The sequence below is a fragment of the Aquila chrysaetos genome, chromosome 6 (genome assembly GCF_900496995.4).
Source record: "Aquila chrysaetos chrysaetos chromosome 6, bAquChr1.4, whole genome shotgun sequence".
Taxonomy (NCBI): domain Eukaryota; kingdom Metazoa; phylum Chordata; class Aves; order Accipitriformes; family Accipitridae; genus Aquila; species Aquila chrysaetos.
The window spans coordinates 33,395,711-33,539,889 of NC_044009.1; the positions used below are offsets into that span (position 1 = coordinate 33,395,711).

At 38.0% G+C, this 144,179-nt stretch overlaps 1 protein-coding gene across 1 annotated transcript; it reads left to right on the forward strand.

Annotated features, from left to right (window-relative positions):
* The first annotated feature begins 238 nt into the window (after window positions 1-238).
* Window positions 239-67,682, forward strand: GRB14 (growth factor receptor bound protein 14). The gene is made up of 14 exons (XM_030019002.1): window positions 239-596; window positions 2,271-2,403; window positions 38,500-38,656; window positions 44,948-45,069; window positions 46,993-47,067; window positions 54,050-54,187; window positions 55,256-55,366; window positions 55,557-55,652; window positions 56,234-56,314; window positions 58,579-58,695; window positions 58,800-58,857; window positions 58,949-59,036; window positions 62,771-62,864; window positions 66,988-67,682. The coding sequence occupies exons 1-14, from the start codon at window positions 454-456 to the stop codon at window positions 67,132-67,134; spliced, it is 1,560 nt and encodes a 519-aa protein (XP_029874862.1). The 5' UTR covers window positions 239-453; the 3' UTR covers window positions 67,135-67,682.
* Window positions 67,683-144,179: the final 76,497 nt, after the last annotated feature.

Below are 144,179 nucleotides of genomic sequence, written 5' to 3' on the forward strand. Positions count from 1 at the left end.
GCCCCGGCCCTCCTCCTGTCAGGCCCGGCCCGGCCCGGCGCCCCGAGCGGGCCGGGTGACGCCACGGCCCCGGGTCCGCGCACCTGCCGGGGCCCGCCTCGCTCTGCCTCCGGGGAGCAGGGCCGCCCCCCCCCCCCCCCCCGCCCCGGCGTGGCGGAGGCAGCCGAGAGGGCACGGCTCGCCCCCCCCTCCCCGCCCCGCGCTGCCTCCCCGTCGCAGCGCGGAGCCGGCGGCCGCCCGCCCCCGCCGCCGCCCGCGCACGTGTGCCGGAGAAGGCGTTCGGTGCCGCTCGCCGCCCGGGCGGCGCTTCCCCCCCGCTCCCCGCCGCCTCCCCCATCCTCCGCAGCGGGAGCGGAGAGCAGCCTCCGCCCGACACGCCCGGCAGCGCCGGGGCCGCTCGCCGACGTGCCTCCCGCGCGGGCGGCCCGCCCAGCCAGGACGTCGCCGCCGCCGATGGCCGCCCCGCTGCCCGGTGTGCGGCGCGGCGCAGGGCGGGCGGCGGCCCCCGCGGGCGGCGGCCCCCGCGGCGCGGCGGGCTCCCCCTGCCCGCTCCCCCGGTCCCCCGGCGGGGACCCGCCGCCCTCGCCCCCCGACAGGTAAGGCCGGAGCCCGGGCGGGCGCCGCCAGCGCTGCTCGCTCCCTCGAGGGCCCGCCTGCCGCCGTCTGGGGGCTGGCAGGCGTCCCGCGGGCGGGAGCGCGGGGCCGGCGGGGCCTGAGGGTGCCAGCGCCCTGCGGCTTGGTGGCGGCGGTTTGGGGAGGGGGCGAGGCGCAGGAGGGGGGCGGCCTTGCCCGGGGCCGGCCCGTTTCTCCCCTGGAACTCAAAAGTTGTTGCCCGGCCCTGCAGACACTTCCCTCCGCTGCGGATGCGTCTCCCCCGCTCCCCGCCGGCTTTTTTTTTTTTTTTTTTTTTTTTTTTTTTTTTTGAGGTTTCGCAGTTTGAGGTGAAAAGAGACGACGTTGCCGAGCCAGCCTCTTCAAACTGAACCGAGCCACTACTTTCTCCTTGTAGTGTCTTACAGCGTTCGTGAGAGAAACTGTTCCACCGTTAGCGATGCCGCTGTAATTGCCGTCAGTGATGTGCACCCTGTTTGTTAGCTCTCGGGCTGTTCTTAAAGGCATTGGTCTCTATTAGTAAAGGAAACTGCGAGCTAGGTTTTTCGTGAAGCGTCTAATCCGTTTTGGTAGACCGAAGTTTACAAAATCTTAAAATACTGCATACAGGAATTTTCACTCCTTCTTAATGCTAAATATCACTTCAGGTGAAAGTTCGGTGAGGATTTCCAGAAAGGAAAGCATCTCCGTTGTGCATCGTTACCTTACTCTGATGGTTTTCTCCGCTTTGTACCAATTAGTATGCGAAATCTGGAGTGATAATAATGAAGGTAATAAAGTTAAATATTAAGCTTGGAGCCATCAACTCGCACATGTAGAAAAATCTGATCATATGTTCGCAGACTCAAATATTTGAGGTGCTTTGGGTGCTGCTCTCCAAATTAAGTAGACAAAGTGCTGCTCAATATTTTGTGTGAGAAAACCATGGACTGTAATGTACACAGCAGTCTAAACAACCACATTATTAATGTGATACTTTAGACCAGTGCATAACTGAGCTCTTCAGCAAGCACAGTAGCGATTATCTTCAATACTCTTGCAAATGCTGCTTGGTGATACTTCCGACACAATCAAATTTAAGTAGCTAGCAACTACTGAGACATTTGTTTCATGATGGAGCTATGGAGGTTCAAATACAAAAGTAATTGAAAACAGAAATGAGCGCATTGCTTTGCGCTATTTTGTCTTGTCAGTCACTTTGACTCCTGATTCAGTTGGAAGAAAGTTTCCATTTGTTTAAAATACAGTTGTGAAGTACTCGGGAAGTATTACTGAGAAGTTACATGCATCCGCTGTTGTAATATGTGTACATAGGGAATGGCATGAACACAGGGACAACAAAATATTTACTAATGTCCTTAGGAGCCAATATAAATATATCTGTGCTCTTACTCTGTAAAGACTTACACATATTCAAACAACTTTATATTCAGAGCAGAATACTTGGATTGCTTTCAAGTAGTGTTAAGCACTGTATGTTAATAGATTCAGCTTACTGATTAAAAAAAAAAAAAAACCTGCACAAAAAAGCTAATTGCTGCAACCAGGAAGTATCGTGGTATTAGTGCCTTAGTATTTCATGGATTGTGGTTGGATATTGCAATTTTAACAGCAGTTGTTACAATTATCGCTTGATATTATGTATTTTGTTGAAATAGGATAAAAAAGAAAGATGACAATGTTTTGGAGATCCCATCAATTCCAAATCCTTTTCCTGAGCTGTGTTGCTCTCCGTTTGCATCAGTTTTGTCAGCCAGTCTGTTGCCCAAGGCAACTTCAAGAAAAAAGCAGGTAAGATTTATAAATTATTATTTGACAAATTCTAAATTGTTTTCATGAAAGCTTGAGGAAAAGCTCAGTTATCTATTAAGTTATTTTTCTAAGAAAGGTGTTCCATATTTCTGTAATTTGGTGAAATTTTCTCTGTAGGTCATTGATAATTGTAGAAAATGAGGTTTCAGAATCTGTGACTTAAGACGTGACTGTACTTTCACAGAGTCTACATGTGACTGTGCAGATTTTTTGGGTAAGGCAGAACCAGGGCCAGGCAGGCAGTACTTTATGTCCTTAAATGAGAAGTTAATTTCTTTCTTCCCTTCCTCCCCACCTCCAGTTACTGTCATCAGTGCTACAGCATGGAGGGTTTTAACAGTCACTGAGCAGCTTCTTTTGTCTGAAGGTCTACTTTTGCTAGGATAATTGAATAAAACTGAAATTGATGGGGAAGGAGCAAATGCTGTGTACATGGCTGTATTTTATATGTATGTGTGTTTATCTGTGTATGGCTGATGTTACTATATTTCCATAAATACCTTAGACTGTAAGCCAAGGGAAGTTCTGAGTGGGCAGACACACCTGGCAGTGCTCTTAGTACTGTTCACACACAGTGTATTTGTTATCCTGAGCAGGGGTAGAGGTTGAAGAGGAAGAGTTTCCAGTTAATGGAGATTACTGGTGTCGAAGATCTGTTTCACTCTTTAAAAGTTTACCTGTCTCATTTCTGTTTGTTTTCTTAAGACTGGAAAGAGTTCTGACAAGGAACACCTGTGGGATTAAGGGTACTACCTTCTTCACATTCTCTTTTTTGGTGGTCTGCATGTCTTAACAGTTTTAGGGGTGATATTGGAGGTGTAAGAACTTACACTGCTGCTGCTCATTCAGTTTTTAGATTTACGTGAAGAAATTGTCTAGAAGTTGAAGTTTCTTGTTCTTGTATTAACTTTTCTGAAGCTGACCAGTTATGGCTGTTTCTGTGGCCGTGGCCAGAGAACTTTACTAGCAAAGTCTTGGCCAGCACCTTAAGGAGAAACCTTCTCCCTGCTTCTCCAGTGAAAAACATGTATGTGTCTGGGAAACTGCACTGGTTCTACCTTGCCATATTTTGCATGTTCTCTAAAAATAACTATGGTGTCTTTCTGGACTACTTTTACTGCCTTTAGTTCTTTGCCACAACAGCAATACTAATCTGAAGCATTTCTGGTCAGTGTGTATCTAAACGTTGCTAATGCAGTGGGGTAAAATTGTACTAGTATCATGCTTGGGCAAGGTGGAAGCATTGACTATCTCTGCAGAGGCAGGAAAAACACAGAATAGGTAACATCTTTCAGAACATAAGGACTGGAAGTCACATTTAAAAAAATTAGTTTAAATTACTCATGTTGCTAGCTTAAATTGCACTCATTGTGGTAATCTTTGTGCTTGCAACTGCAAAGTAGATTTCCCAAGCATGATTTAACACACAAAGGTCAACTATCTGCTTTTGTGGCCTGTCATGTTTAAAATTACTGACTGGCTTGATCAGTTAAGCCAGCTAAGTGCTAGCTTCAGTATCTCGGAAGCTGAAATTCATAGCTTCGCTGATTTCACTTCTGTTTCTTTGTAAAGGCTCTTGCCATACCTTTTGTGACAATTTCTGCTCACAGTCCTTTCATTTCTCCTGGTTTTACATTTAAAAATGTAGTGCACTCTCTGGTAAAAGCAGGGTCAAGAACAACTGGTTTACTGACAGAAGTGAGCTAAAATAATAGTGTCTATGGAGGGCCTGATCCATTCTCCAGTTACCAGAAAAATTGAGAGCGGTCTTCCTGTTATTTTCTGGAGGCATTTTAACAAGATCATGGTTTCTGTCAAAAAGCCTTTCACCTAGGCATGTGTTTATGGCCATTGCAGGAGAGATGGTACTGGGCTCAGTAGACCTTTTGTCAGACTCAGCATGACTGTTCTTATGTTCTTCCTCTAAAGTTATTAAAGGTTAAGGCCAAATGGCAACTGTTGAGTTAAACTTCCATCTTTGAAATTCAGGTTGAAGTCTTCTAAGATGTTTACAAAATTACTTAGGTTTAAAAAGGAGGGAAAGGGAATGCTAAGCAGGTGTGCAAAGAGGAGAAGTGAACTGGCTGTGATTTTGACTTCCCACAGTTGGCTGTGCTTAGAAATGTGTTTCCACCCCATGTTGTTATTTTGCCAACTTTGTAACAGCTCTGTCTGCAAATACCTAATCCATATACAAAAATTTCATTTAATATAGCCCCCAAGGTCATGAATATTACTGTTACAGTTTGATAGTTTCCCAACTCTTAAGAGAAACCAGCTACACTTAAGCACTTTTTTTTTTACAGTGTTGACAGCTGCCAGAATTTTTTCTGTTGCCTCTCTGATGATCCATATATGTTTCCAGTGATTCTTCTTTTAGATTGCTTTCTTTCTGATTTAGTTTCTTTTTCTGCTGTGTTTTTAATTTCAGGCATCATAAAGAAAAATTACAGAGTGAATTTCTACTTATGTTTAGTAGGTAACTATTATCAAAATAGGTTTTCCTAAAAGAAAAAAAAAGTTATGCCTCTTCTGTCTCATTTTTCTCTCCAGAAAAGATTTTCTACTTCCAGGGAAAAAAGAAGTTGTCATAAGTATCTACTCTCTTATTCATAACACCTGTGATATCTGAAATCTTTCCTCTTCTGAATAGATTATTAACATTATTTTGAATTCTTGTTTTTCTAAGCTGAAGTTCTTACTGTCTTCTGATGATCTTTTATCATAAGCCTCTCAAAACATTGAACATGCTGCTTGAACAGCATGTCTGTTTGTGGGGTTGACTTACTGGAAATAAATTTATAAAAGCAAATTGGTAAAAGCCATGTAGCAGAATAGTGAGTTGCCTCTGTGCTTGGGAAGTAGGACATCTGTGTGTCTGAACGTTATTCGGTCTGCCTCATCAATACAGCTGTCCATCTCCTTTCCCCCCCCCTGCAGTTTGGAAGAGTTTTGTGTTACATCCTCACAGACTCATAATCATGACACATTCACAGTAATTAGAACAAACTTTCTTTAAGAGGCAACCTTGACTATTTTTTTCTCTTTTAATTTAAAAAAGGAAGGGAGGGGGAATGATGGGGATCCAAATAAGGAGTAAAAGTATAGAGTCAGTATAGTGACAAATTTTATTATCTTAGAGGGTGGACTAGGAGCTGGGAGAATGGAAAGAACAGGCCTGCATTGAGCTGCTGAGAACATGCAGACTTGTGCCTCAAATGACCTGTTCTCAGTGGAGCATTTCTTGGAGGTGACCCCGTGAAGCTGATGTTATGGTATCACACCTGTGTTTGGGAAGGTGGAACTTTGAGTTGTTTCACAAGTGGAAGTGGGTTTATGTATTTAATGTCCTCGTCCTCAAGGGAATAATATGGAGATGAAATCAACAGCTGAACATACGGATGACAAGACCATTTTGGACTGCGTAATCCATTCTGTAAGAAATCATCAAGTTTGTTATCCTTGGAAGAAATGTAGGAGGGAGTTGGGTGCTTTTGGCGTGAATAATGTTGTATTTATATATGTTCAGATAAACTGAATTTTATGCTTTAGGGTGGAAGACTTATCTGAAAAGGCCAAAAAACCCAGCTTTCCTCTCATGTCCAAACACAGCATGGTCAGCTACCTGCATGGTGGGAAATGTTGCCTTCCTCTGAGGCATTTGCTGTTATTAGGTGGTGTTTGTGAACTCGTGTGGAAAATCTTATTGTGTCTTGGAGTCTGTGTTCTCTAAGAAGTGAGAAGAAACTGAAAATATAAAACACTTTGTACTTTGTCTCTAATTATGATCAAAATGGATATTAATAGGGAAAAATGTTAACTGTAAGGAAACATGTTCTGTTCTTTAATATGCGTTTGGTTTTCTTTGGTCAGATGAACTAAGAAGAGGTTACTATAGTTTTATGAAAGCTTAGATTTTTAAGTTTTTATGAAAACAAATCCAGAATCATTTGCACTGGAGTGACAGTTCTTGCCCTGCTCAAGGATAAGCCAAAAAGTGTTTCATCACAAAAGTAGTTCAAGGTAATTAGTGCCTTGTTTCTTTAAATTAAATTAGAAGTGCAAAAATAAAACTCAAGTAAATCTCAAGGTGAAAAACACTCAAATCTTTGGAATTTTATCTCCCCTCTTTTGTCTTTCTTGATGTTCTAAACAAGTAGATATTTTTATCATTTAGAATCCAAATATACTCCCACAGTGTTCTTTCCAGGAAATCAGTTGTGTAGAGATCTCAAATACACATTTGATTGTAGTGGAACGGCACTTCTGTTTTTGCATTAACAAAGATTTTCATGTAAAGCTCTTTGGCAAAGAAGAACTGAGAGGAACTTTATGACAAAGAGCAGATGTTTCTTTAAATGTGTGCTATTCTAAGTTTATGAATAATACTGAGTATTGACTGTTGTAATTGGAGTACCATTGATTTTTTTTTTTACAGCTATAGTTCAGGGTCCTCTAGTGTACCCATTTGAAACCTCATTCTTCAAATTTTTGCATATAATTCTATTGGAGGACATAAATGGCTAAGTATCTGGTACTGAGAGTTCTTCATGACAGATTTTTTTGGCTGAAATACCTGTTTTCTCTTGACTTTTAAACAATGCAAAAATGAAAGGATTTTTTATTGAAATGTAATAATTCATGAATTTCCAAGCAATTTTCAAGGGTTGAAATATCCTTTCCAACCAAAAGATGCATTAGTTAAATTTATTCTGTAATTCCAGTCTGTCTGTTTCTTGCCAGATTTCTTTCCAGGTTGGAGAGCATTGCACATATCTTACTTTATCAGTTCTCAGTCTTTTTTCCTTCCAGCTCCTAAACATATATCTGTTTTTCCCATGTCTTCCCCTTAAATTACACAAAAAAGACTTAGAGTTTGAAAGGTAGAAGGGAAAAAGTCTTTCCAACCAGTTTACAGATTAACAGAAAAAAACATCCTGTGCAGAACCAACTTAGAGCTCAAGGTTTTTACCTGAAGTCTCTAAGACTTGATTCAGTTGGACTTGTTTTTGTGGTGTCTCTTCTGGTGGTCTTCTGCTCATCTGGTTTCTGTCCTCTGCTCTTCATTTAAATGGCTGTACCCTCCCACCAAAGAAAGATTTATAGCTATTAAAGTAAATTAAAATTACTTAAAGCCCTATTAAAACTTGCTATTTTAGTGCAAGTACCTTTGTGCTTTGACCAGTCACCTTAACGCTGTGGCAGAAAGTTAAAGTCCTATAAAGGTAAAAAAATCACGAGGCGGAGTTGGAACAGTTTCTCATTTGAGCAATAAGGAATATCAGCTGGTTTATATTGAGGTGGCCTAGCACAAGCTGTCTGATACGTCGACCTGGGGAAAACTTCAAAATAATCGCCTGTTTGTGTCTTGTCTTTTTCTTTTTGTATTTTACTTTATCTTCTTTACATTGGTTCATTCATTAGTGTCTTTCTTACAGAGACAATTGCTTTCTGTCAAACTTCACATCAGCCCTCAATGTTATTACATATTAACCTTGTACTTTGTTACTGTCCAAAACCAACCCAAACAAAGAATCTAAACATTCTGACTTCACAAAAATAGCATGTGTGTTTTTTTTTTTTCCTTTCTAATGAGCAAGAAAACAAGGTCACTCTAACTTTTCTGGTGACTAAGATAGTGCCTCTGCAAGCTCATTGTTTAATTCACTTACATCAGTAAAGTGTTTGTTAGGCTTAAATTGTTACTATTTGTAGTAAAATAAAGAAATCATCAGTAATGTCAAAGACTCTGGTAGACATTTTGCCAGCGTTTGTCAAATTGGAATGATTTTAATCATCCTTTTGGTTTTGATTGTTTTGGGCTTCATCAGCCTGGAAGTCAAAGCTGAAGTTTGCTGGCTTTTCTGTTAGGACTGTTTTCTCAATTCAAGAAACTGCCTCTTCTGTGCCATTTGGGAAGTTGTATTTGGAACAAGAAACCTCTGGTACATTGCAGTAGATCTAATTCTTCACATAGAAAACCTTCTCTGTGAATTTGGAAACATTGATTCTCCAAAAAGTGATTCTTTAATATTAATCTCTTGAATTCTGAGTTGACTGCCTGGTATTTTGGTCCTGTGACACTTCTATAGTACTATGTAACTACGAGGTGGCTAGAGCAGACTGATAAAAACAGTCTCAATTTCTTTGAATATACATGCGACTTGACAGTTAAAGCCAGCTGAAACTGCAGTGAACTTCTGCTTTAATGTTGCTGAGTCACTTTTGATAACTCAGTTTTACTGAGTTGGGCTTCAAAAGATTAAACTCTGATGAATGGAGCTTGAATCCTCATAATTTTCAGAAAAGAATGAGATATGATAGATACTAACACTGTTCTTACTCATAATTGTTCCCAGGCATAGGTGCATTTGTTTAGGGTTAGACTGGAGAACTGAGAAGTTCAGGTCATTTTGTCACCTGCCATAGACTGATTAATTTAATATTTTATTGACAGATCTTTTTCCAGGTGGCTTCTCATTGGTGGCATTGTCAGTAAGTGATACTGTGGTAAGTGGGGGATGCAAGACATCAGTATTGTAACAACAGAATGCTATTGACATCTTCCCTTTACAGACCACTGTCTGATCAAAACAGATAAACATTCCCATCTGACTTCCAAGGGCACACAGTCTAGGTTAATTAGAATAGTGTTTAGTAACATTCATAATTTGTATAATTTATTCTAGATTAACATTATGATTCATATTGAAGAAATTATGTGGATTGCCATTTAAAGGCATTATTAAAGTAGAAGACCTGAATTCTGTTGCTTTTTGAAGCAGTACTCCTCCCAAAGTATTCAGAGCTTTTCTATTCCCCAAAGGATTGGTTTTTACAATCTTAAAGGACTTAAATGGCAGTGTTTTTAAGCATGTACATTTAGAATTAAAGTTCATGTCTGCATGTTATGTGAGAGCTCCATAGATCATTTTCTTTTTTTGTTGCCCCAGCATTTTTCATTTTCAGCCAGATAAAAATGAGACTGAGCCTTATGTATTTTTGTATTTCTTGTGTTTTTTCTGCATTTCGTTTTTCCTCAACTTTCTCTTCTGGTCTTATAAAACCTCTGCGGTCCTGTTCTAGTCTACTTTTGTCATCTCATTGACCAATATTGTAAACACCTGCTTTATTTCATGTTCTGTTATTTTTATAATGTAAACAATTTAATAGTTGTGAAACAACGTAATAGTTGCGTAGTATTGAATGAGATGAGAGTAGTTAATGATGAATAGTTAAATTACCTGAAATGCTATGGATTTGGTAAAGCTGGAAACTTAGAAGTTTTCTGTTGTGGGTTGAAACTTTGACCCCCTTTGAATTAAAAGCTGTGCAACAGATGGAGAAAATACCAAGCAGTTTACCATATGTTTTACAGTGCTTTAACATAAGATGATTGGGAATTTTATTATTTTATCATAGTAAAACTTTGTTATCCTAGTGTTAGGGCATTAACTGTAAGAATGGAGCTCAAACTCAGATCGATTTCTGTTAGGAGTTTTGGTGCAGTTTTTAGTGTATCCTTGGACTGTTGCATTTCTGATGTTCTGAGAGTTATTATCTATTCAAAGAAGACCTTGAGAACTATAGAAACAAGCAGAGGAATATCCCTATCCTACTTCTGTGCATAAATGTTGCCACAGTAAGAATAATTAAGATTTTGCATAAACAAAACATACCTCCATATGAACATCAATATTAAACCTGGTTACTTTTCACCAGGTGGAATTAACTTGATCATACATATAGAGTAGTCTTAAATATTTATGATTGGTAAAACAATTTTATATTTGTTATACATGTGTATCTTCTGGTAAATTATTTAAAAAAGATAGCTGAGGACTTACTTGTTCTTTCATATGGTAATTGCAGAGCCATTAATACAGTATTTTTTTTATTATTTTCCCGATTTTTGCTTCATGATCTTTTTAACTCTTTGCAGTGGTAATCTTTATGCTGTGCCAATGTATTTGAGAGATCTAGCTAGAATTGTAATGGAAATTGGACCAATCGGATATGGGACTACTAGGATAGAAAAAGGACTCCTCATTTTTAAATTGCCTCCTTACATCTCTTCCATGGTTTACTTGCCTTTGCTTTCAGGACCAAGTTTCTGTTGTGTAAGAAAAAGTATAGAAACTGGCAATAAACCTGAGATCTCTCAGCCTTCTCACCACCCTATTTCATGCAGTGTAGTAGTAGACAACTGATATCCAAGTCTTGACATCTGTAGATTACTTAGATGAGTATCTTTAGGATGAGAGTGGTCTGTTTGGTACTTGTATAGTAGGAACTATGATGGCCAGGCAGTGGAAGGGCATCAGAATCCTGTTACTGGCAATTGATGTTGATCTCTTTGCGCGTGTGTGTATGTGTGTGTGTGTGCATTGTTTGTCTTCAACATGTTTAGAGCTGTTACTTCTGAGGGAATTCACGCTTTTATGACTGCCTTTAATTTGGAAATGAAGATAAAGGCATACCTTCAAGACAGCGTACTTAAGCGTGTCTCTCATGTTAAGAGTCCTGATGGGAGTCACCTCAAAAGGGAAGATTAAAAAAAAAAAAATGCTAATCAGGCCAAAGAAAATTTTTCAAGAAGGGCAGCTGTGGGAGGAGGAATTAAGAGGAAGAAGAAACTAGACCTCTCTGTTCTAGTAACAGCGTGAACTTTCTTTTCTCCTGTTTCAGCCACAGAACATTCATTTGCAGCTAATCAGCTCATATTTTAGCCCAGTACCGTATATGATATTTAATACTTAAGTCTCGAGAGAGAAATGTATATCAGTTATCTTAGAGGTGTGCCTGTGCATGTAATTAGGATACTGATGAATTGTTCCTGCCTATTTCTGGTATGTATGCATATGCTGCATACCGGTATGTCTATCTCTTTGCTTCTTAACTTGATATTATATCCACAGGAAAACAAGATACAGTAGATTGCCTTGTGATCAGAATTAGATTTTTCACAGACTGCATTCTTAGGCTATAAATAGCCTTTTTATATTAGTTATGTTATGATAACTCCTGTTACTGATTATATTAAGACTTGGAGTTTATGAACAGCTGCAAGCACTTGATAATGGCACAGAAATGGTATCAACTGTTGAGAAACAGGCTGGAAGTTTGCAAGAATTTATTCTCATAATCACTAGAATTTACTGCTATGTAGTGAGAGGGAAGCCCATGCAATATGAGGGTTTTCTTATAACTGAATTGACAGAACTTTGTTATCAGTGTGCTTTTCAATCGGGCTTGAACCTATTGATTGTGAAAATAGGCAGCTGAAAAGCTTTGCAAAGAGCATGCATTAACAAGGCTTTAAGATCCCACAAGAGCAAGGTCATTTAGACTGCTTGTGATGCTGAAGAAGAAGGTTTAACTCCTTTCCTCAATTTGAAGTGATGTGGATAGCAAGTCATTTCTCCAAATTGAGCAAAGCTGGCTCTTCCTAGTGTTTTTATAATCAGTAGTTCTGAAAAAAAGAGATATTTCACAGCTAAAAGTTTTAATTGGCAGTATTCTGATAGGCTCTAGTCCATGATTAGTCACTTGTGTAATAGTAAATTACTTTGAGTTTATTGTATTCAGGTAACTTTAGAACATGGAGCTTTCAAAGGAAGTTTGCGTGTTGTCTCCTCTGGGCAGCTCACTGGGCAATGAGATCCATTTTTACCCAAGTGTCCACATAACTACTCATTAATATGATCTTAGGATAATATCCTTCTCATTCATGGAAACGAGGAACAACCATGAAAAGGATATGCTGTGGGTTTTGTGGTTGTTTTTGTTTGTTTGTTTGTTTGTTTTTTTTTCCCTTAACGTAAGATCAGAAGTCAGTTGAAAGGATTTTGGAAAAGGGTTCCTCTTAAGTTACTTCTGAGACAGTTTTGTACTTTGTCCTTTGTACTTCCACACATGAGACAATGACCTTATTTAATAACACTGAAGTTTAAGCATTAATACATTTTTGAAGTAAGTTAAGTATCCCGTAGGAGGTTTGTACCTGTTCTTTTTTAGCAGGCATTGGGCAAACAGATAGAAGAGTCATAGGTATGAAAGATAATGTCAGTCTTGTAATGTTCTTGTTAACACTTTGGCAGTAGCTGGCAGAACCTTACGTAAGGAATAGACTTTGTGGAAAATTGGAATATGTAACTGCTGTGTCAACCAAGCCCTATAGAAGACATAAGATACTCTAAAGTAAGAGGTCTTTGGAACAGCTGAATGATGAACTCATCATGGTTGAGTGTTATTTTTCTTCTGGGATGGAGACGTCCCAAATCCTGAATGAGTTTATAAAACAGAAACTACTCAGCTTTTCAGGCCCAAAGGAGGGGCATTTGTAGCATAACTGCAAAGAAGCAGTGTGTAAGTTAGTGTAGAGGAAAGGACTGAGTAGGTCTAGGCTTTTACTATAGAGGTATTGTGGAGAAGTGATGAAAAAATAGTCCCAGTCTTTCTATTTGGGGCTTATACATTGATATATACCTTCTATGAATCTCTCTTAATCTCTTCCTAAACTATTCCAGCAGCATTACAGTTTTGAAGTAGGGATTGTACTTACCTAAGTACAAAAATCATGACCTGGGAAATTATTCGTATAAACTCCTCTAAATAAGATTGAAGAGAATATTTACTGTTGTGGCTCCGAGATAAAACACATTACTGATTCAGTCCAAGCAATCTTAATGTACAGTGAGGAAAATACATGGTTTGTGGAGCTCTCATACTTGCTTGACTGACTGCTATTGGTTGATTTCTGTGTAACAGAAATACTAACATGAGAAAGGCTTCTTTTTCTCAAACGAAACTAGCTCTGTCAAAAGGCAAACATACAGAGACAGTAAAACTGAAGCCAGTGATTCAGCTGTAGCACCAAGAAGCTGCCTTATATGTCTTTGTCCTCTTACTTTATTCCTGCAACCTGTGTTTCTCTTTGCTTTGGTTCTCTGTGTATTATTAAATATTTTTTCCTGTGGAAAACTGACATGATAAAAAATCGTTTTCTAATACAACCAGCCTGTAATCTTGACTGTCAGAAAGTACAGTTGCTGAGAATTTTTATCGAAGAATCTTGTTCTGAGTATGTTTAAGGGTCAGTTTGACCCACTTATATCGTAGCTGTAACCAGGGGAAAGAAGGAAGCTGACACATGGGTTAGTAATTGAAGGATAGCATTAAAAAGGAGGAGTTCAGAGTTCATGTGGTACATGTTTCTTGGCCAGCAAAAGGACAGCGATCTGCTGAGAACTATGAAATGACATATTTGGAGATGGCTTTTCAGTGCAAGGTTTGGGATCTAGGGTTATCTTGTTTTGTCCTTAAACTGCTCCAGCATGGTGTGTTGTTTGTAATGCCTGGTTCATCCATGGAAAGGCTAGAAGAGGTAGAGTGAAAACTGAATTGCGCTAGTTCTTTTTGTGGTGTATTAGTCTCTTAAAATAGAAGCGTTTAATAGGTGGGTAATTGTATGAAGAGACAGAAGAAGAGAGATCACGATGGCTCAAACTTCATTGTGAAGTTCCTAGGTACGTTATAATATGTATGTTGCTTTACAGGTAATATAGTCTGTTCTAGTGCAACTGTTTCTGCATAGGAATCAATCATTATCACCCTCTAAGAGGGTGTACTGTATGTTCTGTTTGAGGAATAAGACCTTGTTACATTTCTTTGTGTAACGGACTATAAGAGTAGAAAGACAACAACTCACTCAATCACTTCAAAACCTTTATTTTGTGGGGTAGTTTTAAAGAAAATAGTTATTTGCCAAACGTATGCAAATGTACCTATGCAAAGAATACCCTGTATGTGTTTCCACAGTCATGTCGACGGTATTAACTGACTCTTCTTCTAGTAAAGAGACAAAGTGACTGTCTGTGCCAAGCAGACAGAAGCACGCTCTCAAGGAAGTGCAGATAGTACCACAAATAACTCACCTGACTTTATGTTGGCCTTGTGTAATCATTTTCTGCCTTAGCTTAAAGAAAAAAACAAGAACCAAAAATAGCATCACAGTTTTTTATAAACCTTAATGAATTTATGCTCTGTAGAATTTTTCTTCATCTACAGAAGCAAAAACTGAGTCTGATTTGCTCTTGTTCCCTATAAATGCCCACATTCCTGTGTTATGTCTGGCAGAGCCAGGAATAGATCAGCTGTTGTGAGTCCATATCCAGTGCCTTAAGTACATCACTGACCTTACTCTACTAGCATGATATCTCTATTCCATATGTTGTTATAAAACCCTTACTTGGAGCTACTAACTCTTAGTAAGAGCTTTTCAATTCTTGCCCACTCAATTTAGTCATGCTTTCTTTAGTGGCAAGAAGTAGAAGTGGTTTATATTTTGAAGTATCTAAAAAGTGTCTGCACAGTGTTTTCAGAACTGTATCTGGTAGCTTAGTGACAAAAATAGGAGTGAAAAGCTGCATGAACATAGTCATTTTACAGAGCTCTCAGGCAAGTGAGCTGGATCTGATTTCCTTCCTGTCCACCAGCACGAGCAAAATTCTTTGCAAACCTGCCATGGACAAGTCAAATCTTTTACTTGTATAAAAAAAAAGAAGTGGTTATATATGTTTCCCTGAAGGCATAATTGGCTTTCAAAGCCTTTCGGTATCTCACATTTATCAACAGAACTCCTCTTGACTTTCACATAATGAAATGGTTCTGCAAGGCTTGTACTTAGAAGTTGAGATGTCCTTTGTTTTATTTTGTTTTGTTTTATTTTATTTTAATTTTATTGGTGTTTGTGAAATTTAGGAGATGAAAGTATTCCTCAATGTCATTTTTAGTACTCTTCGGTGCAACTGATGTGTACTTTCATTAGTATAAGTAAATTACTGTAGTATTTTTGTTTAAAATCAAGTCATATCTGAACATTAGATTTATATTACAAAGTCTAACACACTTTGCTTACTTCCTAAATAGGTCTGGTCTGTATATCTGACTGGAGAAGATAAAATACAGGTAATCACACTGAGGAAAATAATCCTCTGCTTCACCTTGCAGCCAAATAGGTCAATATTATTCATAGAATAAAAAGCTGCATGTGCTTTTCAAGAGCCAAGGACCTTCAGTACCCAGGGGTAAGGAAAAATGGCTTGGGTTATTTTTGTTTCTTTCCCAATAAAGCCACTAATGCAATGCACCAAGATTTACAGTTACTGTTTGCCAAACATTTTTCTGTAAGATCCAAGGAAAAAAGATAGTAGAGTTTTTTGTTCTGGTGCTGCAAACATATGCATGTCTAATATTCCTGTGAGTAAAATGCTTACAGGATCAGGCTCTGGTACCACAAGTTGTTTTCTGAATCTTACAGCAAAATTTTGAAGCTATATTATAGAATTTTGAGAACATGCTCCCATAGGAAATAAAAACTGTGTGCCTGAAAGGTAAAAACCTAATTGCAAACACTTGACATTTATCATAGCTATCTCTAGTAGAAAAGGATGTTCATTCCAAATGTTACAGAATTAACACTTTAAACTTGATCTCTAGAATAGTTTTTTATTCTTCTGATTTCTCAAAACAGTAATAAGGATTTTGGACTGGAGCTTAAGAGAGAAAAATAAAAGTAAATAAATACAGTACCTTAAACCTAGAAGATTAGTTGCTATGGACCTGTTGCTGCTATAGACTCAATGTAAAATGAGTGAAAGTTAAACCGGAACCTTTATTATTAATAGAGCTGAGGAAAAGCATAATATCTGCTGTATTATGGCTTTATTAAAAGCTCTTGTTTTAAAGCTAACTGAACAAGGATCAAATGTCTGTCTCCAAACAAATTCTCTTTGTGACTTGGCATCGGTTTCTTACCAGGTTTTTTCCATCTTGTATGTCTCAATCAAGGACAACAGGTTTTGAAAATATAGGAAAATATTTGTCTTCACTTCCTATTCCTTGGCAGTACTTTATGGCTATTTGAAAGCTGCAGGTAAAATGCCAGTGCATTGTAAGTTTTAGTTCCTGGGAGGGAGCTGTATTCTTTTTGTATTTACGGTGTTTGTTCTTGTTCATCAACAGAATTTACCTAAGCCCTACTGATTTTAGGATTTTGAGAAAGTGATTTAGCAGGAAAATAGATGCTTTGAATCCATGGATTCTGAAGTATTTTACTGGTGCCATTGGCCTGTTACATAGCTTTTGCCACTTACAAAACTGTCAAAACAGAAAATTACATGAAATCATATTGTTTATCTTTAACTTGCCAGTATATGGTTTCGTATGTCTTGGAGACAAGATTTTTTTTTCTAGATGTTTTGGGATTACTGCAGAGTTTGCTCATCTCCAGTTACTGAGGGAAAAGCACTATCAATATGATCTAGTGAATTTTAGCATGGATTATTGTAATATTTGCCAAGTCAGTTCTGAATGCTTCTAGGACATATACATTAGATATATGCTAAATAATATACTTGCAGTAACTTCCTATGAAACTACAGTAGTCTGCATATCTGATACATTATTGTTTGAGAGTTATGATTGCTTAATACAAATAATTTTTGCGGAATGTCTGCAGTCTTCACCTATGGTGAGCAATGTTTCTGATGCAAACTGCTTGTTCAAGAGTTATGAAAGAAATATCCAATACCACAGTTCTAGCATCTGTTTTAATAATTTGGTTTACAACAGGATTATTGCTTAGTCATGCTGCATAAAACCAGAAAACTGTTTTTCTGCTATTAAGCACGTTATGAGACCTTTAAAAAAAGATTATAGCTTGCCTTACCATATAAGCAATGCAAAATTTTACTCTTTTTGACGAAGAAGGAAAGGAAAAACCCTGAGTTCCTTAGTAGAACCACGTTAATGAAACCAGACTTGTTATGCAGATATTTGATACATAAAGTAAATATGTGAGTGGGGTGATCAACAACTTGAGTTCATAAACCAGTCTTAAATTTCACTTGTGACATTTTATGTGACACATTTCAGGACTTTGTTGCATTGCAAAGGTAGAAGTTGCATTATTTTAAGTAAAAGGGGAGTTTTGCTGCCGCTTTGAATAAAGGTAGTTAAGAATCATAGAATTAAACTCTGTGGATTCAGTGCATCTATTCTTATGCTCAGTTACTTTCCTGAAACCCTAAGATCAGAAGCACTGAAGAATATTTTGTTTGCTGGAAAAACCCAGGGAAAATATGCAACACTAACCACTTGGCGTAAAGTGCTAGAATACAGTCTTTACCCATTTGCTTTTTGTTTTTGTTTTGACAGTGAAGACAAAGTTCTGAGTGATAGAAATGCATGTTGTTCTGGTTATTTTTATAGCCAGAGGTACCAGTTCGGGCCTTTCCAAGGACAGAAGATGAGTTTTCAAGCTCTTCAGTTGGTTGATTTCTAGTTACTCCTACCCCAGCGTCTTCTGTAATTGGCTTTGAGTAGGACTGGATTCACATAAACAGAGTGACTTTTACTACATCCTTAGTCTTTTCTTTGCACTGCCTCTCCAGTGTTTGGGTTATGAAAAGTTAGGCTTCAAGGAATATTGCGAACTACTTTGTTCTGCTTCATGTTATCACCTGGATGAAGGTTGGTGAGTTCTCTGAAAAGCAGACATGAGTTTGTCTTCAAGAAGAGTAACATTGCCTGCGGTTATGCCAATAACTCTGCAGAAATGGGTATGGCATTTAAATCAGTCTTGTAATTCTGACTTTAGTATGGGTTGGTAATACATTTGCTTAGTGTAAATAAACAATGTTTAAAATAAACAGGGCTATATTTAATTTTTCACTTGATTTTTTTATTTCTGTGGTGTAATAAGAATTTTTCTTTTCTGATAAATGTAGATTTTTTTATTTCATCATATGAAATAGTTGTTTGCATAATATACATATATATGTGTTCATAATTGAATATTTGTTACTGTGCTCTTTTCTCTGTTACTATAATTCTGTACCTTGTGCAAGAAATTGATTTTGCTTACAGATTAATGTAGTTTTTAAATATAGTGGCATAAACGCGTTTCAAAATACTAAAATATGCCGCTGTAGAAGGCTATGGTACTGTTCCTAATGGAGGATTATTGGCGTCCACTTCCACAGGCTTCGGATCAGCCTTAAACACAACATACTTTTTCCTCACCCTCTCTGGCTAACACCTTAATAGTGGATGGTCCATCATGTATTTTGGGAATCAGGGTAACACTGTGCAGTGTTTCTCTGTAGCCACTGTAGCTTGCCTTTTTTTGTTATCTCCCTAAAAAGTGGAAGCAATGCAAAATCATTACGCCTATGTGCACTAGGATTGCCTAGTGTAACTCTATGCATTGGTGGTATATATGAAATTAAAAATACACACAGAACTGAAGTATGGAAATATGACTCTCTGCTAAGCCAGATATATTAACTTCTAAGAACTTAGTTCAAACAAACTGTAAGTAATTCAGTAGTTCGATTTATTTTGTAAATGTGTAGATATTTTTCAAAAATTCATTGCTGTATAACGTGCCTGAATCATTGTTAATAGACTCTTCTGTTACTCAGAGGCTTTTAATATACCAGCAGTGTGAAAAATGAAATGCCACTGAAATATTGCTGCAGTATTAAATGGTTCTCATGAGCAATTTACACAGGACACACCATATACTTCTTATGGCATAAGTCCAGTGGGTCTAAAGTAGTATATGAACACATAGCTCTTACTGCTTTGGGATGTATGAGATTACTTCATTGTTTGAGTTGGAGGGAAAACCTGTGAGCATACAATTTTAGTGTGATTGATTGGTACAGATTAGATTATACTACTGTCTTAACAACACGATCATATACTACTTTTCTGGTATAGTAACTTCCCTTTCAGATTTAGATGCATGCAAGATGTGCTCTTACAAAGTTTTATGCGAACAATTTGGTATATCTCTGTTTACACTCCTCAAAAATACTCTTTTAAAAACTGTGGTTTAACTTTAACTTCCCAGCTCTCAGCCTCTCAATCCTGTGGTTCCCTCCCCTTCCTCTCTTCCTCCCCTCAAGACCCCACCCAGTCTCAAATCTTCAGTTGTCATAGTTATTTTATTTTGGGCTGTTCTTTGATTATTTGTATGTTAGGAGATGAGGGTGTTCTTGCAGCATGTACTTGTGTTGGACTCCTCTGGTATGCACACAGCAGTACTTGGTGCTGTGTGGGAGGGGAGAGATGTGTAACTTTGCTCAGTCTAGCATTCAGAAGGCTAGGAAACTCAGTTTTAACTGTACTGTATATTTTAATGGATTGCTTTTCTTTTTTTGGTGTTGAGAGGTGAGCATCATTCTCTGAGGAAACTTAAGGTTTTTTCTCTTTTGACAGTGCACGGTGAGTAAGACCGTTTTCTGTGCATTCTCTCCTATTTTAAACAACAAATATTTTCACACTACTATCAAATTAGCTGTCAACAGTTACTGGCTTTACTTCTCTTTATCTGTGCACTTTGTAAGCTCAAAATAAAAATAATGGAAGTAGGAGGAGGAAGCAGCACAGGATGTTGCCTTAGGTACGTAGGTATTAGGTTACACACAGTTGCAAAAATTCTCAAAGGCATGTGTCCTCACTGAGGGCTCACTGTATGCCAAATTTAATAGTCCTGTTTATGCTTGTGATGTCTGTATATATGCATGTAGAATTCCTCCTGAAAGAATCTCTTCTCTCTGTTCAGAAGGTGCATTTGTTATTTCTGTAGCAATACCCTAATTTCTGAAACTGGAATACTGCAGGGAGGGAAGGCAGGAAGGCAGGCAAGAAAGAGCCTTGCTTGTAAGGGGTAATATTTGTGAATGCATATGCATGTATAAATTTGTTTTTGTTTTTCATGGAAATTAGAACCTTAGACATCACCTTTGACTTAAAGTAGTGCAACTTTATTTTTTGTAATACAAGAAGGACCTGGAAATGTAAAAATGTTACGTTAGCACTGCATAGTCAAGAGAAACTTAAAGATTAGCTCATAAAGTATTATTTTAGGCTGTCGATCATCTCCAATCATTATTTCTTAAATTCATGGAATGGGTAATTATGTAAGTAGTCTAGTTTAGTTATGGTACTGCAAAAATTGCAAGTCTTTTTTTCCTTCCCTTTCTCCTTCCCTTTCTCCTTCCCTTTCTCCTTCCCTTTCTCCTTCCCTTTCTCCTTCCCTTTCTCCTTCCCTTTCTCCTTCCCTTTCTCCTTCCCTTTCTCCTTCCCTTTCTCCTTCCCTTTCCTTCCCTTTCTCCTTCCCTTTTTCCCTTCCCTTTTTCCCTTCCCTTTTTCCCTTCCCTTTTTCCCTTCCCTTTTTCCCTTCCCTTTTTCCCTTCCCTTTTTCCCTTCCTTTTTCCCTTCCTTTTTCCCTTCCTTTTTCCCTTCCTTTTTGCCTTCCTTTTTGCCTTCCTTTTTGCCTTCCTTTTTCCCTTCCCTTAATCCAACACAGTTAGACTAAATGTCTTCTTTATCTTTTGTATGAATAACTTAGTGCTTCTCTAAAAATGTTTTTAAGAAATTAGATTTAAAAGGTCATAATGCATTCAAAACATTGTTTTACAGTCAAAGACTGATCAAACACCCGCAAGTCTACTAGACTTGTTATGTGATAAGTAGAAGAGTACTTACGCACCTGATATTGGATGCAAGATGTATAAGCAGTGAAAGTTGTAGTTTTTTTCCACAGCAGCTGGGAACTTCATAGCCTGCTAGGTCACACAGTGTTAAAAAGCCTTGGGTACATAGGCAGTATGTATTGCAGCAGAACAATTTCTAGTGGTTCTTGAAGAAATTGCATAGTGTCTTTTAAATGGAAGAAATATTGATTAGAAAATGAGGATGTGATTTAGATTGCTCAAATCTAGGACTGGTATAAGCATGCAAATTTCAAGATTCTTTTGCATCTTTATTCCATCTATTTTTCTGGCCTGAAATCACACGCTGTTTTAATCAACACTTGCCCCTCCCCCAAGGAAAAATGGTCACTTAAGCCAAAGCGTACTGAGAATTAGTAATGTCTGTCTGCAAGGCTAAGAGCATGAAAGTAATTTTTCGGTTTTGCATTTGGGTTCCCTGAGTTGAAAGGCCAATGTGCTAATCCAGGAATTTTACATAAGGCACTTTAAGTGACATGATAATGGTGTCATTAAATGGATACCTTTTATAAAATAACTGGAGGCAGACAAAGCATTCATGTATGAAACATCTCTTCATAAGGACAGTTTGAAAAATAGTCATTTAAAGATGCATAAACAACACCTGTGCCCTTTTCGTCTTTTGTACAGTAATAAAAATAAAAGAAATACAATAATAAATAATATAATAAAATAATAAAATAAAAGAAAGGGTAACATCCTGCAAAGATTTGAAGACAGATGAGAGGTTTAAGTGGGAGATGGACTTGAGTGTGCTTTAAAGACTTTAGGAGCAGTGGTTGGAAAACCTGTGGTGGTTAAGTATTTGAATCACTGTAAGGTCTTACTCTTAATGGAATATTTTGTTTCATGACTTACTGGGGGGTCTGAGAGAAGATAATGGGGATGACCACAGGTAAAACAGTAAGATGGGCCTGACTGGAAATTCAGTATAGAATTAGATCTTCGAGATAAATTACCAGAATAAAGCATCAGGATGTGCTGCTACTGAATCTGCAGAGTTTGATACAAACAGTAAAGGTTGTGAGCCAGAACAAGAGTGGAGGAAGGCTGAGGAGGAGGAATATATATGGGAATGGGCAGAGACCCAAACTGGATTCAGGAGACTAGTATTGTGGTTTTTGAAAAAAGTTTATGTTTAAAATTGCTAGAAGGCCAAGCTAGTATGTAGGCTTAAGGAAAGGTCTTGCCACCTTTGTGTATCTAACATGTGCTAAGATAGCTGCATTTTGTTTGGGAAGATCTGGAATTCTTGCTTCCTCTTGATAATGCATAAAAACTTTGCAAAACTAGTTTTACAAGTATCTACCTCAGATACTTGTTTGAAGGAGCATACAACTTTCCTGTTAGCTATGAAAGAATTCGTGAACTGCCTAGAATTCAGTCACCCGTCGTATTGTACTTGCAGATACTAAGTTACCTACTCATGGTAGAGGCTAGCGTGATGCTAGCGATTTAGGTTGTGGATGATAGGGAAGAAGGAGGGTGGCAGACTAGCATTTTCTGTCATTGCGGAAGAGGTCTGGTTAGGTCCAGGGACTGTTGAGAAGAGAACTACTGACAGGGCCTCCTCAGGGGAAGGTATTGCAGGACTTTTGCACTCCCTGATGATGTTGGCCAAATAAATCTAGATCTGATACTATACTTGAGAATGGTTCTAGGACCAATTTTTTGCTTTGAATGTGTACTCTGTATACTCAAGCAGGGCACCTAAAAGTGGGTTCTGGTATAGCAGTCATATACTGGTTGGCCAGTCATGTTTCCTGCTTTGAATAGCATGAAACCAGTAAAGCTCCTACCTTTTCTAATGTGTATAAAAATGATCCCACATGTATACATGAAATAAAAATGGGTCTGACTTCAGCAGTCCCTATGGTTCAGCTACTGGGGTGGGGAGTGAGGTTTTTTTCTATCCTGTGACATTCCAGTCTCTACAAGGAATCAAATTTTACAGAATATTTTGTACACAAATTTATCAACAATCTTGAAATTTAAAATGTATAGCACTATGCTGCATAGTTACCATGAAAGGCAGATAGGGATGTATGTATGTGTGTGTGTGTGTGTGTGTGTGTGTATGAAAGGGTGAGTAATAAGTGCACACAGCTTTTTAAAAAGTGTTTTAAAATCTCAGAGGTTTAATACACTTGGTCATTACTTGTCCTTTGTATAGTTTGACAAGGTTTAGTGGCACAATTAACGTTGCACTCTGTGTCCTCTCTGTCTTCAGTTCTTGAACAAATCTTTGATATGTTTTTCAGTTTCTTCTTGCCTTCTTTGAACATCTAACGTTCTTCATACAGTAACCAAGGAAATTGGCAGTGTTTAGTGCCCTACTCTGCTCATAACCCTTTTCTGTTGGCAGAAATCCTTTGGGAAAAAAAACAGCTTTTTCATCAATTGAAGAAAGTGCTTGGCCATTTTCTAGCTCTAGTACTTTAGTCTCCTCTTGAATAAATTAGGCTTCAAGAAGTCAGAACTTGACCTTCAGACTGTGTTATCTAGCCTTGAAGTGTATCAAGAGCTATTGCTGAATAGTTATTTCTGCCGGTAGTAAACCCTGTACTGATTATGCTGCATTGCTGTATATGAAGGGAGAAACTCAACAAACTGCACGCGAAGTGTTAGTGTCAGTCCTATGCGAAAAATCGAATTTCCCTTACTCATATGTCTTCTGTGTGTTACTTTCAACATGCTACAATACATAAGCAAGTACCTGAAAAATTAGAAGATTTTATTTACTTTTGATAAATTGAAGATATGACAGTGAATACAAAGAAATTTCATCACCTTGCACCAAGGAATTATTCATATTTAAGCTCACTTTCTTCCTCATTTTCATGCTGTTGCTATGGGTACTGGTCATGCCCCGTGCTGCCCCACTCTTTGTTTTTCTGCCTTTGGGTCAGGAACAGAGGCAGGACCAACCCAACAAAACGCCAGCTGCCTTAAGGACCTAAAAAAGAAGTTATGACTGTATGATCATGTATTGGGTTTGCATGGCAAGGTTTTGGTGACGGGGGGGGGCTACAGGGGTGGCTTCTGTGAGAAGCTTCTAGAAGCTTCCCCCATGTCCAATAGAGCCAATGCTTGCTCCAAGACGGACCTGCTGCTGGCCACGGCCGCGCCAGTCAGCGATGGGAATAGTGCCTCTGGGATAACAGATTTAAGAAGGGGGAAAAGTTGCTGTGCAACTGCAGCCAGAGAGAGGAGTGAGAACATGTAAGAGAAACAACCCTGCAGACACCCAGGTCAGTGAAGAAGGAGGGGGAGGAGGTGCTCCAGGCGCCAGAGCAGAGATGCCCTGCAGCCTGTGGTGAAGACCATGGTGAGGCAGGCTGTCCCCCTGCAGCCCATGGAGGTCCATGGTGGAGCAGGTATCCACCTGCAGCCTGTGGAGGACCCCACGCTGGAGCAGGTGGATGCACCTGAAGGAGGCTGTGACCCCATGGAGAGAGAAGCCCACACTGGAGCAGGTTTTCTGGCAGGACTTGTGACCCCGTGGGGGATCCATGCTGGAGCAGTCTGTGCCTGAAGGACTGCAGCCCATGGAAGGGACCCACACTGGAGCAGTTCATGAAGAAATGTAGCCTGTGGGAAGGACTCACGTTGGAGAAGTTCCTGGAGAACTGTCTCCCATGGGAGGGACCCCACGCTGGAGCAGGGGAAGAGCATGAGTTCTCCTCCTCAGGAGGAAGGAGACAACGTGATGAACTGACTGCAACCCCCATTCCCGTCCCCCCTGTGCTACTGTGGGGGGATGAGGTAGAGAACTCAGGAGTAAAGTTAAGCTGGGAAGAAGGGAGGGGTGGGGGGAAGGTGTTTTAAGATTTGGTTTTATTTCTCATTATCCTACTCTCATTTTGACTGGTAATAAAATTAAACTAATTTCCCCAAGTTGAGTCTGTTTTGCCTGCGATGGTAATTGCTGAGTGATCTCCCTGTCCTTATGAGCCTTTCGTTATATTTTCTCTCCTCTGTCCAGCTGAGGTGGGAAGTGATAGAGTGGCTTTGGTGGGCACCTGGTGTCCAGCCAGGATCAACCCACCACAGGTCAAAGCTTCTGAATGACTATAATTCTGTTGTAACACTGGAAATTTTAGCCTGCTTCCAGTCCGTCTTTGGAAGTCACTACCAAGTGTAAGAGACTAAAGTTTCAGTTTTGAAGTTGTCCTTATTCAGTTGCTTTCTACCCTTTGTTTATGTTTACATTATTTCAAGGCAACCTGTTTTTCATAGTTTAAAGTAGTTATATGAGAACAGATTTATTCTGGCACAGTACAGTACATAATGGGTGCCTAGGGAACAGTACAAAGCAAGGCAAGTCAAACTTCCCAAGTCACACTTTCCAAGAATACATATCCAGCTTCTTGAGCCAGAGTTGATAGGCTCTCATCGTATTTCTCATATTTCACCATATTTCTCATAACATATTTCATCTCCTCTCTCTGGCAGATGCTAATGGCTATCTGGACAGCCAACCTATATCTCTACCAATACAAGTGCTTGGGCATCAAAAACCTTAACTTGGAGAGACATCTTTGGTTCCTTTCTTTTTCATGCCTTGCACATGCCTGCGGTTACAACTTCCTGCTATTTGTGTCTTTGCTGATACCTTTTCTGTTCGGAACCGCTAAAATTCTTATGAAGGACTGTGACCTGGGAGGAAGTGTTCAGTTGACACCCTTAATGCTTTTCCTTTATTTCTTACTAGAATCCTCTTTTTTTTCACTATTCCTCGGTGTACTCTGATTTCTTCACAGTCTTTTTCATCACTCTTGTTGCATATTGTATCATTTCCATCTCTGACCTCTGCCCTAACATAACATTGTGCTTTTTTTCTTAGACCACTTAGACTGCTTTTCTGAACCAGTTAATTCCCTTCTCCACGAGGTTAGCAATTAAATAGTATCTAGACTGAATAGCAATTGGAGCTCTCTGCTTGTCTTGTATTAGCTTGACAGCCAGACTTAGCTAGCTCATCAAATTACCCACCAGCTGTGTATGCAAGCCCTCAATGTTGTCATTTTTGTTTTGGTCCTATTGATTGTAACTTGGTGGTGTCTGTCACCATCCTTTTGGGTATCCTGCTTGACGAGACTTTTAGGATGATCATAACACAAATAAAGTACATACATTTATGACGATATAAACATGGCTTGTGTGTGGGGAAGAGAAGCAGCGGCCAGACAACCCAAAGGACCTCTGAATGTAGGGTATCACAGCATCTGTAGAGATGAGAAATATGCTACTGACTTCTCAGTTTTCCTGTATGACTGAAGGCTGTTCAGTCTACATACCTCATTTTCATTTTAGAACAAATGATTAGAGGTAAATATTGTCAAAATACACTGAATTTCTGAAATGGTTAGTCTCTCCTTATTACTACATCATCCACTTAACTTTATTTTTCAGCTCCACTTTGCTCTCTTGTTTTAGTGAGTGTCTCCTGCATTAGATGACTATTACATTTTTGCCAACAATTACAGGGCCTGATTTCCACGCCCAGGTGTTCTTGGTATTTTTTTCTGTTCCTGTAGTGGTTTGGATTTGTTGGCAATGCTGACAAATCTGTAATAATGACACAGTGTATAGCTGAAGGTTTTACATGGTTTGAGTAGACTTACTAGCTTTATTGCAGGATTTACTCTTTATTTGGGTTTTATGCTTTGGCCGAAGGGAGCAATGCTATGTGAATAAAATGAAAGACAAGTTGAAAAGTGCTGAGGGATAAAATGTTGTGTCAGAATAACTATTCTGCAGCAGTTAAACCTTGCTGTTATATACCACCAGAGATACCCAGAGACAGTACAGGGCTTGAAGGATGTTGTAGTCTGACCCAGCAAGGCAGGTTTTTTGGTCTTATACCAAATGGCAAAGTGCTTCTGCATTCTAAAACAACTATTTATTATAGTGGGTTAACCTACATAGCCTTTGTCATATTTGCTCTGGACATTCCTTGTACCACTCCAGAAATTCCGAGAAAATTTCCAAACTGTATCTTCTTTAGTTAAAAATCTAAACTTTGCTTAATCTTACAGAGTCTACGTTTTTTTTCTCCTCTAGCGACCTCCACGGGAATGCATAGGTGATAAAGGTGATGACAAAGGCGTTCTTTGCTTTGAAGCTGTGTTGTACTTCAAGTCAGAACTTCTGTATAAAATTGTAAAAGTGAAAGGATGTTTTAAGAAAAAATTATTTTTTTAAATTTAAAGAATCTATATTAGGACTGCTGCAAAGGAAATGGGAAACTAATTGGTCTCTTAATGGTGGTATTCAGAGACTTGGTCTTTCTCAGCTTCAGCAAGAGATCTGCTCTACTGAGAAACCAGCAACATAGTGTGAAAAACCTGGTAGAAACAATAGGTACTTCTTTTTATAGCTGGTATCTCTTCAGAAACATAGAGTGCAGCCAGAAAGTGGCAGTAACAGATCTGCTTTCTCTTGTACTGGAACACAGCATTCTGTTTATCTCTGACGAGTGAAGGATATGTTGGACAAACTGCACTATTAAATACAGAAAGCCTTGTTTAAATAATGTTAGCGCTTTGACATAAATAGGGACAAGTTATTGAAACATGAGGCTGATAACATTCTGCCCTTAACTTTTCTGTACACAGAAAACAGATGTGTATTTTAGTGGCTTTATATTTAAATTTCTTTCTCCCCTGATTTTCATACATGACTTCTTTGGAAAGTAGAGCAGTATGTGGATAATTTCTACCATATTTCTAGTTCGGGGGATGAAGAACATTTGTGCACTGGGAACTTTTTTCATTTTCTGTTCATTTTCTATTTCACAAACTTTTTTTTTTGTTGTTTTTAATGAAGTACTGAAGTTCCTCCTTCAAGTCAGATTCTTTGAATCCTCTAGTATGATTTTCTATCTCCTCCCTCTTTTTAAGTCCAGTTAGTCTAACTGGATATTTTTCCATCAGTATACGGTAAGCGCATTCTAAATGTTGCTGTTGTATATAGTAAAATGTAAAACTGTGTGTTACTATTAAATCTGTAAAAGCTATGTAAAGTTAAGACTTAGCAGGCAGTGTGGAAGCAAAGGACTGAAGATACTAAATACCGTGAAGTTTACTAATAGGGCTGATAAGCTGTTCACCTCCACTAAATTAACTTTTCATGAAGAAAAGTTCACATGAAAGTATGCTCTTATTAACCTTAATGCAATAATCAAGTCCAGTCTGAATGTTGGCCTCTTTAAATTGAACAATAAGTCTTTTGAACCTTTATCATAAAGGATGTGGTTTGAGGGCAAAATATGAAACTCTTAGCCACTACCAATGTGAGTCTTGTACCTTGCTAGTTATTTTAGCAATTTGCTATGGATTTCATGAGAAATACTAAGGTAGCTCCGAGTGAAGATAATGGGTCATAAAACATGTACATTTGGCCTAAATAACTTAAGCTTTGTATTGTGAGCTATATTGTTTGGACATACTGAACTATATGAAAGAACATTGTGATTCTGACACTAAGAGGTGGTGATGCATGGCTAGAAGGGAGAATAGTTTGTGTGCAGATGTACTTGTTTGGAAGTTGGATTATGTTATGTTCTCCTCTGAGTTTTACAATTACTTTCCCTTGGTTAAAGAATTTTACCCAAGTTTCACTGGATTGTCATCATCATTTATTTATTTATTTTTAATGGATAGGAAGATGTAAAACTTTCTTGTCTTCCTAATTGAGATCTACATGTCTATGTACTCCGTTTAGGTTAACTGGGGAGCCACATGTACTGTGCACTGAGGTTGAGGAGTGACCTACATTTGATTAGCTGTCTGTAAGTAGGTCGTACGTAGAAGACAGGAATAGGGAACCTTTTACCTTTCCCAGGGCCAAGAGGTTTTTCAAATAGCTTTGTCAGATGTTAATGTGCACACTTAACATTACTCAATAACGTAATGAAAAATAACTGAGACTTATTTTTGTCATGGCTTGTAAGACATGGGTTCTCCACTCTGATTTCAAAGTTAGTATAAGTCTGAAATTACTTGACTGTAGCCAGCTGTTCCAAAAATGAACCGTGCATTCCAAATTTATCTTTATTTTGCATTCTTTCACTCTATAACTGTTTAATCTTCATAATAGCTCTTCTTTTGAAGGACTTGGGAAAAGTTATTGATACCAATCAATGTGAACTGCATTAGCCCACTGAGATTTTTCAGAAGTATGATGATTACTCTAAACCATTCTAGTAACTGCTATGAACAAGATGGGGAAAAGCATTCATAAATTTAAGAGTGGATTTTCTTCTAGGAAGAGTCAGATTCAGGTAGTATTAGTAGATTCTTGTCTGTCTGCCTGGCAACATTGGCTCACAAATTCGCAATACAACACCCCAAAATTAATCTGTCACAATAGCCCTTGGGCTTTTCCTCTTTCTCAGGACTCAACAGAAGTTTATACCCTATGCACATCAGATGAAGTAACAGATGAAGCCTAAGTCTCCATTCCTGTTCATGTTAGGATAGCCTGAGGTTTGCCATTTAAGTTTCTTTAAATTTTAGACTCTAAACCTTCTGTTAACTATTTGATTTTTGCCTTTTTATTTCCAGTGTCCCCTCTATTTAAACTGGCAATTTTATTTCACCTGTAAAGAGTAGATCTGGGATCGTGTTCTTCCCTATCTGTTGTGAATAATTAAGACAAAGAAATAATTTAGCTGCTCTGCAGTGTATTTATCTTTTATAAATGATCCTTTGACTGCTTAATCATTTGACAGACCTGCTAATTTTCTTTAATTTCTCCTATTCCATGGAATTGTATTATTTGAAATTTTTGCTAATGATGTTTAAATTTCCTCACAGCTTTCAAGTTATTCATACGCATCTTACCAGTTGTATTTGAAATGCCTCTTTAGCTGATTTTGTTTGGAATCTCCATAGTCTGACAAAAATCTGTGGTAAGGCAGAATAACTTGAGACTCTCTATTTAAATAAATTGTCCCATCCACCCCCGCCTGTCCTTATAATATGTGCATTCCTTCTAAGGACTTTATTGTGGTTTTTACTTCTATAGATGCCTTTGCATTTCTTACTCCTGATTTGGTGCTTTGTAGTGGTAATGGCTGTTGATGTTGATAAATCTTTCACTTTCTATGTTTAATCTATGTGTTATTTATTACTGTAATTATAGTAACTTTTTGAGCGAAGTATCATATAATTATAGTTATCATATAGTTAACAATACTCCCACTTTCTGCTCTAAAAGTAGTTGTACTATGAGCTAATTGTCCAAAGCATGGAAGTTGCTTTCTCTAGACCTTGCCTTTTGTTCAGTTTTATACAGAGAAATGAAATCTTCTATAACTATTTTATTACTATTTATAACTAGCTTCTGTTGACCAATATTGAAAAAGTGAATGTGTCAAATTCAGGATTAAATAATGATATTTATATTTTAACTTCCCTGTTGTCTTTCAAACCTTGTTTCTTTTCAGTTTTACTGACGTTATCTTTGAGATGATTGCATGTCAGCATTGTCCTCATTCTGCCATTTTTTCTAATATCATAATGTGATTGTCATAACCTTAGTTTGAAAGAACTTTGCTGATATATTTTTGCACATAGCTGCTTATAATTTGGAGATCTGCATAATTTAACCTCCCTTTTTATAATACAACGTGTTTACACATCTAAAGCAGTAGTCATATGAGGAAGTCTAAGTGCTTTACAAATCTTATATGAGTTGAATCTGTTACCCTGCTGTACAGAAACGGATTTCAGTTCCCCTGCCTCATTTTACAAAAAGGAAACCAAGGGACTAGTACGGACTTGCCCAAAGTCAGATGGCAAATACATATTTTGAAACTAAGAATTGGACCTTTTTTGCCTATAGGTAATCTCAAATATTTTGTATCACTTCTTCACATTGCTATTCAATTCCTTTTTTTTGTATGATTTTTTCATTCATAGGATGGTCAATCTTGTGCTGGATTAGGTAGGGCACAGAGTCTGTACTAAGAGTCTGGAGGAGGGGAGTGACTGTATGAGCTATGTAATATAGACAGTTGCCATAGTGCCATAGTAAACTATCAGAAGACTACTACGGAAAATAAATAGAAATTGTTTTAGTTGATAATGTGCGCATACTGTTACCGTGAAATAAAACATTTTTTGTAATACGGTCTAACCGAATATTTAGGTCTAAAAAAATTCATTGTGTTTTGAGGCAACAAATCAATGAGTTGCTAGAGAAATTGAGCTTGTCAGTGGTCTTATATTTGAATAAAGGCTGGAAATTGACATTATTTTTGCTTTTTGAAATGTGATTTTAAAAATGGCTAAATTTTGGAAAAAATATCAGATTTTTCTAGGTTGTGGTAGGAAAGATAGGCAATTTTCCTAGACTTTGCTCTTCCTTTCTTGGCACTTTGGTTTCATTGCAAGCCAGACATAATTGATTATTAGTGGTTTTATATCTTTTAGTGCTTGTGGGACCATACTGCAGTCTATCAATAATAGGTAAGTGTATACAAAGTTCACTTTTGGTCACCTGGAAGAACAGCTCCTCCTCCTTCGGGCAGGTGCTTCGTTTTTTGATGTTTGCTGTCCTTGTAATCAGTGACTTGGCTTACCTTCAGTTTCTTTAGATTGATCTCCCAAGTCTTCAATATATGGCTTCACAAGTTGTACAAGGTGCTTAAGTTTTCCTTAATAGTCTTGACAGTCCTACTGAAGAAGATGACAGTTTCATTTCATTTCATGTCACTTCTAAAGTGTCCAATCTGCCTATTTTGGCTTTTATAAATTTTCTGGTTTGTACCTTGAGAAGAAAGCAAGGTATTCTAGAACGTTGGAGCTATAGAATAGAAAATGTTGCTGGCAACAGGATCTTAAAATTCCCTTTCCTGAAGTTGACAGGAATACAAGGAGTCTGTGCATGATGGAGATTTTAAGTCTAATGCTAGTGTCACCTAAGCTACTGTATATATATCCTGTATAGTTTTCTGCATGGGAGCAGTGTTCCTTCTGCCTCTTGAAGATATACTGTCTTCCAAATAAGAACTCAGGATTTACTGGGACATGTATTTTACATAAATTTGTTTTTTTGGATTACATGCTGGAACTCCGATTTGCCCTCTTCCCCTATGGACAGGCTTCCAGGTAATTGTCCCTAATCACTGGGTGACAGTTCCTACCTGCCCAATTATACACGTTGACAAGTCTGCACAGAAATCATGTGGTACCTTGTGAACCCTCTTCAGAAGAGGGGTTGACAGGCTTAATGACCACCATTTTGGATTTGGGTGCCTAAAATATTAACGAATCCTCTGTTGTTTTGTGTCTGTGCTTCAGTTCCCTCTGTTCATTCCTCACAGGGACAGGACAAATTTTGGACATCTCCTGTTGTGGCAATTGAGAAAATAGTGCTTTACAATGAGCAGTTACAGTTTATCATTGTGTGCACTTTTTTTTTTTTTTTTAATGACAGGTGTAGATTTCTGAAAACCGTGAGAATCCTTTTGGCCTGGAAATCTTCCCTTTGGAGGGAATACTGGAAACTGGCCTTTTAACTGTAGACTGGGATATTTAAAGGGAAAGTCTTGCATTCACACCTGATAACGAAGACAGTAGACTTTACTAACATGCTTTTCTTTTTTTAACTAGTTGTGAGTTAACCTGCCCTTAAATATTTTTATGAATGCAGAATTCTTCTGATTCTCTCTAAAACCAAGTCAGACTATTGCTAGAAGTCATAAAATAGTTCAAAATGCTAGAAATTTCCAAGTGCTTCCATTGTAGTTCAAATACACTCCAAATTCCTGTACCCTCTGCCAATATCAATAAGCAAAAAACTTTGTCTAGCAGGGGGCAAGGTTGGAAGTTGGAGAACAAATGCTTCAGGCAAATAGCCTGTTAGTTAACACTAAAGACAGAGGTTAGCACAGTATCAGGCAGGATCTCAGGGGAAGGATGGCACCCTGGAGTGTAAGACTTTTTAAGGCCTGGTTTTGCATACAATAACTGTGCATTTAACATAAATGTGACTGAAATTGTAATTTAAGAACAAAATGTGCAATGTTTTATTCATGAGGGAAAAATAATTGTAGAAATGATAAGCTAATGTTTGGTGCTTCTATCTTTATAAATAAAAGTGGCCTTTTTTAAAGGTGCTGACCATCCACTGTCTTAATGGCTATGCAGGAGCATTAAGAGTCATGTAAATGTCAGGTCATTTTGATGTAGGCACCTAAATATGGACTCCATGTGCTAAGAGGTTTTTTTTCTGTTGCACCTACCTGGCTTTTTTCACACGTTAGGACTTGGTTTGAAATTTGAAATTCCTCAGTGCAGGGTATGGTCCTTCCATATGTTTGTGCTGTTTCTGCAGATTGGAACTTCCAAAACAGATGGCTTGAAGATTCTGAAGTATCAGACTTGGACACCCTTTCTTAAAAGTCTACAAAACACATTATTTAATTATTGTAGTGATGGCGATTGAGTGTGGAGGAAGACTTGGGGGAGTAGAGTCCAGCCTTCTCTTGCTCCTGTCTCCTCCCACACTGATTACCTTATGTACTCTTTTACTTATTCTTTGGAACAGTTTCTGATTTTTTTGCTCCTTCTGATTATTTTTTAGTATAAAAACCAGGTGTTAAATACTGGGTTATATTTGTCAACACTGATTTTACATTCTGAGTTTAGATGATCGGTGGAATACAAACAATCATACATTTTATTTTGAAGCAACATTTCTTACAAAAAATAATTTTTTTGAGGGATAAAGATGCATTGCTGGGATCTTGGCTGATTTTTAATATATTGAAAAATGGAAAGAGGATGCGTAGGAAAGCTGTACCTCCTTGCCTGCTCCCATAGGCGATGAAAATGATTGATGCTTGTCATGCTCAGCTTGATGCTTTCCTCTTATAAGAAGATCTCAGAGCTGCTAATTTCTTACTTCCAGTGCCTTAAATGGAAACTGGTGAGATGTTTCTTTTTGTGACCTTGGGAATAACTAAAATCTCCTTGTATTTATAAACTAGACAGGAAAGAAGAAGATTTGAGCACTACTGAGGCAACTTTGTGTAACTGTCTACTAATAGGTGTAGTCAAGGGAAGTTAAATAGCTTGCTTTAGAACAAAGCTTGAGAGTGTATGGTAATGAAAGCTGTAGTGACAACTTGTTCTCAATTAGCAGCTCTTTTCTTGCGTGCTACTCCTCAGACAAATTTTCAGGGGAAAAAAATGGAAGAGAGTGGGGATGATTGGCCAGCCTAATGCATGATGATAACTGCTAGTAAAAATAAAGAAGTGGTCACTCAAGCGTCCTCATCTCCATGGGAGGTCAGCATAACTGCATCTTTAGCATAATCCTCCTACCCTTTGTTAAAGCATCCTCTGCTTCTGGGAAGAGAAGTATTTATTGCAACATATTTCCAAGGAAAAACGGGATTTTGAATTTATGTTTTTTCATCTGATCCGCTCCCCTTGGAACAAATACATTCCCAGCAAATCCTACAAGAGACTTTGCTTCAAACACAGCAGAAAGCGCAGACTGAGCAACTTTTTCTAATTAAAAACCCCCTGAAAGGTCACTCTTAACTGATGAGATTTACACCATCACATTCAATTCATTAAACTAAAACTGTAACAGAAGTTCAGAAGGGTCTATTAGGTGGCTGCCTGTCTGTTGTCTCCTGCTGTATTTGAATCCCTTGCAAGGAAGAGAAAAAGGGCACAGCATTTGTGTTTTGTAAGGTAGCACATGTCATATCTGTGAGCTGGGTGATCCCTTGTCCTAGACTTGCGCAGGATTTATTTCCCTATACTGAGAAAGCTGAGTGAGAATACTCACAGAGAATATAAACTCTGCGGGTTTTTTCCGTTGTTTTTTGTTGTTGTGTTGTTTTGTTTTGTTTTAGCTGTGCTCCTGTAGTCCAAGGCCACCTCCAAGGCTTCCCACTCCCCGAGTTGAATGGCTGCAGGCAGCTCATTATCATGACTTGTGTTGCTGTCTTCAGCATTTTAAAAAGTCTTTTTCTATTTCTTCAGCAATAAGAGAGTAGTCATCTGCACTGTGACTCTTAACCCTTTTAAAAAGAATTTCTGTAAAAATCGTCCGTCAAGGGCCTCAGCATGGGCTGTACGTGCTCTTGCTGTAAAACAAGCACACCACCTAGCTTGATGAGTACCTGGAGAAAACTGTAGTTGCTAGTATGTGCTGGCAGGGTCCCTAGCCAGGGCACTGGTGTGGATTCTTACCCTGGCTGTATTGCGAGAGTATTGAGAAATAGAACAGAGTATTTCAGTTGGAAGGGACCGACAGTGATCATCTAGTCCAATACTAGGAAAGTCACTTTAATTCTCTCCTTTCCTTTCCCCTTGTATATTGTCTCTCTCCTTTCTGGCACATCAGCCTGTAAAATCTTTTAGATTCAGCCTGACACAGACTTACTGGAGAGGCTGATGAAGCTGTCCCTGACCTTCAGTGCTGCCCAGAGTAGGACATGTTTTAAGGTGATGGGATGCTGTTTTGTCTACTCACCTGTACAGCCCTCCATCCCATTCACGGCGCACCCTGCCAGACACCTCTTTTAATTTCATCTTTGAATCCTTGTAAATACTGCAGGAATTTAATAATTCATGCCGGTTTATCCTGAACTGCTGAACATTGTGTGACTGGAGTAGGAGTTTAAGTTGTGTGTGGAACAAGACCCCTGCTGCAAGCAGGTTGCATTGCTACCAGTCTCACTTAGCAGTGGGAATGCTGCCAAAGCGTAGACATCATATAAAACCAACTGTAGCCATCAACCACGGCTGCTTGGGCAGTATCAGTCAATGAATTCAATATCAATGTGGTCTTTTTGCATTTTGTATGAAATGTAAGTACTGAGCTGTAGCTTAGGCCTGTGGAAACTTTGAATTGACTTTCTCCAAGGTCTGCCTGTTTTCCATGGAAGACTCTGCTTTAAGATGGTTCATTCATGAGAAGAGAGAGATTTTCACTACTTTAGAAGCGTGATTTTAATGTTTGCTGTATCCTGGAGATTGGTGTTGTGACAAGGGTGGCTGAACCTTGTGTGGAACTCTTGAGCTGTCATTATTTATTAGCTGAAATATTAAAGCAAATCATCACGGACTTCATGCTGATCTAATATGCAGGGCCAAAGTTTGTAACAGAATTGCTGTATATGTAGTTCTGTAGAGAAAAACAGGTTTTTGGAGAGGAGTAGGGCCATCAGTGTGCTTTAATCTCTATGTGGTTTTCAAATGGAGTCCTTTTTCCTTGTTCTGATATTTGGAAAGCATGGGTGAGCTGATGTGATTTTTTTTTTTTTTTTTTTTTTTTTTTTCTGTTAGTTGGAGAGAAGCAGGTGGCAGGAGACACAGTTGCAGCTCCTTGCTCACTTTCCTACCAACTTCTGTAGAAACCAGAGGAAGAGCTCCTGTAACAAGTTAGGGCAACAATACATTGCTGATAGTTCATTAGATGCTTGAAATAAGCATGTGTTTAGTAAGGTAGCAATTAAGGACTGGCTGAGAATAACATGCTTGTTTGTCTTTAAAGTAAGAACTTGTGTCTTGTTGTTTAATGAAGGGTTTACAATGGTATTTAGGTTTTGTGCATGAAGTTCAGGTTAGATGTGTATTCTGATGAATATGGATAAATTGAATAAACTGAGAGGAGGATCTTTGGGATAAATTAAAAACATCTTGGGTGCCCTTTGTCTTAAGGATGTCTGTGCTTTGGGACAGATAGGATAGGCAGGGTAGTTTAATCTGTGCCGAGTTCTTTGCTGTTGTGGTCAAGAGTGTCACTAGCAAGTGAGCTACTGAGTGTTTCCATTGGCACAGTACACAGCAGGCACTGCACTGCGGAGGGACGTTCAGACTCTTACTGTTTAGATGGAAAGGGAATAATGTTGCTCAGTGTTACTTCACACTACTGAAAAATGTAAATGTTGGGGAATAAATTCCATTCTTACAGATGAATTCATGCATTCACTTCCCAATCTCATGACATTGAGTGGCTTTTGGGTGAAAATGCTTGTTTGAAAATACAAAGAGTAAAAAAGATGCATTCTGGACTTGATCACTCACTGTGTTTCTGAGTACCTGGAAGACTTTTATGGCATGTTTAATGTTGCATCAAATCTTCTCTACCTACTGCTCATGTTTACCCGCCTGTTTGTGTTTATAATAAAATCTCAAACATCTGTTTTATTTTAGGAACTATGTTACTATTCCAACATACAGCACCACAGATAAGAGTTGGTCTTTGTGTCAGGAGTCTCAATATTTTTCACTTTTTGTGTTTTGTCTACTTTTAAAAAAATGAGAAATAGAGGAAATCTAACAGAGTATTGAGTTTCTTGGCTACTGTGAGGGATATGAAATTATTTTCTATTCTTATACAAAAAAACCTTCTGTGTTGACTTTAATGGGATTAGTCACCGTGCAGAGCTTCTGAAGACAGAGCACTAGTGATTTGCATCAATTCCATCCAATTCACTGATTCATCTGAATCATTTGATTCATCCTTCTTCAGAGAAAGAAAATACAGGAAAAAATACCAAAATGATCATGCGTTCTTTCAAACAGTCAATATGCAATAAGACTTCCTCAGCCTTTTCATTTGAAACTAAGTGTAAGCAGGTTTAGCTTCAACTCTTCCAAGAACTTAATGGACACCCATTCTTCAGGACTCTAAAATGTGTACCAATGTTGAAAAATAATTTTTTTTACTGAAATTTAAAAGTTGAAGTGACAAGGATAAGTCATGAGAGTTTGTATTGCCTCCTTCCCCCCCATACCCCAATGTACTTAATAGAATAAACTTGAAAAAACAACTGAGGTAAAACACGATAAAAAAATGTCTGCTTTGTGATAAGTTTTTTGCATGTATATCTTCTAGAACATTTTATTTACTTTCCTGGTCCTCATATGATGGTAATTCTTTTCCATGTATGATGTTTTTGATTCTGTGTGTATGTGTATATGCCTTTTTTTACTCATAGTTCCAGTTCTTGCTTGTCAAAATTTGAAGCAGCTCTCTAGCATCTCCTGTTTTTATTTTCTATAGAATTGTAAGCATCTCGAATCTGATTGCCGTTCTCTGAACTAACTCTAACTTTATCAAGTCTTTCCACAGTTCTGCAGTCATAGAGTTCTTGAGTTTCACTGTTTATCCTCTGTGGTTTCTTCTTTAGCTTATATGAGAATGTACAGTTTCACCGGCTTTATTTACCTCTCCATTACAATTTTTTTTTTTTAAAGTGAATGCACCAATCTGTCCAGTGTCCTGTGGCAAGGGATGTCCATTAGCTAGATTTAGAAGTGGGATGTGCTTTGCTCAGCTGTTCTGTTCTCAATTGTGCCATTGCACTAGAGAGAAATGGCTGTCTTTAGTATTGCATCCTAAGTGTATAGGTTCTGGTTTCAGTCATGAAGCTGAGAGAGGAACATATTTGGACTAACTGAATCAAAGATTAAACTTACGGATGTTTTAGCTTTTGTATTTATTGCAGGTAATTAAAGTGTATAGTGAAGATGATACTAGCAGAGCTTTGGAAGTACCAAGTGATATAACAGCCAGGGATGTATGTCAGCTGTTGATATTGAAGAACCACTATATTGATGACCACAGCTGGACTCTGTTTGAACAACTTACCCACACAGGTTTAGGTAAGGCTAATACTATACAATGGTATGGCAGTAAATAAGGTGTTTGGTTTTCATTTTCAGGTAGAAGTACAATTGTATTAGAAAAGCTTGGAAGCAAAATGATGGGAGGGCTTATGTGAATTTGTTCTTTTGGGGGGTTGTTCCTTCTGTTTCTCTTTTTTTTAAAGCATGGCTATAAAGTACATTTTGTCATAGTATATTTGCCTCACACTGCTTGATCTGCCTCTGTAAGAGTGATTTGGAAGACACTGACCGTTAAGGTTCTTACTGCAAATTCTTCCTTGCTTTTCTTTGGCAGTTCTTCCTCTTTTACTAGTATTTCCTGCTTATCTCTAGCAAGACTTGGGTTATTTTCATTGCAAATAAAATCTTTGTTGTTTCCAACACACCTGAATGAAATCTCTGATGTCAAGGACAGAAAGCGGTTACACAGTGCTATTCTATCTGGACAATAGGACTCAGTCTTCAGAAGCAACATCAGAGTAGGCTGTCAGTGTTTTCCTTCAATACAGTCAGTTTGGATAGGACTACCTAAAAAGCAAAAGAAAACCATTCTTCTAAACTTCCAGTTATGGACCAATGAATTGTGTTGAAGTTACTTTATGCTTAGTATTTTAAGTTGCTGGAAACGAAATGCTCTGAACTCCTTCCACATCATCAGTGTTCCTCTAATGTAAAAACCCCCTTTTTCTATTACACAGTTTAAAAGGTGTACTCTGTGGTTTCAGATTACAACTATGATTTTAACTTCTGGTCTCTATTCCTTTTTGTAGTGTATAGACCTAATTTTGCAGTATAAAAACACATTAAGACAAATTCAATATAGGGAGAAAGGGGATGTTTGCAGAGATATAAAAAATGCAGAAACAGGGAAGACTTCACTCAGCAAAAGATGAGTTTAGAAGCCCACTGCTAGAATGTAGTACTGAATTGATACTCTGGTCAGACAATCTTACTTCCTTTTGCAGCACTAGGTTTCAGTACTGTATTGTGTTTCATTTTGATAGGGAATTATATCAGAAAAATCTACTAGAAGACAAATGCCATAAAAAATATGGTTTTAAGTTCATGTCACTCAAAGTTTCCATATTATTCTTGAACTTTGCACTGTACTAGAGTTACCAAAGGTAGTACTACTTCTGCAATGTCAAGGGCAGTTCCAGCTGCTAGTGCAAAGTGTGGCTTGAGAAAGAGGATGGTTTGGGGGCCTTCCTGCATTCTAAAATACACTGAAAACTCCTTGGAGTCCTTAATTCTCAGAAGAGTCTGCACTGGTACCTGGTAATTCCAGTACTGTTGATTTAAAAAAACCCACACACCATCAACAAAACCCCAAACAACCCCCCCCCCCCCCCCCCCAACACACACCATGGATATTTATATATGACTGAAAGCTATTGTTAAGCTCCCTTTCTGTGTATGTATCTAGGGAATCTGGACTCGTGCAGTTGTGTAAAATAAACTTGACTGTGCATCTCTGACTGTATTATGTTTAACAGCCATATTTTAAAGATGAACTACGAAAGCTAAAACTGTTTTCTGCCCTTTTCTGCACCTTTATCCTATGAAGGCAGCCACAAACGTTTTTCAAATTTTTTTTTCTTGCTTTGTAACATTTCAAAGATATTTATAACCTTTTGCGCTGAACGTATCAGTTGTAAGATGCTTCCAGCCCAGAGTAAGGTCAGAGTTAAATCTGGGTCGAGGCTATAAATGACTGACTGCTACAGAAGAGGAGGTATAAAAATGGCTTTAGACAACACTACTGTATAAATAGTAGAAGTGTTTTCTGTATTTTATAGTGTGGCTGGTGTTTAAGTAGTGTAGCAACTATTGAAGAAGACACTTTTGACAATCCATGCCAGAACAATAGTGGCATTGTTTCTCTAGGTTTATTTATTTGCACGATACGCTTTTTGTCAAGTAGTGTGTTTGGTTCAATCTGAAGGATTTCTTGGAAGATTTCAATATCAAATCATTAGTGAAGTTGCTTTTCCTAAGATTCTGAAATTCTCAAAATTGCTGGCATGCAGGTCTGAAGACCTGCATTCACCATATGGTCTTCTGATTGCTCCAGCTGCTTTGGGCATAATTTTAGAAAAGGTGAATTTTTCATTTTTAAAATAAAATTATTTCCTAGATGATGAGGATGGCAATTCAGCATTAGCAGCCAAGGAAAGGAATAACTTGAGATATAATCTATTTTTTTTTTTAATAATAATGAATAATAATAATGGATTTATTTTTATGATACTTTTAGATCTGGTTTTGTTTGAAAGGTTTAACATATTGATCTCGACTTGCTTTAAGTATCTTCTTAAGCACTGGATGAGTAGCATGGAAAAATATTTTTCAAATGATGATTTAGTTTTGGACTGTTTGCTATTTATTATTCTGTTGTATGTTTTACCCATGGAAATTTGGTCAGTCTTTTTCTGCTCCCAAGTTAAATGAATGGATATAGAAAGGAGAAGTACCGTGAGTGAGTGTGTGTGTCTGTGTAAATTCCAGTATGATGGGGATTAATAATTCATTCATCAATTAGTGAACATTTTCTTTAATATCTAACAGCTGTCTGAATACTCCTGAATTAGATATAATTGCATGACTCTTAGTGAGCTGAGCACAGCGTTCTGCTTTTAATCAAGACAGACATTAATTACATCACCGGAGTGTGACTTTATTGCTGTGTGGAGGTATCTGCATGTGAAGGTTAAAAAAAGGAAAAAAAAAAAAAAATCCCACCTAAAAGAAAACATAAAACCACAGTCTGTATATCCCGGTTTTCACAAACCTCTATGCCCTTTATTGTGAAGCTGTATTATTGAACATTAAGCATGGTCGTGTCCTCACTGCTTCGGATGGCAAGTGCTGAACATGTGGTGTTGAGTGGGGGCAAGTGGGCAGGTGAGATGGTTCCTCCACCTGCGCTGCTTCCCCGGGGTGCTGGCCGGTGCACCCCATCTGCCTGCCATGGGGCACCCACGCTGTGCGCAGCCCGCTGCTGCTGCCTCGTCACCCAGGATGCTCAGCCTTCCTACCCGCCTCTGAAGTTTTGCAGTAGCCTGGGCTCCAAGTACAACGATTATTGCAGCACTATAAATAGCAATATATTTCAGAACTGTGTGCTTCTGGTACGTGTCCTGTTTGTCCGAAGCTATTGAATTCAAAGAAATTCTTGGATGTTTTTCACCTTGTCTAAGATTATTGAAGGCAGCTGAGGTATGCCTAGATTTGGATGATGCCATGTCATCCCTGCTACTAGGTACCTTGGTGCTGGAGTCCCATACTTCCACTGCAATTCCCCTGTACAGGGCAGGCGGTGAAAACAGAACAGTTTTCCATAGCTGTTCTCCTTTTCAAGGAAAGTACTGTCTTCATCCTGAAATTTTTCCTTTTCTAGTGAGAAATTTTTGTTTTGACAAAACAGGCGCATCATTGTTGTGTTTCAGTCTCTCATTTTGATTTCACTATCTGCATTCTTTTAGGTAGTCTAAAGGCTCACAAAGCTCTATCTCTGCAACAGTACTGGGCAATGGCTTTTCTGTTTTTTATGTAGTTTAAATTTTTTTCCCCTGCTGGGTGGCTAGAGAGGAGGCTATTTGAAATGTGTTCAGTCATGCACTTCAATATTAAATCTTCTTTCATGCGCTTTAGGTACTTTCCATAGTTAAGGAGACTGTTTTGGACTGTAGCAGGTGCTCCTCATGTTAGAGATAATAGTAACAAAGAGGTGGTAGAGAGGAAGGTGGACACTCTCCAGGCTAGCTGGAAGAGAAAAAATGATCTAACTAAACCAAAGTGCAGCTTTTTCATGGCAACATTTAGGAATTTGATTACAGGGCTGTGTTTTGGAGGGCACTAACTCAGTGTTTCAGTTCCTTCAAGAAAGTAAGTTGAATCAATTGTAAAATATTCTGTGATGTGACACCTTAAAAATAAAGAAATACCAGCATCCTTACCTATCCATTGGGGTGATGCAGAATGTCTGATTTTTGTACAAGAAGTAAGTCTTGAGGAAATGGTATTTTCTTAAATGTCACAATGCCAAGCATTTAAGAGTTTTAAATGTCATCCCAGAGGAGCACTTTCTCTATATAAAACTGAAAGGAAAAAAAATACTGGCTTTCAGTAAGAGCTACAGTTCTTTAGTGTCTCTTTAACCCTGCATCTGAAGAACATGTTTTGGAGTAGAGCAGCCTGTACAAGATTTTAAAATGCTCACTTTTCTTTCAGTATTTTGGGGCTATTTTTTGTTTTCTGAATTGCTTTATGTTTTTATTTGCTTCATTTAATCTGTTTACAAAATGCGAGTTCTGTGTAGCATCCTTAATCTCTGTCTTTGTGGGCTCAAGAATGAGTTAAATTCAATGAAGAATGAGTTAAAATCAGTGGAAGTTTAACTTCTCCCTACTTGATCTGTAGATCATGAGAGTGCTTTGTCTTCTGTTAGTCGTGAGCTTGATATTTTCCTACTGAGGTGAAATTTAGGTGTACGAGTGTATTGTCTCTAAATTTGCTAGCTGGAAACTTCCTGAAGAAGCTTACAGATTTGCAGGCTACAATAAGGCTGTTACTCACCAGGTTGGACAGTGCAGAAGCATGAAGCAGTGATTGGCGAAAGAGGTGGCAAGAGAAGATCAACAAAAAGATGCTATAGTTCTAGTTCTTTGTTTAGCCAGGACCACTTGCAAAAATTTACCATTTACATTCATTTAATGTTACACCTAATTAAGTTTTAAAAAAAATCTATACTATTCTTTTATCTGTTATGATTTCTAAAAAATTTTCTGAACAGGCAGTTGTGTGAGAGCATCAACATTAATTTAAAGTATATCATAAAATCCCTTATGGTAATGCAGTGAAGTGGAGAAAATGTGATCAGAAAATTGTGAGTTACATGGTTTTTTATAATATATTTTTAATTGCCTTTTCCCTTTGAAACCATGATCAGAATTGGATGTTAAAACCCCATAATTGACAGGGAGACATAAATTTAGATCTCAAAACTATTCTTAACCTATAACTCATTGTTAGAGTGTAATTTAAATTTGGAGGTACCAGTGATCATTTAAATAAAATCTACAACTTTGTTCAACTTCATCTTGTTCTCATTAGTTTGAGTCTACAACAAAGTACAAGTGGCCACAAAAACTGTATACTCATTTGGAAGCATGTTCATCCTTTTTTTGTAACACGATTTCATAAGCTGCTGAAATTTATTAAAAAAAAAAAAAGAAAGTATAAATAGTGGTGTACAGGAATTACCCATAGTCTTTCAGGATTTATGCTTAACCTCCTGCACTATGAGTAGTCCCATTGCATTACTCAGAATATGCAACACGTCAACATACACAGCACATCTACAGGAGAGTTTTTAAATTCTATATCTTTCCTATAAGTGCTTTTCATATTGCTGTAAAATCGAAAAATTCATTCAACAATCAGAGTGGCAGAAGCAGTCTATAGCAGTGAGAATACAGATTCTGAACGCCAGTGCTGTGGTACAAATAACTGAATTCTTTGGCTTTTCTTCCCCTCGCACCACTGCAAAGCCAAGCTACACGTTAGGATTCACTTTGTAGGTTATTTTTCTGTTTTGTTTTCTTTTTTAGGTTTTTTCATGGCTTACTTTTACCATTCCTTTTGCATATGCTACTTCTATGGCTGCTAAAATTCTCAGTATCCCTGGTTTGTGCAAAAATGTTAACACACTGAAATGCCCTAAGTTCATTGTCAGTTTTGGAAATGCTTCAGGATATAGTAGGGGCCTGGAGAGAAGATGACAAACGAGTGCTTTTCTATATTGCATATAACTTTCACTTTACGAATGATACATTAGAGAAAGGAGCGTTAGAAGGACATTCCTGACACCCCAGGCAGGCTGAGTGAGTGGCTGAAGTGTTCTGCTGCCACCTGCCCCATGCATCACAGAGCAGGAACTGCCTGGCTTCTGCAGGGCGAACGTGGATCTGCCCATGAAATGGAGTAAAGCCCTCGGCTGCCCCTGTAAAAGAAAACAGCAACAACAAAACACACCCCCCCCCGCCCGCCCACCTGTGACCTACCTCAGAAATGGGGCCCTACTGAGGTGGAACAGTAATGTGGTGTAACGTGGACCTGATTAATGGACTGTGTTCAGATTGCTTGTTTCATGTTTTGTATTCATTTAAATTAATTTAATTTAATAATATTTTTATTATCTGACCCTTCTGTTTTCATGTTCTACTCTTAGGCTCTGGTGCAGGTTATGTGTTGGGGTTTTTTAATTTGTTTGGTTTTTTTTTACAGGAAGAGCTATAGAGGACCATGAATTAGTGATGGAAGTCCAGTCAAATTGGGTAATGGAAGAGGAAAACAAACTGTATTTTAGAAAAAATTATGCAAAGTATGAGTTTTTTAAAAATCCACTGGTAAGTCCTAACATTACATCTGTGAAGTGGTGCAATTGCTGTTGCTGCAGAAGAGTCTTTTCTGTTGCACACAGATAGGCAGAGTATAAAACTGTTGGTGTAACATGAGTCAAAAGGGATAATTGGGAGGGAATATATGGGATATAGGAATATATTGTAGTGCATGTAACTGTCGGCCTGTCCCTTTGTTGTGATTGTAAAACATCCATGTTCATACTTCTTTTTTTTTGGGTGAGGGAGGCAGACATGGGTTTAACTTTATTGAAGTTTGCACACTACGACCTAGGACAAAATAAAATTTTTGAAATTGAGTAAAGTTTCCATCAAGTGACAACAAAATATAAAATGAAGCAGTGTGAGGAGGGGCATCTGTAGCAAAGATGATTTTATTGTTAAAGTGAAAATTGAATGTTATGGCCCAGTGCTGCCCAATGGCAGCTTCTCACTGCTGCAGCTAAATGACAACTGACACAAAAGGCCATGAGCAGCCATAACCTATTAGGAGTAAGTGAAAGTGAAGCCAGAGTTAGTGTATGTAAGGAGTGGAAAGAGAGGAGACACAACTCATAACTCAAGGATGTTGCCAAAGGTTAATGCTGCTGATTTGGACCTTGGCTGAAGGCAAAGGCCATGGAAGCAGTCCTGGCTCAGCAGGAGAAACTCACCATCTGGTTGCTCAAATGCATGGTGTATTTGGATCAGTCCTAATGCTGTCTCTTATAAAGCCAGCTTGTTTCAGATGTCAAAGGGAGAAATAGCAGATATGTATGAGGACTTGAAAGGTGAAAAGTAAAAGGGAACACAAATTACCTACTTGTGAAAAGGATGAAAAGGTAAATATTAAGATACCAAAAGATATAAGAGATCTGAGGGTTTTTTTCTTGCTCCACCTCTGTTTAGCTGGGCAAATCATGTAAGCCCCTGACATGGAGATACCACTGCACTAGTGAAAAATTCTAAGCTTGAGATAGTCTCCAGTTAGTAGAGAACCAGCTGTGGAACCAGCTATGGAGTGTGGCAGACATGCAGCTATGACTAGCATCAGGAGCTGTGACTTATCAGTCCTTACTGTTCCTGTTGAGTCATTCTTCTGGGTACTGTGGTCCCAGGTATAGCAAGAATGCTTTAGCAGAAATGAGTTGATATGAATTAACCCTACCAGTAGTTCAGTTTTATTAAAAATGAAAGTCAGTGGACATTGAATGGTCAAGGGAATATTAGCTTCAAACTTGTCCAAGCCTTGAGAAAATTCTATTAGTAATGCCCAAACTCTTGGCTGGTTCATATCTGCATGACTATATTGAACTTCCCAGCTGCAGGTCTGTCCCATAAATTACCCCTTGAGCTTTCCTTGGTAATGAAATTGGCACTTGAAATGTGGACTTTTTAACCACATGGTATTAATGTAGTCAGATTTTGATAATTCGTATCATAAAAAATGGACAATTAAAAAAACCTGAGAGGACTTGTTCTCTATTAATGGAAGTTATTCCAGAATATTTTATTGGGTTTCTAGTATAATGAAAATGATAGAAGACAATATATTTTTCAGCATGTTGGTGTATATCCTCTCTACTTTGTAGCATATTGAATCCCCAGGCAAGTCTTATATGTCAGCAGCAATAGAAATTACTACTAGAAAAACAACACTAAGGGCCAAGTACCGCAATATGACTTGCACTGGTGTTATGAAACCCTCTTGCTTCCAGAGACCATTCATGTTTTCTCAGAATTCTAAGTTTTTCAGCAAATAATATATAGGATGTCACAAACTTAGGAATGATATTAAGATAAGCTTAAATTATTGGATCAGAGAATCTGCAGAATTGCACTGCATTGAGAACTTTAATTTTACATCCAAAAGAGATAGGAAGTTTTATATTTATTTTTATGGAACTTTGATACAAATTGTTACTGTTTCAGAGCTTTTTTCCAGATCATATGATATCTTTTCCAAGTGAGACCAATGCAGCTGTAAGCCACACTGGGATATTACAGGTATGTAATCTTTGAATGAAGATGATCCAGCATAGCTCAGAATTTCCCACGGTCTGTGTTGTGTGAGCATAGTTCTTTGTCACTGTTGGATCTGTTGCTAGGTTTGAATAACTCAAAACATGGTTAATAACTTTTTTTCCTTATGAGATATGAAGTGATGTGTCCCTTCCAGACAGTTATTATATGACCACACTTGGAAACTTGCACATTCTTTCAGAATCAGAGAGTGCCAAAGCAGACAAAATGCAGTAAAAATGGTTAATACCTTTATTGGGTGTTTTAGGTGAAAGACCCTGTTTCCTTAAAAAGATGGAGCGCTGCAGTACTCAGCACATACTTAACAGCAGGCCTTGGTAGAATACTGAGGAACTGGTAATGTGATACAAATGGATATAAAAAAAGAGTTAAATGGTTAAATTTAATGAGTAGAAAATTTAGACTGACTAGTATGATTTGTTAGCTTGAAGGCTACTGTAGCCTTCGAAAAAAAAATATGGTAGGTCACTCAGTGTTAGTCATCTTTTAAGTGGACACAAGATTTTAATTTACAGTGGGAATAATTTCACAGAATGACCATATCAGGGATCATCATCTTACTTCTCAAAGAGGGGAAAAATGAGTAATAAAGGTGGAAACATACACATCACTCTTGTTTGCTTGTCACTAGAAAAATTAATTAATCGAAGAACTTTCACTGGTCTTAAGACAACAACCCTATGTGTAAGTTTTGAGGATAAAGAATGATTGGAAAGGCAACAGAATAACACAAGATATTTAAGGAGGAACTAAAATACAGAAATTACAAAATTTTTTTTGCATCTATATAATAAATTCTACCTTAGCATCCACCAGTAAATGAAAAACATTAAAGAACTAATTGTCAAAGCATTCTTCTGTATTAAATAGTTATATCCTTATAGAAGCGGGTGTTAGTCAGGTTAAGATTATGCCAAATATAGTAAAAAATGTTTCAAATTAAATTTGACATGTGCTAGATTCTGTAAATCATACAAACCTAAATAAAAACTTTGTAATTTCAGAAGGTGCTGCATATCTATATGAAAATTGGTTCACTTTTGCTACGTAAATAGCAAATAGATTTTGCAGTTTAACGTAAACATTTAATTTAGAAAATCTTGTTCCCTGTGTTAATAGAACTTGATATTTTTGCTTGCAAATGTAATTTGGTAGTTTGAAAAAAATAATAAGGACTTTTATAATGGAACTGTTTGCCATGTACTCTTGCACAGAACTTACTTAAGCCTATATTGTGATATGTAGAATGTATGCAGAGCTTGTGGGTAAGATTAAGAATAATTCTAAATATATATATTTACATCCCATTTTGATAGCTTAACAAATTTGTTGTGAGGTCTCCTCTGTTGCTGTTTCATGTTATATTGTCTGATTAATTGTATTTCATCAAATAAAACTTACTAGGCACAAAGTAGAGAATACCTTTGTGGATTGTGCAGCTGTTATGCATGTTTCAGCAGAAGCTGTTGGGTAAATTGTTTACAGTGAGTTGCTATTTCCTTGGAAACTTTCATTAAGACAGGTTAATGGGCTTGCGTTATTATTTGTGATGTGCTTGGTCAAGTATCAAGAGAGACATTAGTTTTAACAACTCAATGCTTACAAGTAATGAAAAAATCACTTGTGATACTTATAGAGCTTTTTGTGGATTGAGCTGTAAGCAAGTAAAATGTTTTTCAAGTACGTTTTTCTTGACTTTCATTGAAAGTGAAAGAGTGAGTATTTTGGCTGATGACTTTAGATCAGGGCTTTTAAATAGCCTCAAAACCAAAAAAAAGTTAACCTGTCTTCTATCCATTTAGCATGTGCTAAGTAAAACTACTACGTCTGACAGATACCAAATGTCTATGTATACCAGAGAGGTTTAATCTCTGCCATGGACATCTTTAGCCTAAAAAAAGAAGTGTATCATTGTGTGGATTAGAGTATATCTGCTCTGAGACACAATGCTGTATGTACATGTCTAGTGGTAGACAGTGTGGATCATCTGGAACTTGCTTTAGGTTATTTTTGCCAGTTGGATGCTTTAAAACATGTCAAAAATGAACATAGTATGAAGATTTTAATCTGAGGCCTCTCCTCATAGTAATGAAGTAATGAATTATTTATAGTAATGAATTATTTTCAGAACTTTGGGTGGGTTGGTTGGTTGTTTTTTGAGAATTAGCAACTTTCATAGGTGAGCAAAAAATTAATTCACTTGGTCTAATTAGATGTGAAACTCTTGTTGAATGCAATTTTAAATGGGGCTTGTGACTTTTTTAAAACATTGTCTGCTTATTGGAACAACTCTTATTTTAGACAAATTCATGTACGTGCTAGGTCCTTTTGTATTCATATTCATGACAGCATTTCCAATGAATAGACTGCACAACATAGATAGTGTTGACATAATTGAGTCCTTCTGAGTTAGTAGGTAAAACCCTAACCTCACTGAAGTCAATACATTTTTTTTTAATTACTTTGAAGGGTCAGAATTTTATCCTAGGTTTCTTTCATTTTGTTTTTGTCTGCAAATAACATTTCTCCAATTTTGTAATTCTGTTTTTAAAATCTTTGATTGTATTTATAGCAGAATTCTTTTCACTGTGCAGTATGTCAACCAGTGTTTTAAATTTAACAGTGACATCTTCAAAGTAGAAGGATTATTACTTGGGTAATTACACTTTTCTCTGGTTTTGCTTTAAGAATAGACCTATTCCCGCCCCCCCCCCCCCCCCCCCCCGCCTTGTCATTGTTTAATAGGTGCAATTGATACTCAAGTTCTGTAGGTAGACTTGAAGTTTAGAGTTCAATTCTTCTATTGACCAATTTAGCTGCTTCTTTCTAATAGCTTTTTACATATAAGGTGAATACATTTAAAAAAGCTGTTGTAAATAGCACATGTCCAAGCCATCTTCCAGAGCAATGAAAAAAACCTTGCACCTGATGTTGAATATATTAAAGAAGGGAGAATATGTCTTTCCTAAATAAACATAAAAAAAATGTTAGATATGCAAAAATTAAGTTAAAGACAGAACAGGATTACCAAGACAAACTCTCATAATTTTGTGAAAGGTAGAATTACTGGTAGTGTCTTTTCCTTTTGTCCTTTCCCCATTGCCATCTCTTGCCCCAAGTTCTTAGTTCCCATTCTCTCCTTTCACAGATTTAAGATTCAAGCTTTCATTTCTTTAAATCTCTCTGCCACAGCAAGTCCCTCTTTCTCTGACCAATTTCTCATCTGACTCTGTTCCAGTCTTCAGGCTGAAATAGCCATGCACTGAATTTCAGCCTCTTGTCAATCTCCTAGATGTGTTCTAGTCTGCCCGTTGCCTTTCCCTATCTTCCAGTCTAGGTTTTGCTGGCCTTTCTCCCAGTCTAAACCCCTCAGATTGACTGAAGTTTATAGGAGACCATACTGAGAATCAGTATCAGTTCTTCACTGGAGTTACTTGGTGCCCCCAAAATTTATCAGCAGGTTCAGGGGAAAATCCTGCTCATTCCTAGTAGCATTGGGCTGGATCATGGCTGGCTGTCATCACATCTTTGAAGAAATCAGTCATCAAATTCAAACTTGATTCACAGATGGTTTCTTTAACTCTCCAAAATAGTGTGTAAGTGCTCAAGAAGCAGCCACCTTAGCAAATGTTGTTGTCTCCGCTACTGCAACCATTCTGTCATTGAAAATGTTGAATGTGCAGACAAATAAATTGTATAGTTGGGAGTGCAGCTCTCAATCTTTATTGCATTCAGTGACATCTAGTATTTCTGCATTTTTTGTTATTATATTCACCCAAGACAGTGCAATTTTTTCCTCTTCTGTTGTTTTTTCACTTGTTGATTGATTTGATATTTTGGTTCGTTTTTTTCCAACAAAATACATTTATTTGCTTTGGTTTTTGTTCATGTTGGTTTTAAATTAGTTGGTTTTACAGCTAATCAAATCATAATTGAGTCCTTGATGCTGTCCTATATTAGTATCTGAAAGACATGGTAACATTTAACACCACCATACGTATCACGTTATGTATTTCACTGGATGGGGGAGAGGGTGCAAGCTTATTTCTGCATATTGTGTGACCAGTAATCCCTGTCTGCAGCATACTATCATTTAACTCTCCTCACTTCTTCTTCGTACATTAAGGACTTTTCTTATTTTTGTCCTATTTTGATTACCTCTTATCTGCATAAACAGGGATCCATTCCCCTCTATAAGAAACTTACATGTACCTCCACTAAAAAACCCCCAAAAAACCAAAACAACAAAAAAACCAACCAATCCCAACCTGCAACAAAAAAACCCCAGGGAAGTTATCTTTTCTACTATCTTTAGTTTTAGATGTTTTTTACAGACACTATGAAATATTTTTACTGCTCATTCCTTCTGACAGTTAATGGTTTTGTCTACAGCTTGTTCGTGTTATATTTTCTCACACAGTCCTTGGCTGTCTTAGAAAGAAAAAGTTGAATCTAGGATTGCCTTTTCCCTAGCATTATTGCTACTTTATTTTAATTGATAGCATGGGTACAACAGTGACTGTTGAAGCTGAGCTTTGTATTGCTCTTCCACTTTGGTCTGCTGAGTAAGAAAAGCATTTTTCATGACAGCACTTCTGGTTTGAAGCTCTTATGGCAGAAATCCTGGGAAAGACACTTGTGCAGGCTGGGAGCCAACCACTCCTTTCATCTTCAGCAGAGATACTAAAGTGTAAAAAAAATGCTCTTTTGTTTTTGCCTAAATTGACTCTTTTAGACTTTCCTAAAGCTTCCATTTGGCTTTGTTCATGGAATTGTCATGGTTTAACCCCAGCAGGCAGCTAAGCACCACGCAGCCACTCACTCTCTTCCCCCCCCACCCAGTGGGATGGGGGAGAGAATCAGGAAAGAAGTAAAACTCGTGGGTTGAGATAAGAACGGTTTAATAGAAAAGAAGAAACTAACAGTAATAATGGTAACACGAATAAAATGACAATAGTAATAATAAAATTATTGGAATATACAAGTGAAGCACAATGCTATTGCTCACCACCCGCCAACTGACGCCCCGTTAGTCCCCGAGCGGCGATCCCCCCAGGCCAACTCCCCCCAGTTGATATATTAGACGTGAGGTCACATGGTATGGAATACCCCTTTGGCCAGTTTGGCTCAGCTGCCCGGGCTGTGTCCTCTCCCAACTTCTTGTGCCCCTTAGCTTTCTCACTGGCTGGGCATGAGAAGCTGAAAAATCCTTGACTTAGTCTAAACACTACTTAGGAACAACTAAAAACATCCATGTGTTATCAACATTATTCTCATATAGATCCAAAACATAACACTATACCAGCTACTAGAAAGAAAATTAACTCTCTCCCAGCCAAAATCGGGACAGGAGTTAAAATGCTTTTTCAATTCAGCATTTATATTCACCGTCAGTGAACCTGTTAATATATGGCAAATGGGAAGATTAACAGCCTGGAACACCTACCAGGACCTACCCATCTGCTTCAATGTGGCTGGAATAGCTTAAACTGCGTTTGCCCACAGCTGTGTACCAGCAGCACACGTAGATAGATGTACATAGTCTTATTGTAATTTAGCTATTCAGGTGAACAGCGGTGAAGCTGTTCATAATGCATTTCTAGTTGTGAGCTAGGACACTTCCCTATCAAATGAAGCCTGCCCATGTTACTGCATTCACACCAGCTGAATTGAATTAGCTCAGGTTGGTCTACAGGTGGTACAGTCATGCATCTGACTGCAAGGTAGGAAAACAATAAAAGGGAATGAAACCTTGTATGTCTTGGTTGGGCTGCGTTATTTAGTGGCCAAAGAACTTGCTGTACTTCCAAAATCACATTCACTTCATCATTTTGCTGCAGTCCGGTACTGGCCAGTCTGTCTTTTGCCTGGTAATCAGTTGCCTCGTGTCCTCAAAGCAGATTTTCTGGAAGTGCCAGTGGACAGGAGGAAAATGCAGCAATGAAAGCTGCAGATATCAACCAGAGAATCCTTTGTTCCCTACTTCTGTATAAGCCTAGATAGTATTTATGATACTGCAGGCCAGCCTGGGGCAAGGTTCCTTGAAGAGCTTAGTGATAACATAGATTCCTTTGCATGATGGAAATTGAAGAATTCTAGGTTAGTATGTTTAGATGTGAGTCATACTGAGAAGTTTTATTGGAAGAAGAGTAATAAAAATGAATGCATTACATGGAATTAGAATAAAGTTAACATGGTTGCCAGCTTTTAGTGGGTAGTTTTGCAGACTGAATGAAACTGTGTATTTGGTCTTAGCAGGATAACAGCTTTGTTGCACTCTGACAATGTCTGGTTGAAATGGCTAAAGAGAAGCCATTGAATATCTTGAGTGGAGGCAGGAACTGTTTTGGTGACTGGCTCAGCCTCTTCTCTTTTTGGTTCAACTAAAGCTCCTAAAGCTCTTACTTAAGCAGCACTTCAGGTCCTGAGACCTTTGTTCCCTCCTTTTGAAAATGGTAATATCTGCCTGACCTGCATGGTTTTGTGATTCAGATTTTGTGATTTATTTGCTGAATTAACTTTAACTCAGGTCAGTTCCCTTATCTGGATTGTAACACAGGCGGGAAGGAGAGATGGCTTTTTTTTTTTCCTTCCATTGGTAGCATTGATTTGCAGTTTTATATAAATAGGGTCTGAGGCATGGGATCAGAACTTCTTAAACTGGTTTTGTTGCTGAAGTCAACATATTGCATAACTAATGCTCTCATTTCAAACCATATGTTTCATATAAATACGTAACTTGCTTAGCATACCTTGGAGTTGTGTAACATTCTACACGCCTTAAATCAGAGGCACTCTTAATGGGATTAGATGCAATCATAACTGAATTACTGTGGTGATAGTGGATTTAGGGGTTTATTCCCCTTAGTCCTGTCTGAGTATGTTAATGAAACAGAAAGATTGTTCCAGATGAAAAGAAAAATACATGTCTGATATTCTCTTTCAGATGTTCCTAAGCTCCAGCACGTATCCTGAGATTCATGGTTATTTGCATGCAAAGGAGCAGGGAAAAAAATCATGGAAAAAATTATACTTTCTTTTGAGAAGATCTGGCCTTTATTTTTCCACTAAAGGTACATCTAAGGTAAGGGAAGGAAAAAAAAAAAAAAAAAAGAGAGAGAGAACTATGCAGTTAGAACAAACGTGTATGTATTTATCATTTGTTGTAATAATAACCAAAATTTGAATTTCAACTTACAGTGATAAAAAGGAAGAAAAATACCTGTTTATTATAGATAAAATCTAGAGAGATACTGAGATATTGTCTTAGAAACAGCAGTTTCTTTTTGCTTAATAACTTCGCTTCATTCTGGTTAATATATTTCCAATCACTTTACAGAGTACTCTTTTAAAATGAATATTCAAATAGTAGTTAAAATTCTGAAGTATAAGTAGATGCTCTGAAAAGTGGACATAATGCTTTATTATCTAAAATAAACAAAAACCTATGTATAGAAGGATTTTACAGGAAGATTTTGAGACTTCTCAAATTTTGTCACTGGACAGTTTTTTATTTTATTAGTTCAACTGCTTGATGATAGTACTTTAAATGTGATTATGTTAAACAGGATACGTTGGAGTTGAGACACCTTTTACATAAACCGCTTGAAACAATGTTTTTTCTTTTTCTGAATTTTCTCTGTTAACTGCCAGAGTATTCATTGAGCTGTTTTTGTATCCTTCAGCAAATTTCTTTTGTTTGCTTCCTTGACTTAATTAACCTTAGAGGATGGAGATAATGGTTAGAAATAGTACTGGACAGTTATTATTACAGTATGTTGTTTTTCAGATTATGAAAAGTATATTTTATTTTGATGTTTGAAATGCATACTGCTCTCAAAATGTGACTCCTGCTCATAATATTATTGTCGTTTGAATTTAGTGGATGTTTTCCCAGAAATGATGTCACTCGTACTTTGGTTTTTCTTCCTCTCTGGAAGAATGAACTCTTTGACTAGTTTGAGATGGTTTTTATCTGCCTTGTAAAATTAATGTTGAGTTGCCTCTTTCTAGATTTGATGAAGTCAGAGTTAAAACTGCAGTATGGAAGACTGTATTTTGGAACAGGATAACTACTATACTCTGCTGAGTTTCTTATCTGGAGAGGCTGGCTAAAAATAGTCTAACTGTATTACATTGCTCTTCTTTTTAGGAGCCAAGGCATCTGCAGTTTTTCTGTGAATTCAGCAATAGTGATATGTACATGTCTTTGACAGGCAAAAAGATTTCTGGAGCACCAACAAACTATGGATTCTGCTTTAAGGTACAAGCTTATTATTCTGATACATATTAAAGCAAGCCACAGTTTTTAGGTAAGCTTAAGTTTCTTTAAGGTTTTTGAAAACAATATTCAGCTGTCTGTTATAAAATAGGAGAATTAGTGGCTTTTATTTCAACAGGTATTATCTTCAAGATATGCATTAATGCTAAAAAAATGTGCTGTGGCCTTCTAGCCTAACAAATCAGGAGGAACCAGAGACCTGAAACAGCTCTGTGCAGATGATGAACAAAGTAGGACCTGTTGGATGACAGCAATTAGGTTGCTTAAGGTAATTTTTCTGTGTGGAGTTAACTTCTTGCTTAAGTTTACTATCTGAAATTTTGATACTGTGTGGTAGAGAAGTAACATAATTCTAGGTTCCCATGTAATACCAATATTAATTTTGTACTCTGAAAGTTTATTTTTCTTCATCCCAACAAACAGAGACCAAATTACTGGAATCGTTGTAGGGTATGGGATGATGTCTTGAAGCCTCAGTCCTGCAAATACTTAATGTTAAGCATATGCTTATATGTAACCATGTTGAGTTCAGTGAGATTGTTGAGTGATGTTGAACAAAGCGACAAGAATACGCAAGAAGGGAACTTTTAATATGTTTTTAAAATATGTCTGTGACAAAATAGGAATAGGTCAGTTGGCGTATTAAATGGGTAGTATTTAATGCAGAGTGTACATTTATAAAGGCAGCAGCAACAATGATGATGATGTGCATTTCCTTATCCTAACAGCATTTGTCCCTGGTTTTTAATGGTAAAGAAAAGCATATGTTATCTTTTACATCTGGAACAAAAATTTACTTGGCTTAGGTTTATAATTTAAAATGCTAACCATGTTATTTTCTGGTTTTAGTATGGGATGCAGCTGTATCAGAATTACATGCAACCATATCAAGGTAGAAGTGGCTGCAGCCCTTTGAATATAACATCTATGGTATGTCCCGTAGTAGCTCCATGAATAAATACGTTGTTTCTGCCCTCATGCTTTTTTTAAGTAACTTGTGTCAGTTATACTACTGACGTGATCCTGCAAATCTTTGCATGTGCGAATGCTTGCTGAAATCTTTAGGGCTGTCAGGGTTGACTAGAGAGCTAATTAATTAATTTACTTACTTAATACAAATCGAGTCGTACAGACCAGTTAACAGGCTTTTTCCCTTTGTCAAATCTCCAGTATTTTGGGAGCTCGTTGGCTTATTATCACTGTCAAAAAGAATGGAAAGAGGATTTTGGAAACAGAGCAGCAGAACTATAAATGCATTAAAAAGGAAGCAAAGTGTTTAAAGTTACAGATGCTGTAAATGTTGAATTTTAAAGCTATAACAAATCCTTTCTGGTATATAGTAATACTTTTTTTTTTTTAATATAAAATATTAAGTACTTGAGATGAATTTCAGCTGGTGTATTACTGACTGGATTTCAGAGGAACGCCATAATTTGGCAGAATGGGGTTTTGGAGGAACAACAGCCTATATTAGATGCTGTGTCCATCTCCTCAGTCAGATAGTTGGGATTGGATCAGGTTGTCCTTTAATATCTTATGTTATCCCAGTTCTTTCTGAGTCATTTGATTTCAGTCTTTTTCACGGATGATTTATATCACTTTTGTGGTTTTTGTCAGCTACATTGGGTAAAAATTACTTGTTGCAGGGACTTGTGATGGTGATTTTTATGGTGGATTTTTTGAGCTTTTATTATAGTTCTTGCTGTTAAAATGCCTAAAATGCATTTGCTATTACAGATATTCACAAAAATAGTTTTCAGTGATATTGCTAATAAGCATGGCTTCAAAATTGTGCTTAATACACTGACTATGTCTTTACTTTCTTTTATGTGAAGCTGTTACAATAGCTGGCTGCTGCTTTTATAATGGATCTGGGAGCCATTACTGATTCTCTGTCCTTTTACACTGTTGTGTGCCTTTTAGTTCATGTAGCTTCTAGCACAGGCAGAATCTATAACCAGTATTAAGCATGGCACTGTTTTTCTACTTGTGTATAATTCATGAATTAAACAGCAAAGTGGATAAACTTGGGAATTAAGTGCACAGCCTAATGAACATACTTCATAGGGAACCAGTTCCATGTTTCACATTCCTCAATAACTCACAACCGTGTCAGCTACAAAGATTTCCCTTCACTTTCCTAGAAGCAAACATTTTCTCTTATTTTGCCCTTGGTTTTTTTACTTTTGTAAAGTTCTTTACAGGTTACAGTTGCTCAGGCAGAACTTAGAGTACAGTGTCAAGAATTGCAGTGAACTACACAATTGCTGTCTTCCATTTCTAGTTATATTCATGCTTGTAACCAAACAGGAACAAAATAGAGCTGCTTTGGTTTGGGCTGGGTAGCTTTGCTAACCCTACAGAAATCAGGGCCTCTTGTATTCCAGATGTTACTTTAACTTAGCGAATGCTAGAATGTTCTTTTGATTATTTGATATTCCAGTGCCTGCCAACATTTGAGCCATTACAATCCCTATTAAACTTGATTTTGTAAACCTTGGTTTCTGAGAAGTATTTTGGTGAGTTTTAAGACTGTTTTGTCACACTTCAGTGCTTTTTATTCTATTTTTACAAACTTGATCTTCACTGGGAGGAAAAAAACCAAGCAATTTTATAACAGATCCTACAGTTACTGAGTCTGTGATAAGAGTTAGAAGGGATGTATTAAAATAGAAGTTAAATTCCATAGAAATGGCTGTCTTCAGTGCTTAAATCCAGTAAACTTTGAGTGAAAGTTTATGTAGAAAATACATAAATTTGACATATTTCTAACAAAATATTTAAAATCTTTGTTAATTTGGTGGTTATGTATAAGAATTTTGTATTTACCTTTTTTCTTTTACCTTTTTTCTGTTACTTGGATAACTTAATAACAGTTTCCTGACTTGTTTTGACATGCAAAGGGCTAGTTATAGTTAAAAGTATAAATGGAATTTATGGTAAAGCGATGTATTTATCATTCATTGCAGTAATGCAAAAAGATGATGTGTCCTGCCAGACTGTAAAATTGAGCTTTGCAGCAGCATACTGGAATTACAAATGCTCTCTAGGGTAAAATGAGTTTGACTCTGATGGGAAACACTGCAGATACTTGAAACACCACTTAAAAACCGTAATGTTTTCTCAGAACCTCACTTTTAAATGATGGATCTTTTAAAAAATGAACAAACTAAATTTAATTTTATTTGTTGCAGAAAAGCATTTCAGAAAATTCTTTAGTAGCAATGGATTTCTCAGGAGACAGAAGCAGAATTATAGAAAATCCAACAGAAGCCCTCTCAGTTGCAGTTGAAGAAGGATTAGCATGGCGGGTATAAACACCTTTGCTTTATCAGAATAGTATTTTCTGATTTGTTTTTTTTTTTTTTTAAACAAAAAAGCTTTGAAATTATGTTTTTACTTTTCTCTCATACAGAGGAGAGGGTGTCTGCGACTCAACTCACATGGTAGTCCTATTGCCTTGTCTAACATGGGTATGTGTGAGTTAATTCATTGCCAGAGAAAAGCAATAGCTGGTTCTTTCAATAAAGGCAAAATGTTTTTTAAAGATCTTTATTTCTACAGCTATACACAGATCTCAGTCATGGTTTCATCATAAAATCTCTAGAGAAGAGGCTCAGAGACTTATTTTGCAGCATGGACTTGTAGATGGGTAAGTTAATTCTTTACATAACTCTTCTGAGACATGTTTCTAGTCAACAACTCCTATTTTCAGGTACTTCTTATGGGGGGGAGATGGACGAAGGAAGATTTTGCACTCATCTAATAGAAATAAAAATTATTTTATATAAGGATATCTGAGGATCAGTTGGTTTCTATTTTATATCTTTTGAAAGCAATAAAGTGGTGATCTAACACTTCGATTCTGTCACTGACAGATTACTTATGTCCGCTCAGAGCCAGGCACTTGAGCTCTATATTTGCATAATATTCTCTGGGAACTGTCAACTTTGGCACCAGTGTCTTTCGTATCTCTTACTAGTGTTGAAAGAATGAAAGAAAGCCTGAAAACATTATTCTAAGGTGAACTGTGCAGGGACAGCCATTGAAAAAAGTATGCTTTTCCTCATTAAATGACTAAAAATTTTATTATCCCTTAATGGTATACAATAAACATTAGGATAAGACTTTTATTTTTCTCTCATTTAAATACTAATTTTAAAAAATGACAAAGCAAGTAGGTATTTTATGTTCAAATCCTCCAGTTTTTCATTTCTGTACTTTTATCCTTACTCCTGTATTAAATGTAAACTTGGGCCTCCTTCATTCATCGAGTAATTCCATAAAAGCTTAAGTTTCTCTGAGTCTGCTTCCAGTTAGGTACTTGTAACATCAGATTACTGGTTAAATTCCTTCAGTTTTAGATTAAGTATGCTGCAATACTGTTTTCTACATCTGCAGAAAGGGCTCTAGGGAAAAAAAAAAACAATGGAAAGGGAGATAAAAATAGTCATACTGAACAAGGATGGCTAATTGGACTTCCCTTTTTGTATTTTTATTTTTTTAATTTCGGGGGTCCTGTTTTTAAGCCTGGCCAATCATCCTGAAACTGCTTCTGTATTCTGCATTCATTTTTGCATTTGTTACATGGGAGGGATGGGACAGGGGTGTGAATCCAACATGTAGTTCTGAGTATTATGTCATTGTAGGGCTGATGAATCTTCCAGTGTATTTCAGTGGGTACACACACAAACTGTTACATGAAACCCAGTAGATTTGGCGAGTAAAGAGCAATGGTGTTTGAGATGAGACAGTGAATACCTTGCTATCATCAGTGTTGTTCATGTTATATTCTCGGATATACTCATAGATACGCATTGTGGTTTTGGTGAGGATGATCCTCTTGCATTGACCGTCTAGAATTGACTAGAACATGCTAGTATGAGCGCTCATATGCTGTCAGATACATATTCAGGAGTTTAAATGAAGTCATGAATACATTACAGCATGTGACAAATGCTGTGCTTTTTGATGGGCTGAAAGAATGAATTATCACCAGAAATACAGAAGTTTTTCATGGGAATAGTAAGATTTTAGTTTCTGGGGTCGGGGGCAGAGAACATAATCCATGTTGAGCCTTTTAAGGTGATCCAAAGCAGGAAGATCTCCTGCATATATGACAGAGATTGTAGGACCACTGTAACACCAAATGTACTAACAAATACGCTGTTCATGATGGCTTATAGAAGATAAAGGGACTATTATATAAAGGCTCTACAGTAGTCTCAGTATTTGGATAACCCAATAACAGAATTAGGGACAGCAACAATCTTAAGGTGTGCTATGGAGGAATAAAGTTTTTGGATCTATTGTTCTGGTGTCAAACCAACTTCTTTAAAGAAGTTTATGTAGCAATAATGTAGATTTCGTACTTTACCCCCTAAAGGATATTTGAAGACTTTTCAGTGATAAATGGTTGACAGGATTGCAAACTGACAGCATCTGATTGATGAAAGGGATAATAGCATTACCGAAAGGCTCATGACAAAATGCAACTGGTAGTTCAGAGAATTCCTTGTAAGTTTATGAAGGAGCAGTTGTTTGGAGTGATCCAGCATGTCTAAAAAGCTCCCTTCCAACAGACATTTCTACGATTCTGTGAACTACAACCCCTTTCTTCATAATAAAGTTTTTAAAGGTTCTTTGACAACTAAAGTAGGTATATTGTGATAAGGTTAGAAAAGAGTAAAGATCTTTTTGTGTGAAGGAGGCCAAATGTTACTTATCTTTTCTGTTAAAACAAAGAAAAAAGTAAGAAAAGGGACTTTAAAAGAACTGATGAAAGGCAATGTAAATTATAATCAACCTGTATTTTCTTTCCTATGCAATGTGATTACTTTGCATATTGTTTAATGTGGATCCCAGTATTTGGGTGTAGAGACCCCATTTTGGATATCTGCAGAGTAGCACATTCTTGTAGTGTCATTTTTCTGAATAAAATAAAATGCCAGTCCTTAATGACAAACATACAAAAGATTTCAGTTCATACAAAGGATCTGTCTAACTGTGCTCTGAAAAATTTAATTCATGTCCTGGAGAGGGTGAAAGGCCGCTAGGTGGTGAGAGAGAGCTTATTAGGAGAGCCTGAGTCTATTGAGAAGTCTTGTTTGGTCTTGTATTTGCCGTGTGCTCTTACAAGCTGTATGCGGAGTTGGCAATTATCCTTCTTTAATAACTGAATTAGTATCAGAGCTCCAAATTAGGCTGGATGGCGATTTTGGTAGAAATGTTAATGATTATGGACTCCAAATTTCTTAATTCCAGGTGTTTTCTTACTTTGTAAAAACAGAACTCTTTAAAAACTTTGAGGATGAAATTAATAGTTTGGATCCATGCTGTTAGTCAGTGAAAATCCACTGGAAGCCTTTGTCTGCTTTCTTCTCCTGAAATCCTTTCTTTTCATGTAGTAGTTGTGCTGTCGTTCCTGGTATGTGGTTGGGCAAAAGTAGGTGGCCACTAGTGCTCACTTGGTTGATGCCTGCAAGTCCATCTTGCCCATTTCTTTTGTGTCCTGAAAGAGGAGCATGCCTGCCAATGGCTGTCCCTCCATTTCCCTTCTTTGGTACAGTGGTTAGCTATATCTGTTCCAGGCCTGCACGGTACAAACAGTTCAGACTCCCTCCACTACAAAGCTGCGAATCAGGTACTTCCCTCTGTCTTCCAAACTGTTCTCTGCTGATATTCCAAACCCAGTGATTTAGTGAAAGCTGTCTCTTGCTGGTAACCATCCTTTGCCTGTACCAGATTATCCTACCAGAATTATGGTGAAATTATGTCTGTCCATAACCTGGCTGGAATAAGTTATCAGTGAACTAGTTGCAGTGACACTGTTGGCCATTGAGAGTGTTGTGATTTGAATAATGATGCCATAAAGTGAGCAGAGTGGGAATTTTGCGGATGTGCAGAAGTGAGTGTGCATTTATGAATATTGGCCGGATGTGAAAATTATTCTGGTATGTCTTGCATTACCTTTTCTGTAAACTTCCTGTTGAACTACCTTTTGAATTTTCCCTATAACACCTGTGATTTAGGTAACTGTCAGAGTCCAAAGAAAGCTCTTGTTCAGAGCAGAAACTTTGAGGGTGCTTTTCTGTCTGAAGAGATGCATTGTAATTCTGTGCAGTGTAAAAACTAACGCCTACAGTGTCATTCATTCTGAGAATACATATTTTTCACATAATAGACAAGGTGAAGAAGAATTTAAGAAAAAGTATTTCCAGTGGTACATTTGCAAAGAAATACTGATTAAAAGCATAACTTACATAATTAATATTATTTTTGCTTTTCACTAATACTTACTGTAATGAATTTACAATAGTTTTAACTGGAGGTTTACAAAAGGCTTTCCACAGTGATCTTACTGTGAAAATTTTCAATCTCTTTTAGGGTATTCCTGGTACGTGATAGCCAAAGTAACCCCAAAACATTTGTGTTGTCATTGAGTCATGGATTAAAAATAAAGCATTTTCAAATTGTACCAGTAAGTAAATTTTTCAGTTTATATATACAATTGTAAAACAAAACAACTGAATAATTGTGATAGAATATTGATGGATTTTTTTTTTCTTTTGCTGTTATATGGAAGGTGTAAACATAATACCTGTATCACTAAAAACAATTAGTATTCTTGACTAGAGTTGAACATTTTTAAGCTTTGCTGCTTGATTTGTTATAAAGGTTGACTAGTACTATGAAATCCTAAAAAGTGCTTTGAAAAAATAGACAAATCTATTTTAACTGGAATAGAAGCAACCCTGATGGCATGAAAATCATGTACTAATAAAGGTCATATTGCCTTTTCATTTTTCAATATATGCACAATTTCTTTTTAGTAAGCTGTTTAGGTGGACTGCCTATGACGTGTGTGTGTGTGTATATCTCACTGACTTATCTGTTCAGGATAGTTTCTCTCAGTATTTAGAGTCCAAACATTTTTGCTGACCTCTCTTCTTGATTCATGTTACTGTGGTATATTCATGTCCAAGTCGTCTTCAGGGGGACAATTTTAGCAAAAAAATTTATATCCTTATTTAGTCCAGCTACTTATAGGTAAGCTGAAATTTCCTAAATTGAAACCATATTTGCATCAGTTTTCATTGAAGATACCATCCAATTCTCCTGCCCAAATGGCCAGCTTTTCTCATCGCTTCCACTCTCTGCAGAGGTGGTTTATGCTGTTTTCTTTACAGGCTGCTTCTGTTGAGATGAGAAACACTTTAGCATTATGTGTTTTAGCCACAGATGCTTGACATAACTGAGCAAACCTATAGCTTTTTCTTCTCTCTTCAGAAGAACCTTTCTTCCAGAATACATAATACTCTAGCCTCCATGTTTTTTCCTACTGAAATTTCTAGGAGTTTCTGCTGTTTCTCAGTAGAAATGAGTGTAGTGGCATTTTTTTTGTTTCTGATCTGGTGATCCCCTATGATCATTCACCAAATTTCTGTATTCCTTACCTACGGCTTGTAGCTGATATCCTCCCCTAAAAAAGTTCCTGTAGAATAAAACTGAAGCATAATTTGGGAGGAGGAAAGGAGTGAATCAATGTTACTTAAAAGAATTGCCCAGGATTTTCGTTGTGTTTAGCTACAAACAGTGGAGGAGTCCTTCATCCAAAGGTGTTATGCCCTGGATCCCATGCAAGTGTCAGCATATGCTCTGTGATCAGAATCCCAGGTGTAAGATCTCTGTAATTCTATTGACTGTGGTCGCTTCTAGTATTTACTTTGGGATAACTGTTGTGTGGTTTAGAAAACCTTTTTGAACTCCGTACAAATACTGTATGATTCTACTTCGTTGGGATGTCATTTAACTCTCAAATTTAAGAGACCACTTTTTTCTTTCCCTATCAGGAAACAGACCCTCTCTTCTCTAAGAGCAGATGTAGCAGGAAGCTGCAGTTATCTTCAGTTTCCTCTGAGCTGGATGATTCTTCTCTTCCCTTCAAAAAAATTATCCAATCAATTCTAATGTTCTTCTGCAGATGTAAGCAGTGCATTTGAGGAATTAATCATATACACGCATGCTAAAACCTTGCTCTCCTGTGGTAGGGTCTTTGGTGGAACCAGGAATTCTTTGTTTTGACATGGATTGTCTACAGACTTGGGTCAGTTTTTCCATGCTGATGATCTAGATGACCTGTACCACTTCAATGCAAAACCTGTCTTACTTGAAGGAAAATTTTTTTAATGTTTTTTTAAAGTAGAGCAATTTATCGTATGCTAGTTACCAGAAAAAATAAATGTGTGATGAGAACAACTTAATCCAGAGAGAGAATGTGAATATGGAAACTGTTAGTTCCCCAAACATAGGCATATTTCAGTTCCTTTCTGTCATTTAGTTTCCAGTTGCATTCAGTAGCCTCATGCCATTCTCGGTACCTCGACTTACCGCATGCTCTGGTTTTGCTAGAACAATACCCTTTTAAGGAGTTCAGAAAAGTATTTTTTGAGGAGGAAAAGGTTTTTCTTCCAGTTGCTGCTGATCTTCTAAATTAAGTTATCATTTTTTAAGAAACAAGGCATTTTGTGTTACTGCAGTAAGTTGGTGGCTTACTAGTTAGAGATCAAGGTTACCTTTTTGAACTTCAAATCCTGCTGTTCTTCTAAACTCTTGCCTTTTTCCAGTCTTTGGGAAGAGGAGATAAACTTTCCTACTAAATGTAAATAAATAAATGGCATTTAGAAGGTATTTTTACAAGTTAAAAATCATTCAGTCTCTAAATGAATTATTTTTCTCTTACATTTTAGGTTGCTTCAGGTTATACTGCATTTAAAAATGTCTCCTTTCAGATAGGGCGTGCAGCCTGCCAATTCAAGCTTCCCCCACATTAACAAGTGCATCATGTTAACATTGGTAACATGTGCAGCAGGTATTGCAGGTGGGTGGCAGGGAATTGATTGTAAAAAGTTCAAAAGAAAACCTTTGGGATACATTTGGGATCCCACACTGTGAAAATTGGAAAACTTTATAGCTTAAATGTATTTTTCAGCCTTACTACTCTGAGCTGATACAAGTTAACTTCAGTGTAGTCTGTCCTGAAATTAGCTGTTTTGTAGTCCATGTGAAAGAAGAAGAATTGATATACATTTCTGGGACTGTCTTTTTCCAATAAATGTTCTCTCATAACAGCCTTCTTAGCTTTCAGAAAATGTTAAGTTCCTGGGCAACATAACTTCGATACAAGTTTTTACTTTGTTTTTACTTTAGAATTGGCGATCTGTCTGGTGTTCACTTCAAGGTTTGGAATTAACTTGGAGGGGGAAAATAAGCTAAAAATGAAATCCCTGTCAACAGGCATCTGAATTGTCAACTCTTCCTTGTCTTCAGTGTGTTGGCAGGAAAATTGCATGCATAAGGAAAGGTTGATGGATGATAATCCATTTTCAGGTTCTTGACTGGAGCACAGGAATTTACACATGCACACATTGGTAATTCCTTAACTAGCAGTGTTTGACCTGGATTGACCAAAGTCTGAGAACAAAGAAATTACAAACTACTTCCAGATATGGTAGAAAGGGGTAGAATAACCAGGAATCATAAGCAGTTCAACAGCTGCTTCAGATGAGAATCTTAATTACAGGTAAGAGAGCTAATTATATCTTCTCCCTTCCCCTGTACTCAAGTAGCATAGTTGCATCTTTCTCTAGCACACCATCTGCTACTCTATGCTAGCCCTACTTCAGGATCTTCTGTTCACTACTCTTTCAAAATTCTGAAGTATCTTTTTTCCCTTTTCTTTTTAAAAATAGTTTAAATAGGTTCTTTTTCTCTCTATTTACATTAATACTAATTAGTCACTATTGCACTGAAGCTTCTTGATATTAGACATATCAGCAGTAGGGGATATAAATCAAGGAACTACATAGTCAGCAGTGCAATACAAGTTGTGCAAGAGCTAATGTTGAGTAACCGAGAATAGGGAAATACCGATTGTAAATTTTTAAGCATCTAAAAGTCAAAAGTAGTCTTCAAGGTATGTTTTGCAGTTTCTTCTTTCTCTCCTGTATCTATGTTCATACATGCATTTGGAGCTGCAGCAGTTCTTTGTCCTACAAGAAAGAACATGGTAATATGTCAAGCATGTTACTTTTGTGATGGGCAGTTTCTAGTGTAGCACATACCATCCAGTACACCAAGGCACTAGTGTGTAGCCTCATTGCACCTTACAAAATAAGTGATACAAAATGTAGCAGTTATACAGAAAGTGAATGGAGCAAAGGTTGAAATCTATGAGTAAGTTGAAACTTGGTTGTTTGCTGTCACTCTGTAAAAACTCAGTGTTCATATTAACTCCAGCTATCATTCCAAAGCAAAGGCATAAAGTGGTATTGTTAGTGCAGAAAGAATATTCCTATACTTATTTAACTGTTCTTTCCTCTTAGGCGTATACCTAACTTAAAGGGGAAGTTAAAGAACGCATTTTTTTTTCTGTTTATTTTTGATCTTGCTGTGAATGATGACTGTATTTTTCCTTCTCTCAGTAGTCATAAGATTATGAATATCTTGGTCTACAAGAAGATTTCTCAAACAAGTATTTCAATCAGGAAGAAATACCATAGCAAAAGAGGATTTTATTCTATCTTGTTTTTCCATTTTTACAGCTGGAAGATGATGGGAAGCTATTCTATACCCTTGATGATGGTCATACCAGATTTACTGATCTCATCCAGCTAGTGGAATTCTACCAACTTAATAAAGGAGTACTGCCTTGCAAGTTAAAACACTATTGTGCGCGAATTGCTCTTTAACCAAAGCATCTGTTGTTTCATCAGAGGGAAAGGAAGATATTAGAATACTTTTTCCCCTAAAGGCAATTTGTATAGTAAGAAGGGAAAAAGCATTACATTGTAAAAATTGTATGTTTAAGCTGAAAAAAAAAAATTATATTCTAGATAGATAAGAACTTTGCTTTGTGATTGTCACAGCAAAATTAACTTTATGGTTTTAAAAAAACATTCTTTCCTATGTAATTCTTTAATGTTGTCTTGGACTTCTTTGGGTTTTTTTTTCAACTGAAAAGAATTTTTAAAAAAATAATATTGTGTAACTTCTAGAAAAATATAACTGAAGGGAAGATCTTTGTTCTTAGGTTTAAAATTAACTTTTTGTCTCTTCAAATGTTTCTTAATTTCTATTCATCACATAGAAGAATTAGCATTTACTGTGGTGAGGATAAGAAACTGAACTGCACATTTTATTTGTAAATAAAATAAATATTTTGCACTATATTTTTGAATGCTACTTTGAGGATTATCATACAAGAAGTGAAAAATCATTAAAACTACTTAATAACTGATCAGTTGTATTGAGTTGTGCTATTACTGTTGTAGTATTTTAAAGGGTTTTTTTTCTCTAATGACTAAATCTACTTCTTTATACAGAGCTGGAGTGTCATGTGGCTGTGATATGTATAAACATGCATAAAGTATCATGTAGTGCATAGTAGGGTTTAGTGTATACCTACAATCTCTTAACACAGAGAGAAGGAGAGAGAGACCTGTGCTGTTAAGTGCTGTGGATTGTTGCAGAGTTGGGGAGGGAATCAACTTCAATTGCCCTTAAAAAATAAAGGTAATGTTATAATACTTACCATATTTAAAATACTTACAAGTAAAGGTGAATCCAGTGAACTTTACTCTTTGCTGAAAACCTGGTGAGAGTGTATTTGCAGTCAGTTCCTGGCTTATTTTATTTATCACAGAATAAAAATTTCAGTATAGCTACCGGTCAACCAGTCTTCAGAGATTACCAAACATCTAACATTCCAGCTAAAAAGAACTGTTACGGTAGGCTGAATCAAATTTTGGACCTTAGCATTCAAAATACTTTTGGTATCTGTGTTTTGAAAGAGAGGTGATACTGCTGGATCCTTGAACAAAGACTCTAGTGGAATGGGGCTTGGATTGAAAGAGGTATCTCTGTCCTGATGCTTTGCTATCCAGTAGGTTTGATACTGTTACGAGGGTTCAGGACCTGGCCCTGGGTATCTTTACTTGGGGTAAAGGCTGGAGTGCAAGGTAGTGCTTGGAAAGGGGCCATCACACCGAATCCGGCTCCTCCTGCCTGTGCTTGCTTTGATTCTCTGACTGTCAGACATACCGGCTGTTCTGCTGTGGGAGTTGGTGGGGAGAGAAGGTGGAGGAGGCCTGGGCAAGGGATGGAGTACGGTGGACCTGAGGCACAGCAGTGCCACTGTGTGTAAGCCGACAAGGTCATGTGAATGGAAGCATTAAAATAGTGTGGTAACTATAGCTTATGGTTTTGTTATTGTGTGTCTGTGGAAGGCAATCATGATAACATAATACTGTGATACTTAATTTACTGACTTGATCCACACATCACTGACCTTTTCCTCTGGTATGCAAATACAGTTTTTAAAGCTCATTAAAAAAGCAACTCTTCACAACGTGTACCAAAGATGCAACATATGTGGTGCCTAAGCTCATTACATTAGGAATGCCTTGTAAAACTCTTCACAGTCTAATAAGTTTAACTCTTAAAACTCAAATATAATTTCAAATTGTAATTACAAAAATGTAGTTTTAATTAAGACCTCTTCAGGTTTAGTTTAATAATGTGATTACTTCTCAGGCCTAGTATTATTTCAGAGATTGGTATAGAATAAGGAGAAACATTCTCCTCTGCATTCCTGGTTGTTTGATCATCTTCTGACAAACAAAATGAATTGTCTACTGTAGTCCATTTTAACTTGGACATGTGAAAGCTTTGCCATAATTTTTATTTGTATTTATGTATTTGCTAGCATGCTTGGTAGAGAAGCTAACTGCTTGGTGAGTGAGTACCTGTCACCTTTGGTCCTATCAGAAAAGAAAAGAGAATGTGGGGATTATGTCATGTGGTGGAGAGACACCAACCATCAAGAATCTTCGCCTGCTTTTTCAGGTTTTTTTCACAAGTGAAAAGAAAAAAAAAAAAAACCAACATCAAACAACCCTAAGTAAAATGATGTATCGCTTAATGAGCCTGATTTTTGGACATTTGAAAGTTTTTAACTGGCAAGTATTCAAAGCATTCTTACTCTGTAAAGTGTCGCCTCCTGCATTTTGACAGCTCTCAATTAAAATCTAAACTGAAATCTTGCTGAGAATACAAAATATTTTTTTTTTTTTTTTTTTACAAATGTGCATACCTTTCTTGAACTTTGTGGTTGTTTGTGACTATGCCATAAAAACCAAACCAGTAAAACCAATAAAATCTAGTTTGGTGTTTAAATGACATAACAGGCTACCTCCTTATTTAGATATTAATGAATGAAGAAGCATGAAGGAGGTAGTCTTAATGTGTAAAAACAAAACCAAACAAAACCCAAACCAAACCAATCAAAACTCTTTGATATCCCAGACTACTTTAAAACATGCTAAATGGTACAGGTGGTTGATACATGACTTGCAAGATCCTTGCTAGCAACCAGTATTTTCTTGTCAGAAAAATGATAAGGTTTTTTATGATACCTCCCAGGATGTGTCTGACCATGAAGTTCTTTGAGGGTGTAGGCAATGCTGTTTAAACAGAATTTCAGTGTGTTAACTGTGGCTTCTAATTGCGAATACTACAATTTGGTGCCCACCTTCACAAAGAAAATGGGCTAATCAGGAGTTGTTAACAGCTCAGGGACAAATCAGTACTATTTTTGGCAAGCCAGTCTATCTGTCTCCAATGGTTTGCTTCTCTAGAAAATGTGGACAACTTTATATTTACCTCACAGAGCATTTAATGACTGATTATTTTTTAAAATTATAATTGAAATTGGTATTGTTTGCAGAAGGCATGTTTAATCATAACTAAGTGATATGTTTTTACGTCTACTTTGGGGAGGTCAGAATCTACAGTCTTAAACTTCTTGATGGAAAATCAGTGTCAAAGCACCTAGGTTTGAAGCATGATATTTGAAAAACACTTCATACTTTCTTCAGATTTAAAATTGTATACTTCTGTGAGTGTGTCTGTGTCGTGCAGCACAGTGCAGTGCCAGGAAGGCAGAACGAAGCTTGCCATGCGGAGGTACCAGAAGCAGTATAACTGTACAAGCCCAGCTTTCTATCTGGGGTAATTAGCCCTGCAGGGGTATGCTCTGCAAGATGTGAGCTAGTTCAGAGATTGCTCTAAAGCTCAGCATTGTATTTGTTGGCATGCCCTTTGTGCCTTAGTTTCCAATCTTAAAATCTTCTTGGCTCAAAGGAGATTAAAAGTTAATTCACTGGTGTTTCATAATGCATATACATACACGGCCGGAATTAAGGTTACATGGGCAGCATTAAATGACATTTTTTAACTTCTGAGTGTTTTTACTTAACAATCTTATTAAGTCACTTAATGAATTTTTTGAAATGTAGCAAGTCTTCAGTTCATCAAACTAAATGTTTTGAAAGAGAACTTTAACCCATTAAATAAAAGAGGATTACATATGTAACTAACTACAAGTGGGATCTTTCAAGGGTAATTGAATTTCTGTCAAATGTTGTCTGTTACATCCTGGTTTAAGAATTGTAGCATTTTGTGCTTCCCTGGGGGTAGAATTATTCTGTAGTGTAAGTGGGTTTGGGGTGTCTCATTTTAAGACACAAATCAGCTTATTTCAAGAGAATAGCCTTTTTTTTGTTGTTACGTTGTTTAGAAGCTACTCCTCTTCATCTAAATAGAAGCCACTCGGCCACCAATTAGGTTTAACTGTTTAAACCTATTTAATAGATGTAGCTTGCAAGTCAGTCTAGCATTTGTCAGTAAGAAATGTTACATATAATTTTTGTTACCTTTATTACTTTGGTTTAGAAAAATACAAAGCAACTTAGAGCTTACATCAGCGTTTCTGTTTGGTTAGTAAAACAATTATTTTTACTACTGTTCTGATATTTCAAACTACTATTCCTTAGCACTGTAATGCATTCCATTTCTAATTTCAACTTTGTAGCTGAAGCTTTCACTGAAATCATCGAAGATGGGAAATACCCCATTACTTGAATATACTTGTAAGCTTTCAAAGGTTAAACACTTATGGTCTATGCATAATCAATGTGTATGGTAGTGCAATTAATGTTAACTTTAATGAAATGCATGAATATTTAAAACTTAATGAATCTGGCTTTACAGTGCGCTTTACAGCCTGGTTCACATATGTGAACAGTATTGACTGTTGGCCTCTGGATGTCAGCAGTGTATCACAAAATTCCTGTAATCAACTGCTGTTTTCCTGCTTCCTCCCAGAAATATCTGTGACTTGTGGTCTCTGCACACCTCCAGAACACCCAGTGCTTTTTCCTCTTATAAATTATTCACTTACTCTGTACCAATTAGTTCTACCAGTTGCTAGGTTTGTTATCAAGTTAAGCTTCAAGACAAGAACCTGAACTCAATGAGTGATTAAAAATTTATTAGCAGAGATGATTAAATATGCAGATAGTCTGTGAAGCTTGTTCTTGAAACCATTATATTACCTTTTTAATACTAATGATTTGTATAATTAATTTTAAAAAAGCCTGAAAGTCTTTTAAAAAAAAAATCAGAGTAGGACATAAAAGGGAAAAGATTAAATGCAGAGGAGGCAGTGAACCTGAGTATTAAAACAGCTCATTCACATGTATAGGCAATAAAGTCATTTCCTTACAGGAATAGTTTGTGTTTTTTTTCCCCTCTGCTAAGTTGATTATTTTATTAATCTTTTAAGCAATTTGGGAAAACTCTATCCACTAGTGAGTCATATTTTCAAAATAGAACTTTATGCGATTAATGCTGATAATACAGACGATTCCCCTAAACTTTATGGTTAAAAACTAAACCATACCAAGATGCGGTTACAACAACCTTTAAGCATATGCTGGATTTTAGCCGTGCGAGTCACCCCAGGGTTTCCATGGGAACCGCTCAGGTACATCAATGCCACCAGGGAGCTGCTGGGCAGTGTGGCAAATGCCAGGCAAAGTTTCCGAAAGAGGGGCTGTCTGCCACACCAGTTTTTCGAGGGGGGTGTGTGTATGTGTGTGTGTGTGAGGTGGATGGTGAGAAGAGCCCGTGTCCTCACAGCTGTGCCCAAGGCAGCAGTTGGGCAGATTTGGGGCTGGGGGCAGGTGGGACCCTCCGGAGCCTCGGGGTGAGCGGGAGCAGCTGGGTGCTGTTGAACCTGCAGGGCTGGCCCTGGAGGAGATGGGCTTGTCCTCCCCTCCCACGGGGGAAAGAAAATAGATGACTTCATTGCCCATTAAGGGGATAGCTAGAGCGGAGAGGCGGCCCTGGGGCCTGGCTTTTTGCTTTCTGCCTCCCTGGGAGAAGTGAACCCTCATGGCAGCCTAGGAGCAGCCTGGAGAGCAAAGGCAGCGGGCACCGGCTGTGGCACGGAAGGAGCCTACGCGGCTGGCGCTAGCCAACGCTGGTGGCGTGGCACGGCTTTTGGCATCTGCACGTGTGTGGGCACACGTGGTGCGTTAGGTGTTTTGTAACGCCTCTGTGAGAGGGTACGGGAGGTGACAAGACCTGGCTACGCAGGGGAGGGTTGGGGTGAGCTTTGTCCTGCCACCCCTCCGTGCTGGTGCCCAGCGGGGCAGGTAGGCGGGTAGGCAGCACCCCTCAGGTGCTGCGCTCTGCAGTGGGGAGAGCTGAAGCTTAACTTTTCTCTCCCTCTCCTTCCAGCTCTGCCTCTGGCCTGCCTGGCACAGTGCCACCGAAGACCACGGCCGATGTCCCCCAGCACCCCACGGGAGCGAGTCGCTGCGGACAAGGCTTGAAGGAAGGTGAGGGCCTGCCCCAGCTTCTCCTGGGGGCCCTGTGCTAAGGGGACTGCAAACAGCCTGGAAGCTGCTACTGTGCCCTTTGCCTCCTGGAAAGGGAGGAGTCACCCCTCAGGTGAGGCTGATGAGCCCCACCAGCTGGAGGTTGTCAGAGTTAATGAGTTGCCAGTAATAAATATGCGTGCTCTGGGTTTGACTAGTAGGTGTGTACTTGGGGGAGGTGTGTTATGTGTCAAGTTGAGGTCAGCAGGTGTAGTGAGTGACATTGTTTAAGATTGGGGGCCTGAGGTGGGGAGGGGAAAGTATGAGGGGAGGTTGTCGTGTAACTGTTGTGTTGCCCTTTTTTTCTGTTCTGTTTATAAATTAGAGTGCCTTTCTTTTTGAATTTTACGCTCTATGTGGTATTCTTTAGGCTTCAGTTATGTGAAATGCAGTGTATGTTTCTAGCCCTGGCCATAGTAGGCATCAGAACTGGAGCACAGCCTTTTCTAGAGTAAGACCCGAGGAAAGTGTTTGTATTGCCATCACCACTGAACTTGCATGGCTAGGATCTTGCTGTGGAGGTTAAGCCTGAGTAAAAATGGTTGTTCTTTATCCAAAATAGCAGGTGTTCCTCTTTGATGGTGTGAAATTAGACTGTGACCTAGGAACTTCCTTAGCAGAGCACAGTCCTGGAAGCACTTCTCTAGTTCTCTGGGAGAAGCATTGACTCAGATGTACAACTTCCCTTTCTTGCTTTCTGTTTGCTCTGAGCTAAATTGAAACACTACTTTTCACAGATGTATTTTAGCTTCCCCTTCTATTATGCCAGCTACTACTTGGGGAAAGAGAAGGAGCAGAGGAAAGAGCATTAACTAGGGTAAGCAAGTTGGTAGAAAAAATTGAGAGAACATTGAATGAAGTGCTTCCTGCTTTCCTCCTGGTGGCTGAAGCTGAACAAAAGAATGAGTCCTTAGTCTTGCATTCCTGAATATGGGGTACGCTGATAGGATCCCAAGTGGGATCATAAGTTTAGATTGGTTTTTAATGTCATCTAAAACTTTCTAATCTGAAGAAAAATCCTTAAAGTGAGGGAAATGAAATTTTTTACAGTGCAAGAGGATGCAGGTGGGAGAAAAAAAATGCATGAAGTTTTCACAGGTTGGGGTTTTTTGTTTGTTTATTTGTAGTTTGTTGTGGTTTTTTTTAACCAAAAAAAACCCTTATTCTGTTAAATTGTGCGGAACTTTTGTAATTGCCACATCTACAGCCTATGTGAAATGTTTAAGTTCTGGGAAATAACTCATGGAAAAATCTCTTCTGATGATGGATGTGAGGTCAGCTATTCAAACTAAAATACTTTCTCCCCAGTTACATGGTATAGGGCTGTGGTGCTCAGACCATATGCATAGTTAGCTATTTTTTAGGCATTTAAGGAGAATGTAAAGGATGTGATGTGTGTAGGAGGATGGAAGGCTAAGGAAGGAATTTTAAAAGAGATACTAACACTTGGAACAACAATAGATACGCTATTGGAGTGATTTTTCCTAGCTTGTACACATCACATCTAAAGGGGTTTGCTTCTGTATCGAACAATTAATGAAGTCCTCATTTCTGAAATGATGCATGTGCTTGTTTGTGTGCTGTGCATAATGCTATGGATTTCAGTATGCTTAAGATAATATGTGTAAGTGTTGGCAGGATCAGAGTCAAAGACATCAAAAATAACTTGGAGGGCTTGTGGAAATTCACAAAGTGTAATAAGGTGATACTTCAATTGGTGCTGAAGTGGAAATTGTAGCTGATATTATATTTAATGATGGACTGTGGTCACTGGGTTCACTGTGACTGAACAATAACCATCTCTATTTTTGAGGTAAATGAGGAGAAGTATATGGAGTTGAACTAGAAATTAAGAATGTTTTTCCTCTTTAGTACCTGTACATTGATAATGCTATTTATACTTATTATCCTGTATTGTCTGTTTAAGAAAAAAACACACACAAAAAACACAACCAAAAAAACCCCAAAGCCTTCTTTACAAGAAAGGATTTGCAGTAGGAATCTATATTTGAAGTGGCCTTGGCCTTGTGAAAGTGTAAGATGTATGATACTTTTGAAGAAAAAGTTCCTCATTGCTCAGCACTGTAGAGTTAGGAACTAAAAAGCATTGTGGGAGTGATCTAATTGTTTCTATTTCTTTGCTAGAAATAAAACTAACACACTAATTCAAAGAGTATCAGCAGTACATGTGGCCCTTAAAAGGGCCTTCCCATGGCAAAGTAGTACAGCTGAATTGTATTGCACCTTTGCTTAAGATAATGGGGGTTTGCAAGAAATGAATTCTACGTTGTTCTGTGATGAAATGAAATGCTCCTTTGTCTGCAGGAATGTGTGTTCCACTTCTGCTCCTACTTCCACTTGAAATAAGGCCATATCACCCAGCATGAATTTAGAAACACAGGGAAGAATGAATATGCTTTCGCCATCGTGTTCATCCAAGGAGCTGCAAGAGCGTTAACTATTGACATTCTTCCAGGCTTTCAACTTTTCTTTCCCTCTGTATATAATTCTTTCTAAATTATACTTTTATTACTTGCAGAAATTCACCTCTTCCTCTTCAAAATATTTTTTTGGTCAGTTATATATCTTCCTAGAATTTATTCTGTAGAAACGAGGAAAATACCCTCTGCTATATGAAGAGTGTCGCTGGTTTGCAGTTCTTTTAACAAGTTTTTGATGTAATCTGGAAGGAGCATTAGTTCTGTATCTACAGTTGCTGAACGTAGTGCTGAAAGCATGATACTGAATGGATTAATGCACGTGTACTGTTCAGGATGTTTTCAAAGACATAACAGTAGGAGAAATATGTATTTGATTTTATGCAGGCTCCTCACAAAGAAATGTGGTGGTGGAGAATTTCTGCTATACTAGGTTGTACAGATAAAAAAGTTGGGCTTGAGGTAACTGAACATCTTTATAGTGGAGTGCTTTGCCTTATAGCATATCAGACTGGTTGTGGGTAGCTCAAGAGAAGAAAAATGAAACAAATGGAGAGCTCCTGAAGAAGAGAACCATGATGATGAAGCGGTTGGACGAAATGAGCTCCAAGTAAAAGCTGGAGAACTGTGGCAGTTTAGCCAAGTAGGCTGTGGCAGTTTCAACCCTGAAAAACACTAAAAAGTGGAAGAGTGAATGAGAAGATGAAATGGAAGGGAAGAAGTTGGAGAAAAACAACTACTTCATCTGTTTGGGGCAGGGGAGGAGTCTTAATCTGTTTGACCCATGATTATGAGGAATTCTTTCAGGGATGTGTATAAATTTGAAAATTGTCACCAACTCTGTCAGTCACCTGTGGAGTCTCATGGAGCAATTCTGAGCTAGTGAAACACCAGTATTTTTACTGAATAACTCTGAACTTGTCACTCAGCAGCCTGATGTTGAAGGGGAAGTTTTATTCTGGGGGATGGTGGTGGGGGGTTGTTTTCTGAATCTAATCTTATGCTCTGCCTAACAGAAACAACAGCGTAAACTGGAGATAGGTGGAGAGATGGCAAGATGGAAGTGAGGTAGATGCATGGTATGTTCCAAAATTAGGAGGCTTGACCAAAGGTGGAGAGAGTAGTAAGAAGTCGTATTTTATTTAGTGATGTGGCTGATGGCATGTAGTTGTAACTAAAATGCGATTGTCTTGTGACTTCTTTCTGGCTTAGGTTTCTTATGCTGAAGATATGGATCTACTTGTTAAGGGTTAGCTGTAACAATTGTTACCTGAAAGTTTCATTGGAAGCTGCCTGACTTTGAAATGTTGAAATAGTTGAATGCACTGTAAAGTTTAAAAGTAAACTTTGCTGTGACCTCTCTGCTAAAAAGTAGTATATATATTAAAAAAAAAAAAAAAAAAAAAGTAGAAAGGTGGAAACCACATATGTAAGCATGTTAACTTTTTATTAAAAGAAATCGTTCTAGGAGACCTCATTAAGCCAGGACGATATTCTAGAAGTGAATATACATGTTGACAGCTACACCCATAAATTTGAAAACTGCAAACATGTTCAGCATAAAAGCCATTTTTGAAAAAAGCTGTTGCTCTGCCCTTGTACTAATTTAAGAATTGTTCTTTCATTCTGATTTTTATAGTTTCTTTTCACATATATAACTGGCACAGTTTATAAAGTACTTTAAAGAATCTTTCATGATGTCACAAACTTCATAATGCAGATGATTATTTTTAAAAATGCACACATTACATAGTGACTTGAAGTGTCAAATAAGATCAATGATGCCATTCTTTTCCTTTTTAAAGAGACACAATGACCTGTCCATAGACTGTACCTCTGTACAGTATTCTTGCAAAGAATCTCTGTTTCCTGGGAGTAGTGATGTGAGTTTAAATCTCTGGGCTCCAGCACTAGTCTTGGTGAAGAGGTTCTCTTGTTCTATTCATACTGCATCTGGACACATAATAAAGTCTGCACAGTGAGCACAGCAAGATCTCAGACAATCTCTTCTTTCAGTACCTTTCTGTCAGAGTACATTCAAGGTACATGCATATTTAAGTTGGCTTCAGTAAAGTAGAGACTTAATATTAACCCAGTTTGGAGAAGCATAATTGGTACAGAGGCTCAAGTATTCTGCCTGTGGATGCAGACTCTGAGAAACAAGAAACAACCAGTTGTGACCTCAGGTTTGTTTTCTCTTTGGTGTGGGAGGGAGGAGGAGGAACTTGGTCTGCTCTGTGTGGATGGAGATAAGATGGTATTCAGAAGCTAGAATAATTTTAAATGAAGATCAGTAATGAGAAATCCCACCAGAAAGAGCATGGGAAGATGTCAAAAAGTCATCAGGTGGCTGAGAGGAGCTGAGCAAGGGACAAGACCTTGGGTTGGAATGGTTCTTGGGCATTAAGAAACAAAGTGTGGGTTTTTTTTTTTTTTTCGGGGGGGGTGGACAGGGATGTTCCCTTCTTTTTTGAGTAGGTAGGGATTTTTGTGGCTACTGTTCATATCCAAAATGTGTGTGTGTATAATCTGATTACTTGTATTTTGTCATATTTAGCAAATAGCTTCTAGGTTTTATGTAATGATGCTTTAAGTTTGCTTGGGAAGGGATTGCATTTCATGCCTAAATGTGTATGTTACCTTAGATCTTCTGACAAATGGCCAGTGCTGTGTTGTTTTCCCTACTACTTGAATTAACAAAGAACTGTTACTGAAAATCATTTGGTGACACTTGAGATAAATCAGTACCTTGCCAATAGAAACAGTATTTATGATAAAGATTTTGATATGTTGACTGAACTCTGTCATAGTAAAGTGGTTCAAAACTTTTGATAGGTAGATAGTATGTTTACTTTGATAGTAAATGGAAGACTGAGGTAGAACTATGAGGTGAATCCTCAAGGATTCACATTAATACATGCACATTCAAATATTAAGACTCCATTTAAGACTTTGTCTTAACAGCCAAAAAATACAGTTTTGCTAGAGAAAGGTTATCAGGTATGTTGCACTGGAGAAATTAAATCCGCACAGAGTAAAGGAAATTGTAAAAGCTACAGAGTTCCTGGACAGAACTGACACAGAATTTTTTCCAATGAAATTAATTGCTGTCATAGTTGTGCTGTTTCTGGCCTCTTCCGATCTAGCTGAACATAAGCTCCTCAAACAGGCTTTCTATTAGTGAGTATTAGTGGAAGCCATCTGGTAAAGGAGAATCTGTTTGTGCAAAGTACTACTTTATTTCTAATTAGTGGTCTCAAACAGATTTTCATCTCCCTGATAATATATGCGTATGTTATTTGTGAGTAGTGGGAAGAGGTGTAAATGTCTTATCAAGTGTGTCAGCAGCAGTTCTTTGTCAGTCCCAGGGCGTTACTACTTTCCTGTGTATTGAACTAGACTCCTGCCTTAGTTTTATGTTTTGTAACATGTTCTGGTATCTTTGGCATAAGCAGGGACAGGGAAACAACCCCCAGTGTGAGTGTATATAAATAAAAATCTTTTTTAGGTGATGAATAGTATTAAAAGAAACACCTTGTGCATCCAAACCAAAGGATTCATATGTGAATGTGAGATGCTTTACATGGTAGAAACCCAAGAAAAAGTGAGGCTTCAAGGAATAGTGGCTTTGGCACATTCTGTACAGCTGACCCTTCTGAAATCATATAATGATTACACCATGGACTTCCAATAGGGAATCTTGCCTGTAACTTCTCAGGGTTTTTGAACTCAGGATAGAGGCAATAACAGACCCAGACAAGGGCAACTAACAGTTTAGGAAAAACAGTTGTGGCAGAGAAAGGACTAGAGTCTTTCTAGGACTATAGAGTGATGCTATATGAAGATAAACAACTCTGGCACTGAAGAAGAGAAAGCAACATAGACTACAGCCAGTAACACATTAGTCTGACATAAACACTTCTATATTGCCCAGTGTTTGTGCTGGAAAAAACATCTGTAGAAGGAAGAATGATAAAGGCTCATTATATCAAGCTGCTGAATGTGGAATAAATACAGTGACTAAAATTCTTACTTGTGGAAGAATTTCAGTTTTCCTCTGCAGATTGAACAAGATTAGAGTTTTCTGCAGAGGTAATAGAGAGCAAGAGTATGTGAAACTGTGGAAGAAAGTACCAAAGAACTAGGTGCCCGATGTTGAAGGTGTCTTCCACTTTGTAATTGAGATATCTGCCAATTTACTCAGTGTTGATCGTGGTGATAGACAGAGAAGAATTGTGCTGGTGTGATACCCTGGGGTCAGATAACAAGGTGTGGTTTTGGTTGTTTGCTTTTTATTGAACATTAGCTAAGCTCTTTTTAAGATGGCAGACTCAAAATAATTCCATAGAACTTGTTCGAGTGTTATACTACTGGTACCCAGCAGGAAATATTCTCAAGTATAACCTGTGTACTGTGTACATGCTAACAGTGAAGAGCAGTGTGCCAAATATATCAATGTGCTATTAGTATGTTTAATGACATTCAGCTGTAAGTATTATTGCATAGAGACTTTGTAAATTTTTTTTTTATAATGCAAAACTTATTATGTCTTTGGGTAAACATTCACATTCTGTTTTCGTGTCAGGTAAAGGAATTATCAGTCAAATAAGTAAACAGGGATATTTATATCTCAGCTAAGAGATTTTTAAATGATGCATTATACCTAGAAGAATACCTTTCATTTAATGGTTTGGGGGTTTTTGCACAACACAAGCTGCTGTTGTATTGGAGAAGAAAGATGGAGCTGGCCAACTGAGCAAATATGGCCATATGGCAGCATATCCTAGTGTATCCTTCCAGATTCTGCTGTGGCAGCAATAGCAGTAAGACTCCCATGTTATAAAACAGCTTCTATATCCAGGCCTTTTTCTTAAGGATAGTTTAACAAAACATAAACCTTGCAGTATTAATTTCATAGTCTAGTCAAAACTACCTATGTGTGTACAGTTCCCTGTTAAACCTCCTTTTCCAGTCAGCTTACTTTCATTCTTCAATTCCTGAATACTTTGGCTTGTAACTGGAGGTATAGGCTCATGCAGATTAGTTGAAGGCTATAATTTCCTTTGGGTCAAGGAATAATTTTGATGTATCCTCTGTCCTCTGAAACCTTCTACCCCAGATTCCTGCACCTGAAAAACTGCTAATGATTGCCAGAGGTGGAAATGCAGGCTAACTGGTTCTGTATGAGAGACTGAGAAAGCACAATGGAGCACTGAAGAAGTGAGGTTAGGCAATTTGAAACAATGAGTACCCTTTGCCTCTAGGAACAGCTACTTTGAGAGTAAGGATTTCTCTTCCCCTCATCCCCAAAATGCTGGGTGGGGAAATGCTCATTATGATTTTTGGTAATGTCTCCAAAATAATTTAAATCAAATGGACTCAATATGCTCTTCCCACCAGTGGTCAACTGTAAATGCTAGTAGAGGGAATAGGAAACAGAAGCTATATGGAGGGACCCTCCCTGTTGTACATCTTTCTGCAACCGGTCTGTTATTGGAGAACTTCCTTACAGTAGGCTGCACCTTCTCTGTTCTTAATTAGTCATTACTGGACCAGGAACTATTTTCAGCTCTGTTTGGTCCCATTTATACTCTTGACTTCCACCACCTCTCAGGCAAAGAGTTGCACTTCTTGTTATGTGGACAAAGTTTTTTGTGGGTTTTTAAACATGCTGCTTGATATGTTTACCAAATGTTTGTAAGTGACAAGTAGTGAGCAGGTGAAATGTCATCACCTTTACCTCACCATTTGTTACTTTACAGATATGGGCATAAGTCGTCTTTGCTGGGAAAGAGACTAGTTGAAGAGTTGAACTCTCTCCCTTTTGGACATTTTCTATGTTCCTGATGATTCTTGTGCTTTTCTGGACACTCTGCTTTCCTTTAATGAAGTTAACAGTGCTGCACTTAGAGTGAAAGATTTGTGTGTATTTGGATTTACAAAGTCACATAATGTTTTGATTTTTTTGGTGTGTGTTTTGTTTTTGTTCTTGTTTTTCCTTCTTTATGGTTTTTAATACTCTGTTTATTTTTCTGACCTCTGCTGAACATTGAACTGATGTTTTTGGAGTGGTAGTATCTAACTTGTGGCCAATCATTGTATGTGCATGCTTCAGGTAACTCTTTCCCATTACTTTGAAATTAATGACGATTTATTATTTTTCTATTTTTTTAAAAAATCTAGTTACTGTGAAAGTGGCATGTGGGTATATGTGAGAGAGATGATGTTTTCCTGCCTGGTGTGTTGTCCGATGTCCTTAGTGTTTGATGTAAGTTGAATATTTTAGAAGACATAAAATTTGGGATTTCAGTGTTCTGAAAAAGTACAGTGAGGTAGCAAAGATAAGAGTGCTGGACAACAGAGAAAAGGGAAATTTAAAGGGGGTTTCTTGGAGACAGCTGGCTGGGCTGGCTTTCTAAGTGAAGAAAGGTACTGATCCTGAAAATAAAGGCTGACAAATCTAGGACTCTAATGAAGAAGCAGGAGTGGCATAAATGGAACAGTAGGATATTTGCCTGGAAAGAAAGTAGAGCAAGAGATTGCTTGGTTACAGAGAAGTTTGAAAGTAGAAAGTTTTTTTTCTAATTTGGTTCATAGAATCATTTGTGTACACTTTTACAAATGAGCAGTAAATTAAACTTCTGAAAATTGCCATTTGTAACTATTCCAAACTGCCAGTTTGAATGGACTGTGAAGATATCTTTCCATCCACCCCACTTCCCCTGCCACTTTCAGTTAAGATTGGATCCTGATGGATAGCATCATTTTGTCACATTGTGGCACTTTATAAATAACGTAATGCAGTGATGTACAGTGCACTGACAATTGCAGTTTTAGTAGCTATTGGGAAAGCTAAAAATGAACATTTTCCATAATCTAGATCATTTACTTTGGCTGTTGGGCTTTCTGCACATCTCCAGTATGTATTCCCATAAGATATTAAAAAAGATGTATATGTTTTTATTATATTGTGTATACACTTTGGTAGGTATAAAATAAGTTTACATTTTAAATGCATTTGTGCTGCTATCAGAGAAAAGCAAAACAAAATAAATTGATGCCAGGGGAAATGTCAAGCATGCAACACAGATTTGTTAAATAAACATTACTGTGTGGCATTAGCTAATGTTATTACTTTGTTTCCCTAGTGGCTCTTTTTTTGATTATCTGCATTTCTAAAGACTGTGCACATTTCGTACACACTAAGAACAGAGCACAAGGATTCTGCTTGCACGAAGAGCCTTGCAAAAAATACAGAGTATGATGGCATTTTTTATTTGCAACTCTGCTAAAAACATGCTTACATTTTTGTTGTGGAAGAGATAATGTGAAGAAATTTAGCTATTGAACTTTTTTGAAACTGTATGGGTACTATACATAGAAAAACTTAAAAAAGCAAAATAGAATCTCAGGGATTTAAATAAGAGTCAAAAGTATATCATGCTTTTCCTGAATATCTTCAAGAATGGAAACCAAAATAAAAGTCTAAATTAGAATTTATTTAAAGCACTGGATGAAGGATGGCATAGATATGCTCGTAACTCTGGAAGTTGACTTTATAACTTCCACTCAGCCTTTTACACATAAATGCTTGTTATTCACAGAACAGAGCTCTTGAAGCCAATATGCAGTGTAGATAAAGTTCATACATACTGTAAACTTGGGAAATCTTATGAAGAATTCTGTTGGTGGGAAATCCCTCATTCTGTAGCCAATTCATATCCAAGCGTAGAGACTGGAGTACCTGCAGTGCCACTGCATGACTTATTTGAACAAACTAGATTTATTAGCAAGGATTCATAGTAATACCAGCTAGGGGTTGGTCTGTTTATATAATTGCTGTTACAATATTAGATTAGATAATGTATGTGTATTTGTTTGAAGACTATAAAGCTCATTTTCAGGGTTTGCATAATCAGCATATTTCAAGCAAGTCTGATGCAGAAAAGTGACTGGGACAAAAAAAAAAAAATCAAAGCTGAATGTTCTTACCATCTGTTCAATTTACTTCATATACCATGTTGCTGGTCTTAGTCCAAGTCCAAACAGACTTCTATCCCTACTACAGCTGACATCAGCTGGCCTACCTTTTGGCTGTTGGTAGAGGAGAGGGAAGGCCAAGGCAAGAGAACTGATCTTGAGCATGATTTAGGCACGTTGACTAGAGTATTTAGAGGGGAAAGCTTGCACTGACATTACCGTTCTCAGGAACACAACTTCATTTGAACTCAAAAGAGTAGGTTGGATATGTGTAATTGTCAGTGCTTGTTTCATGTAGTGTTTCCTCCCTGTTGAATGTTGACTTTGCAACCTCAATGCTATTTCAGTATAATTAGTTGGTTTTGACGATAAAGTAGGGAACAAGAGAAAACTTGTATGTAAGAAACAATATTGACTTCTCTCTTGGCCAGTCCATCTAGTATATCCTACGGTATGAATCTTTACTTCTCTTGACTTAATGGAGCAACTCGTAGAAGTGGCAAAAAGAAGTTACTTAACCTCTGTTGGTGAATAAGAACCTGGGTTTGGGGGATTTTTTTTTTGATTCATACTTTTGATGTGTGTGATGTATTCATGGTCTGACTTTCTGCCCCTTCAACTTTCATCTATCAGACTCAGTCTTCTGGCTGCTGTTGCTTTCTCTTTATGGAAAGAGGGCTGACAAGGCATTAGTCTCTCCTCTTACTGACTCTTGATTTTGACTTTCTGATCATTGCACTGTTCCCTTCTCTAATATAATGATATCTTGGATGGGTAAAACCAAAGAGGAGTCTTCCTGGTTTCCTTTCTAGTGCCTGCCCCACCTTAGGGATTTCCTGCTGCCAAGAAAACAGTGTGTCCTGGGTCTGACTTCTCCAGATCCTGGTATGTTCAGAGCAAACACACTTTCTGAGGACTTTGCCAAAATATGGCAATGATCATTTTGGTATGTGCAAATTAAATATAATCAAAAGCCTTGTAGCTTTGCCAGAACAGGTGGAATTTCTGTGTAGGTTAGGGCAACTCGCTTTCCCAAATTTCATATTTCTCATGAGAAAACATATTCTCCAAGATTGAAGTTGGTTGTTTCTTTTTTTCCTCCCATGAGTTAAAAGATATTCAAGCAAGAAATGATCACTCTGGGAAAAATGTAATTTCAGGAAAATTACAATCTGGTGAGGATATGATTTTATGATGGAGAATGAGACATGTTTAACTACAAATATTCTCTGTCTTTAACTATGTTATAGAGTGCATATATGCTGGAGACCTGCTGAAGAGAAACCTTCTTTTCTTGGGGAATGTGGCATGCCTGGATGGACAGCTGTCAGAGGTTCATTGTACATCATTCTGAATCTGTATTATGTTATTTTAAAATGAAAACTTCAGAACGCTCCTGAGCCTGATCCAGCTGAAGATGATAGTTGGTATACCATTCATTAATTTAGGAGCTGGATCAGCTCCAAATTATTCTTCCTTTGTTGCATAAAACTGAGAAGAAATTCAACGAGTTTTGCTGTAGGTATAAAACTAATTGCCACAACTCTAAGTTCTAGGCTGGTTTTCAACTCTCTTCTAAAAAACGAACTATAACAATAACCCTTCTTTTTTGTTATTGTTAACCCTATTAATGGATTCTATCACCTAGTGGTAGGACTTTTATGGGAAAGGGTGGGTGCTGCGATTATTTTCCTGAAATCTATCATTTGCAGCATGTGGCAATGGAGGTTCTTAAATAGTGACATATATTTATCCTTAAGAAGCAGGTTTTGCTGGGGCTCATGCTTGAGTCTGTTTTTCTTATCTTTCTCAAATGGCCAAAGTTAACTGATTTGAAAGGGCCTCATTTTAAATTACATTCATTCAGTGAAAACAGAAATTAACACTTAGAGACATCTATATGCTAATGATTGTAGCTCAGGGAATACCCTTCTAACCTTTTCAAAAGGAGTTGGTAAAAAGCCATTTCACTTGAAAGCAACTTAGTAAAAATGGTAGATTAATTAAATACAATAAAATTTCCCTAAAATCTTTATCCCATTTATCACTTATCATTATTTTTCCTTTTCACATATGGTACCTTAGTTCCAAACTGAATGTTCCAGGATGCATTTATTAAAACTGTTTTTCTGGTGACATTAATAGATGCTGAAAAACAGAGGTGAATAACGTCATGAGTTTTAGGGATTGCATGCAAACAGAGGTGAAAAAGCAGCTTCATCTATCACAGTACATAAGATACTAAGTGTATGAATTTTGGCAAAAGGGTCAAAAACTTGTAGGGGAAAGATTTCCTGTAGCCCTTCCAGATGCTAAGCAATGAACTGAACAAGAAGATCCCAAGCTTTCAGACCTTTTAAGTGCTGTGTATCTGCATCCATTAGAGAGTTTACTGTAAATGCAAAATATGACTATTGTTGCTTATAGGCATATTTATTACAGGTGCAGTCTGTGTTTGTTCTTGACTCTGTAGGAGGTCAGAATTCCTGAAGAGGATAAATTGAGTATTGCACGTATTAAGCTGCTAGTGCACGCTGGTATTCTACCTTGTAGTACCTCTGTTACTGCCTTATATGTAACATTTCTTAGATAAGGTCACTGCTGTATATAGAGGACTTGTGGGTCCTTGAATCTTGCGTTCCTATTTGGAAGAAAAGGAAAAGTTTGTGGAAACAGTTGCCCTGTTGTTCTTACACTGACTACTATTTGTGTTATGGTTGTTCTTAGAGGAACAATTTTTAAGGAAAAGGCCTAAAAAGATAATGCCTGAAGCTTCTTTGAAGCTACTGATCTGATTAGTCTTGTAGATCCTGATATGAAGTCAAACTAGGGTCAAATAAAGTATTAAGCCCTGGAGTAAAATGTGTCTGCCCTAGGCTAGAAGTAATTTGCAACTCATACTTGGTGTAAATTTAATAGCGGTAAAAATCCTATTGAAACAAAATGGAAATTACTGCACTTGAAATTCCAGTGCAGGAGAGACTGGAGGAAGGTCACGGATCTGTACTTGGTTTACTGATAAAAACCTGTAAGAGTGATATGAAGATCCAAAAGGATCATAAGCTTTAGTAATACTTACTTAAGCCGGTGTTAAGGAACAACTTCCTTTCCACCAAGCAGAAGAGAAGCCTAGAAACCTTCCTGGTTGGCTGAGCAGTGTGTCTGCAAGCCCTAAGGAGGCAGGCGTAAAAGGCTGTGTTCAACTCTTTCTCAAGAGAGAGAGAATCAAATATGCTGGGCAACCAGACAAGAGAAGATAGGTGGTGACAGTTCCTGAGCAGAGAGGGATACTTGTGACTTGAGGATTGGAGGGTGAGATTTTTCTGCAGGAATTGAGGGAGAAAGCTGAAAGACTGGGTGATAGCTACCTCTTACACAGCAAAGGAAAAGAGTCTGGGAATCTTTTGACAAAGAGCTGCTGACACGTAATATATGATTAAAAAGGAATAACTGTGCCTTGAAGACATACCAGGAGAGTATGTGGGGTGTGAGAAAATGGCTTTTGCAGGCTTTATTAGCAGCTCAACTGTACCCTAGGTTTTTTAGAGTTATCAGAAAAGTAATGATCTACACTGCTGTGTTTTTGTCCCCTGGACGGCAGAAAGACAGGTTTTTGTGGCATTAGGCAACGGCTGCTTAAAAGCTAACATGACCTGGGATCAGAGCAGTTACGAACAACAGGATCTTTGTTTTTCACTGTTCTGAGCAGGAGCTGTTCCCTCTGGTCTTATGACTTCAACTTTCCCCTGGGTTTTAATCAAAATGGTGTCTCTTTCAAAATCCTTCAGAGAAGGGAAAGCATCCCATTTGAGCTGGCAGCTTTTTGTGTGTGTGTGTATAAGACGACACATATTTACAATGCTAAAATGTCTCTGTCTGTTGTTTCTCCCCTCAACCCAAGAGACGAGACAATGGTTAAAACTGCAATTCTTTACCTAATCAATTTTGGAAGCAGCACTTATTTCTTCCTGGCAGCCACTAAATTGCTTTTCTGCACTCCTTTGGCTCCAGATAAAACATGATAGTTCAATTCATTTTCTTAGTTAATGCAAGATGGTGTCCTTTTTTTGGACAGTTGGTACTCTAGGTTCTAGGTTGGTCTAGCTAAATAAAAGCCCTGCTGTCTTGGCTGTTATATGTGGCACTCCAGAACTGTTAGAGCTGGAGAGGCAAAGCTTTGTCCTTGTTCTGTTACACTTCTCATATCAGTGTGTTGAGCACAGCAGGGAACTGTAACGTACTCTGCTGCTGGTCTGCAGTCTGAGACTGGCTACAGGCTTTCAGCACTCTTGAAAAGGCAGGACTGAGAAACCAAACATCTGTAACCTAAACTATTTGGTATGTTATAAAGCAACAACAAAATGCTTGTAGTAGATTTCATGGCTAAACAATAGCCACAAGTTCAGAGGTCAGCATACATTTATAATAGTTGCACTGATTTTTTTTTTTTTTTTTTTTGTAGTGATGGCTAACATTCTCAGTATTCTGTGTATAGTTATGATATGTCATGCTCCTTAAATTATAAGCTTTGAGGGCTAAACCGTAAACAACAGTTTGGACGTTGCAATCACAGTAGTTGTGCAAATGTATGGAATGGAAAAAATATAAATTGTATAAGCAACAGAAAATGAATTCTTTTCAGTGCACTACCTTTTTTAGTTAACATAAGCGTAGTTTAACTACTCTTTCCTGTGGCTCTAAATGAGGGCTGCCATGCAGTTTTCCTGTTGGTCCAAGAACATTTTGTAATGAAGGGTATGCGGCTCCCAAGGTGGTGAGTCAGTGTGTATGCATGACCACTCTGAATTAACAAAAACAAAACACCCAAACAACCAAAACCCCCCTCACTAAACCCCACAAATAAACCAAACCACAAACAAAACTCATGTATTGATTCTGTGCAGAAAGGAATAGTGACAAGGTTCATAAAATACTGCAGAGAGGAAAAAATATTTTCAGCAGAGAGTAAATAAAACCTGTTGCTTTCACTATGCCTCCCATGAAATGATAGGATACCTACACCATGTTGGTCAGATTCTGCACAGCTGTACACCCATCATCTTGCTTCCCATGGAGGCAAGTGCTATGCTTTGGGCATGCTATCAGACTAGAACTTGGTCCTCAGTTTGCACACTTTCTGATAGTATGTTGTATGATTTCTATAAAGAGCTAAAAATATTCTGTTTGCATATGCATGTACATCAGGTTTTCTGTTTATTTTAGGGGAAAAAAACCTGTTTAAATCTTGTGGGCTAGATGCTACAGTTAGTTACTGCCCAGTTGGTGGATTTATTGCTTAATTAGCAAAGCATTGATATGAGTGTACTTGGTATTCTTTGTTTCTGGACTTACCTGTGTGCATTTAATTTGTTGTTTATTTTTATTTACTTATTTATTTCCGCCTCTTTCTTCTGTGAAAACAACCAAACTAAAATTGGCTATTTGGAGACACCTTACCACAGTGATGCTTGGTACCTTCACAAAATCCAAGTGTTGCTAGTAGTTTATGTTCCCTGCTTATGAACAGTTTAGTTAAACAGGAGCTGACTGTCATCTGAGGACCATTGACTCTTTTCTGCTGGGAAAAGACAACGAAAGCAGAGGAATGGGAGCTTGTAGGATAGAGGACTTCATGGTACTTTGCTCTAAGACCCAAGAGACTCATTTCTGCAGCTCAGTAATGATTTGGAGAGAGACCTGATATACTGATAGATGTCCTTGGTGGGTGTCGTGGTTTAACCCCAGCCAGCAACTAAGCACCACGCAGCCGTTCGCTCACTCCCCCATCACCCAGTGGAATGAGGGAGAAAATCTGGAAAAGAAGTAAAACTCGTGAGTTGAAATAAGAACGGTTTAGTAGAACAGAAAAGAAGAAACTAATAATGATAACACTAATAAAATGACAACAGCAATAATAAAATTATTGGCACGTACAAATGATGCACAGTGCAATTGCTCGCCACCCGCAGATCGACACCCAGCTAGTCCCTGAGTGGCGATTCCCTGCCCCCACTCCCCCCAGTTCCTATACTAGATGTGACATCACATGGTATGGAATACCCCTTTGGCCAGTTTGGGTCAGCTGCCCTGGCTGTGTCCTGTGCCAACTTCTTGTGCCCCTCCAGCTTTCTCACTGGCTGGGCATGAGAAGCTGAAAAATCCTTGACTTTAGTCTAAACACTACTTGATAACACTGATGTTTTCAGTTGTTGCTAACATTCTTCACATACTGAACTCAAAATGTAGCACTGTACCAGCTACTAGGAAGACAGTTAACTCTATCCCAGCTGAAACTAGGACAGTGGGGTTGAGCAGAGCTCCTTGCACAGAGGTAGCGGGAAGTCAGGAGTTTCCAGAGCTGCATTTTGGGTTCAGAGGCTTGACTTGTCCCCTGCCTCAGGGCATGTGAGTGCTATAGGACTGGTGGTGTGGAGCTTTGAGTTCCCTGAAGGTGGTGGGGGTGGGCGGCTGACTGTAGCTCCTCGTACCCTGAGAAGGCTCCCTGTGTCTGTCAGTAAATCTACCCACTTCTGATTCACAGTCATCGGTGTGCCAGACTGGGTCACTTTCTCAGAGGTGTCAAACATTGCTTGTCTTCAGCCTGCGGTTTATAAAAGCAAAACCACATATAAATCCCGCTGGCACTGTAATAGAACTGGATTTGCAGGAGTTTAGCAAGCTAAAGCAGATCCTGCAAGTTGAGCAGGTATAGATTTAAAGCAATGGAAAAACCTGACTGGGGGAATTTCATAAATCCTGTTTGTTGAATGCATCAGTAAACCAATTGTTTGGTTTGCTATGGCATGAAAATTTAGTTAGCTGAGATAGTTATCAATCTTTTGAAGGTTGTACTCCCTGCAGCAAGATCAAAACTGACTGAAGTTGCTACTGTTTATGTTAATGAAGATATTTTTAAATGGATGGCTATATTATAGTTAGCAATCGTCATGGTTACAACAACAGAAAGAAAATGCCTATCAGAAAATTTCTGGGTGAAGATAACAGTGTAAAATTTCAATCACTTAATAGTTTATTATAAAAATGAAGTAAGCCTCTCTTAATGAAGTCTTATTTTCAGTTAGTGATACTCCGCTTTACTGTACTTGCACAGGTTGTGGCACAGGCTTCTAAATCTAGAGCACGTACAGACTATAGCTTGATAGGGAGAAAAAGGTTGTGTGGTGGCTTGTTATAATTCTCAGCTGAAGTTGTTAGTTTTTAACAAAAATATCAACTTAATTGGAATACTATTTTTTAGGCTTATTTGAAAAGTGTCCATAGAATAAGATTGTATCACGTCTGTCTGTGTCACTAGCACTGTCTGGAAAAAAGTCTTCAAGGCACTCCAACTTTCCCCTTTATCTTTTTGGGACAATATTCAAACTGGTACTTCAGTTGTGATGTTGTGAACTTGATGTGTCCTGGTAGTTAAGATATTGAAAAACATACTAATGTCTTAAATTGTCCCTTCCAAATGCAGTACCTAAACACTTGTGCATCCGTTTGTAAATGAAGCATTAATCACCATGTGATAGATTCTTTCATTACCTGAATTAATGTAGGTATGAATGAAAAATAATAATGGTAATGTTTAACAGTATATAATAATAGTACAAGCATCACTAGCATCAGATTTCATCTGCATCCAGAAGCAGCAAAAAAGATGATGCATGGGGTTTTTGGTGTGGTGGGGTTTTTCTCTGTATTCTCTCAGATTTGTGCGATTCTAGTTAGAGTTGAAAGTAAATTCCCTGCTTTTATACATTTATTTTTTTCTCTATGAAACCTAATGTAGAATTTTCCATTGTAAAAGCTTCAGTTTTTTTAAATGTTCCTTTAAAATATAAAACCAGCTTTTTGTAGTCAGTACAAGTAGACTTCTGATAACTGCTTCTAAGCAAGTTTAAGAATCAAATTCTTTCTCTGGATCTCGGTTAAAGAAACATCCGTGTTAAATTACATGTAATTTCAGCTGATTCACTTGAAAAGGAAACCAATTAGTTCTCTTTGCTGTCTCATTGTATATAAAACTACAAAATCCAAGAAGTTGCCTACTATAAGCTAGTCACTTAGAATATTAGCAGAATGGAAATAGTTTGGGCGGGGTGATGCATGTTGGACCCAAGACTGAGTGTGCGATTACCAAAACAAAGAGAGGAAAAAGGGATTCCTGTATGCATAAGCGATGCATATACGTTACATAATGTAAGTGCAGGAAGATGTGAGTTTAACATTAATGGACTTCTGGAAAAAATATGTTGCCTGATTAGTTCATTTCTACTCTGTCCTTGCTGGTAGAGATTTATTTGTCTTTGCACAAGGTTTTAGGTATTCTGTTGCTATAATAAGAGCACAGCAGAGCCATGTAAGGACAAGGAGAAACCCTCTCAGGAGGGAAGAAGGACACAAGGCCAGCTTTGAAGGTTTGGGTCTCCCATGCTGTAACCAGGCACAGAGCCAAACATCCAACTGATATCCAGTGTATCACGTGTAGGGGTGACAATGAGTTTGTAATCCAGCCACAATAACATTAGTTAATGACATACTGAATTACAGCAATCTGTAATTTTAATAAGTGTCTTATGGAAATAGATCCTTTGGTGGAGTTCAAGGGATTTAGTGTTTTCATACAGGAGAGTGTGATGAGTTACTTAAGAAAAGCACAAGCATGCACAGGGTTTTGATTTTTACATGTGCTGCATATAGTCATGTGATTGTATGGATATTTGCACTAGCTTTGCGTGACTGCATATCATGGATAGTTGGGTCTTGAGGTTCTTTTGCCAAGCTGTATCTGTACCTTTTTGGAGCATTCACCCCCTGCCCCCCTCCCGAACTACCCCCATCTTCTCCCAAAACAAACATTAGAGTTATGCTCTTTACATCTAGACATCTGAAAAGATGCTTCATGCTGGCACTGCTTATGGTACAGCTTGCTTACTAGGAATTCAATGCCCTTAAAGGAAAGGATGGATTACAGCAAATGTAAATTGCCTTTTCTTCCCCTATCTTTGACTTGGCTTTTAGGCTCTGTGGACCATATTGGCATTACTATTTATATAAAAGCTTTTGAGACTTGCTTTCACCTGGCCCTTTCCTGCTTCCCTCCATCCCCTACCCCCTAAAGTACTTGTAGTTGTGGGACTATTTGGAGATTACCAAATGTAGTTCATTCAACACCCATGTCTCCAAGCCTTCATAACTGAACAGTACAGGACCAAAAGGAAGCATAATCCATTGGATATCTACAAAATACTCCCTGCTATCTATAATAGCCAGCTCAAATGAATCAACAAATCTAATTTTTCACATCCTTCTTTTTAACCTTAATCTCAGCTGTAATCTCAGCCTAACAGGTAATTTGCTGATGTTTTGAGGGTGTAAAAGCAGCTGTATCTCTTAAGACCTTGCTGATGTCTGCCACTATTCTGCTTGCTCTGTGCCTCACAGGATGAAGCTGAAAACAGAGCTATTCAGGATTTTTTTTTTTTTTTTTTTTTTGAATGTTCCCAACCCCATCCATGTCTTTAGCATTTGGATGCCTCTGTGACATGGATTTGCCTATGACCAACGAGGGTGAAAGCTGGTCCTCACCCTTGCACTGCTAAGGCATTAAATGTCTGGTGTGAAGTGCAGGCACAATGAAGTAAAATGGACAGTGGGGTTGTTAATGTTGCGGAATATCACAGGTATGTGCAAACAACTTCCACGTAACTTTTGAAACAACAGGAAGAACTTGAATTTTATAATTAAAGATACAGTTCTTCTGGTTCTATCCCTGTAAATAATCCTATTGGCATCTCAATTTGTAATTCCCTGGTCCTAACCCTACAGTGCTCACAGAAATAATTTAACTTTAGAATTTTGTTATCTGCCAGTGAGTCTCAAGGTGTCTAGTGTTCAAATGAGGGATGCATAAAAATGCAAAATGATTTATGCAGGAAAGTTAGAAATAGTGAACTCTTCCTTCATTGGAATCTATTCTAATTTGATCTGTGATTCTGTCATTTCTGATGGAAATACTTTTGCAGTTTGGAGGATGGAGAGAATCTCAGATCTGTGTAAAATGTAGGTAATTTTTAGAGCTATATGTGTATCAGGAGCCACATGAAATCATAACCCATCACACTTTAAGCTCCAGATTGTCTATGTTTATAAACAAACCATAGGTTTTTTGAATGGCTACATACATCTTGCATCCTGTTAGTTAGGAAACCATACTAATTTTTCCTTTCAAAAGGTAAATTCTTTAAAGTCTTTTGTCTCTTTGGGATAGTGTAAATAGAAGAATGGATCCTTAAAAAGCACAATTCTCTTGTCCTACAGGCATGGGATCAGAAAGGGGCTCTCTGTTACCAGATATTGACAGCTCTGTATTTTGTATTTTACTAATATGCTTTAGCTAACAGAGATTTGTAGGTGCACTGAACTTAGAAAGTTTTGTTTAATTGGTGCTACTCTGTGATTTAAACTATAGTGTAATGCCCTTATTGCATAATTCTTGAAGCATTAGACTAGGGATGTGGTATAATACACCTTTTAGAACTAATGCAAAGGCAGCAATAGTGCTTGGAAAGACTGCTTCTGCATAAGCCACTCAGGACACAGTAACAAACATGAACTTATTTTTAACACTGGAAAGTAATACAGTATATATTTTATAGTTAATATACTTACTGTTCTTCATTTGCTAGTAGCTATATGGAGGAAAACTGGTACTACTTTTTATACATTATGTCTTGGAGAATACTCTGCTAAGGATCTGGGATTTCCTTCTATGGCATATTTTGAAAGTATTATTGACATTACGTCCTGGGGTGTTACTGGTGAACAATGTGTCAATGCCTGCTGTTAATTATTCTTAATCTGCCGTTGCATTGTGCTGAGACAGTGCAACCTATGCTGACATATAGATACAGTAAGCAGCATTCCTATGCTTCGGGAGGAGGTGAAAAGAACTGTCTTGGGCAAGAACTGAGTGGAAGAAAACAGAACCTGGAATAGCCAGGAGAATGTGTTTATAAATGCTGTGGGGCTTGTGGACTGTACTCCTGACAGTTCACAGAGATTTGGCACTGATATTACCATTTGGTTAGAAAGATGACACAATATGATGGTAAAAAGAGCATATTTCCTACTCTAACTACAATGGGAAAATTGTTCTTCAACATTTTTGCAATATATTTTGGAAACTTCTTTGTGCTTTTCAGGATAAGCAATGTAGGTGGTAATTTTCTCATCTCACTGAAGAAAATGGAGAAAATATACCAATAGATTCATGCAAGCAATGTCTTTGGCAAAGAAACTATTATTAAATATATAGGATGAAAAGATGCTTTTCAGGCTGATTGAGGCCCTGCTACTGTGTAACAGTCTTGAACTTTTGACAGTCCTGTATCATTTTGCAAAGTGTGCGAACTGACAACATAATGCAGACAGTTCCAGAAAGGTGGTACACTTTTTAACTTTAAAATTTTGTATTAAATATATTTCTTTTTTCAAATTTTCTTGTGTTCTGCCTGTGGTATTAAATGTTGTTGGTATTCTCAACAGAAAAGCCAAAGAATTACTTTTCTTGTGTAAACTCTCAGCACTTTGGATTGTACTTAAGAGGTTATCTTAAAATTGGGTCTCCTTCCTCACAATCTAGGATGATGGAAGGTACTAGGTCCGTCTACTTCCCTTCATTCAGCTGTAAGGCTTTCTTAAGGGGGAAGATGGTAGTCTTCAGACTCATCCCAGACATGTTTCTGTATTTCTGCAGGTAGGAAGCCCAGCACTGAATTCCAAAGGGGGAAAATAGGCCTGCATCTAAGAAATTTCCAGTGTATCACATAACATATATTTGTAACACAAACAATACACATATATTTTTCTTTTTTTTTTTTTTTTCCCCTAAACTCAAGTGACATTCATTGGAAAATACTCTATGCATTCTGCCTATGATAGTTTGGACTGAAAACTTTAATTAGTTTGTAGGGCTTTTTATTACTATTTTATCTTTGTTCATTATTTTTTGCTCGGTCTTTGTGGATGTTCTGTATTTTCATCATCAAATAACTTGCTGGCTATTTTTGTCAAACAAGAACCCTGAAACCATCACACTGGAGTGCTGAGCCTATCTGCCCATTCTGTCAACAGGATGAAAGTGAATCTCAAGCTTTTTTAATTACAAGGATAACATGTTCGCTCATCTAATAATGAAGATGGTTAGCAATTTTAAATTTTAATAATCAATTACTGAAAGTAATTCTCCATTAAACCACAAGAGAGCCATTAAATCTCAAAAGATGGAACATGCTGTATGTAACAGTAGCAAAATTTCTATTTTTAAATATCATTAGGGAATATCTGATTTTCATTTCTCTGCTTTTCTTTTACCTTTTTCCTCATGCAGACCATCTCATTTTCAGCAGGAAGACAGCACATGATCTTATAAATAATAAAAGAAAACCCTTGCAAGACTTGATCCAATGCGTGAAATATGTGCTAAAAATCTAATTTGTTTCAATCCAGCATATTTTGACTGAATAATAAGGAAAGTGACTAATTAATATCTTAATACGCTGAGGGCTAGGTGGCATGGTAGGCTTGATACACTCTCCTTTCACCTCAGGAGACCTGAATTCAGATCTTATTGACATTGCAGGTGCTGAACAATTTGGTGGTTTCTCCCTTGCTGCTGGTATAGCTGCCATCTAAAACCATAAAATTCAGTGGTATTGGCAGCTTCAATTATAAGCACGTTGAGAGCTGGAAAGCAGGGACACTACAGCCCTCGGATAGCTTGGTGTGCTTACGTGAGGATGCCTATTCAGTGACAAGCAAGTTGGCAAACATAAATCGATGGTTGCTTCCAGCAGAAATAAAATAACCCCAAAGTATTGTGGGGGGAGGGAAAAAATAGATCAGTCTTGCCTCAGCTGAAAAATAGCTATTTTTCTTTCCAAGGCACTTAAAATTGAAAGTGATTTGGAGTGGTTTGTTGATAATGTTGAACTACCTATTAAAAAGTATACTGCTTAAGTATATAACAGTAAAGTATGACAAACGTGTAACTTGAGTCCTTTTGTATGGCAGGGAAAGGACCTGAAACAACAGTGCCAGTTTGAATGAAAAAATAAAGCTCTGAAATGAAAAACTGATACAGTGATTAACTTCACTGAAGACTTTAAGTATCATTTTGGTTTTTATTACCGAGGAGTGCATGCACCTTTCCAGCAGATAGTAGGTGTATTAGGACTTGCAAAGTTCAGCTTGATTCTTTAGACCCCATCACTGAATTATCCTGTCCCAACGTGCCTGATGGCCCAATGTTGGAACAATATGCAGTTGAGGGACTCTTAACATTGGTTGGCATCTGTTCCCTGTGCTCAGAAAGGAAGGTCTGTGTCTCTAATGGCTTGGCTTAAAGCAGAGCCTGATGACATCAACAGAAATTTTATCAATCTTTTCAAAGGAGCTGAGATACCTTAGGGAGCCCAAATTTTGTTGAAAATAAGGTGGAAGAAGGTTTAAGAGTCTCACTTTTTTTTTTTTTTTTTTTTTTTTTAATGCCATAGCTCTGTACCACTGGTACTTGGAAAATTCTGTGTTTTGCTTAGCATAAAGCCTGCTGCTGCAGCTGTGATAATTTTGGTTTAGAGATTGAGGGGGAGGGAATTGTCTTAAGATGGGACTCTGCATCAGGCTTAGGGCTATTATCATTGCATTAGATACATCTTGTTCTTAGCTTCTGTTTTTATTGATCTAGAAAAAATAACTGCAGATAAGTATGTGGTGCTCTCCTATCTCTTCTTCCAGAACTTCAGGTTACAGATATAAATTGACTCTTTAGGTAAAGTTTCCACATATCTGAAAGCTTAAGTAAGGTAATAACAGTATGGTTTTCAGCTTTTTGGTTAGTTTGAACAAATTTTATTCCCTATCTCAAGCTCTTTGATAAGACTGATAAGAAAACAACTGATATAACTGCAGGGTTGGAGGGGAGGAGCAAACAATCCTTTGAACACAAAGCCATTCTTAGTGTCTGAAATAGAAGCAAAAAAACCTTCAAAATTAAATATAGGTTGAGAACAATTGCTCTGAGCTTAACTTGATTATGTTCATCAATTAGGCAATTTGAAAGAAAAGGTGATTGGACCCATGGAGCAAAGGGGAAGTATTAACAAGGAGAGGGGTGACAAGGTCACTAACCTCTGTGGCACAGAGGAAGAGACAGATAATTATCATTTGTGGAACATTAAGGCAATATTTGGGGGTAGAAGGCTGGTGAATAAACCATAATATTCCAAAAAAACCATTGTCACTTTGTTTTGTCACTACAGTTGTCACTGTAGAGCTATGAATGTTAGTTCTGGGTTTGTCTCTTACTGGCTTCTTCATCTCTTCCTCACTTCAGGGCTGAGAAGTTAGATACAGAATGGTTCTTTTGTGAAAAACATTTTGCAGTAATTATTAGTATTTCTGTCCCTTTTATCAGTTCTCTATTCTCATTTGAGTTCACAGTGGTTGTTAGGAATTAGTTAGCTGAAGCTGTGGATAGCTTTGTAAGGGGCGTAAATACTTTTAGCACGGTGTAGTTATGGCAATTAATGGCCATCTTCTGTCTTGACTACTCTGCGATTGCCTGCTTCCATTAGGTAAAGGATGGCTTGTGGGGTATATGATTCCAGTGATGGGTTTTGCTTTAGGCTTATGGGGTTTGAAGACTAAAAGCAGAATCTTCCACTGTGAATGAATTTCTTATCAGGTGTGATCTTCTCCTAGTATAAACTGTAATGGCTTAATGAGGAAGGCTGGTAGATGATGATCTAGGACACAGATGTATTGGACGCTTCTTTATCTTGAGTATGTGCATAGTACATCTTTGAAGAGTAGTCTCCTAAAGGAGTTAGGAAAGTCCCCAGGGTCTGGGTTAAAGGAGTATCTGCAAGGTGTCCTTGGGTTGTTCAAGGTGTTATGAGAGCAAGTCAAAGAGTGTTTGAGAGCCTGTCTTTGTCCTCTGGCAATTTTTGATGTATTTGGAGGCCTGGGGCTTTTGTGGAGTAGGTCTGCAGGTTTCTTGTGTTTTTTTTGCAGCTTGGGTACACTGTGCTTTTGGTGCTGTTGTTTCAGAAACTGTTATTGAAGAGAAACTGTTAGAGGGATTTGATCATCTCCTTTTCCAAATTAATCAAATGAAACTTAAAGTGATAGCTCTCAATTTAGAAACAAGCCAAAACACCTGAAGAAGAGCTTCTGTGCTTGGAAACCCATCTGTCTTCTCACCGTTGTTAAAAATCCAATTTTATGTAGTTTGATTAAACCTAAGTTTCCAAGGAGGGATCATCTCTTCTACTTAATGACTGCAGAACATCATGAATACAACAGCACCACTGTTAGTGAACAGAGGTGCATAAGTATATTTGGAGACTCAGATCTTCTCCTGAGTATTTAGTCTTGTGCATAAGCTCAGGAAAATTTTGCTTCTGGACATCCTGACTGTAACTGGTAATGCTGCGATCCTATTAGTGTGCCTGGAGAAATGCTGTTCTTTGTTCACCACAACCTTTGTTATTTAACTCTTCCTATTTTCTTCTTCTGAAATACTTGTCCCTCCTCTCAGTGGTATATTTGGTTTTTTTTTTAGTTTTGCTCAAACTGGACTATTTCTGTCTGATTTTGAATTTTTATGGCACTTCTCAAAATTTGAAATTCATTACATCTAATATCCTCTATCCTCTGTGCAGCTTCCCTGCTGGCTCTGCTAACCTGGCTGGTGACACAACTGTTGCTCCTTTGAAGTCCCCAACCCTGTCCTGCTGTGCTTTCAGTGCTTTCGGCTGTTCCTGCTCGTTGTAGAGTGAACATAATTTTTCAGAGTACAGAGAGAAGCTTTTAAGTGTAGGCTTACATGTTGCAATGGCAAGAACCCTAGAAATACTTAGATATCACACAGATAAGCAGAAACACCACAAAGTTTAGCACAGCTTCACATCCGTAAGTGTTGCCCAACCCTTGGCAGTACAATCATAACATGTCCCCAGAGTTACTAGTTGTGCAAGCTGCCTTCTGACAGGCTGTAGGAAGGAATGATTAAATGCTTGTTTAATGATATCTGAATGGAGATGTAACTATCAGCCAAGCAAATCAGCTGCCATCCAGTACTGCACGTGAACTGTGGTGTAGACAGATTTTCTCATGCCACAGGTAAGCAGTGCAAATTCAGTTTAGTTGCAGCTATATGTGGTAGTGTGTAAATATAGGAGGAAAAAACCCCAAACCTACAGATACAACAGCATGGCCTGTTTCTATCAGCTAAACAGGGCCAATTTGTTTTTGTTTAGGTGTGACTGGAAAGTCTTCCACTACGAAGAAATAAACTTTCCTTGTCTGATTTCCTCCTACTGTGTTCAAAGAGGGGATTATGTTCTGTGTAATAAGCCTGACAGCTGCTAAGAAAAAAATATGACCAGAAATCCTCAGAAAGGGAAGTAAAGAAGTTATCTTCAAGAACCTAGGAATTATCTAATTACTCAGGCCAAAGTAGTGATAAAATCTAGCCATTCTTGCCATCCAATCCTAGTCACTTACAGTAACAAACCATGAGGAGTTTGGATAAAGAAAAAAATCTTGTTGGGGATATGTGTGTGGGAGGAACTGACTTTTGAAGATGAATTAAAAAATAATCTTTTATAGTCACATATAGTTTGGCTATGCAAATGAATATTAGACATGGCAAGTGCTTAAGAGCAAGCAGCAAGAGGGAAGGGGAGTCTTCAATATTGGCAAAAGGCTGAAATTAGGCAAATGGAGAATTGCAGCAAATGTTTCTGAAAGCGTTCCAAGATAAAGATGAAGTTGCATGTATATTTAATTGTACACAGTTTTTAAGTCCTGCTGAAGACTGATGCTACTAGATGTTCAGCTGACATAAGATTTCTTTGTAGTATAAGCAGAATTTAAATAGTTTTGGTGATAGTAGGGACAGTTTTTGAGGAAGAGTCGGGGAGAAGGGCTGGTGTTGAGGTCTTGAGTTGGATAGTTAGGGGAAGAGGTTGGTTTCTTCTTTACTTTCATCCTCCCAGGATATCTGAATCCAACCCTCACCATTTCCTCAGAATGTATATTTATTATTTTTCCATCAGGCACCTGCTTACCTCCACTGCTACATGCTCTTTGTAAGCATGAGCTCTGGCACCTTTCTGTACTGCTGAAAGGGACAGCACTGGCTCTTGTTACAGGGTGAGGAAGGGCTGATCCCAAGGGAGCGGTGGAGTAGAAAACTTTCTTGTCCCTACTGCTGCTAGAGTTTGGGGGTAGGAATTGCTCTGGTGTGTGACAGCTGCCTCCTGAGGTGAAGACTCCAGTGTATGTTGTCTTGGTGAGAAAAAGAGGCGATGATTGTCATGGAGTGACCTGGAACTGCTGACTGTTGTCTTCTCCAGCGCAAATAGAATGAGAGTGGCTTGTGGTGACAAACTACTTTATACCTCTAATGCTTTCAGGCAATTCTGGTGTGACAGATCCCTTGCTAATGTCTGAATGCTAGTCACTGATCTAATGGCCTTTTTGGGCTCAGGACTGGTGTACTAGAAAATAGCGAATATCAGTGAATACATCTTCCAGGTGAGGCAGGAAAAAAAGGCTAATGAGTGCTCTTGCTCTTGTTTCAAAATCTGTTTTCAAGAGTTTGGCTCCCTTGTCCTAACCTTGAGATGACTGCCCATTGGTCAGCAGGATTGTTTGGTTTATCATTTAGAAGTTGACTGGGCATTGCAATGATGTGTCATGCTCAGTTATACCTTGTGATTTGTTGAATAAAGCAACTGAAAAATCCCACAGCTTCTCCCTTCCCCTGTCTCCAGGTGAATGGCTCTGAATATAAAAATAAATTATGATCAGTATGATCAACTGCCTTCCTCTTTGACCCTCATAGCATACGCTCAAATGTTGCAGTGTTTCCTTTCCCTCCCCTCTCTCTAGCTCCCTCTGTTTCTGCCCCCTGCAAGATTCTTGATTTAATAAATTGCTGGTGTTCTTGCTTCCTTTATTCAGATGAAGGTCCAATCTGCATTGAAGGCATGTAAGAGTTCTGGGACATAAAATTAAAACTTCCAAAATTTGTTTTTGTTTATTTATTTTAGTGACTTAATGAAAAGTGCTCACTGAGTTTAGGGGTTCAGGGATCAGATTGTGTTAGAGTTTTTTTAAAAGTCTTTCTTGACATTTAAATTTAACTAGAAGAATTACCCTTTTGACAGCTCAAGACTTTCTTTTTCCGTGCATACTTGCATAACACAGTTCAGGTCTTTCAGCCAAGATGCAAATTCAAGGTCCTGACCACCTGTGGTCATTAAAAACTTCATGGCACTTTTATTTATTTATTTATTTATAAGAGGAGAAAAGTTAATGCCAATGACCTGGCCAATTCCAGCTTCAATAATTACATTCTGCCTTCCTAAAAATATCTTTGCTGTTTTCAAATGGAAAATCTACTCTTAGTTTTCTTCCCCACAATACTGCCTGGTGATGCTGAGTGCTATAAAAACCTTCAATGTGGACCAGACATGTTTAAGCATAGACTCAGGCAGTCACCGTTTGCTTAGCTCTTTCTAGAGCTGTCAACCTTGTGCTAAACACTTGCATGCACACAAATAGCTAAAAGGAGTTCTGTGTAATTCATAGTTGAAGTTTGAATCTCAGCATGTAATAGTTTCTTTCATGATGAAAGCATTTCATACCTCAGAGGATTTTTACTATTTGTCTCATGTTTCTTTATGAAGAGTTCAAAGTACTTCTAAGAATGTTTGCTACTCTTCTCTGTAAAGTTTCTTTTTTTTTTTTTTTTCTTTTTTCTTATGGCCAGAAAAGGAAGAATATTTAGGAAATATTTAGAAATTTAATACTGCTACTTGGTTTGTTTCCTCTGGTTCTTGGTCATATGAACAACCATCAAAATATAATCACGAAGCACCAAATGCCATTCTTGTATGGTCCTTGTATTCACCAATGCTAAAATAAAAATTGTTGCTCTTCAGTATTTCTCACCAGCATACTGCCTTCCACGAGCCTGTTGCTATTTAATATACATGTATTTTGATAAGGCATTTTCTGGAGGCTTACTTTTGTGGGTAGGGAAAGGATAAGAGTGTAAGGGAGGTGATAAAATTGCTTCATTCAGTTCAGCTTTGCATTTAAAGGCAGGCCTAAGTAAACAGCAGATTATATTAATTTAAAATTAATTCATACATTGAATATCTTTTGAGTTATGTAGCTAATGATTAGGCACTGAAACATTTGCACAAGAGTATAGCTGTGTAGTTCTCATGAGCAGAGGCTTGGGGAGAAGTCCACATGGTGTGCTGGGATGTGCTAAGGGGAGTACAGTTCATCTGAAGAATTTGATAAATGTTTTAGAACTTCTCTAACCCAGTTAGTCTAGTTTGTTTTGCCGTTTTGCTAATGAATTCCCTGTACAGTGTAGCCTTATAAATAAAACCAGCTTCACCATAAGCTGAAACTAGCTTTCTCCTTAAAACCACATACTACAATAAAAATTGAAAGCAATACACCAGGAACAATCTCAAAGTTTGTACCCCATGTGTGTAACCAGTGGAACCTACTAAAATGTTTGAAGACTGCATCTGTTTCACCACATTAAAAAGAAAAAAAAATCCAATCTAAAAATAAGAAAAGAAAAAGTAAATTGTCAAATTCTGCAATGCTGGTATAATGATTACTGGACATACATATTCAAAAAATACACATGCCATTTCTCAGTATGATCCTGGGAAGATGTAATTTCTTACTGCCATGACTGCAGTTTTGTTAAGTAAAACTTGCAAAACACAACACCACAAACTTTGGAAATGCAGCTTTAGCATTGTTCTGTGTTCAATAATTAAATACAAAATGCAAGAAGTTGCCTTCTTGACTTTCAAATCATACTTTTGCCACATCCAAAATGAAACACAACTGCAGGGTACTAATAAAAGTAGGCATGACTAGGCAAGGTAATTTCCTCCTGCATTAATCTTAAATTCTTTAAGAGTCATCAGAGTTTTATTTCACTGGTTCTGGTTTAAATGGCTGAGTTTAACAACACATTAAAACTTGCACTGGGGAGATCAATTTCAAACGAATGCTCCCTTTGCAGTTGTGCCTGTATGAAGAAAAACAATCTTCTGTTGATCAGAAATTCAGTGTACTTTAAACTGCATTTGAAGGAGTCAAGTGACTCTTGTGTATGTTTTAACAGGGCTGGATGCTTGATGTCCACTCGTTTTGTTAAGAGCAGTTTAATTTTAACAGCAGGACAGTGTTTCCTTCTGCTCTGAGACTCACTGAGCACAGAACGGATGAGTAACTGTCAGGGAGCAGGTTGCAAGAAAACACAACCAAAGTCCTGCTGCACAGTAGATCACTCATAAACAATTTTTTTTTTCTTCTTCTTCTAAGTGACAGTCTCTAGCTCAGATCCCTAAGAAATCAAACCCACTTTTAATCTGATTTGCAAATTTACCATTCTTCTCCTCTGGGCTCCCTTTTGCTGGAGACTGGTAGGATAGAAAGGGCCCCAATTTAATTTCCTGAATTAAGGAACACTTTTAAATGGGCTCTTCTCCATGCCCAGTCTCTGCGTTGCAGAGGAGATGACCTTATTTATGCTACAGTTGAAAAACATAAGGCAAGGTAAGATTGTGTCATGCAACCCTTGTTCATTTCTGTAATCCTAAAATGGATAAACGCATATCCTAGTCAATGGAAAGGTGGGTAAGACAACCCTGTTGTATGACTGTGGGCATTGTTTTATGCCTTGGCATTTGGAGATTATTTAGGTAGTGAAAGCAATAGGTAAGAATGAATTATTGTAACAGCAATCACGCTTTCATTTAAATAGTCCTAGTGAAATCTTTGCAGCTATTTATATGGGGTAAATATAATCACAGTCTAAACTTCCTGATTTCTGAATTGTGTTATCTGATGTCTGGAAGCAATATTTGAACCAAGCAGCCAAACATAATTAAACTTGACTTCTGTTGCTTAGTAGCACGTACATAATTTCATGTTTATGTTTTATTTTCAGTGATTTTTAGCTGACATCAATGCAGAAGCGCTCAAGTATTTTTGCAGGAGACTAAAATAGCTCTTGCTGAGTTGTGTTGCCTTTTGGCCTTGACTAAGCTAGCTTGGTGGCTGGTGGTGCTTATGGGGCAGGTGCCTCTGGAACAACAATGTAGATATGTCATCATCAGAGCTGTTTCTCATCAAAAGACATGCGATAAAATTTATACAGCTCTCATCCTTGGGAGGAGCTTGCAGGAGCTTGCAATCTGGTCTGGTTGGCTTTTTTTTTTTTTTTTTTTTTTTTTTTTTTCTTTTACTTCTTCAGGTTTTTATTTCATGGATTAGTCTCTCTGCTCCAGGGCTTCCAAGTGTTATATGTTTTATCAATCACAGCCATCCCTGCTCACCTCGTGCATTCAGCTGGCTACGGGCAAAGTCTGTTTGACTAGTTTCTCATAGGTTAGTAAAGGGTCAATTTTGTAAGCAGCAATCAAGTGGCCTTGTATTTCTTTTCTTGATTCCCCACCATGTTAGACATACTTGTTTTTTTCTTTTTAACTTGGAAGTAGCAGAATTAGTAGATGAAGAAGAGAAAGTTCTTCAGTCTACCAGATACTATTCCTATCTGTTATCCCCCATCAGAACTGACTATTTACCCACCATCTGCACCAGATACCCTAGCAATAGTCCTACCTTAATTAACCAAAACGTGCCAATGTTCCCACCAACTTCTCCGTTCATTCTGACAGCAGCAAGCATTGCCTCTGCCAGCCTCTAGTCTCCTTAGCAGTTGGAGCTGCTAATTTTTCAGTTACTACAATAAGTTGTCAGTGATAATTTTCAGACAACTTTCAAATATGCATATTAGGTAATTAAATTTGCAATAAGTGTCACTCTGTTATGCTAATGTTAAACATGCAACCCTTTCCTTGTCCTTCTGTATTAAGCCTTTTCTAAACTGATGTGTCAATAACTAATTTTTTCCAGCTGTTCTAGATCAACAGTTATTTTCTGAGCTGTGATGTAAAAAAAAAAAAAATGCACTCGCCTCACTTATACTCTATACAAATGAAATGTAGCACCTTCAAAAGTCACTTTATTGCATTCAGGTGTCATAGTCTAGCTTCTAAAATTACTTTTCTCCTTTAGTACCACATAACACTTGAAGATATAAGATACATGCTTGTATTGCTTCTATTTTGGGCCTTTTGAATCTGTCAAGGTGCAAGACCAACAAACCTTTAACGTAGAAAAGTCTTGGATTACTAAGAGACTCTCTTGTACCCAGAAAATCTACTAATTGCAAGTAATAAAGTTTCAAAAATATAGAAATCTTTCCTTTTAACTGTCACTCTTTTTCTCTTCAAATAGTTTCCTTAGAAGGAAATTGTTCTTATTGGGGTTGGGGTGGATCAGAGCTCAATTCTTTCAAAAGGCTTTTTCTGAGGCATTTTGCTCTTTAGATTTCCTGGTATAGGACTCTGAGGTTATTCTTACTTTTACTTAATTCTCAAGTTTTATCTCCCAAATGTGAGACTTTAACAGCTGTCCAGGCAGAGAATCAGGCTATTTGTATATCACCATTTTTAGTGGTGGACTTGGTAGTACTAGGTTAACAGTTGGACTCGATGATCTTAAGGTTCTTTTCCAACCTAAATGAGTCTGATTCACCAGGATTCTTGCAAGTTGCCCTGCCTGCTTCTGCTGTTCCCCCTTCATAGTGGAAGCAGTAACACAACTTTATTAAAAAACTTGTTCCTTCATCCTTTTTTACTACAGAATGGATAAAATTCTGAGTTGCGATAATCAGAACAGAAGAAGCCGTCCTTGATGAGAAAGAGAAGGTGGGGGGTAACTTCCAGGTACTAGGGAGTCAAGCCGGACCCCTGCCTAAATAATCTTTAGAGAATTTTCTATGATCATGTATTCCTCTTGTCCTAAAAAAAGAAAAGCAAAATAATAATTGTTCTCCCTGTTGACTATGACTATTTGTGAAAAGCAAACTAAATCTGTTTTTCCTTTACCCCACAGTTCCTAAAACAGTGCCTACTTACACGTGCTCGGTAAAACCTAGAATGATCCTAGTAACATATTTTCAGCAGTGGCAGTGGTATGCCCTAAAGATGTAAGACTTTCTCCCCTGTGGCAAGCTTATGGACTTAACTAGCAACCATGGTACAAATTTATTTTCAGCCATGAGTGAGGACTCCCTTAGGTACAATAAAAAAGGTGGGAGCAGGTAACTAGGCATTTGGCAGAATGAAAGCATGAAACAGTTGTTTGCACTTGGTTTGCTATATTCTAGAATGATATTCCTTATTGTACATGTACGTTCTAGAAGACTTTATCTGCATGGAATATGTAACATAAGATGCTACATGCATTTACCTATAGAAAGCACGTATTATGACTGAAAAAGGAAGTGACCATATACTTCAAGACTCTGTTGTAATACATACGAATCAGGGAGCAGAGCTAATGCAACTCAAGCCTTGTCACTTCCTGACTGTGAGCTCTTCCCAGAGCAGCCTTAATGTCAAGAACTGCATCCCTGCCAGATTTCAACTTGCTCATCCAAATGGGCTCAGACTTCTTTCGTGCGGCCCTTTTAATGTAATCACATATAAGGTGATCTCTATGTTTAAACCAAAACAACTTTGAAACGAATATTGCAGCAAAGCCAATTTTTTTCAACAAATCAACAAAGTTAACTTGGAGAGTAAAATGTCTGCTGTCAAATGACTAAGCCCCACTTTTGGGAGTTTACAACACAAGTTCTGACCATACTTAAATTGAAACAGTGACAAGGCGATTACATGCAGTCTTGATGCCTTCCTCAGAATAGGAAATAGAACATAATAGATTTTTGTGCAGAAGGGTGCTGAATGCCCTAGTTTTTCCATGCTAATATAATTTAAAGATAGGTATGTGCAGAGAACTGTCCCAAAGGAAAAATTCTTTATGAAGATAGTTTGCTTTGTTGTACGTGTTTAGTATGCAGAGGAAGAAATTCCTTTTTTTCTTCTTCATCCACCAGCTGAAATATAAGAATACAAAACTCTGGAGTGACTTTTCTTTTAAATACTGCTGTTATTAGGTTTACCCAACCTTACAAGATGAGCTTACAAAGAGAGCATAGTTACCAGTGCCATAGAACTTTATTGATTATAAAAAACCCCCAACCAAACAAAACCCTGCAACTTCTATTTTTCTTGTTGCCATATTTGGTTTTGTGATTGCCTTGCTTTGAAGTATTATGAAAAGTCCCATGATGACATAAGCTCTCGTTTCCAAAGGTTTCCAAAGAAAGCCCTATGACATAACAAAATTAACATGAAGTTAGTCTGCCACAAGAGATTCAAGGTGAGGTTTAAAGTGCTTCCAAGTCCTCTGTGTAGCCTACACAGTTAGTTGTGTGTTTGGACTTGCAGGTATACATGCCCTTAAAGGGTCACAGTACAGCTGTTATGACACCAGATGTAGCAATACCTGACATTGATGTTTAGGGGCCTCATTAGCGACATAAAAGCTCTACTTTGGCTTTTCTGACTGATAGAGATTTACCGATAGTATAAATGATCAGATTTACTGATCTCTTTTATGCAAAGACACTTATAAGGCAACCATCTAAATTAGTCAATAAGAAATCACGATTACAAGCAGTATTGAAGTACTGCATTAAATTTTCAGAGCTTGAACATCTACCTCTGTGATATTTATAACTTTAAGTTATCTCTTGGTGTTTGATCCTTGGAGCTGTTTCTTTACAAAAAGCAAAATAGGATATTCCTTTCCTGAAAGGAATCTCTGTCCGCTGCTATGAGGTGTTCAGCAGGAGCATCAGTCAGACTGGTGGAGGCTTGAACCTATATCAGGTTCAAACCCAATCTCCTTTTTCAGTGAGAGGCCTCACTATCTTGTAGTATATATAGGTTGTTCTTGCCCTCCTTCTTTGCAGAAAAGATGTGCTGGCCTGAAGGGAACAAGCAGGACTTCTGGCTGGAGCACTCTGCTAGAAAACATGAAATCTGTGCTCTGCTTCTTGTTCCAGTGGCTGTGTTTTACCCATTAACTGTTTCATACAAAGTGCATGAAATCTTGTTCATAAAAGCAGCTTCCCAGTGGGCTATCTGAATATACGGGTGTTCAGTGCTCAAGAATAAGAGGCTTCTGGGCATATTTAGAAGCAGAAGAGAGTGAGTCCCCATAGTCCAGTGAGTGTTGTGAAGAGATACCTGAACTACAGGCTCAAAAATGAAACCATGTTACCAGTGGCTACCCCTGGCTGTGCTGATCATCACATCTCAAGAAAGCTACTATGGTTAGACTGCTTCTGGTATCTGAGATGCCCCGGGAATCTTATGGGCTATTGGCTTAAGTGTAGGCTGCATCAAAATGTAGATACTTTGTGCTGTTTCAGACAGTCTTGGAGCATTCAACATATCTGCACATGGCCAGAAGACGTACTATGGGAAACCTGTGTGTTTCTGAAGTGGCAGCTGGAGACCAGACAAAATACTCCAGGATTCCTACAAAAGTACTTGTAATGGGTTGCAACTGAATCCCTTTCCTGGGCACAGCTTTGGACATCTATGGAATTAAGCAAGCATCTAGAGGCTGGTGCTGTTGGATTTCTGAACATGAATCTGCCCAGTCCCACACTAGCTCATCAAGTATGTGTGCATGACTCCACTAAAGTGGAAGGGAAGGCATAGGCTGAGGTTACTGGCCAGATGGCTAAGCTGCCCCCTGGGAAGGTAGGACGTATGGATTTGAACGTTGTCAGACAGCAGAGGAAATTGATACCTTACCACAATTTAATAACACACTTGAGTGTCCGCTCAAAAGCGCCTATTGGGAGTGTCTGAGTTGCAGAACAGATGTTCTCCATGGTGCAACTTGCAGTCTTACTCCCTGGTTGTCTAAACTGAATCCTTCTGGATTGACTATGAACTTAAGGTTCTCTCTGAGGGGACCTCTCCAAGGGGATGCTGCTGATAGACCTCACTCTAACCTGCAGTCTGAACACAGCCACACATGTGTCTGGGTGCCAGCAGGCACAGGGGAGCGTTGTCTTGCAGTGCACGTGCAGCTAAAATGCTTGAATTATGATACCTGTGGAGTCCTGCTGTGCTGCACCCTAATATTTTCTCATCTGTGAATATGCATATCTAGGTGGCTTATAGACAGATCAGACGCTATTTTTTTTAACCTAGTCTATGCTCGACTTACATTGCAATGTCTTCGTCCACAGAGGTTCTCCTTCTTCTTCAATACTTTAATGTAACAGAGTTATAACGTAGTTTGAAGTTCAGTTCATAGAGCAAAAAAGTTATTTTCAACACATTGTTGTTGTGTGTTTTGCTCCAAACTGCTTGGCTTTGAGCTCTTTGGAGCACAGTCAAATCTTTGCTACCTGTATGGAAAGGACTTCACATGACACAGACTCCTGTATCCCTGATGTTTGGGTGCCATTTTGAAATGCAAGGTAATGATATTGTAGTTACAGTTTTTCAGTGAGAATGGGAGGGAATGATAAAGCTGCATTGTAGATTTCTGGTAACATGAACCTTAAAGATTTTATTCTAAGAAATGTAAACTTTCTGTTATGATTTTGTACTGCAATGACACCTACAAATACAGTTTTCTCAAGCTGAAATGATATAATTTGTATATACTCTCAGGATGACCCCTCTTCTTTTTTGTTAAATCAAAGGTGGAAATTATGATGAAGTAAGCTTCCAATGTCTTATTTGGGTTTTTTTTGGTTCCCTAGTACTCCATGAACCACTCATTCAGGCAATAGCTATAAATACATAGTGGCAGACAAACTGTACAAATGAACTCAGAGCTATATATATGAGAAAGAAAGAGGTTTTTGCACTGGTTAAAGTGGAAAAAGGAACATTTCCCTGTGATATCAAAATACAGCTTGATGGAAGATATGCACAGGCGTACAAGCACACACAATTACTGCTTGAGCTTAAGAAAACGTAGCTCTTAATATCTGTTCTAACCTCCATTAGGAATACTATAGAGCTGCAGTCTGCATCTATATTGGTTATTTAACAGTGATAGTGCATATTGTAATTGATCTAGATAAAGATGTTAGCATAAAATATGGCAGATGTGCTTAAACCTTATGTCCTGATGTAGTCATGCTAGCCAATGATGGCTTAATTTTTCTTCGAGATAAAATGTGCAGCTCCACATTGTAGCTTGGTATATCTTTTAAAAGCAAAATTCCTGTGCATCTTTAAATAAAGTGACAGGCTTTTTGTCAAAGAATACAGATAATTAAGTGCTGAAACTGAAAACCATCTTGGAGTGAAGAATTCTGCTGATTTTGTGTGCGTGATTGTTTACAGATTTCATTCTCCATTTGCTCCCAAAGAATACACTTAAACACTCAATCAATGAATAACCTACAGCAGTTTGTTGTAGATTCAATAATGGGGAATGGTGCATTGTACCAGGATAGTCAGATATACCCATAGGGAGTGTCAGTGGTCAAAATGCTTCCATTGCCAGAAGGTAGTCTGAAAATGGTCTAGAAATTCAATACAGCATTGACCCTACATTGTATACATGATCTGCAGTCAGTTTCTCAAGCTTACTTGAAGTTTAAAAAACAGCCATTTTAATTCTAGGATCCAAAATATGTATATAAATATATATTCTGGATTAAAACTATTTTTCTTTCTCTAAAGTTGTAAGTTTAAGAGGTGGGTTTTTGTGATTTGTTCTGCCCCTCCCACCCCCCTATATATGTACCTTCTTATTTTGTTTTAGCACAAACAGATTTTATGACAGTGAGGTTTCTGAAAATACAGTCTTAGGAAATTTACACACAGCCCCGTCCCCCCCCCCATTGTCAGATATTTCTACCTGGTCTGTCTCTGACACCAAATGTTTTTGAAATGCATAGCAATACCAAATTTCAGACAATATGTATGTTGCTAGACTTACTGAAAAGCTTTAGCTCCTGTTGATATGAGAAGCTGTCTTGAGTTGTGAAGTTCATGATTCTGTCCTTTAATGTAGAAGTTTATTTAAATATTTGAAATTGAAACAAAAAATATGAATGACATTTTTTAATATGAACTGAAGATCATATTTCTTATTTGGTTTACCACAGTACGCAGAATTATAAATATTTTTATTGTATAAAAGAAAATGAAATCCATTTTCCATCTGTGCATATTTTTATTCTCTGTTTTTGTTTTTAATTTTTTTATAGAGTGGGAGTAATAAGTTTCTGAATAATCTTACCTGCTACCCTGCTTACTCCCAATGCCCAAATGGATCCTGTGCTGCGAATTCTTGGATGGAACAGAAACTTCCTGCTAATTAACACGTCCCTGCCTTGCTCCAGTCTACCAACCATTCTAGGTGAGTCAGACAGTTTTATTCTGCAGTGTTCTTCTTATTTTCTAAATTGCCAGTGAAGGTCTTGGTAAACTAAAGCAAAAGTGTGTGTTACGTGGCCCTGTGCTTCAGACTGATGTGTATTAAAGTGAGCATTACTACTAAATACTTAGAAAAGCAGTCATTAGACTTAGCGCCTTGAGTTATGCATACGACCATAAAGTGAGATTACACCACTTGCAGTTCTCAATGTCAGGATTTGTATGGTGTCACAGGCTAGTTTCAGAAAAGAGCACAGAACTTTAGTGTTTGCTTCCCAAATGGAAGTCTGATTGTTCTATTAAAATAGCAGCCATCAACTTTTTGGGTCGAATTCAAATTTTTAAGAAGATCTTTCTCCCTTGAGATTGTTTGCTATGATGAAATATTTTAACTGCATCTTATTTAACAGATGCAAATGTTTTGTAAAAGCAAGAGAGCAAAATAACCTTTGAGCTTTTTCTGAAGCCTAGAAGTGTTTTGTTTTGCCAGTTGTCTATGAAAGTTCAGTGCATAAAAGGTTAGGAGCCTGACTTTTTTCTGTCTTGTACATCTTTGAAAAATTGGTTTATGGCGAGTCATACATCATGTGGCTAAGACATATGGGAATAGTTAAAGATTAAGGTAAATAGACAAATTGAACTGCTTTAAATCATTTTTCCCTGTTTCAGTTTTATGAAAGAGCTTATGAACAAAAGTTGACATTAAGCAATCACAATAGGCTATTCTATATATTTTAGACAGTGGTAAAGACTTTAGTGTCAGAAAGTGTTGCATCACTGATGCTTATATCAATTTGATTGGTGTCCAAGTTTTAAAAACGTTACTTTGTCAAGTCATAACCTTTTCTGAGTCTTTCATTTGTCATTGTTTTGATGATAATATCTTTTTAAAAAAAAAGGGGGAAAAAAAGGGGAAAAAAAAAAAGAAAAAAAAAAAGAAAAATGTTCTGTGCATCAGGAATCATATCATAGTTCATAAGACTTATCAATTGTTTGGATAAAATTAGCGCTTTTGTCATTCTTATGTAGTATGATTGCTTAGATGTTTTGGTGTAAATGTTTAATTTTAAACACAAAGATTAGCAATTTCACTGAAGAATAGTATGCTAGAAATGCATTTTCATTAAATGTCAGAACACAGTTTGGCTTGCAAAGTCATAAGTGAGAAGATTTTAGTCACATGTAGTCACCATACCCTGGCTGTTATTGATAATAGTATTGCCATGAGCGGGGGCCTTCCAGGCCAAAAGACAGAGTGTCAGCTGACAAAGCAAGGTAATTCAGAGTATAAACTTGATATAAGCAGACAAGCATTTTTTGTTCTTAACTGGTCCAACAAAATACGCTATTCTGTAGTCATAGAAAAACTAAGAGGGAATGGATCTGTTTTGTCTATATGTGTTCTTTTGAGTCTTTGGCTGGAACTTAAGAAATGAGAAACAATAGACATTCGCACTAAAAATGCCATCTGTGATTTAAAGTGTTCTTTCTTTTACTTTGTGATTTCAGAACAATTATTTGTGTTGTCATTCTGAAGGGCTGGGAGCTGGGGTGGGTGTTCAAGATGTCGTTAAGATGAATTGACCATGTCTAAATATTTGTGTACTCTAGGAAGCTTTAGGGGGAAAACAACCAAGCTACCAGTAGGAATTTTATTCAGATCCTTGGGGACAGCTTAGCCAAGCAATCTTAAATTAAAACACCAGTTTCCTCCAAAATGGAGGCTAAATATAATGATTGTTGTCATGCTTTTACAACTGTTGTGGATAATGTGACTACATAGCTACATGAAGTTTTACTCAGTTTTGATACTTGCTTCTTATTTGACTGTAGGGAGATCATTGCTACACATAATTTGTAGGCCTTATATTTTTATTTGTCTAGTACTAGTCTTGTAACTAATCGCTAATTGGTTTTATTTTTGCTGTATGCAGTAACACTAAATCAGTTTCTCTAATCATTGTAAAAATTGGTGTTTTAAATCAATCTGTATATAAACCCCCAAAATTCTGAATATTTATTCTTTTGCAAAAGATAATTTTATATCCAATACAGATGAGGGACTAAAACATAGAAACAAAATGAGACTTAATGCTGGGAATGCTCTTCTCTATAGCAAGGCAATAATATTGCTTTGTAGCTATTTTTAATGGGTCACTTATTGTTTTGAATTGGAGGATGTATTTGGACTGTTTCTGTGCACTATGTAAAAACCAGGCACTGATTATTTTCAGTGCCATGGATATCAGTGCAGGTTTTAGCCTCTGTGGTAGGAAAGTGTTTGTTTCCTGAAACCTTTTGCTATCTTCCCTGTCTATCATATCAGCTAAAAATAAGGCAACTGAACAAAATCCTACAATATTAAAATAATTCTTAGGTGAGATACATTCCTTTAAATTAATGGAGAAATGACTCTCTTTACTTTTCTAGATTAAATTTGGATATCAACCTTGATCATTGAATTACATTGCAATGTTTTAAGTTAAAAAGATATATTAGCATGATTTTCTAGAGGTAAGGCAACTTCTCTCCGTCTTTTTCTTAATATCGGCTATGGAACGAGTGCCCGTAAGCTTAGCATGACGTCCAAATGTAGCTGTTTAGGCAAGGGAGCTTTGACATTTCAATCACAAGAGGGAGCTGTTGGAGCTAAAACTACTAGAAATGCGCACTTACGCGTTGCCGTTTTAATCAATACTGCTCAGTTCTAAATATTTAATGAAATACATTAACAATTATTAGTTTCCACCATCACACCCTATGACTACCACTGACATGCATTTTCTAAGAGAAGTATGAAAACAATAATTAAAGTGAATAAACCTATACATTGGTAGTAATATATTTGGCGTGTGTGTGGGAACAACAGCCAATCTTTTCTCCTTATGTTGGTGACAAGCTTAAATCTGCTTCAAAGCAAACAGTCTTGTCAAGCAGTGAAACATTACTTTCGTTACAGAAACCTTTGTTATTCATTTATGTTGTTGTGTATCAAAAGTCTGTGGGTCCAACTTTTCTAGTGGCTCTGGTAGGAAATTGAGCACACACATGAATGTCATATGGTGAAGAAAGTCAGTTTATATGAAAATTGAAGAATTATATGTTTTCCCCCTGCAGTTATGCACAAAGGCATCATTGTCAGTTGCCTTTCTTAGACCTTCCCTGCAGGCATGATCAGACTCAAGCAGACAGCTATTTTCCTTTAATTTTCCACAGCAAGCCAGTAATGCTTATGATTATTGTGAAGTCAGGAAAAGTTTAGTTTCATCAAGTGACATGTAGTGTTGCAATTAGTTACTTAAGCACTTCTTATAAAATTTTCTACTATGGTATCTAGCTTGTCAGATGCAGCTAAATATTAGCATCTCATATTAAACAGGAGGGTTAAAAACTCCTAGCAGAAAGCACAGCTGACAGCTCTCAACATGAGCTGAATGATCACTCGCAATTGTAATCGATTCTGTAAGTACTGAACACAAACCCCCAGGCAATTGAGGAAAATAGGATGATGAAGGACTGCAAACTAATACGTTACACATCTTCATTGATTAGTCATTGATTAACCATTATTTTTCTGAATGACAAACAGCTAGTGGTAAAGTAACTGAAGCTGATGATTTATTTAGATGTTAGACAGAAGATGACTTCTTTATTCAGCTGATCATGAGCTAATGTGAAATTAGAAGACAGCAGCAGTTTAAGAATAAAGGCAGGTTTATAATCTTTTTTGACAGCATTCCTAGATTCAAAATGTTTTTACTGGAAAGAAATTTAACTAGGCTTTCAAGCAAGCAACACATGAAATTCAAATGCTGATCGTCTACATGGTACCTGTAGTATAACTACATTTAAAGAGAAGATCATTTTATAGACTTGGTATTTACAAGAATATTGATCAGTGTTTATTGAACTTTTAATTTAATTCTCTGTTTTGTTCAGTGCCTTATTGGCAATTAAACACAGCTGCAGAAATGGCAGAATAATGGTTTGCGATATACCTACTATCTTTATTATTCTGAAAACAACTCCAAACCCTAGCTTTGAACACCCCATGGAATTAGGAAACACATAATTAGGAAGCAGTCTATGCATTTGGAGATCAGTTTTTTCTTTAATACATATCAAACATCTAATTATAATCAGCTCCTACCAATACAGTATGAAGTAAAACTGATTGCAGTGGAACAGTGGAAGGTGGCGGGGGGGGGGTTGGAGTGGTTTCTGCCAGTCCAGTGGACTTGTGTTGAGAGTCCAGTTGACATTTTCCCCTTCTGTTTTCTTTTGCACCCCTTTTTTTTTTTTTTTCCTTCCCCTGAAGAGAGAACAAATCTATTCCTACTGAATGTAGTGCTTAAACCAGTTTAAGGCAAGAGGCCTATGATACTGTCTGTTTGAGAGATTCCCTGGTACAGTCTACTTCAGCTATGAAAGTATTGTGGACAATGCCTGTTATTTATTAGTGATGAATCATTAGAATTCTTCACTTTTCTTTTTTATAGCATTAATTCTGATGAGCTTTTTGTAAGCACGTGGATATGTTTCTTCATAGGAATTATGTTCTAAATTAACAGTAATTAATGTGCGCTTAATATAGACTGCTAGTGATCTGTGATGTGTATTAACTAGTTATCAGAGAGAGTTTCAGTGAAAGATGTGTGCTTTCAGGAAATATGAATGTAGAATAACTATTTAAGGGAAATTCATCACCATTGCTAGATTTAAAGGTTAATTATCGTATCACATAAATTAAGAAAAAGAAAGATGGCAGTATACCATAGAACTGCAGTTGAAGTGCAAATGTGCTTGATACTACCTCTAATAACTGTTCCATTATTAGATACACAGTTGTGTAATTCTGTCATCTTCTGGTCTTAATAGTTTTCTAATTCTGTAAATTAATACATTAAAATATCACTACACACTTTGCCAACTCTTTATACATCAAATTTCCTCCCCCCATTTTCTGGTGAACACTTACCATATACCTTTTATTTTTTGCATGTATCTTCATGAAAGGCTTACTTACAAGTGGATAGCAACTAATATCCAGCTGGATACTGATATCCATGTAGTATGAACCTCTGCCAAACTTTTAGCTTTACCATTGAAATGTTTTGTCAACTGGCACTAGAGCATGATCTTATTTCTGGGTTTGAGCATTTTTTTTACATTAAAAACAATAAAACCCTATGCTCTTTGCTTTCAGATTTGTAACTTGCTTGCAGAAGAGCTCTGGGACAGTGGTGAATTTATACCATTATTATTTTTGCCTTTCTGCCAACAGACTAAAGTTGAACCACTTTGCCCCTTGGGACATCCAGTTGTCCCCTAGTTTCAGGACTGGGTTGGACTGGGCAGCAGAAGCATTTTATCAGGCATGAAGTTGCTGCTTGCTAGGCAGTTCCATGTTATGAGCCCTGAAATGATGGTACATATCTGTTTGACACATCTTAATTATAAACCTCTACGTCCTCATGGCTAATCAGCCCTGTGCGTTTCTGAGGAACCTGCAGCACTCCTGCCCTCCCAAGTGCTGCCTCGTGCTGCATGCTGAGCATTCGCAACTGGACAGTGCTGATTGCTTTAACAAGTCTGAAAAATAACAAAAGAAAAATTGCTCTTGCAGTAAAACTGTAAGGAAAAGCCTCTAGGACAAGGCATGAAAATACACAGTTTTGTTTGTGTTACAGCTGTAATTTCAATACCTATTTCTGGTTCCCCGTGTAAAAGCAAATAAAAAAATCCAATGAATCCTTATATAATTTTGTGTGTCATACTCTGTTTGTGTTACCCATTTAAATTGCCAATTAAGGGGACTATTCGCATGAGCAACAGTGTGATGTGGCCTACTATGTAATGCTGGTACATACTTTGTAATTGAAGAAAAGAAAGTATTTTGGATTTTCCTTCTCGTTCTTTTGAGTAAAGATACGTTATCACAACTACACATGGGGTCGAATATGCCTCAGTGTCTTCAAGCATATTTAATATCTTTAAATTTTTGAATGAAAATGTAGCTGTCAATTTTAAACTAATTTGGACGGACAGCAATAAAATGCAAACCTCACTTCAAATTAGAATTTTCAGTGAGGATTTCTAATGGAAAGTAATTGCTGACAATAGGAAATGACAAATTACTAATTACTTAGTTCAATTAGACTTTTGTGCCTTTGGTCCTAAGTGGCAAGCATACAGCAAATCTTGCACTTTTATAACAATTAATGACACTAAAACTATTTAAACTGCCAACAGATGTGAGTAAGAAGACATGAATTGAAACTTACTTAATTTACATACTATCCCAATTTTATATCAAGTAAATGGTGTTTAATTTTTATGTTACAATTAAATATCACTGGCATAGTGTAATTTCTGCAGAACTTTTCAGAACAAGATAGTTTTACTGAAATGCTAGTACTAATGCTTTTTTTTTTTTCCCTCTTATCACAGCACTATTTATCTTAAAGTGACTCTAAAATATATAGGAGCAGTGAATGGGATATAATTTTTTTTAGAGCTTGTGCTAACACTTTTCCTAAAGTGGGATGTAGAATTGCATCAACTAGACTACTGCAATGTAAGATTTCAAATTCTGCTTCTAATTCATGGGTGAATGCAAAACATCATCCAGAGTATAGCATTCAGCAGCAGTCAAACATCCTATGTATTTGCTTCTCAGTCTTTAATAAAGTCCTTCTGGAACTTGTATGTTAGGGTTAAGGAAGAAACAATATCTATGCTGGTTTATGCCATTTTTTAGTGAAGGCTGGATTCTTCGTTCTTTCTCACATTTTACAGTTTAGCTCTTTTGAATTGCTTTCAAGTATGTTTCTACTGAACATGAAGAGTGGCAGACCATAAATTGACTGTAATGGTTTCTGTGCAGTCATTAATATATTTAACCACAGGTATGTTTTCCTTGTAAAGTTTACCATAATTTCTACACCTCAAACTTCTAATATTGGATGCCTAAAATTAGATGTCCAGGTAAACCTTTTATGCCTTAGGAACTGCTAGCCTCTTTTCAATGTATTCCATGTGATCGTTAAGATTTCTTTAGATGTTTAATAGTTCTGAGAACTGTCCACTTCTGTTTGGATATATGAATACCTAGTTGTGGAAATATTGCTCAGTAATATATTTTTAGTCAAGAAAAGAGGAAAAGATACTAAATTGTGAAGCTATTAATCCAACAAAACTCTGTTTGACTTTACAGATTATTTTGCAAAGGCCTATTTCTGACTTCTTCCCTTTAGGCAAAACAAAAAAAAAAGCGCTAAAGGCAACATTTAAAAGAATCCATTAATCTGATAGTAATTTATAATTACTTAATTTTCCAGAAGAATCTCCCTGTCCTTTTGTTTTGTAGCAAGATATAAGGAAGTAGAGGGTATTGTAACAATGGGTGCTCCTGCTAAAAAGATGTATAGATATGAGATAATATTCTCAATATGGGAGTAGAAATAGGAATGTCTTTATAAAATATAAATGAGAAGGCTACAAGAAAATTAAAATGTAGGACCCAAATCAGGAAAGATTTATAGAAGTGCCTACGTTTAGTTTCAAGAGTTGTCCTGAAAAAAGAGGATGCTTTGTAAGGAGCATTGTGCACATGTGTAATTTTGCTTTACAAAAGAATATAAGTACTGATAATGTTACAACAGCTTTAATGAAGCATACTTCAAGACAGACTAAATATGAGACTGAATATACTATTATGGCATTTCTTCCTTGGTGTACTTTTATCTAAGGTCTTTGCAAATGACTGCCAATTGATCATTGCTTTCCTTAGTCATCTTATACTTTATGTAGTACTGCAAACAAAATAATAATAAAATTCTCCTTGATTTGAAATATTAGGTGTCAGAAAAACTGAACTGAATAGATGTAGAGGGTGTATATTTCACATGAGGCTTATAACCATACAGCTATATACTTTAAGAACTAGCTCTTCACCTGGATTATGTTAGTGCAGTTTTGTTGTTAGGAGAGATGCTTCAATCTACATCACTTAAGTCTAGCAATTTCTGTTGAGCTTTACTGTGTTATAATCCTCTAAAAAGCAACCACAGAGAGTAGGCAGTCTGTGAAACTCCTGGCAAAAGGATTTCTGCAAATGTATTTCCCCAAGAGATTTGCCTTGGTGGTGTGTTTGGTTTGGGCTTTTTTTGAGGGTTTTCTTAGTGTTTTTATTTTATTTAATTTCAAGATTTCCAGTAATTAGGGCGATTATACTATTACTTGCGAACAAACAAAGCTGGTAACTGAATTGAATGGCCACCAGTAGTTTTGGACAAACCTATGTTGTTTCCCCACAGCTGTAGTTTTCTCTTCCCAAAAGCTCAGTGAACTTTAGAGATAGAAATACAAGAGAGACCATACCTCATAATAGAGGAGAAAGGAAAAGCTTAGGCAGGGGGTAGGAAGCCTGGGCAGGGACAGAGGAAAGAAAGACTTTCACAAATCAGAAAGGGAAAAAAACGTGGCATTGGTATTGTGCTGAGAAAGAGATAATGTGGAAAAGAGGTGAGAGCAGGGACAGAAGTATACCTGGAGCAAGAAGGACAAGAAAAAAAAGAAGTAACCTAATTAGAAGAAAAAAGAGAGAGACAGATGATGGGGGGAAGCAAAAGAAGGGTCAAAGATACCAGGCAAAAAAAATAATGAAGCTAAGGAAAATTAGCAGGACAGATATAAGGCTAAGAATATGGTGTCTTCATTCATGCCACAATGAATCATGAGAGTAGAATGTTTAGGCTGATTTAATCATCTGCTGAGTGTATCATTTCCTTTATAGCTCCATCATAATTATTGAGGCACTGGCAACAGATGAAATGCGCAGTTCTCAATTGTTTGGACTACTGAGGAAAATGAGGATGAAAAGGACAAAAGGCAAGAATACAAATGTATTTATGTTTAGTTGCAGTTTGAATGAAATGTATATGTATAAGCGTACATACAACTTACATGAAGAAATACCTGTATCTCTAGTGATACATCAACGTGGAAGCTAGATTTCTAATGACAGTGTTGTGTCACTGAAAAAAGCTGAGAGAATAATAATTTCCTTCAGTGGCAATATATTGTTTTAGTAATAAGACATACTGGGTAAAGTTAAGTTTCAAAATGGACTAATACCATTATTGTTGGAAGCATTTCCTTTAGCAAAATACTAATTTTTTTCATGATAAAAAGGTATTTTTATAGGAATTGGGAAACAAAACCATCAACAGTCCTTTAGGATTTAATAAGAAAATAAAGACCATTCAAAATTGCCATACTTTCTCAGCTTCTGTGGCCCAGAATATTTCAAAATGGCATTTGTCATTATAGAAACTCAATTGTCTGATGTGATTATTCTGATGTACTTTTCTCCAAAGTGAAAAACAATATGAATGAATTTGTACCATGCTCCTTGCTGATAATTTTCTGTTATCATAGCAGTGGAAACTAACGGTACAGTATGATGCTGTAAATATTTTCTAGCATATGGAAGTAACTATGCTGCTAATCTAATAGTTGGCCTATTATTCTTCATCATGGAAATTATGTGTTTCCATTTTATTTTTTAAGACTAATGGCTTTTAACCAGAGTAACTCTACTGGAAATTTCTGACAAAAGTAGACCTCATCCTCGTACCCTTTTTTTTTTTTTTTTTTGTGTGTGTGTGTGTGTGTTCACTGACAGAGGTTCTACTATTCCAGTGTTTCTAAACAGGTAAACAAACTGCTGCCCCCTCCCCCTCATCTTTTTTTTTTTTTTTTTTTTTTTTTGTGTGTGTCGTGGTTGTTTTTTTTTTTTTTTAAGAGAGGAAATCTGAAGTGTGAAATGAAAAATTGGTATCGTTTAGAACTAAGACCCTGATTCAGCAAAAATCAGCTTGACTTGTGCACTGGGCAAGGCCGCTGAAGTCCCGAACAATTGTTTTTCATACCTACATGTGCAATGGAAGACAGATGGCTGTTTTGCTAAAAGAGGTCCAGCCATCTAAAATATGCTTAAATAAAATGTCTGTTTAGAATTTTTCAGCTATGTAATAGCATTAAATAATGGTTCATTATTAGCAACAGATTTTTTGCAGATTGACAGTTGTCTTATACCTGTATTATATGTGATATATCTGTCAATTGCATTTGTTAATGACTTAAAATTTTGTTAGATTTCATGCATTTGTTTAAAAAATTGATATGAAGGATGATACCTTTCAGAAAAAAAGAGCAGCTACAAACTGAAAATGTGAAAATAGGGCAAAGTGTGGTATATTCTACAACTATATTAAGGATAAAGCACTGCTGTAAGTAAAAGACAAAAATCCATATAAAACTTAGAAGAAAGCAACTGCTCCTTTTAAAGTATAACTGTACAGGAAAAGAATAGTGGAGTAAAGAGAACAACAGTCTATTGGAACAAACATGGTAAGGAGGAGATGCTTTTAGAATCAAGAGACAGGTTTTAGAGAAAAAAACCAAACCTTTTTTCTTTTCTAATTAAGAGGAAGAGAAAGAAACTAGTAAACTGTTATTGCTAATGGCTGGAAGCTGGTGTACCAATACAATCAGAGAAAATGCAGATTATAGGTATGGATTTTGTTGTTGCTTCGTAGTGGATCTGCTGCTGTTGTGGACAAAGTGTATAAGGCCAAATGCCTCTTTAAGAAAACAGAGCACAGAGTATACTAGTGCATGCAAAAGATTATGGATATTTTAATGTCTTCATATGTGTATCTTGACTGACTAGATTGTAAGCAGGAGCTATAAAAGAGGGGTACCTAATTTTTGGCCTACCGCACAGCATTGACACTTGGAAATAAAATACCTATGTGCCATTTATATTGGCAGATGTCTAGAGTGGTTGTGACTAAAAATTTTACCTCATTACTATATTACTGGAGAAATAAACAAATGACTATTGTAAAGCAGACTAGGCAAATGTAAGTCAGCCATCCACAAAAGTCAGGGTCCAGTTCCTGCTTGACAATGCCTGTTTTGGCAAAATAAAAGCAAACCAGAAACTCATATAGACTCTTCTTCCTAAACTTTTTCTGTTAATTATGGGGGAACATACAGATATGAACAGAAAATGATCTACCTCACCTAGGTTCTCGTATAGCCATTACTGCCACACTAAAGCAGTCAAAAAGCAGTTTTTTTTTCCAAAAATCACGAACTAGTCTAATCTCACACTTTTGTGATGATCGCTTTGTGGCAGTGTGTTTTTATTTAACTTTAATTTGCTAAGCTTATATTAACCAGTCCTTTTCCATTTTTTGTAAGCAAAAATGGAGTTTAGAAGCAGGATTTTCAGAAAAAAACCCAGTCTGTTTCAAGAGCTTAATGGTAGGAGCACTGGACATGGCAATGCTGAAAGTCTTTGCCTCTTGATGTGGCACATACTGCAATTCATCATGAGGAAGTAAGAGTGAGTAAAGCTTCTTAAGTCTGGGCTGTGCTTTTCTAAAGAGCATTGCCTACTGACATCCTGGAGAGGTGGAATCAGCTGTCAGGCTGTCTCAGAGCCTTATGGCCCTACCAGAAAAATGGATTTGTGTGGCATTAAGTTGTTCTTGCCCCCATTAGGTTGCATCACTACTGCAGCCAAAACCTGCTTTTAAACTTCTCTTGTGTTTGATCCCCTGACTTACGTCCTCTCACTGTTGTAAATTGCTTCTTTGGGGAAAGGAGAGGGGCTGGTCACGTCTGTATCATAGCTCTTAGTAACAGGTATGTTCCACTTCCTTCAGTGATGTTTTGTTTTTTTTTTTTTCCTTGAGAAGTCTTGTACAGTATTTTTTTTTCTTTGTTTTGTTGCAGAGAAATACCAATTAGTAGACTTAGAAATGGCTGATCACTTAAATTGCAGAGAATGGTTGAGCTTCTGTTTTTAACTTGCAAAAAACTAATCTAACATCATCAGCAGACAGACATGTTGGAAATTAGTTCATCTGACTGTATTTGCTACAACTCGATGCCAGGTTCTGCTCCTCGTTACGCTAGAGTAAGCCTGATACAAGTCTTCTGACATCCATCATCCCTGGGGATTTACCACAGGAACAACAATGCAGAGCTGAGGAAGAATTAAGTCCTTACGCTGAGATAGTCTGTGCATGGTGTCAGGCTCCATGTCCTGTTACTTGCCAAAGTCTGATGGGCCTTCGTAGAAAGAAGCAGCTTCTGGTTCCTCAGTTTCCTCCTCTTCCTTCTCTTTCCTCCTTCACCTCCCCTTCCAAAAATCCCTACAGTCTTTCAGTACAAATACTTGTAATTTAAAGATAATCCTTCATTGCTTTTCATCACCTATTATGTTCCCTGGATGTATCCAACTGTTTTGTTTTGCTGGGAAGGGTTGGCTCATGAAGGGTCTTTTCCAACCTAAATGATTCTATGAAAAGATTAGGAAGTGGAGGGACAACAAGGCCTTATATTAAACTGCAAAGAGAGAGATCTGTTACATTCCCACACTGAGAAGTGTAAGTTTGTAAAATATTTTTTCCTCTCAAAGGTGAGATAGCTTTAGGACCCACAGCCTGTCACTGAAATCTACCTTTTGTACCGGAGGAATGTAAGTGCTGGTACACTCTGAGCCTGGGGGAGAGCAGCTCTGTAACTCAGTGTGGTACAAGTAGTCTCTTCAGTTTTTCTAGATTCTTGTTTAGTCATGCAAGGTAATTTAACTCTGATTTTTTTAGTATGATCCACAGGGTTTTGGCAGTAGTGTATTGATTTTTTGTGTTTTATTTTTTATTTACCTCTCTAAATTCCATATGGCTTTTGATTTTGTTGTACTGGAAAAGGACAAAGAAAAATCCCATTCTGGTATGTCAAAAACTACACTTTGACTCAATAGGGAATGATAAGGGGTGAAAGACATTTTTCTAAGGGCTGACAGAACACTGTAGCTGTTTCAATAATTCACAAAGCCACCGGTGTTTATAAACCATTGTCTTGTACCAGGACACGGAGTGTATACAACTGCAAGGAAAGGATAGATCCTGCCCCCATGAACTCCTTGTCTCCCCATTTACCTCCTATAGTTAGAGAGTTTCTTAACTTTCATCTATTGATTGGTTTGTTCTAGCTTATATTAATGTTAGCACCAAAGAAGGTGTGTGGTGGTGGTTGGTTTTGTTTGTTTTTTTTTTTTTCCTTCCCGAGCAAGCTCATTTTCTTTCAGGACTTGTTGTCCTTCGTCTGTTACTGAAACAGCTTTCAGTTTCCAGGCTAGCTGGCTGAAAGACTGTTTGTGGCTATAAAAGAGCCAAACCGGGGCTCAGTACATGGATCTGAGGAGGATTACTAAGGATTCTAGGGCATTTTGCTTCTGTCCAAAATTACTTTAAGGCATAGGTGTCAGATAGCTTGGCTGTGTCTGATGGATCAAGGGGACGGAGTGAGAGTGAGAAAGAGAGGTGAAAAGGATAAGCAACGGATTGAGGACAAAAGGAAGATCAGAAAGCAGTCTGGGTAGTGAAGGGAAAGACAGGAACAATATCTTACTTGTGAACTTCTATTTCTAACTCTTTGAATACCAAAGGCGATCGGGAGCATTTCTTGAGACGTATTGACACAAGCTGGAGACAGGTGGCTGGCTTTAAAATTAATTGCTGATTGTGAATCATCTACATAATTTTAAAATAATTATTTTATTTGACAGACTTTAAAAGCAGGAAGGTGTATATTCTTATTTTGAGTCATAAATAAAAATGAATCAAGTGTTTTTCACTGCAGGCCTATTTTCTCTGAATTTCATTCATTTTGACAATTCTGGCAGTAGCTGTTCAAGAAAGATTCAAAACCACAATAAGCAGTGTTGGAGGTCAGGAATGCAGCATGTTTGCAGAGCTGCGTGTGAAGAGAAGCGTTGTGACCGTGCTGTGCGTGGCCGTGGGCGCTGAACAGGCTGGCTGCCATGAGCCCCAGTACCTGGTGTGTTCTCTGCCTGGCACCAGGCACTTGGGTTAAAGTCATCTGGGAAGTTGCTACCAGGGTATCTGCACTGTAATGCTGATGTTTCTGGATCTTGCTTCCTAACTTTGATTACCAGTATTCAGTACTGTGGCCTTCAGGACACGGCACATAATTCTCCAGGATTTCTGTAGAAGTAGGACTCAAATAATTTTGCAAAGGCACAAGCAGGAGCCACAGGATTGTGAAGTCTCCCTCAGCCCTCCTTTTTTGAATAAAACCAAGACGTTCTTGTTCTAGTATAAGTGTGCGTGCACTGATTCATAGCCAAGTGACTGAACGTGTGAAGTATGACCAGTCTCACTATCTCACTGCCTATCTATGGATATACAGCCAAAGAGAAGCTAAATTTTCATCTGGGCACAAGAATGGCCTCCTGTGCATCTACAGGTGCTACTGAATCTCTGGTTCACCTGGGACAGAGAATGATGGTGATAGTTGCGGGGGTGGCAATGGAAAAGTCATAGTTATACATCTAGCTGTTTTTAGTGCTTATATACCAGGGTGGCTTAGAAATACCTAAAAGGTGTAGATAGAGTGAGTCAACAAGAACCACTCTCCTAGATATGAGTGTTTACAGCATACTGGAGAGAGGAATGTGAACTCTGATATGGTGGGCCAAACTTTGTCCTTGTTGTGTCTTTTAAATTTGGTCTGTATATTTACTGTTCTCTTTGTATTTTGCTAATTGAACTTGAACATGTATACTTTTTCCCCTCACTGTCAGCCTATAATCATATCCCTTTCCCAATCTTCTTCTAAACTAAAAAGCATGGCAGAGGAATTGGTATGGTAGGAGTTTTACTGCATCCTGCAACCTCCAGCGTTTTGTCTGAAATGTATGAAGTTGTTGTGCGATCCCAAGTTTTTGCTTGTAGAAGGTGGTGATAAAATATAACAGAGATTTTGAAAAGCAGCTTTTATTTTTAGCAGGGAAAATAACACTGGGGGAACCAGCAACCCATACAAAATAGCAGGCTGGAATTATGTAATCTGCATTTAATAAGAATGTATAGATTAAAGTGATAAAGAAGTCCTGGTGGAAAAATTGTGAAGATACCAGTAAACCATGCTTTCAGAAATAAATTATCTTTTCCAGTGAAGGCCTGTATGATCCAAATTTGGTCACATTTGGCTCATAGCTACAGAAAATGCATATGAATTTATATCAGAATTAGATTTTGGGGGATGGGGAAAAAACCCACATCAGTCTCTGAAACCTGGGAAAACTCTCTACTGAGATAGAGATATGTATAAATTACACATGCACATATAATTATGTCTTCTTGCATTTGGTTGATTTACTAGCAAAGAATTGGGACCAAAGTGGTATAATGAAGAAAGCTGTGCATAGTTTTTGGGTTGTGTGGTTTTTTTTGTTTGTTTGTTTTTGTTTTGTTTTGTTTTTGTTTTGTTTTGTTTTGGTTTTTTTTGTTTTTGTTTTGTTTTTTTTTTTTTTTTTTTTTTCTTCAATCCCTTATATTTGGTCAAACTGCATTTCCACTGCTAGATAATATAGTAAAAAGATTCATTGTAAGGGTTACCTAACAACATTGGTGGTGTTGATGAATAGTTGCAATTAATACATTCCCTTAATTAGTCTGATACCCAGAAGATGCACCTGGCAGGTCATTTTAATACTACAATTGATTTATTGCTGCTAGAAATGATTTTACCAGCTATCTTCAGAGAGCACAATTAGAGAGGATTTCATTTTTTTATGCATTTTCACTGAGGAATAAACATAAAAGGTCTATGTAATTCAGAACAAAGCAGCTATAATGTACTAATGGTTTATGGATTTTATTAATATTCAGCTAACATTAGAGGCAATTTTAGACAATAGCAACCTATTTTCTATATGAAGTATTCCATTTTTAGTTTCTGAGTGCTTTATTTAAAAAAACAAAATCAAACCCTGATATTTTAAATGAGTTGCTATTACAATGTGTGGGAAATCTTATAAATGGTGTAACAATAAGAATATATTGATAGATGTGTGTTTGTCTATGCTTTGTGCTGTGTGTGATATATGTGTCATATGCACTGAGATTTGGGAAAAAATATAAATTATGTACTATTTTTGAATCACAATGAAGTCTCTCTAAACAAAGAAATGATTTTCTGAGGTTACTATAACAATGTAACTAAATCGGTGTCATCTTAGGCCGTCATAAAAGTATCAACTTCTATTTTCATATTTTTAAATCTGTTTTTGAAATTGATCTTGAAATTAGCTTGTTTCTGCTTTTTTTCCCCTCACCTTACTGTATTTTGCTCCATTTCTAGTGCTGCAGCAGACAGCATGGCTGCCTTTTGTTAGCTTCTCTGTGCACTAACACCACTGACACTGTTGTGGAAACATCCAGCAGACTCCCTTTCTACATCTTATAACAAAAGGTTGTTTCTTCAGTAGCAACCTATTAATTCCTAGATGCTTAAAAATTACTTTTTCCCTCTATTTTCGAAGTGACAAAATGTTTTCCCTTGTTAGGGGGGAAAAAACTGTTCAGGGTTTGGGCAAGAAACCTAGCTGCATACTGCTTGCATGCTCAAAGTTTTGAATAAAATCATGGGGAATTTGTTCATGCAGCAAATGCAAGTTTGCCCTTTATGTTTTAGGCTAATCTGGATTCACCTAAGCTTTGCCTGTCCTCTGAACACCTTCGGCTCTCCCTGGGAACCAAAGAGCCAAATGTGATTTGCAGAGTGCGTCTCCATGATCCTTAATGCAGGGTTATGATGTGCGGACACAAGCAGTTCTTTCAGCCTTGGCATCTTGAATTGAAGGATCTGGATTTGGGAGTGAAGTTCTGTTTTTTTTTCAAATTAGCGCACTTGTAGAATAACTTTTGCCCTTGCAATAAACGTGTGAGAAAATAATTATAGTTCAGTATTCATGGGTGGCATTTAGCCTCATGTGTTATTTTACATCACTCCAGAGTGGATACAAGGCACCACATAGAATAAATAAGAAAACATTCACCTTCACCGTTGGCTCTTCTGATCTATTTTCAATGTGAGCCAAAAAATGGTGTAGAGCTCTAAAATAAAGTAGGAAATTGCTGCTAAACAAGGTCATGATTTATAGCACAGTTAAGACCTGGCTTAAGTCTCCCTGAAATTAAGGTCCAAGTCTGGGATCTCTTCCCTGAGAGGATGTAGCCCCAGCATGCTGGAATTTCTCTCTTATTATGACTAAATATGTTCTGGGCACATACATGCGTTGTTTCTTACTAGACTTACTAGTGAAGAGTGCTTGACTGAGAATCTGTTAGCAGCTTTGCAGACAACCTGTCTGAGGGCCAGGTGAATACAGTGGGTGAAATGGGGAGACTTCTCGGTAGCAATATGGGTTTGAACAGCTCACAGGTGAAGTAAGAGGGCATTTTGGGGATGGCAATAAAAATGCGATAGCAAGAGATTGTCTACAAGGCATGATGTCAAGACTTTCAAGCCTTATGTCTTGGGATGGAGGATGTGGTGTAAACATTCAAAGTTGCGCCTGTGTCACAGCTGGATGACCAGGACCATCCACAGCCTGTGTTTTTCTTGAGACTCGGGAGGAGGGAAATGCTCTGTGTTCATCAGTGAGTCCAGAGCAGATGAAGATGCAGTGATCAGTGATTACGAGTGACTTCAAGGAGTTTTTGCTAAACAGAAATCAGTTCCTTTCTGTTTAGATGACAAGGAAGCTGATGGATGTTAGAAATACTCTGGAATAATAAGGTCAGGATATGGATGCTGCACATAGGAGGCATAGGTTAAAGTTGAAAGAGAATTTAAAAATGAGTTAGGTTATAAGCTAAAGTAGCAAGGAGATAATACCTCTGGATGATTTTTTTTCCAGCAAAAAATTCTATTGGTGTCTTTGTTTTTATTTTCTTTTCCCAGCTCAAATTCTCATTAGATTTGATACCTAAGGTATAACACAAAGCCCTTGGATGCCATATAGTCTGGAGGCTGTTGAAAACTGTCTCAACAAATATTTTTGTTGTTAAAATACTGTCCAATCTTTTAACCTTTGTGGAGGACCCAGAGGTTTTTCTATAATTAGGACTTAAACCAATTGATTAGAAATATCGTATAACAGAGCATAAATATAATTTAGCTTTAGTTTTTCAAGGCCTAAAATTACTTAATTAAAGAATGCAATGAGTATTAAAGAGTATAAAATGATAACAACTGGTTCAAAATAAAATCATTCAGAATATTTAATATAGAACAAAACCCACAAACATTTCTGGTTGCAAAGTTAATGTCAACATATGTGTGTGGTTTTTTGGTTTTGTTTTGTTTTGTTTTGTTTTTTCCTAGGGATTTTAGTGAAGATTTACAATTATCATAGGACTCGGTGCAGTTTGTTTGCTCCCCACAAAAGCAGAGATGATTTTTATTGACCAATCTTTGATCCAAGAGATTAAAGAAAGTACTGTAAGAGCAGTGAAAAGGATAACACCATGGGGGTCAATAGGCTTACTGCTACTTGGAAATGAAAGTGAAGCATTCCATTGGGAGAGGGGGTAATTTAGCATTCTTACTGGGAACTTGAGAGGTTTCCCTTTCCTTTTTTTTTTTTTTTTTTTTTTTTTTTTAAGGAAAAAAAAAATTATTCATCTTACTTACAGGTTTCTCCATGACTTAATACCATGGCCATAATATGAGGTCATTTAGAGGGCACTAGATTTGCCCAACATAATTCTGCACAGTGCTTTTTAGCCCAAATGGCCTGGCTGTCACATACTCGCACTCTTGATTGAAATGTTTCTGGTAGACTTTTGGAATGCAGTCTGAGGGCTTAGTGACTCAATATTTTCAACATGAATACATTTCCTATCTCATAGAAAGTTTCTATGAACTACTGCAGAGTTAATGTGTCTTGCTGTTGTTTCTTGAAGCGCTGTGAACTTTACACAAATCTGGTAAAATTGCATGAGTCAAAATGAAATGAAAGTCCTAGCTTGATACAGTTTTATTTTTTATGGCACCATCATCATCATCATGGCCTTTCTTTATGAGGGTATCAAAATGCCTGCTAAAAAACAAATTTTTCTTTCTTGATATAGCCATTAATATCTCTTTTCCCTGATGTGTGTTGTGCATTTTTTTTGGTTTTTTTTTTTTTTTTTTTTCGCCTTGTCCTGTCGGTATGATTTTTGTCTTCCCTTTCACTGCAGAGAATAAGTGCAGGAAGAACAACAGCTGGTATGACTTTGATTGGGGATGCGCTGAAGTGCTTTTGTTTACAGAATATTCAGAGACACATGAGGCCTGGCAGTGTACTCATGTCACGCTTCTTCCTATCTTTGAAAAATTGCCAAAGAAATCTGATTGAAATTGGGCAGTTGTATTTATTTTGCTGTTGCCAGAGACAGGTTTGGAGGCTTAGAGCATTTTAACATTTTATTTAGTTTCCTGCAGGTAAATAGCAAATGATTATTAACTAATTTTAAAAGGGAATGGGGCTCAAAAAGTTCTCAGAAAGCTTCTTTTGTCCTATGAATCTATGCAAGATATTACTTAAAGAGCACATCCAATCATTTCACCCAGGAGACTGATTTGCTTTGTCACAAAGAATATTCATAGTTGATTTACCTGGTCACAGCTTGTGAAACTTGGCTTTTCTGCTGGCGCAATGTGAGGTAAACATTCCTTTACTCCAAAGTCAGAAAATGCCTGTCTCTGCTTCTAAGAGTCTCCCAAAACACTAATGAAAAAGTAATTCTACCAAGAACAATAGCAGCAGAATGCCCATGGACTTAACATGAACTGTGATGCTTATTTTTTTCTTAAGAATTTCCTGAAGACTAGTGACTTTGGGTACTTTGGTAGTCATATGAGAATTAAAGACTTAAACTGATTATTAAAATTCATGAAATATCTGTATAAAATGACAATTCTGTTTAGAATCGGGTGATGTGGGTTTTTTACAGTTCATTTACTGTTTGCAAGTGGTTGTTGGCAACAATAGCTAGGTTCTTGAAACTCTGTGCTACGTTTTTATGTACCTGGATCATGTTAGATTTTCTATAAAATCATCACCGGGCCTGTTATTATTCACTACTTTGGTTGTGGCTGGGTGTGGGTTTTCTGGGGTTTTGTGTGTCCCTGGCCTTGACAGAAAATTGTAGTCCTCAGCTTGTTAATAAGCACTGATGTAGCAAAGAGCTTTTTCAATTAGAGCATGATGAGAAAATCAAGCTTTTGGAAAGTTTACAAGACATATTTACTCCCTTTTCCTTTATTAATCTTTAGATTCGGTGCTCTAAACTTACACCTTTCTCCTGATTCTTCTCCTTTAGGGTAACTTGTGTGTTTTCCATCTGTCATGGTTTAACCCCAGCCAGCAACTAAGCACCACGCAGCCGCTCACTCACTCCCCCCCACCCAGTGGGATGGGGGAGAAAATTGGGAAAAGAAGCAAAACCCGTGGGTTGAGATAAGAGCGTTTTAATAGAACAGAAAAGAAGAAACTAATAATGATAATGATAACGCTAATAAAATGACAACAGTAATAATGAAAGGATTGGAATGTACAAATGATGCGCAGTGCAATTGCTCACCACCCGCAGATCGACACCCAGCTAGTCCCTGAGCGGCGATTCCCCGCCCCCACTTCCCAGTTCCTATACTAGATGTGACATCACATGGTATGGAATACCCTGTTGGCCAGTTTGGGTCAGCTGCCCTGGCTGCGTCCTGTGCCAACTTCTTGTGCCCCTCCAGCTTTCTCGCTGGCTGGGCATGAGAAGCTGAAAAATCCTTGACTTTAGTCTAAACACTACTTAGCAACAACTGAAAACATCAGTGTTATCAACATTCTTCACATACTGAACTCAAAACATAGCACCGTACCAGCTACTAGGAAGACAGTTAACTCTATCCCAGCTGAAACTAGGACAGTATCCACCCGTTATTCTATACCATGGACGTCATGCTCAGTTCCCATACCTTTAGTTACATCCTGGTCAATCATCATCACCTTTTCCATCCCTTTGAGACATATGAACAATGAGATATATATATGTATACACACACAGAGATATCATTCCTTTAGTTTACGGGTTATGTTCATTAAATGTTAGTTGAGTTCATTTAGTTCCCGACTCTGGGCTCCATCTGTCATACCAGTCTTTCTGGGCAGGAGGGATGGTGCAAAGTCCTCTCAGTTGGTAGAGCAGAATTGGGCTTCAGTGCGGTGTGACAAGCAGGTGACATTTGACCCAGCAGGAGGATGGTGGGCACCATTGGATTGTTGCATGCTGGAGTCAGTTCTGGTTCCATCACTACTGTGCTTTGCTCAGTTTTATCACAGTTCTTTCTTGCTTGATCTAAGTGATTCTTACTAGAGTACTATGGATATAGCATATAACAATTATAGTAATGATAACATACAGTAGCAGGGTTATATAGCAACTAATATCATACAGGTTAATTCTGGCTATTCTCACCTAAAATCAAGTCCCCTTGAGGCACACATCGGACTTCCCCATCTTTTCGCATCACCCACCAAGTGCACGCAGGCCCTTGAGCAAAAGCAATCCCACGAATGGGTTTACCTTTGCCTGAGGCAGGAATAATCCAGACTGTCTTCCCTAACATATTTTTTATGTGCACTGCAGGGACTTTATCCCCTTCTACAGTATGTAAAAATTCTGACTGTGCAGGGCCACCCCGATTGGCAGATCCTCTGGTGTTGACTAACCAGGTGGCTTTTGCTAAATGTGTATCCCAATGTTTGAAAGTTCCACCCCTCATTGCTTTCAATGTAGTCTTTAACAGTCCATTGTATCACCCAATTTTCCCAGAGGCTGGTGCATGATAGCGGATATGATACACCCACTCAATGCCATGCTCTTTGGCCCAGGTGTCTATGAGGTTGTTTCGGAAATGAGTCCCGTTGTCTGACTCAATTCTTTCTGGGGTGCCATGTTGCCACAAGACCTGCTTTTCAAGGCCCAGGATAGTGTTCCAGGCAGTGGCATGGGGTACAGAATATGTTTCCAGCCATCCGGTGGTTGCTTCCACCATTGTGAGCACATAGCGCTTGCCTTGGCGAGTTTGTGGGAGTGTGATATAGTCAATCTGCCAGGCTTCCCCATATTTATATTTCAGCCATCGCCCTCCATACCACAGGGGCTTTAACCGCTTGGCTTGCTTAATTGCAGCACATGTTTCACATTCATGGATAACCTGTGCGATAGTGTCCATGGTCAGGTCCACCCCTCGATCACGAGCCCATCTATATGTTGCATCTCTTCCCTGATGGGCTGAAGTATCATGGGCCCACTGAGCCATAAATAGCTCACCCTTATGTTGCCAGTCCAGGTCCACCTGAGCCACTTCAGTCTTGGCAGCCTGATCCACCTGTTGGTTATTTTGATGTTCTTCAGTGGCCCAACTCCTGGGTATGTGAGCATCTACATGAGGTACTTTTACAACCAGATTCTCTAGCCGGGATGCAATATCTTGCCACAGCGCGGCAGGCCAAATGGGTTTACCTCTGCGCTGCCAGTTGCTCTGCTTCCATTGCTGTAACCACCCCCACAGGGCATTTGCCACCATCCATGAGTCAGTATAGAGATAAAGCACTGGCCACTTTTTCAGCAATATCTAATGCTATCTGGATGGCTTTCACCTCTGCAAACTGACTCGATTCACCTTCTCCTTCAGCAGTTTCTGCGACTTGTCGTGTAGGACTCCATACAGCAGCCTTCCACCTCTGATGCTTTCCCACAACGCGACAGGATCTGTCAGTGAACAGGGCATATTGCCTCTCATTTTCTGGCAGTTTATTATACAGCGGGACTTCTTCAGCACGTGCCACCTCCTCCTCTGGCGACGTTCCAAAATCTTTGCCTTCTGGCCAGTCCGTGATCACTTCTAAAATTCCTGGGTGACTGGGGTTTCCGATGCAAGCCCCTTGTGTGATCAGTGCAATCCACTTACTCCACGTGGTGTCAGTCACGTGATGTGTAGAGGAGACCCTCCCTTTGAACATCCAGCCCAGCACTGGCAGTCGGGGTGCTAAGAGGAGCTGTGTTTCAGTACCAACCACTTCTGAGGCAGCTCAAACTCCTTCATATGCTGCCAATATCTCTTTTTCAGTTGGAGTATAGCAAGCCTTGGATCCTCGATATCCTTGACTCCAAAATCCCAGGAGTCGACCTCGGATCTCCCTGGGTGCTTTCTGCCAGAGGCTCCAGGTAGGGCCATTCCCCCCGGCTGCAGTATAGAGCACGTTTTTAACATCTTGTCCTGCCCAGACTGGTCCAAGGGCTACTGCATGAACAATCTCCCGTTTAATTTGTTCAAAGGCTTGTTGTTGCTCAGGGCCCCATTTAAAATCATTCTTCTTCCGGATCACTTGATAGAGAGGGCTTACAATCAGACTGTAATTTGGAATATGCATTCTCCAAAACCCCATGATACCTAAGAAGGCCTGTGTTTCCTTTTTATTAGTCAGTGGAGACATAGCTGCTATTTTGTTAATCACATCCATTGGGATCTGACAACGTCTATCTTGCCATTTTATTCCTAAAAACTGGATCTCCTGTGCAGGTCCCTTGACCTTACTTTCTTTTATGGCAAAACTGGCTTTCAGAAGGATTTGGATTATTTTCTTCCCTTTCTCAAAGACTTCTGCTGTGTTGCCCCATACGATGATGTCATCAATGTATTGCAGATGTTCGGAGCTTCACCTTTTTCCAGTGCAGTCTGGATTAGTCCATGGCAAATGGTGCGGCTGTGTTTCTACCCCTGGGGCAATCGATTCCAAGTGTACTGGACACCCCTCCGAGTAAAGGTAAATTGTGGACGACACTCTGCTGCCGGAGGGATTGAGAAAAACGCATTAGCAATGTCAATTGTAGCATACCACTTGGCTGCCTTTGACTCTAGTTCGTATTGAAGTTCTAGCGTATCTGGAATGGCAGCACTCAGCGGTGGCATAACTTCCTTCAGGCCACGATAGTCAACTGTTAGCCTCCACTCCCCATTAGACTTTCGCACTGGCCATATGGGACTATTAAAGGGTGAGCGAGCTTTGCTGATAACTCCTTGGCTCTCCAGTTGGCGAATCAGCTTGTGGATGGGTATCAGAGAGTCTCGGTTGGTGCGATATTGCCACCGGTGCACCGTCGTGATAGCAATTGGCACTTGTTGTTCTTCAACCCTCAGCAGCCCCACAATCGAAGGGTCTTGAGAGAGACCAGGCAGGGTAGACAGCTGTTCAGTGCCCTCCGTCTCCAAGGCAGCTATACCAAAAGCCCATCGATACCCCTTCGGGTCCTTAAAATACCCTCTCCTGAGACAGTCTATGCCAAGGATACAAGGAGCCTCTGGACCAGTCACAATGGGGTGTTTCTGCCATTCATTCCCAGTTAGGCTTACTTCAGCTTCCAATACAGTTAACTCTTGGGATCCCCCTGTCACACCAGAAATACAAACGGGTTCTGCCCCTTTATAACTTGATGGCATTAGAGTATACTGTGCTCTGGTGTCTACTAGAGCCTTATATTCCTGTGGGTCTAATGTGCCAGGCCATCGAATCCACACAGTCCAACAGACCCGGTTACCCCTTTCCTCCACCTGGCTGGAGGCAGGGCCCCTCTAATTCTGGTCAGAGTATCCAGTATTCGCTTCCTGTAAAATTGGCTCAGAATTCCCTTCAAGAGGATCAGAAATAAGATCAGCCCTTCTACTCTGTTTGGAAACTGGAGCGGCATTTTTCCTAGTAGAATCCCCTTTTGTGGTGGTTTTTCCTCGCAGCTCACGTACCCGTGTATTTAGGACCGAGGTAGGTTTTCCATCCCATTTCCTCATGTCCTCTCCATGATCACATAGGTAAAACCACAGGACACCTTGCGGTGTGTACCTTCTATATTCTTTCTCTTGGGCAGAGGAGCGCTCACTCCTAATAGCTGAGACATTGGTCCTTACAGGTGGGCAATAGGACATATCCTCTTTCAATTGCTGGAAATCCTCAGACAGCTTCTCCACAGCCGAAATGCAGGCTTGTAGGGAGGAGGAGAGATTTTCTTCGTATTGACGGAGTTGGCGAGCCACTTCATCCACTGTCGGTGCCTCTTCGTCTTTCCAGGTCATTATTGCCAGTGAGTTGGCATAGGACGATGGTGCGCTCCGTACAAACTTCCCCCACATGGGTCATATGCATTGGACTTTGTCTGGATCTTTGGGTAATTGTGGGTTGTCCGGGTCATGATGAATTGTCTCTAGCACAGCTAATTCCCTCAGATATTGGATATCTCTGTCCATGGTTGTCTACTTGCTTGATTGACATATAACATCTTCCTTAAAGGGGTACCTTTCCTTCACACTTGACAGGAGTCGCCTCCAGAGGCTGAAGGCTTGTGTCCCTTTTCCAATTGCCTTGTCAATGCCACCTTCCCTGGCAAGCGATCCCAGCTGCTTGGCTTCCCTACCTTCTAATTCCAAGCTACTAGCCCCATTGTCCCAGCATCGGAGGAGCCAGGTGATAATATGCTCACCTATACAGCGGCCAAAATCTTTCCGCATATCCCGTAGCTCACTCAAGGATAGGGACCAGGTTATTACCTCTGGTTCTGCCTCTTCCTCCTGTTCCCGTGATGACCCTGGTTCACCTTCATCCTTCGCTAAGCGAACTGATTTTTTTGTATATTTCTTTTTTTATATAGGGGCAACTGATACTGGTGCAGGTTGGTCCGCTGGTTCAGTTGCAGTATTGCTCGCCGGGTTTTGGATAACCGCAGCGTCTGTTGCCAAGGTTTGGGTAGCAGCAGTGCTCGTCGCTGGGGCTGGAGGGACCGCAGCACCCGTTGCCGAGGTTTGGGTGACCGCAGTGCTCATTGCTTTGTTGTTAGGTCCAGAGACCTTCTCTTCCCCTTGAGGGTACTGAGTGGTGTCGAACAGGGCTCGATAGGCACGGGCCAGGCCCCAGCACGTTGCAGTGATTTGTATCTCTCTGGAGCTGCCGGGGTGACAGCATACCTTTTCCAAATATTTTACTAGTTCTTCTGGATTCTGCACTTGTTCAGGGGTGAATTTCCAAAACACTGGAGGTGCCCACTTTTCTAGGTACTTGCCCATACTACCCCACACACCCTGCCACTCATAATTGTCCAGCCTTGGGGCAGACCTCTGGGTGATCTTCTTAAATAGTTGTTTAACCTTAAACAAGAGCTGGACCACATTCAGGAGCATGATAATTCCTAGCAGTAGGGCTAGGACCGTGCTGGTCTCAACATCCGAAGAGTATTCAAATTTTTCAAAATTCTCAAACACCATTGTAACTGGACTGAAGGAGAAAGGAGAGGGGAAGAAAGGTACCCCACCCATAGACTGGTTTTCCAAGGAGGAAAGGTAAATGGTGTAATTATTAATAGCTTCCCACAGATGGCTCCCGCAGTATAAAGGTGACAATGCTGAGTGCAAATACTGGATTAATCCCACAACCGATGACTTTATTGTACCATAAACCAGTGTTATACAATACATCAAAGCGAAAACCTTAATCCACCTCCCACAGATGATAAGCAGTAGAAGAGGGACTACATACAGCAAGCGAGGTGATACATAACAGAACTTTAAAAACCAGAGCAACAACTCTAAGAAGACATAAATCAACATAATGACCAGCGACTATTAGACCAATATAATGAATGCTTATAACAAATTTGTTTTAACAAGCTCTGGTCAGGTTTGTCGTTATCTCAACCCTTCGTGCCCCACATTGGGCGCCAAAAAGGACTGTTGTGGTTTAACCCCAGCCAGCAACTAAGCACCACGCAGCTTCTCACTCACTCACCCCCCACCCAGTGGAATGGGGGAGAAAATTGGGAAAAGAAGCAAAACCCGTGGGTTGAGATAAGAGCGTTTTAATAGAACAGAAAAGAAGAAACTAATAATGATAACACTAATAAAATGACAACAGCAATAATGAAAGGATTGGAATGTACAAATGATGCGCAGTGCAATTGCTCACCACCCGCCGACCGACACCCAGCTAGTCTCCGAGGGGCGATTCCCTGCCCCCACTTCCCAGTTCCTATACTAGATGTTATGGAATACCCCTTTGGCCAGTTTGGGTCAGCTGCCCTGGCTGTGTCCTGTGCCAACTTCTTGTGCCCCTCCAGCTTTCTCACTGGCTGGGCATGAGAAGCTGAAAAATCCTTGACTTTAGTCTAAACACTACTTAGCAATAACTGAAAACATCAGTGTTATCAACATTCTTCACATACTGAACTCAAAACATAGCACCGTACCAGCTACTAGGAAGACAGTTAACTCTATCCCAGCTGAAACTAGGACACCATCTCTTAGCTGTGGAAATGGGCTGTTATACTGCTGTTCATAGAAGACATGGCTGACTTCCATCCTTTCTTCTGATCTTCTGTTTCACAGATCTCACAATGTTTGGATTTTTTTTTTGCGGGGGGGGGGATAGGGAGGGGAGGATTATTTTCTTTCTTTATGAAATCCTTAACTCCTATAGGAATGGGATTATATGTGAACAATCTGCTTGCTTTTTTTTTTTTTTTTAATGGTAGGAGAGTAAAACCTAGAAATGTAGACTTGACTGAACTCTAAAGCTTCAGAAACTAGAAGACCAATAGAATAAATCCCAAATGTGTTATGGAAAAACAAAGCCTTTTTGATATGGAAGGACCTACCTTTTTAATGTTGCTCTCTTGGGGTAACGTTCAGTGAATCTAGCACCATTGCACAATGGTATATTCAGGAGCAGGATATAAGGAAAGGCCCCTAGTGTAGCAACAAAGATTAAGGGTTTTACTGGTAATGACTTAAAAATGAAATAACTTCTGTACTCAATGCTGCTTTTGGGTATAGTGGGCAAGAAGAGGTATTAACTTTTGTGTGCCCTGAAATCATAGTGTTTTCTCTAAAAGCTAAGGGTTTTTTTAAGAAAGTTTTTGTTTTGTTTGTTGTTTTTTTAAAATTGAGACAATCTGTGATGAAAAGTTGTAAAACATCCATGCAGAATTTCTGCTGTCTTCGCAATTAAGTGGCATGTTTTCACAATCATTTTTTACTTGCATAATCTTGACAACATTCACTGCATGTTCCTGAAATTCTAGTGACCTACATTTAAAAAATTAAAAAAAAAGAAAATAAGTAACACAGATTTTTCTGAGTAATTTTATGGGTTTTTAATTTTGCAGCTCAGTTTTGTCATAGAGTAACTTCATTACTTATTTCAGACTTGTGCAAAAATAAACAAGCTTCTTTTTGCTGCATTTTGGAATTAAGATACACAGATCTTTCTTGTCAGCAATGTCTAGGGTTTTGGCTACAACAAACTGAAGGATACACCCAGTGTTATCAAAAACTTCCCTTCTTGTTTTCCAATTCAAAACGGAAGGACTTATTTTAGCAGTACAGAAGAGCAAGAAAAATGTTAAATTGAGCTAACTGAACAGTGTCAGAAATTGTGAAAGACATAGAAAGTAGGTTAAGGGCATCACTGAAAACCAATAAAAAGATGGCAAATATTGCATACTGGATTCCTTCTTCCGTGGTGTTATTCCAGTGAAACATTTGGATATGGAAGGATTGCTAGTTTTAAGTCTCAACAGCAGCTGACTTAAACTCCTTCCTGGGAATTTTTAGTCTAGTCAGTTTTGGTCCTCATCTTTGGACTTGCATCTTTCCACTCAGGAATAAGAGTTTAGTTGCCATAATTCATTTTAGTTCAGTTGTTTTATATTCAATCATTAGATTGTTGCCAAAAGTAAATCCTCAAGGGAATGAGGGATACTATAAAAAGGTCAAACCAAAGTGATTAGGACTTAGCTTAGAAGTGTATACTGATTATTTCAGTTGACATGAAACTTCACAGGCTAACGTGGGCTTTTGGGGCGTTTTTTTTTTTTCCCAGCAAAAGAAGAAAAAGGTTTGGGTCTCTTATTTTTAGAGGTATTTCTGTTAAAAGCAGGCCTTACCGTTAAGTTTTCCTAAGCTATTTGGTACGTATGGAGCCATGTGTGTTTGGCAATTTGGTATTCACTTTACTTCAGTATCTCAGGTTCTGTACAAGGTGGTGAGGAATAAAAGAAATATCCTTGAATGACCTGCAGGGTTATGATCCATTAAATTCTGTCAAATTAAATATATAATATAGAAAACATTATTATAGCAAATATATCTTAGAGTTACCTCAGTGGAGTAGGCATGGGGTGGGGGGGAGAGGAGCATTGCTGCTCAGAAACTGAGTTCCTTAGGGTGTCAACTTCAACCAAATTAAAAAATGTGTGCCAGCCTCAAGTTGGCATGCTTGAGTTCACTTCACTCCAGTCAATGAGGCACCTTAGCGCAGTAAGCACAATAGAGACAAAGAGATGCCTTGCGACTGACAGAGAGAGAAAAGAGTCCTTTGAGATGAAATGTTAACATAAGAAGTGAAAATGGTTTGTGGTAGTCTCAAGCTGGCTCTTTTGGGTTCACTTTCCTATAGTTACTGAACTATAGTGCTGTACCTTAACAGAGGAGTCTCAATAAAATTAGAAAGATATCCTAAAAAGGACAGAACACGAGAAAGAGTAAAAGAGAGAGAGAGAGGGGGAGAGTTCTTTTGATAAGAAGCTTAACAAAAGTGGAAAAAATGGTTTATGTGAATGTTAGTTTTCATGGCAGTCTCAAGCTGACACTTGGGGTCCCTTTATTACAGTCAGTAAGCTACTTTAGCAAACAAAGGAGAACGGAGAGAAGGATGGCTGGAAACAACAGAGAAAGGGAGAGAAAAAGAGTCCTCTTTGACAGCATCTAACACAACGTGAAATCTCTGCCTCTGTGTTCCATTTTTGAAACATTTTCTGTAAGGCAGAGAAACACAAATGGTTGAATCTTTGTGATGATACTTCATAGATAATTAAATTAAATGCTGAGATTTTAAATTTGCTTAAGCAACATAGCTTAATTGTGCTCAATTAAAAGATGGGGTGATGGCTGTGAATTGCTTTCTTACCTCTCTAAAAACAATTTTTTTCAGCATGCTGTTTTCAGATATTAACAAATAGCATCTGAAACAGGAAATTCTACTGTAGTGTTGAATTCATTTTAGATGCTCTTCATATATGACAATATGTGGGGAAAAAAAGTCACCAGAATTAGAGAACTGTGGGGTTTTTAATACAGTACTCAGTAGTGCTGAAAACTGAATGGGTGAGGCTTATACTTACATCATGTGACTGATGAGGACTGATGAGTGAGTCTGCCTTTCTAAACAGGTGAAAGAAAAATTGCTAAACCATCTTTTTCTGCATTTAATCCAGTCCTTTGGGTTTTAGGTATTCAATTCAGTCTAATATTTCAAGTTTTAAGTACTGAAGTTCTGCCTCTGACCTCTAGTTCTCAGTCTCATTGGAAAGGAAATACGTTTGATTAGCTTCCACAAATTTAAGCTTTGCAAGGTGAACATGAGAGTAAAAAAGACTTCAGGCCTTTTGTACCTGTTAGATAAATATATGAGGTAAACTAAACCATACCCATCAAAGCTGTAATTAAAAGACCCATGAAAATTGGCAGATTTTGAACATCATCTATTCACTGCAAAATGGGCCATTAGATATCTGGCTGACAAATGTTTTCATTCTGAACCTAATGTGCACTGATCATACATCATCTGCAAATTCTGTAGAGGCACACTTTGGAAAGGAAAGGAAGCCACAGTCGCAAATTATTCTTGCTCTCCATTAGGCAAATTGTCAACTTTATAGAATCAATAGAAGATTCTTTATAATATACAAATTGGTATCCATCCATGAGCAAAAGCAATCGGACAACCAAGGATGAAGCTTAATTAGAGCAGAACTTGCTCTTAACAATATCGGATATAATGAAAATGCACTTCTAAGCAAACAACATCAAAGCGTCCAACTTCTTAATCATTTTGTAATGTAAAATCCATTTCACTCCAACTCTACTTGTCTTTTAATAAAATTTCTGTATGGAGGGGAAAATTGCTTTATATAGTTAAATGTTAATCTATTAACCAAGATGACTAAGTTTATAGAAGCATAATAGAAGTATTCTAAAAGTATGCAATAAATAAATTAGCAAACACTGTATTTGCAGATGGACTGGAAAGTAGGAAAAAGGTGACTGAACAAATTTCAGTCTGTGCTTTTTTTTAAAATTGTTCACATCAGCCTTATGCTCTTTTTCATATTGCATGATTGTTGGCTGAAGTCATGTGATACCTGTTCAGCTCTGTAATGGGCTACTTTGAAATGTATGAACATCAGTATAACAAATAAGTAGCAAATTACATTATTTAATAGAATAAAATTTAATTCATGATGAGTCATAAAACTTCTGCAATTCAAAGTTTTTCATTAATATCCTTCAGTTGCTCAAGAACAACCTGTAAGATACTAGAAAACCTACTGATATTGACAACTCTTATTGGAAGACTATTTACTATTTTCATTAATATTCAATGAAACCCTGTTTAGATTTGTCCCCCAGAGCTAAATTTCAGTTATTTTATTCTGATGGCTCTTTGAAAGCCTTTGTTAAAGGCTGGAGACAGCTGCGGATTGTGTTCTATGTATTGGGTCATAGCCAAAGAATTATGAACCAATTACCATATATTTGGATTCTGCAGAAGATGGTGTTTTCTGTACCTGCAGCTTGGCCAATATTAGTCAGAAGAACAGGGAAAGCAGCTGGACAAAAATAGGTGAAGACAGCATTTCCTTCAACAGTGAAAATGTGTTCTTGTGATTCAGATTAATAATGGCTCTTTGGGTTTTAAAGCTGATGGTGATGTTCACAAGGGGTTACCACATATCCACGGGGCTAGGCAGCAGCACTCATAATCAGTCTTCTCTTGTTTGCTTTGTTACTAATCCCTTAAAATTGTGACAACACCTTGAACTGACTTTGCATCTGCTCATTTAGTGCTGAAAAATGGAACCATTTAACTTGTGTTGGATGAAGAAACAGGAGTGGGAACTATAAAGTGAGAACACACAACTCTTCACAAATAAGAGACTAGAACCAAAAAGGAGAAAATTGGAGAACAGTGAAACAAAAGAACAGGAGATGAATAGAGGCTGGAGAAGGAAAGAAAATAGCTGGCTACCACAAGACACAGAGGATTTTTTTCAGTCAAGCCTAGCAGTACTAGTCATGCATTTTGGAGTACTCT

Coding starts and splice junctions, on each gene's coding strand:
- GRB14 (XM_030019002.1), top strand. CDS start 454: ATGGCCGCCCCGCTGCCCGGTGTGCGGCGCGGCGCAGGGCGGGCGGCG. Junction 55,367..55,556: donor ACTATGGATTCTGCTTTAAG/GTACAAGCTTAT, acceptor GTGGCCTTCTAG/CCTAACAAATCAGGAGGAAC. Junction 58,696..58,799: donor AAGAAGGATTAGCATGGCGG/GTATAAACACCT, acceptor TCTCTCATACAG/AGGAGAGGGTGTCTGCGACT.